Source organism: Heloderma suspectum, chromosome 4 (genome assembly GCF_057233095.1).
Source record: "Heloderma suspectum isolate Gila_16-S chromosome 4, 16-S_ref, whole genome shotgun sequence".
Classification (NCBI taxonomy): domain Eukaryota; kingdom Metazoa; phylum Chordata; class Lepidosauria; order Squamata; family Helodermatidae; genus Heloderma; species Heloderma suspectum.
In genome coordinates, this window is record NC_139461.1 from 140,383,736 (window position 1) to 140,517,251 (window position 133,516).

General features: G+C 44.7%; 1 protein-coding gene across 1 annotated transcript; it reads left to right on the forward strand.

The window, feature by feature from the left end:
• Positions 1-5,708: 5,708 nt before the first annotated feature.
• Positions 5,709-114,561, forward strand: ADAMTS16 (ADAM metallopeptidase with thrombospondin type 1 motif 16). The gene is made up of 23 exons (XM_084848157.1): positions 5,709-6,446; positions 6,726-6,825; positions 16,035-16,360; positions 24,726-25,002; positions 27,933-28,132; positions 34,004-34,087; positions 40,675-40,834; positions 41,847-41,952; positions 42,241-42,378; positions 46,836-46,989; positions 49,276-49,371; positions 64,000-64,148; positions 69,663-69,835; positions 72,822-72,952; positions 74,484-74,607; positions 77,909-78,153; positions 82,246-82,384; positions 90,903-91,029; positions 98,280-98,481; positions 101,253-101,447; positions 104,523-104,741; positions 109,707-109,854; positions 112,721-114,561. Exons 1-23 carry the CDS (start codon positions 6,387-6,389, stop codon positions 112,834-112,836), a joined length of 3,669 nt encoding a protein of 1,222 aa, XP_084704283.1. The 5' UTR covers positions 5,709-6,386; the 3' UTR covers positions 112,837-114,561.
• Positions 114,562-133,516: the final 18,955 nt, after the last annotated feature.

Below are 133,516 nucleotides of genomic sequence, written 5' to 3' on the forward strand. Positions count from 1 at the left end.
TCCCTATTAGAGAATACTCCTCATATTCAGAGCACTCTCTTTTTAAAATTTGCATTTTATCTAAAATGTATATACTGCATTATCTGCCTCTTTCAATTACCTGAAACTAAGACTGAAAAAATGGGTATGAATTTTTGAACCAAAAACGTTATGCAGTTTGATGTGACATCATGAAGAATAGTTAAAAAGTACATTATGTAGTCTTCCAGAAAGCACTCTTTCATTCCCTACCACAAGAATGTTATAATTTTGGGGTGCACTTGAATTTAACATTAAAAAAATACATTAGGCATTTCATTTTAATCATCTTCCACTGCTAATTAGTGTGGTAGTCTTCTTCTGCTTCAGATAACGGCCACTGCAAACATTCACAAATCATGATTTTCCCATTTGCTTACTCTGGATGGTGGCCCATACTGCTCTGTGACTAGACTCAGAGATTATTTCACCATGATACCTTTGGTGACAGTCTGTAGCTTCCCTTTCTGCATTACCTGTCTGCCCACTCCACCACTGTTTCCTTCACTGCTCTCCTTGCTAGTGATATTGACAACTGACAAGGTCAAGGAAAATCTGTCAGTTGAACCAGCACCTACATGTGCCCCAACAACACTGATGCACATAGTAATACTTTAATTTTAAAACACACAAAACTAAGATTTCCATGACATGGGCAAGAATTTCCCACAACCTTGTCAGTGTTACAAGAGAGGAGAGGCAGAGGTGAGGGGCAGTGAATGAAATGTCCAAGTGACAGATGCCCATGGTCATGGAAAAAGAAGCTTATAAGGGAGCCATGCCATACCTGTTAATAGTAACCAGAGAGACATTTCTGCACAGGAAGGAGAGCTTAACATGTGAAAAAGTCGTTCCCAAATGTGTACAGCTCTGTGGGGAAGAGTAGAAAGAGACCTAAAAATATATAGAATGCACCCATTCACAGGTGACTCAAAAATGCAGGAAGGTTCAATTGTAAATCCACCTTCCTGCATGGTCATCAGTTCTTTTAAAAACTGGACACAAATACATTGAAAACTGCATTTCTCCCTCTCACACATGCACACCTTCAGTTGGAGGGAGGTTCAAAAGTGGTATGAAATCGGTCTAAGTTCCCGCCCCTCCAAAAAAAGTTTTGTGTAAAGAGTGAAGAGTAGATGGGCATGCTCAAACACCTGAAATTCTTCCACACAAAACAAACCCATGAAAAGAAGCTGTGTGGCAGAAGTAAATTCTGAACTGGTGTGTCCACAGGTACAGGTGATGCTTCCTGATGGTGATAACACAGGACGATATACATGATATGTACGAATGCAGTAGATGAAAATATGCTGTTGTGTTCTTACAAATGGCTTGTTTCAGACAGGCACTCTCATCACTTGAATATAACGCTCTGAATGGAATGGCCTGAATATGAATGAGCCATCACTGATACAACACCACAGATAAAACATTTGTTTTGCCCAATGCCTCCAACACAATGCTATTCAGTGGAGTTAGTTCACACATTCAGCTGCAGTCATCATGAATACAGTGAGTAATCAAATGCAATGAAGAACCAGAGATTCCCTTTTTAGGAAAGTAAAATTTATCAGAAAACAGCAAACAGGCAGCAGCCTAATTTTGCCATTTTAAGAACTTTAGCTGTCTTGAAGCTAATGGCTTCAAAATATATCAGTCACAAACTATTGTTGCACGTCTGGCAGTTGATCAACTGTGAATGGGGTTTGCACATATTTTTCCTAAAGTGTTGCCTGATAGGAGTCAAGGATCTGACAAAAGAAACTTAGGGAGCAATCCTAACTAGATAGGTGGTCACCCCTGAACTCGGAGGCAACCGCCTATCCAAAGCAAGGCAGGAGAGGCACCGGGGGGGGGGGGGGATCGTTTCCTCCGCGCCTCTCCTGCCTTGCTGTTTTTTGCTAGACAGCCATTTTCGGCTGTCTGGCAGCAGGGGGCCAACCAGGAGAGGAGGCTGCCGCATGACACATTGCATGTGTCGTACGTGCAGCTCCACTCTCCCCGCCCCCAGCCCTGCCCTTTTCAGTTGCTCCACGCTCCTCTTGCAAGCCTGGAGGACGGGGCTTCCCTGTGCTGCCTCCAAGGCAGCACAGATGAGAGGGGCAGTCAGTTCTCTGGGAACCAACTTCGGACCATGGGCTCTAGCGGCCATAGGATTGCTCTCTTAATGGCTGTGGATGTTTCCTAAATGGGCAATATACCTACAGTGGTGAGATCTTAGACCAGTGCTTCGCAGATTCTGTTTGAGAAACTGCAGTTGGCGGTGTTAAAGACGCAGATGCAGAGGGGGACAGTGAGAGGGAGACTTTAGTGCTGTCCTGTTTATGTATGGATGTAATGTATTTTAGAAATTTTATATTTTGTCTTTCCACTGTAACAGCACTCAGGATTGCTCACATCGGGTTTAGAAACAAAATATGTAGTATTTTAATGAAACATCAATAAAACAGAGACAATCACAGCAGATAAGCATCTCTAAAAACAACAAGACTTGCTGTGAAGATCTGAGGCCTACTGAAACAAAGGGGGAAAAGGTCAGGCTTAGAGGCCTCGAGAGGGTGTTGTTGGGAGGAGGTAACCCTGATAGGAATAATTTCATTTCCCTGGTTAAGTTTCAGTTTCATTTCCCCAGTTAAGTTTCATTTCTTCAGGTTTGAAGCAGTACTTTGAGGGAGGAGGGTATAAAAACAGAGCAAGAGAGCCAGTAAGAGCAGAGTCAGGGAGACCAGAGCCTGAAGAGGGAGCAGGAAGAAGCAGCCTAGGGGAAAGGAACATTTATTTTGCAACTTTTATTTTCTCTTAAGGCCTTTTGTATCACTCAGCTCTATTGTGTAAATACCTTTAGTTGTGCTTGCTTGCTTTAAGTTTACCAGTAAACTACTGTGGTTAAACCCTGGGTGTCTGGTGTGTCAATCACCCCACATCCGCAGCCTAAACCCCACGTTATTGGAAAGAGGAAGTTTAAAAGAAGGATGGTGGGGCTCTTAAGGAGGCAAGAGATCCTTAAGGAGTTGCTCAGGGAGTCCAGGTCATAAGTGGAACCCCAACATTTGCCCTTGAAACTTGTCACAGAATTGAGGAGTGTGCAGTCTTATGCTTCCCATCTCTCACAAACTTGAATGCCATGTCTGGGGTGCTGCTTACTCTAAGAGACACAACGAGCCAGCTCAGACAACACCTGAAGGGCTTTCACTGGCTCATGATGTATAGAAGGGAGTGTGAGCATGCTTGCTTGCATCCTTTGAACTACAAGCCCTTCTTGCTAATCCAGTGATTCTCAGGGCCAAACTAGACCAGATGTTATTCGTATCTTTAGCCCTAGTGTGGCTGTGTGGGTATTTAAACAAATAAACGGGCAGGGGGCTGGGCCAGATAGGAACCACAGTGCGGCGGGGTGCGGCGGGGGAAGTTTTAACACTTTGCTCCTCCTGTGATGCCAGTCCCTGAAGATGTGTATAGCATCACACCTAGTCTGGCCCTCAGAGTGTAGGGCAGGCCTCCTTTGAAAGCTCTGGGACAGTTGCAGGGGAGGCTTTAAGATCCAGGAAGGAGCAAGATCCTAGAGATGCCTTCCTTCCCTACCAGCCAAGCCCTGGGGAGATGCAACTGCCCCTGGCAAAGGACCTTCATACCCATGTCTATGCATGGCTGCACCCCCACTGTCCCTTCATCCAGGCAAGGATGGTGTGTTGTAGCTTTATGTATCCCTCTGTGTGGCTCAGAGGGTGGGAGCCAGAGAGACCCGGTTTGGTTCCTCTTCTGAAGCCGGCATGGGATCGGTACTCCACTCCAGAAGTCTGTGACCTGTGCGCACACAGCGACATATTATATGCAAATGAATGGGTGTAAGAAGAATCTGTGCACACTCAACTGTGGAACAGATTATTGGTAGTACTGAGGACTCCAGAAGGTAATGTGAAGGAGAAGGAGAGCAAGTGTGGTATAGTGGCAAGAGTGTTGGACTAGGAGTCAGGAGATCCAGGTTCTAGTCCCCACTTGGCCATGGAAGCTCTCTGGGTGACTTTGGGTCAGTCACACTCTCAGCCCAACCCACCTCACAAGGTTGTTGTTGCAAGGATGAAATGGAGGAGGATTATGTATGCCACCCTGGGCTCCTTGGAGGAAAAAAGGTGGGATATATATGCAATAAATAAAGTGTGTGTGTGGATGCAGGGGGGAAGAGTTCACAAACTTGAGAAACCACAAACTAGCCCATCACCTGTAGGGTTTTTATCATTAGGCTGGGTCTACCATGCTGCAGAATGAGGTGGTAGGGTCTGTTGGGGAAATAGTGGCCCAGTCCAAAAGACTGGAGGTCACACAGGTTCGGAGGATTGGGTAAAGCACTTTATTCATACATGAGGTTGCTCTCCCGAGAGAAGAACAACATCTCCAAAATGGTGGCACACATATATATACATATAACAGACGGCCTCTGGGTGGGGCAGTTCTGCCTTTGAGGTGGCCTCCATGCAAGGGTTGCACAGCAAAAAACAACATTTGGTGGCAACTTACAACCAGTCATATATATTAAGATAACACAGCAAAGGTTCTGCACAAGCTCAGGTATATCTTACTCATGTGGGCATGATGCTCTCATGCTTGGCTTATGTATTATCAGTAAAACAAGATAGCCCCTGCCCAGAAGCTGACAATCTAATCTGATCTAATCTTTTGCTAACATGATCTGGAGAAATCAGCAAGGTGAAGCTTTCCAGGGCACGGCGATAAGCATTACCACTTGCTGAAAATGATAAAAGCAGCTTGATCTTCTAAGGGCACAGGAGCCAGCTGAGAAATTGGCAACCCCTGATTTTCTAGGCCCTTCTAGTCTTTTACCGCTTCTGGCACAGGTCCAGATGGGGCAGAATGGACCATACCATTTCAGGCTGCAGATGGGGGATGCCATATCTGAATATTTCTCATTAAAATAAAAAAGAACGCCCTTCAACTAGAAAAGTAACACAGCAAAATGGAAGGTTCTAGCTCGGGCTGCTTCCTCCTTGTGTTAACTTTGTCGTTGCAAGATTTGTTTGCTTTTTTGTTTCTAACCAGGGGACAAAACATTAAGAAAAATGGCATTCCCACCTGCATCCAGAAATGGTACAGTTTATTCTCTGCCCCCACCTCGACCACTTCATTTTGTTATATAGGTGGTCCAGGCAGGCCTTGGCTCAGCGATAAAAGAAATGCACTCTGCACCTGCTTAAGCCCACTTTCACCTATGCTGTGCTGCCCCTCGGTTGTGGAACGATCTGCCAGCTGAAAGGCACCGGCTGACCTCTTTGGAAGTTTTAAGCAGGAATTAAGGATTCTTATCCAGCAGGCCTTCCCTTTTCAGGACACTTGTTCCTTTTTGTTGATTCTTGTGTACAGTTTTTATGCTGTTGTTTTTAGTGTTTTATTATTATTGTATTATTATTATTGTATTATTTATATTATTATTTTTGTTGATTCTTGTATAGTTTTTATGCTGTTGTTTTTATTATTATATTTTTATTTTATTATGTAATTATATAATTGTATTATTTATTATTATTTGTATTATTATATTATCTATATTATTATTTTATGTTAATTTTCTTTTATTATTTTAGTTGATTCTTGTATGCAGCTTTTATGCTGTGTTGTTTTTATGGTTGGCTTTCTTGTTAAACCGCTTTTAACTCTGTACGCCGCCTAGAGGACTTGTACGCAGGCGGGTCAGACACTGAATGAGCGTGCTTGCCGCAGGCTCCACGCGGTCAAGGGCCCGGGCATGAAGTAACCCGCTTCGGGTCCCGACGCCCCGCGCTCCTTCTCCGCCGCAGGCACGTCCTTCCTTTTGCGGGGACGCGGCCGTCCCCTGCCGCCTCCTGCTCCGCGAGGACAAAGGGAGGGCGAGTCCCACCGCCCCGCCGCCTCTCCTTCGCAGCGGCGCGTTCTTCGCGGCTGGGTGGGAGGCGGCGGCAGGTGCGGGCCGGGCCAGGCCGTCGCTCAGCGGGAACGGGCTGGCGGCGGGCGCTCCCCTCTCCTAAGCGGAGGCTGCCAAGGGGGCTCCCGTGCGCGGCCGGGCATGGAGAGCTACACCTGGCGCGGCTCGCCGCCTCGACCCGGCTGCGCGCTCGCCAGCAAAGCCCGCCGCCGCTCCTGGCGGGGCAGCCTGTAGCCGCTGGGCGCCCTTCCCCTGGCGGCGGAGCAGGAGCGGCCGGGGGGCGTGAGGCAGCGCGCGCGCGCGCGGTTCGTTCAAGTCGCGACGCCGCTTTCGGCTGCTCTGCACGGCCCCCCGCAGGGCATGCGGGTCTCTGCCGCCCTGCAAGCGGGCTCCACTTCCCTTTGCGAAGCAGGCGCCGGCCTCCCCTTCGCTACGGGTTCTGTGCGGGCGGAGGATGCATCCGCGCGGCGTGGCGGGGCTGTGCCTGTGGCTTGCCTTGGGAACGCAACTCAAGGTACGTTGTCCCAGCGCAGGGGCGTTAAAGCCACCCTTTTCCTCCCGGTTCTCTTTGAGCTGCGCTAATGACGACTGTGCAGATACCTCTTTATCTCCCCAGAGGTGTTGCATTTAAAAAAAAAAAACCCTTTCCCTTCGCCAACTTTATTACTTGCGTCTTCGCAATATTGCAAAGACGCAATTAATGTAACGATATATGCTCTCCCAGCCTTTTCCTCTTTTTTCAGCGTTGGTTGCATTTCCTACATCGTTGCTTGTATTCCTTTTTCTCCTCTAGGCTGCACCTGTGGCATGTGTGGGTCAAACAGCAGCTGGGACCCCAAATCTCCTCCTTCCCCCTTTGCACTCTGAGTTGCTGGACTTCACAGAGAACAGGGGTAAGTCGGCAGAACTCGGAATAATTTCCACTGCTCCTGAGTTGTATTAACCCCTGGACGGATTAAGTTATATAGCAAGGATGATGCTATGCAAGGTGACTGATGTCTAATGAAAACAATTTTTTGACTTCCTTTTTAAAGTTCATTACATATCAACCCTAACTCTTTGCTGATAGGTCTTTGTGCTATGCATGTTTGCGCAAACATCTTACTTCCAGGTGAAGTGTGCGTGCATAGGATTGCAGTCTTGATGTGATATATTATATGGAAGTTCAGAATAGTTGATTGAGATTCCGTCATATTAATGTGAACTCATTTAATCAACCTGATAGCTCATGTTCATGCCCGGTAGCTCATGAACCTGGGATTTCAGGATAATTGTGGTATTTGGGTTGCTTACATTTGTCTGCTGATCCTAAAGCTTGCTTGCTTAGAAGTAAACTTCATGTTCCATTGGAATCAGTGCATGCATCAGAATAAAGCATGTTTAAGGCTGCAGTTCTAAGCACGCTATCTTGGAATTTATCCCCATTGAGCACAGTGGGGCTTGTTTTCAATCAAACATTGGGCTACATGCTTCTGTGGGGATTCAGAAAATGACACAATCTAATATTTTGTGCATAAGTGATCCAACCTCCTAGATTTATACAGCTGTAAGGACATGTACTAGGAAGTAAATTCCACTGAATTCTGAGATTAATTCCAAATAAATATGTTTAGGATTGAGCTGTAAAAATTTTTCCCACTTCCTCTAAATGCCATGTTCTATTTTTATTAATAAGAAGGTCAACATCTTTAATTTATCTTTTGGTACTTGGAATATTATTGTGAAATGTGGGTTATAGTTGATGTGTTGCTTTTGATCTGCGTGAATGGATTTCCACACCCACATAACACAGAAACTGCGAGTGTGGCTTTCTTTGGCTTTCTTAAATTAAACTGATATTTGCTACTGGCTTTCTTCCAGTCTGGAGTGTCTGCCCTGCAATTTAAAAACTAACAATAACTTAATGGATGAGGAAATAACACCCATGCACATTCAAGCTAATGAATAACTGTTGCCCTCAGTGAGGTCTTACTACATGGTGATAGGAGCCCAGTGAAGATCTGAGCCAATAGGTGACCTGCTTTACTTTTCCCCTGCAAATGTTTAAGTAAAGCTGGAAGTCAAAACTGAGGCTTATTTTTATATATATCATCTACACCCTTTCCCCATAATCATGACAAGAGGAAGTTCAGCTTTTTATTAGGCACATAAAACATCCAGCTGCATAATGCTCTACTGGAATGATTCCATTCTGTAATAGTGTCATAAAAGTATATGATTAAAGCAGCCTTGTTTTTGATCAGTCGCCATAGGTGACTAGGAATTTCACCCAGGTGAGCGAGCCAGGCTGTCAGAAGAAGGACGGAGCACACAGCCAGCCCACTGCATTCCTTGGCTGGATGTAGAGGAGGACCCTTTGCTTCCTCCCTTCCCAGTGTAGAAACTAAGGGGGCTGCTGGGGGAGGGATGGAATATGCAGCTCTTCCACTGGCAGCTGAAGGCATTTCTATATTGGGCAGGGAGGAAAAGAAGCCCCCTCCTCTCTATTCAGTGTAGAAGCCAAGAGGGCTGTGGCAAAGGGAAGGAGCACTCCTTGCCTCTGTGTGTCTCTGCCAGATGTGCAGCAGGCAAACCTCCACATCTAGCGCCGAAAGACTGCAGGCTGGTGGCAGAGCAATCCATGCCTTGGCCACCAGCCTGCTGAGCTTCTGCGCTGGATGCCCAGGAGGAGGCGAAGCCCTTTCCTGCATGTCCAGCTTTCTGGCAGTGGCCACACAGATCGCTTTATCCCTCTAGCCAACAGTCAGTTGAGCTTCTGTGCTCAGTGCGCAGGAGGTGAAGCCGCTCTGTGTGAGCTCGTCATAGAAACTGCGTGGGCTGGCAGAAGAGGCAGGGAGCACTGGATTTCTTACTGGAAAAAAGGTGTCCCAGTCCACCTTCCCCAACCTGGTGCCCTCCAGATATTTTTGACTGTGGCTCCCAGCATTCCTGACTGTTAGCCATGCCGACTGGGGCTGATGGGAGTTGGAGTCCAAAACATCTGGAGGGCACTAAGTTGGGAGAGGCTGCACTGGCCTGTCTTTTCCTCACAAGAGGGGCTGGCAAAGGATGGGTGGAGGGCTCCAGCAGCCCCCTCTTGCGAGTAAAAAGCAGGCTGGTAACTTTTGGCAGCTCATTTACAAGGTTATGTTAAGGGAAGTCATGCGAGTGGTGATTTGAAAAGACGCTAGAGGGTGCTAAATGTGAACATTCCTGTCGCAGAGCCTTCAGTCAGTCATTCCGTGCAGGTCTCCTTTGGATTCAAGTGGGAAATTCCTCATTACGTTTTTTCAGGGCATTTGATTGAGAGGCTCTAGAGCACCCTGCCCCAACCTGGCAGCCTCCAGACGCACTGGACTACAATTCCCATCATCCCCAGCCAGCATGCCTGCTGTGGGTGGGAGTTGTAGTCCAACACACCTGGAGGCTGGCAGGTTGGGAGAGGCTGCTCTAGATGTGTTTAAACCCTATCTCTAGAGCCACCTTCCCCCAACCATGTTTCCTTCTGATGTACTGGACTGCAACTTCTGTCATCCCCACCCACCATCCTGTCATCTTTGCAGAAATGTCTGTTCCTTGTAGGTTAAAATTAGCTTTATTAAATGTTGCCAAAGATGGGGCCATCATGCATTTGTCCCCACGCCCCCTGTGTAATATCTCATAAGACTTACCTAAGCCTTGGACATGACAACGTGACCCACTTCCCACTGCTGTCAGAATAGGTTGTGTTGTAGCATTATCTGCGAGTAAAATGCCAAACAAATGCTACTTCTGAAGTCACCAGGAGGGTACATCTGTTTTTTTATGCTTATTTCTTTTAATGTAAGCCTGTATTAGTGCAAACAGGCTGCGGTCCTCAGAGTTGCAGCATAAGGATGTTGCCTTACACCAGGCCAGACTGTTTCTCCATCTGGTCCATTCTGATTGGCAGCAGCTCTCCAAGAGTCTCAGGCAGGGGCCTTTGCCATCACCTGCAATCTGATGGGAATTTGAAATTCCAGGGATTGGGCTGAGGATCTTCTGCAGGTTAAGCCTGTGCTCTACCACTGAGCTATGGGTCTTCCTTTGGGGCACTGTTTGCATGGGGCCCTGCATGGAAATACTTGAGCCTCTGGATTTTGTTCAGTCGTTCAGTCGTGTCCGACTCTTCGTGACCCCATGGACCATAGTGAAAATGGCCTTCCTGTCCTGCGCTCTCTCCCGGAGCATGCTCAAGTTCATATTCATTGCATCCGTGATGCTATCTAGCCATCTCATCCTCTGCCGTCCCCTTCTCCTTTTGCCTTCAGTCTTTCCCAGCATCGGGGTCTTTTCCAGGGAGTTTTCTCTTCGCATTAGGTGGCCAAAATATTGGAGCTTCAGCTTCAGTATCTGTCCTTCCAATGAGCACTCAGGGTTGATTTCCTTTAGGATGGACTGATTTGACCTCCTTGCAGTCCAGGGCACTCGTAAGAGTCTTCTCCAGCACCACAGTTCGAAAGCATCAATTATTCGGCGTTCAGCCTTCCTTATAGTCCAGCTCTCACAGCCATACATTACTACTGGGAAAACCATAGCTTTGATTAGACGGACCTTTGTCGGCAAGGTGATGTCTCTGCTTCTTACTATGCTGTCTAGGTTTGCCATAGCTTTCCTCCCAAGGAGCAAGCGTCTTTTAATTTCATGGCTACAGTCACCGTCTGCGGTGATCTTGGAGCCCAAGAAAGTAAAATCTGTCACTGCTTCCATTTCTTCCCTTTCTATATGCCAGGAAGTGATGGGGCCAGATGCCATGATCTTCGTTTTTTTAATGTTGAGTTTCAAACCAGCTTTTGCACTCTCCTCTTTCACCCTCAACAAGAGGCTCTTTAGATCCTCTTCGCTTTCTGCCATTAGGGTGGTATCGTCTGCATATCGGAGGTTGTTGATAATTCTCCCAGCAATCTTAATTCCGACCTCTGATTCATCCAACCCGGCATTTCTCATGATGTACTCTGCATATAAGTTAAATAAGCAGGGTGACAATATGCAGCCTTGTCGTACTCCTTTCCCAATTTGGAACCAATCGGTTGTTCCATGTCTGGTTCTTACTGTTGCTTCTTGACCCTCGTACAGGTTTCTCAGGAGACAGGTAAGGTGGTCTGGTACTCCCATCACTTTAAGAATTTGCCACAGTTTGTTGTGATCCACACAATCAAAGGCTTTAGCGTAGTCAATGAAGCAGAAATAGACGTTTTTCTGGAATTCTCTTGCTTTCTCCATGATGCAGCGAATGTTGGCGATTTGATCTCTAGTTCCTCTGCCTCTTCTAAACCCAGCTTGTACTTCCGGTAGTTCTCAGTTCGCATACTGCTGAAGCCTAGCTTGTAGGATTTTGAGCATGACCTTGCTGGCATGTGAAATGAGCGCAATTGTGCGGTAGTTTGAACACTCTTTGGCGTTGCCCTTCTTTGGAATTGGAATGTAAACTGACCTTTTCCAGTCTTGTGGCCACTGTTGAGTGTTCCAGATTTGTTGGCATATTGAATGCAGCACTTTAACAGCATCATCTTTTAGGATTTTAAATAGCTCGGCTGGAATACTGTTATCTCCGCTAGCTTTGTTGTTACTAATGCTTCCTAAGGCCCACTTGACTTCACTCTCTAGGATGTCCGGCTCAAGTTCAGTGACCGCACTATCATGGCTATCAGGGACATTCAGATCTTTCCTGTATAGTTCTTCTGTGTATTCTTGCCACCTCTTCTTAATCTCATCTGCTTCTGTTAGGTCCCTGCCTTCTTTGTCCTTTATCATGCCCGTCTTTGCACAAAACGTTCCCTTGAGATCTCCAATTTTCTTGAAGAGATCTCTAGTCTTTCCCATTCTGTTGTTTTCCTCCATTTCTTTGCATTGTTCATTTAAGAAGGCCTTCTTGTCTCTCCTTGCTATTCTCTGGAACTCTGCATTCAGTTGGGTATATCTTCCCCTTTCTCCCTTGCTTTTCGCTTCCCTTCTTTCCTCAGCTACTTGTAAAGCCTCATCAGACAGCCACTTGGCTTTCTTGCATTTCTTTTTCTTTGGGATGGATTTCGTTGCTGCCTCCTGAACAATGTTACGGACCTCCGTCCATAGTTCCTCAGGCACTCTGTCTATCAGGTCTAATCCCTGAAATCTATTCCTCACCTCCACTGTATATTCATCAGGGATATGATTTAGGTCATACCTCTGGATTAAAATGACAATTTTTATAGAATCATAGAGTTGGAAGGGGCCATTGAGGCCATCGAATCCAACCCCTGACTCAGTGCAGGGATCCACTTTAAAGCGCCCCTGACGGATGGCTGCCCAGTCTCTGCTTGAATACCTCCAGTGACGGAGAGCCCATCACCTCCTTAAGCAGTTGGTTCTATCATCTGACTGCTCTGACTGTTAGGAAGTTTTTCCTGATGTTCAGCTGTAATCTGCTGAGGCACCTAGAGACTGAGCACATTATAACCTGCTCTAGAATCTTCCCAGGAATTGGGAAATGTCAGACTGATTGGTCTATAATTTTCCTGATCTTCCTTTTTGCCCTTTTTGAAGACAGGAACGTTTGCCCTCTTCCAGTCCTCCAGTATTTCACCCATTCCCCGGGATTACTCAAAGATAATAGATAGAGGTTCTGGTAATTCATCTGCCAGCTCCTTCAACACCTCAGTATGCAATTCCTCTGGACCTGCGGACTTGAACTCATTTAAGATGCTTAGATATTCCCTATTCTCAACTTGTACTGCTACACCTTCAAACACACATCACATATGCCAGACTGGACACAGATCCTCTTTTGGGAGAAGCCTGAGCCAAAATAGGAGTTGAGCAGTTCCGCCTTTTCTTTGTCACCTGTCAGCATGTTGCCATCTTTGCTGAGCAGCTGGTCTGCCATTACCTTTGTCCTCCTGTTACTCTGAACACATCCGAAGAAGCCATTGTTGTTGTTCTTCTGTCATCCCTCGCCAACTTCAGCTCATTCTGAGCTTTAGCCTTCCTGTTACTACGTCTGCAATTCCAGGCTCTGGGCCTGTACATTTCCTTAGTGACCTGTCCCTCCTCCCACCTCCTATATGTGTCTTTTTTATTTTCAGATCATCGCTAAGCTTTTTGTGTAGACATATTGGCTTCTTCTGTTGTCTTCCATTTTATCTCCTCATTGGGATTGTTTTTGATTGCCTTTAGTATCTCCTTTTTTAGGAACTCTCATCCCTCTGGAACTCCTCTTCCTGTTAAGTTTTCCTTCCATGGAATCCTACTTATCATTGCTCTGAGTTTATTAAAATCAGCTTTCCTGAAGTCCAAGGTACACATTTGACTATGCTCAGCTTTAATTTTCATAAAAGCAAGAATTCAAGCATTACATGGTCCCTGTCCCCCAAAGTTCCTGCTACTTTCATCTCATCAGCTAACTCTTCCCTATTGGTCAGAATCAAGACAAGGATGGCTGATGCCCTCATTCCTTCCTCCACCCTCTGAAGGAGAAAGTTGTCAGCAAAGCAAGTCAGGAATTCCCTGGAGAGACCATGCTAGGCAGAATTTGTCCCCCAACAGACATCGAGGTAATTATAGTCCCCCATAGCTACTGGTACATACTCTCTTGAAATGGCTGCAGTTTGCTCTTGGAATGCATCATCCACATCTTCTCCTTGGTTGGGTAGTCGATAGTAAGCTCCAGCCTACAAGTATTGTTTTTATTCCTTCCTCCATTTATTTAACTGATATGCTATCAACAGGGCCACCATGTTCATTCTCTTGAATTTCTCTGCAGGTGTGTACATTCCGAACATACAGTTCAGCTCCCTTTCTTACAGCTTCTGTTCTATTTGAACAAGTTATATCCTTCAGTTGCTCTGTTCCGCTTGTGGGAGTCATCCCTCCAAGTCTCAGTTATACCTATCAAGGCATGTTTACCTTCTTGAATCAAGAGTAGAAGCTGTGTATTTCTCTGAGCATTAGTATAAAGACATTGAAAGCCATGAAGGCTACGCTGCAGTGACCTCCCTGCATTTTTTTAAGAGGTTAAATAGGCTCCCCAATAGCTGCTGTTTCCATTCCTGCTACAGTGCCTTACCTGTAGTCCTTGCCTGTGGCCTTTCGTCTCCATCCCCCGCAGTATTCCGTTTAAAGCCTCCTGATCAAACTCGCCATTCCTTGGGCAAACACCTTCTTCCTGGTCTTCATGAGGTGCAGTCCATGCCCTGCCAGCAGTCCTTCATCCAAAAAGCATTAACCACAGTCTCAGAAACCAAATGTCTACTAGTGACACTATCTTCATAGCCAGTTCTTCAAAATATTTTTTTCCCATTCTACTTCTCTTCCATGGACTGGAAGGATGGATGAGAACACCATTTGAGCCCCAAAGGTTTTGAGCTTCCTTCTTAGAGCTTTGTAGTCTGACATGATGTGGGTCATAGCTGTGCTTGGCAGGATTGTTCGTTCCTACAGGGCTGATCAGGAGGGGATAACTGTCGATGAACTTCATGAGTTTCGGCAGCCACTCCATCGCATCTCCAATCCATTCTCTGGGAGACAACGTACTTCTTGAGCCAATGGCACAAACCCACTTCTGTTCCTCACACTAGGACATCACCAACCATGACCACCCTTCTCATCCTCTTCTATTCATACCTCTGCTTGGACTGAGGGCCCAAATGAACGTTACTTTAAATGTGTGTCCAGCAGCGACATCTTTTATTTTTACTCTAGAGTAGATGCAAGGCTCCTGATCCAGATCAGACCTAGCATAGGAGGTAAGGAGACTTTTTAAGATCCGGATTGGGTCCCCTGTGCCTACTGTAGAGTAAAAATGAAAACAAGACATAGCTGCAAGGCATAGACACATATTTCAAGTAATGTCTGTTTTGGCCCTGAGTTGCAAAATTGAGTTGCTGCTTTGCTTTCATAGAGGCTGCTAAAAAGTCACTGTTTCTAGTAAGCCAGTAACTTTGTTTCTGTCATCACCTTGCTACTGTTGCTGATCCGATAACAATACAACGCCCATGATCTGGGAAATGCACGCACAGGGGGTGGGTGGGGAGGGGGACGTAGAATCCTCAAGCTGTACTTTGGCTAGAGTGAGGCCCGAGGTGGAAAGCAGCATAATTGATTATGAGAGGGGGCTTGGGAAGGTGTGGAATGCTTGCAGATAGTGAAGTGCTCATTCAGGGAACACTCAAGCATATCAGCCGTTCCCAACCAGGCGTCCGCCAGATGTGTTGGAGCAGCGGAGGCTGGTGGCTCCGATGTCAGTGGGACACTGAATCCGGTCCGGGTTTCAGTCAGAACTCTAAAGGAGCTCTCCAAGGCGCAGAAGCACCTTGGAGAGCTCCTTCAGAGTTCTGACTGAAACCCGGAGTGGATTCACTGCCTCACTGACCTCGGAGCCACCGGCATCCGCTGTGTTGGACTACAACTGCTCTCATCCCGATTGAATGGGCATGCTTTCTGGGGATGATGGGAGTTGTAGTCCAACACATCCAGAGGGTGCCGGAGGTTGGGGCAGGCTGGACCATATGATTCCCTCTGCCCACCTAAAGTTGGCATGTCAGGGAGACTGCTGTGATAGGTTCTGCACAGGGTTGGTAGGAGGAGGGACTATTTACTCCTTTCCCCACATGGATGGGAAACCAGTTTGCGGAAACTGATTTTGGGGAGACAAACAACAGGAGGGAAAAGCATCCTCAGCCCCTCTGCTTGGTCTGAAGCCATCCACATAGGAAGCTGCCTTGTACTGTAGCCGTGTACTTCGGTATTGTCTAACTCTATGATGAAGGCAAGGAGCTTTCCATGGAGTTTCTCCAGCCCTCTCCAGAGGGGATTGAACCTGGGAACTTCTGCATCACAGCATGTGCTCCACTACTGAACTATAGCCCTCTCCAGATATTTTATATGAAAAGCAATAATTGAACTACATGCAATGTATCTTTTGGCCCTTAGTCTTTACGGAGCCACAGGCTTCTGCTTTTCTTATCGTAGACTAACATGGCTACCGTTTTGCAATTTTAAAACTTTATACGGAGCAACTTTAGTCCTGTGGAGAGGCAGTTGCAATGTATGCGTGTTCACACTTGCGTTTGCGACTGTGGAGACATCCGCGCCATTGTGCATTCTGATTCTATATCTTGACTGATTGCAGAATATGATATTGTGACAGCATATGAAGTAGACCAAAATGGGGATTATGTAAGCCATGCAGTTGCACACCATGAAAGGAGGAAGAGATCAGCTTCAGAGGGAGCAATTGAGTCGCTACACCTCCGTTTCCATGGATTTGGCCATGACTTCCAGCTTGACCTTAAGACTTCTGATTTTCTCGTGGCACCTGGATTTACTATACAGACATTGGGCAAGGGGCGAACCAAGTCAATACACACATACCCAGCAGAGGACTTTTGCTTTTATCAAGGTGTCTTGCGATTGCACAAAAACTCATCTGTAGCACTTTCAACATGTGGAGGCTTGGTAAGTAGAGATGCAAAAAATGCTGCAACCTAAGGGATATCATATGCAACGTGGTAGCTCTTGTCAAAGTGAAATTCAAGCAGGATGTGGAGGGTCCCACTGAGGTGAAACATCCGTTGGAATGTCAATAGAATGACATTTCACGGGATTCTGTTTTAAAGAATGCATGCAAACAAATTCATACATAAAAAATACAATGTGTACCCAGCAAATGTACCTTTACTGTCACATGAATTGTATAGGTGTATAGATAGGTACTTGTCTAATACAGTCCACATGTATGCATGTGTATGTATAGCTCATATACTCATAAGAACTTAAGAGTCCTGCTGGATCAGGCAAATGTCTATGTCATGGGCCGGCAGTTCTGGCGCTCCAGATGTTCTGGCCTACAACTCCCATAATCCATCATTGACTATGCTGGCTAGGGCTGGGGGGTGGTGTTGGCCAAAACATCTGGAGGGCCACACATTGTTCACCCTGGTCTATGTTGCCCAGCATTCTGTTTCCAACAGAGGCTAGCCAGAAGCATCCTGGGAAACCCACAAGCAGGCCATGAAGCCAATATCCCTGTCCCTGCTGTTTCCCTCATAGCAGCTGGTATTCAGAATTATGCTCTTTCTCTACACTGAAGTTCTGTTTAACGATCATGGCTAACAACTATTGATAGACTTTGTCTAATTTGCCTAATTCTTTAAGCACATCTAAGAATTTGTCTAGTTTTTTAAGACCATCCATCACCACACATCTTACATCACTGAGTTCTCTAAGTTATGCATGTGTTGCATGAGGAAATGCTTTCTTTTATCTGTCTACTGCTGATCAATTTCTGTGGGTGACCCTCAAGTTCCAGTGTGGTGAGAGAGGGAGAACAATTTCTTTCTGTCTGCTTTTTCCACACTATACATAATTTTATAAACCTGTCATTCCACCTTCCACCCACCTCCATTTGTGTGCGCATGTAGATTCAATCCATTTCACACATTCATTTTCATTGCTTGATGTATCAAGCTGTAATGCACATGTAGAGATGAGCTGCCGCAGGTCAAATACTACAGAGAAGTTGCACATCACATAGTGTGCAGTGCTATTCAGTGTTGTTTGATTTTATATGTTTGCACTGCAAGTTATGAGAACTTAAGGATATGATTTACATGTACTTTGAAATTCCTCACCCCCATGAAGGAGGCTATCACGTTTCCTGCCTCTTTTATGGGAGCAGGAGAACTTGGTTAAGTGTTGAGTGTTTACCTGATCAGACCATATATGTATATAAATATACATCAAACCAGTAGACCAGGAAGCCGTCATGTCTGCATGCTTATGTAGTTGTAAACATGTGTTAGCTGCTACATAATGTGGGAAGTGGCCCTTACAACAGAGGCCAAGGGTACTGAATAAATGTGATGAATTTCTGTAGGTTAACACTGAAAGCTCAGTGAAGCTGACTTTAATTTTCTGCAGGGAGATGATTTCACTGAATTACGAATACATTTGCTGTGGAATAATTTGATATTTATCAATCAGAGTGCCAGGGATGATGTTGTCTTCCTTGGTTTGACCTAAATGCCTGTTCCCACCCAAAGGTTTCTTTGTCACTTCATAAGTCTAATTTTTTTTATTCGGCGGTATTCAAGTCTCAGCTGATTAAAGAACTTATTGAAGCACTAGGCTTAATCAGAAAAAGATCTCAGAGTGATTTTTGTATTTTCCCACTTTCTTAATGTAAAACAGGGGTGGACATGCAGCCCTGCTGGCTGTTTTTGCAGCCCCCACCGCCTCCCGGAAGCATGATTTTTCTTGTTTTAAATGGAAATCATAAAGGGGTTTTGCTACTGTGCCACTCTGCCAACTTTCAGCATGGGATCAGGGGTGTGGGCCCCAGGTGGTGCCCACCCTGACATAAAGGAATGAACAAATCAAAGAACCAGACCAAAAGCCTTCCTTCACCCCAGAGGTAGCTTTGAGCAAGAGCCCTGTGCAGATGGTCATCAAGCATACAAAAGAATGCATGGGGTGGGGAACTGGGAAACCCAGTCTCCATGCATTGAAGATCCCATTTTCCTAGAAGCCTATGCAGGGTCACACGCTATGCATGATGCTATACCTTGCAAAAATGGAGGAACCAACACACACATTCATTTGCATGTACATGCATAAGCCACTCTACAAACCAGGACCTTCAACCCATGGAGGCCAGGGATGGAGCCGGTGAACATGACTCTGATTTTTCTTCCTTCTCCCCCTCCCCCCCTCCACAGTCATTTGTATATTTGACAGCCATCTGGTCAGGTTTTCAGTGTTGCTACTTTCTCTTCTACTGCCTCCATGAGGCATGTTGTGCCTCTAAAAGTATTTGCATAGTCAACGGCTTCCTTAAGTTGGCTGGTTTATACATGTGTGTCTGACACTTAATTTCTTAGCCCTTGATGATTGGCTTCCCGGAGCAGAGTGAAAGACAGGTGTCAAGGTCATGTCCTCCCACTGTATAGTGAGGCAACAGAGACTGGCTGTACAATCCACAAAGTCTTTATTCAGTTAAAACATGTCTTCACACCTGTAGCATCTGTGAAAGCTAAGAGCTGTCCTCTAAGCCTAGTTAGGCAACTGCCTTGCTTTGTTTAGCTATCTACTAAATGAATGGTTTCCCGCCGTGCCCCACAGGTTTTTACTGGACTCCTCCTTCAGGGAGGGTCCTCCTGAACCAACTTCTGATGTGCAACCAATCAACACCCACTTATCCCTGCAGCAGACTCTTGGGGTCTGTCAATTCTGATGCTCTCTCCCCTGAGTTCCCACAGAGTGGAGAGGGAAGATGATCTCTCCTGGACCTCCTGTTCAATAAGTTCCTGGGAAGATTAATCCCTGACTCCTGGAGAGTCTTGGGGAATTGTGTCCCCCACGCTCTGTCTCACCTGGGCTTCTTCTAGCTCTGCCTCCACATCTGACTCCGAATCTGAAACCAAACCAGGGCGCCTGTGGGGGTGCACGAAAGTCACTTACCTGGTCTCGCAGCTTTTCGCGGTGGGGGGAGGCGCTTCGCTGCTCTCCCCGCGAAGTTCAGGCCGGGGGGGGGAGGCTTCCCGCCTCGCCCGGCCGAAATTCAGGCTGGGGAGGAGGCACCTCGCCTCACCCGGCCGCGAAATTAAAAGTTAAAAAAAAAAAACACGCCCCCGTGATAGGCTACGTGACGATTAACGTAGCCTATCATGGCTAGATCTGCAAAGTCAGCCGTGATAGGCTACGTAAATCGTCACGTAGCCTATCACGGGTGACTTAAAAAAAAAAAAAAGCACGTACGGATAATGGTGGCCCCCATAGGGAGCCGCCATTCGCGTTCCTTGTTTGGTCGCTGTAGTCTACGTAAATCTTTACGTAGACTACGGCGAAAATAAGGGAATGCAAATAGCATTGCCCTTATTTTCGCCGTAGTCTACGTAATCTTTACGTAGACTACAGCGACCAAATAAGGAACGGGAATGGCGGCTCCCTATGGGGGCCGCCATCATCCGTACGCGCTTTTTTTTTTTTAAAGTCACCCGTGATAGGCTATGTGACGATTTACGTAGCCTGTCACGGCTGACTTTGCAGATCTAGCCGTGATAGGCTACGTTAATCGTCACGTAGCCTATCACGGGGGCGTTGTTTTTTTTTCTTTTATTGGAATGGCAGCGGCAGCTGGTCAAAAGACCGGCTGCCGCTCCCGCCCCAGACGAAGACCCGACGAACTGCCGGCCGGACCCGCCGCCGGGAGCAACATTCGCCAAAGGTAAGTCCCATCCGGGGGGGGGGGCGGAGAATTTCTCCCCGAAACTTGTTCGGGGGGCCGAACACGTTGGTGCTCGGCCCCCCGAAGTTTCGGGGAGAAATTCTCCAACATCCCTAGGCGCCTGGGTTCCACCCTGACAGCAGGCAAGGTCTCCAAGTGCTTCCAAAGTTCTATGTGATGCCATGGAGGAGAGACTGCCCTCTCCTGAGCCTGGAACTCAGGAGGAGGGCATGTCTGACTTTATGCTCAGCTTCAGGGATTATTAATGGCAACCACAAGTGATGGCTGTCTACCAGGAACAGCCAAAATTTGTGGACCACTGCCAAATACCCTGGAGAATTACTACCAACCAGAGCACTAAGTTAGATGGACTGATGATCTAACTGGGTATAAGGGATTCCATATATCTGTGATGGCTCATTTACATGTACATATGACTACTTGGCATTCCAGTATGTGTGAATCAACCTTGTTCATACCCTAGAGGGTAGTGTGGTAATCTGTTTTTAAAAGCTGACATTAAAGCCTGCTGACATCACTTTGGTCCCACCCACACACCCCAATCCAATAACTCAATTGGAAGGACTGAAGTACCTCTACGCACCTTCAGAGAAAGTTTGTGTGACAGCCGCTGCTTTCCATTCACTGGGAGTGCAGAACAATCATAATTTTCTTCCATCTTGCTATGACCCATTCTGTTCCATTCAAACCATAAGAAAAGACGGAGGAGGGAGAAGTAGCACCAATGGTCCATTTGGACAATGGCCATGCATTCAGGCATGCGTGGACAGGCTTTGCACAACCTTGTGACATGTGAGCTGAGGAAGCCCAGCTCAGCATGGGGATGACCCCAGTCAGTCATTTATCTCAGATATGATTTCCAGAACCAATCCAGACCCCCTGGAACGTAGCAGGTCCTGTTTCCATCCTGAAAGCTATTCTGCCTTAAGAACTGGAATATTTGCTTTAGGTCCAAATTCCCCTGTATCCCAAGCCATAGGTTTGCCTGGATGTAAAAACATGTTCTTTGCGTTTACCCTGATTTTTCCCCACATCACCACCTTCTGGAGAGTGTATAAAGATGTTAGTAACAGCCACATGTTGGAATCCTTGGTGTTGTGTTTTGTAAGTTGATATGGCAACACAATAACAAGTAAGAGGCGTTCTTTCAGACACAGACTTCGGAGACCCCAAGAGCTACTAGATGCTTGACCCAGAGGGCAAATGAGCATTTGGCCTTATATTAGGAAATGTAAAATCATAGTGGTTAGTGGTGGAAAAGACCTATTAGCTCATCCAGTGTCTCTCTTTGCCAAATTAGAAGTGTTTCTTTTGGTAGGGTTTGTGGTGCTGTGACAAATTCCATTTTAGAATTCCCAATTTGCTATGATTACCCTAGTGCTTAATATGAAATAGACTGATGCATCATACTATTAGGAAGTGGTTGTTTTAAATTAGAGTAAATGCTCTTAGGGCAGAAATACACTCTAAAAGGAACAGAGGGCTGCCTCCAAAACCAGCGGCCGGATCTCAAGGGTCGCCCCCCAACCCTATAATGTCTAACACAATTTAAGACGCTGAACTGCAGACTGGAAGGTCGGCAGGTCAGCAGTTCGAGACCCGAGTGCTGCGTGACGGAGTGAGCTCCCGTCTTCAGTCCCAGCTTCTGCCAACCTAGCAGTTCGAAAGCAAGAAATTGCAAGTAGATAAATAGGTACTGCCTCGGCGGGAAAGGTAACAGCGTTCCGTGCACCTCGGTGTTCAGTCATGCCGGCCACATGACCACGGAAGCGTCTTCGGACAGCACTGGCTCTTTGGCTTAGAAACGGGGGTGAGCACCGCACCCTAGAGTTGGACACGACTGGTTGGGGACACCTTTACCTTTTACCTAATAGTATTATGCTCAGCTCCCACTAACAGCAGCCAGTGATATGGAATGAGGGCAGGGGGAAATTCAGCATAATGATGAAGGGAAACAGGATCAGTTTTGCCAGACCTTAAAAACACTTTTGGGAACAGGCCCCTGTTCCCTTTCACATGTTATTTGCACTTCTTTTAATTTCAGTTGCACATGTTCCATTTTCACTGAAGATGCTTAACTTGTCTTGCTTAGCAGTCACATTGCTTGTGTTTCATGCTCTTATTACAAGCCTGTGCAAAATGCCAAGCCAAACACAGCCCACCAGCCATGTATGACTGTCCCATCAGGGGATTGAGAATGTGTGCCTGGGATTGCAAAATCAGGAGGGGCTGTCAAGCATCAGATAGCCGGAATATATGGCTGGCGGGATGCAGTGAGTTTGGTGGGTCACAAACTGCAAGCCTGGCTGAGCTTGCTTAAAGCTGGAATTGCTTTCCTTTTGTGTTGTTCTCTGTACCCTTTCCTGAAATTGAATCTGATGAACTGGGTGGTGGGTGGGATGGAGAAGCATACTCGAAACTACTTATTCACGGCTATGTGGAATAATGAGCTAGAAAACCTTGAGGAAGGCTTCTGTCTTAAGTGACTCTCATTGGCTACTAGAATTCGAAGTGGTGGTGTGAGATTTAAATATCCCACCCAAACACCCACTTGGTCTTCTTCCAACCCAGTCATATGATACTTTGCAAATGATCCCTGCCCCGTACCCTGTTGTATGTTAAGGGCTGGCCTTCCTTTCAGTGGTGAACTATGATAATATGATGATATGAACCACCCAAATTTAAAAATCCCCCCGCCATCTTTCTATGAACTGCAGTCTGTCTCTTTCTAATCAGCTGTTCGTAATTCATCTATAACTTTTAACATGCAAAATTACAACATTTCTGTCCAGTGGAGACATAACTGCTGGCTCTCTGTTGCACCATGGTTTGCGAATCCAGAGCCAGCCTTATACCCGCTGGCCTCGGTGGAGCAAACTGTTGTCCTCTTCTGCAACCTGTAACCATGTTACATCCGCTTTTGCACTAAACAATGCTCAGTGTAGATGTATAGCTGTCCGCCTTCCTAATCATGGGTAGGAAATAGGGCTTACATGTTCCCCCTCCCTTTTCCCTCTCACATGGCATTATTTCCTGCTCTCCCAGGTTCAGAGCAAGCTATGGCTAGCATCACTCTCACTGGCAGTTTTCACTAACCAGAGGTAGTGGCCAACCAGAGTATGCAAAACTGCTTCTACTCATGCTTGCAAACCATGGTTCGATGCCAGCTATGCCAACTTAGCAAAAATGCCTGTGAAGACATAAGGCCTCCTCATTGCCCCATTTGCAGGTGGTAAAATGGGAGGGGGCATTTCAACATTTTGAGGAGTGGACAGGAGCAAAAGCCAGGCAAAATCTGACTGAATTTATCACTGGTGGCAGGCAGCATTACTGCATGTGGCTACCGCTGTTTTTTGTCCCTTTATAACGATGCTCCATGAAGATGTTGTATCATTCTAAGGAGAGTTCTGTGTTTAACAAAAGGACAGTTGTCAGACACCGAGAGGAGTGCTACTACCATGAAAAGCACAGCAGAGCAAAAAGGCAGGAGTGGTTTGAGGTCATCTTTCACACCCACACCCAAATTCAAACAGTGTTTGCTATAGTCAATTTTCAGCTCAGCATTAAAAGTTTCCCATAGTTAAGCTCCAAAAATGAAAGGAAGAGATGAATGCTTGCACAAGATAGGAAGAGTGTATGACTCCATGGGTACTTCAGGTCCCCTAACCATGGTTAGGAGACTGAGCAGCATGGCACCTACACCAGGGTTATGTTGCCCTTAACTTGGGTTTGCAAATCCATTTCAAATGCTGGTTTCAAATTCTGGTTGACACAAGCCCTGTTCAGGTGCTGCACCGGAACAGGTTACATAAACACCTGTAAGGGGCATGGGGCTGCACCTGCTGGCCATGCCCCCAATTTCTCTTTGTACACTGACCCCGTGCTTTTAGTCCTTGACCGTCCCATGTTGAAGAGGATGGTCTAAAGGGGGCTTCCTCTAGGCGTGTTTGCTTGAACTTAAGTAGAAGCATCCACATGATCAGGAACCCTGATGAAGCAAGCTTCCAAGACATATAGAAGCTTCTCTTTGCATTCGAGGGCATGCGAGGGGAACCCCATTCAGATCTTCCTCTCAACACAGGAAGGCCAAGAAATGGGTGGCTGGGGACATGGATATTGGCAGTGGGGATGCTGTGTGCAGCTCTGTGCCTCTTGCACGTGTAACAGCTGAACAGGGTTACAGAAACCCTGGTTAGTGTCAATCATAGTTCACATCAGTGTAGATGTAACACCAAATCAGGTATGTTGAGCCTCTTTCAGCCTGAGGGCCAAATTCCAGTTGAAAGAAGCTCCTGGGGGAGCACTAAACCATTGTTAACATTGACAATGTAAGGGGGGATTTGTTCCATAAAGGGGAAGAGGCAAGGTGTATCCACTAAGCTGGTTTCTGGCTTGCAAATCATGGTTTGCAGGGAGGGAGCCAGCATTATGTCTTAATGGGACCTCTGTTTTCTAAAAACTGCTGTATAGGTGTGGTTGGAAGCTCAGCATGGGAAGAGAGCTAAAAGAAACAGTCTCCTGAAAGGTTATCAAAAGTCACTGGTCTTATTTTTAATGATGTGGGTTTTTTTCTAGTCCGGCTTGATAAGGACAGAGGAGACTGATTACTTGCTGAAACCACTACCTCCAAATATTGCACTTAAACATAACTTCTCTGCTACTCGGGGCCACCGCTCCCACGTACTGTATAAGAGATCTACTGAGCCTCGGCTGGCAATCGATAACGAGGTAACTGTGAATGATGAGAGGCAAAGGGAACTGGAAGCTCACAATAATGTTTTTCAAGAAGCCCGGCGTCATCGCAATTCTGAACGGCAGCAAAAACGGCACTTTTGTGGGAGGCGCAAGAAATGTATGTAAGGACAGAGTTCCCCCTGTCCCTTCCATTAATTGCACTATCTGTGTTGCTGTTGTTAAGGTTGTTCATTTGCAGTTCAGTTCTGCTTTTCCATTAAATGGATGTCTTCACAAGTAAGAGCTAGGAACTGAACTTAAGCTGAACACTTTGGATCCAAACGTCTGATATTGGCATTTACGGTATGGCTTTAAATGTCTGCCTCTACCAAATTTCATATCAGCTGTACAAGCAAACACCTCTGATAGCTCCTGTAGTCTAAGCCCTGTTGCCATGATCTGTGGAATTAGTGCTTCACTGCCCCAGTTCTTTGTTCCTAATGGTAGTACTGTAAAAGGCTGATGTTCCTTAATTGTATGAATCGTCATGTGGATGCACATTCACGACTTGCTTCATCCCAGCCTTATCCCCGGGCCTGCCACCTTAATTATGGCCTTAAAAAAACTGTGTGTGTTTATATCCACATCTGTGTATTTGCTGATCCTTTCTTAAACATCTTTGGCACAGCTCAGCCAGACTTAAGCCTTTTTGAGACCATTAACTTGGATGGCTTTGAAAGGGGGTTAGACAAATTCCTGGAGGAGAAGGCTATCAGTGGCTACTAGTCCTGATTGTTATGTGCTACCTCCGCTATCAGAGGCAGTGAGCCTATGTACACCAGTTGCTGGGGAACATGGGCAGGAGGTGCTCTTGCACTCGTGTCCTGCTTGTCGTTTCCTGGTCGACAGCTAGTTGGCCACTGTGTGAACGGAATGCTGGACTAGATGGACCCTTGGTCTGAACCAGCATAGCTCTTCTTATGTTCTTAAACAGGACAGAGGTAAGCCAGTTTAAAGCAGCTTAAATCAATGGGACTTAAAAATGCTAAACTTCAGTTGGATTATGCTGTTGATTTCACTTGGTGCATTAGGCATGTGCTTACATCTCTCCTGTTTAAAACAATGGATTATGAAGGTGCTCAACTCTGGCTGGATTGTGCCCCTCGTTTCCTCCATCATCATCATCATCGCAACATTCAGTGCCTTTTGCCTGCCTTGCAGTCGCACAATTTTTGTCAACTTTTGAAAGCATGTAGGAATGCAGCCTCTGCGCGCATAGCCTAAGCACACCCCAACAGGGCTTATTCTTCTATTACCAGAGCAGTGTAATGTCTGTCTTTCCACGACTCCACCCCATACTGCTCCAGTAACATCTGCATATGGGAAATGCAGTCACGTGGGAATGGCCAGTGATGTTCTGTGCACTTAATGCACAAAGCACTGGATGGGAAACAAGGGCCAAAAGGAGAGAGCAGAATGTTAATAATTACAGTGGTGTGCTGGAGCAGCCATGCAAGACCTCCCTAAAAAAAATGACTCGCTGCACACCATGTTCTTGTCACATGTACCTGATCCTCTTCCAGGGCTGCAAATATCCAAAGGCCTTTCCCAACTCTAATACATGAGGTCCTTTATTTCATGGTTGGGGAACCTCAGGCCAGAGGGGCCAAATCTGCCCTGTTAGGGTTCCCTAGATGGCCATGCCCCCTTCCCCCCAAAAAAATCTGGTATTTCCTGGCCTTTGTGCAGTTTTTTCTCCATTCTAAAAGTGCCTCTCTAAGTCTTAGTTACTGGCAGTGAGAGCATTAAGCTAAAACGTGGTGGTAATTTTGGCATTTGGCTCTGCCTCTTTTGCCTTCAGTCCCACCTACCACTGGAATGTGGCCCCGAAGACCTCCTCTGAAATTGAATTTGGCCCATGGGCTGGAAGAGGTTCCACACCCTTCCTTTAACTGGAGGTACTGAGTAGAGATGTAAAATTTCTGGAAATTTTGAGGCCATGGGGGAAAAACCTGTTTTCTTTCTGTATTTTTTTCAGGAAAAATGGGAAATTTTGGAAAAATTGAAAAAGAGGCAATACTTCTTTTGTTAGTGCTCTTTACAGATCTAAAGTCACTTTGTTGCTTTACAATAGCCTTCCCCAACCTGGTGCCTTCTAGATATTTTGGACTTCATCTCCCATCACCCTCAGGCAGCATGTGCAATGGTCAGGAATGCTGGGCACTGTAGTCCAAAACATCTGGAGGCACTGGGTTGGGGAGGGCTGCTTTCTCTTCCTCAAGTTATTTATGTAGGACTTAGCTTGCTCATAAAATTATCATTATATTTTAAAACTTTTTAAATTCAACTCAGTTAGTACATTTGTAATTATTGTCTGAATAGATTAGAACTACATTAAATGACTGCTACAGCATCAGAAGCACAGGACTCTATAGAAAAAAGTCCAAACTGTCAAGAATGCCCATTTAGTGACAAGAATGCACAATGGTGACTCTACTCACATGTTGGGAAACTGAGCAGAAATGTCTATCAGTAAAATATCCTTTAGATCAATAATTTTAATAAGCAGTGAAAGAAATAATTATTCTGGGAATCTTACAGAGAGGATTAAAAAATATTTTTCCCCGTGGCTTCCTTATTTCCAGACATTTTATATCTCTAGTCTTTCTATAAAAGTCTTCTTATTACATAGTGTTTAGAAATCATTTTGCGGGGAGTAAAGGCTGGGTAACAATATATAAATACGTTGTCTTAAATTCTATAAGAAAATATTTCATAATCCAAGGCTGTTCAGTTTTTTCCAGTTTTTCAGAACCCCCCCCCCAAAAAAAAACAGTTCTCCGGGGGGGAAAAAAAGTTTTCCCCCCTAATTTTTCCAGTTTTTTCCCGGGCCTTCACATCTGTAGTACTGAGGGATCTGCATGCAAGCAGATGCTGTGCTGTGCCATTATGCTACAGTTTCTTTCCTCTCTGTGGGAGTTACTTTTATGGGTGCTTAGTATAATCTTGCTCACGTGTGTAGCCCATTTATTTGGTTTTACTGTGATGCACAGACACACCCACACCCTTTGGGTTTCACTTGGACATCTCCTGTCTTGCCTCTTGCAGATATGCCCCAACCTCCAGGCGGAGACACCTACATCTTACCGGACGAGTATAAACACTTGCTGCGAAACAAGCGCTCCCTTCTGAAGGCCCACAGGAACAAAGAGCTGAACGTTGAGACCTTAGTGGTGGCTGACAAAAAGATGATGCAGAACCACGGCCACGGCAACATCACCACTTACGTCCTGACTATACTCAATATGGTAGGATGGGCTGTTTACTTGAGACAAGTTGGGGAATGAAAACGACACTGTAAGACTGTTCAGTCGTTACTTAGCTCTCTCCTCATGTCCCCCCAAGGATCCTTTCTAGGGTGAGACTGGGAGCATCCGATTTTTATGCCCTGTCCTCACACTGTGCACAGAAGTCAAGTCAAATGTTTGCTTAAAACCATTCATGATCACAGATATGAGGAAAGGATGCATCTATACACAAATCAGCCGACGAAATTTAATGTAGAAGGAAATTCAATATCATTATTTATCCTAAATGGTCCCCATCATATTGCATTTTCCAAAACAAACAGACATAATTCTTTGAGCAGCTAGAGCAAAATGGCAATTCCATATGTTGCATACTCATCAGATATCAAAGAACAGATTTGCTCAGCATCATTTGAAAATGAAAGATTGCCAAGGATTTCTTTCAAAAACGTTTCCCTTGGGGCAGTATATTAAGAGCAATATAATACATGGCATACATTCAGTATCCTCCACTTCTTCTTGGACACAAGTAGATAAGAGGCAATTAGCAAGAACTAACATCTCTTCTTCCTAAATATGCCAAAGCATCATAAGGATTACAAGGCATCGCATGTAATCACAAATCAGCAAATATTTGCCTCATGGCCCAGATGGGTAAGTCTGAAAAATTATTAGGGAGGCCCAAATTCAAATGCTTAAAACTGGGGGGGAAATGTGTTCCATGTACAATGTGATCCCTGGCTCACAAAATCATATGCCACAATACATTTGTTGGTCTTTAAGGCGCCACAGGACTCCTTGTTTTTGCTTACTCATAGATTTTTGTATTTAAATCAACAACAACGGTGCAATCCAGCAAAAGTCAAGCCATTAAGTCCCCCTGATTTTGGAGGGAGAATTAAGTCTGTGCAAGAACAGCCTCAGTGCTCATGAAAAACAAAGGTTTTGCTGCCTGCTCTTGTATCTTATTGCATGCTGAGCAGCATAACAAAGTCACATTAATGGTCAAGAAAGGACCAGGATACCATTTTCTCCCTTTCATTTATAACATCTGTCATTTCTTAACTTCCTCCTCTTTGCAACTTTGTCTACAGCCTGGGTGGCCGATGGTGATCACACAGCTATAGGTGATGAGTAGATCAGGAGTTTCCATGTGCGTTTGAATGCACAGTTTACCTGCATCTAAAATACAGACAGCAGCAGGAGAGTGGTGAAGTGTTGCCTCCTGCCCAGTTGGCTAGGATCCTGAGAGTCAAATACCATTTGAACAGAGCCTGGATTATGAGGTGTGTGCGTGCGAGTTAAAAGCTCTTAGCTGAAGTCCAAGCCCAGTCTCACTCTGTTCAGGCTGAGAACTTTTCTAGCTACCCCTGGTGAGGTACAGTGTGATGTAATGGATAGAGTCTCAGAACAGTGTTGAAAAGAACTGGGTTTAAATTTCCAATCAGCTATAAACCTCACTGGGTGAACTTGGGCAAGTCACTCTCAGCCTAATATTTTGTTTTATTGATTTTATTTTATTGATTTCATTTCTATACCACCCAATAGTTGAAGCTCTCTGGGCGGTTCACAGAAATTAAAACCACAGAGTGCAGCATAAAACAATAGAAAATATGAAAGCTTAAAACCACAATATAACAGTACATCCAAAATAAAACCTAGCAGCAATGCAGATATTTAAAATACAGATTTAATACACCAGAGCTAAAAGATTAGGAAGCTAAAATGCTAAAATACTGGGAGAAGAAAAAGGTCTTCACCTGGCGCCAGAAGGAGAACAACGTAGGCACCAGGCAAACCTCTCTAGGGAGTTCATTCCACAGCTGGGGTGCCACAGCAGAAAAGGCCCTCTTCCTGGTTGCCACCCGCCTCACTTCCTTTTGCGGGCGCTCACAGAGAAAACCCCCTGAGGATGTTCTTAGGGTCCAGACAGGTACATATGGGAGGAGGCGATCCTTCAGATAACCTGGCCCCAAGCCATTTAGGGCTTTGAATGTTAATACCAGCACTTTGAATCGGGCCCAGAAATGGACTGGCAGCTAGTGCATTTGGAAAAGTACTGGCATACTGTGATCTCGTTGGCCAGTCCCTGATATCAATCTTGCTGCCCTATTTTGGACTAGCTGAAGTTTCCATTTTCAAAGGCAGCCCCTCATAGAGGAAGGCAATGAAGATGATCAAGGGTCTGGAAAAAAAGCCCTATGAGGAGAGACGGGAAGAACTGGGCATGTTTAGCCTTGAGAAAAGAAGACTGAGGGGAGTTAGGATAGTGCTGTTCAAGTACTTGGAAGGTTGTCACAGAGAGGAAGGTCAGGATCTCTTCTCGATCATCCCAGTGTGCAGGACACGGAATAATGGGCTGAAGGTACAGGAAAGACAATGGAACCAATTCCCTAGGGAGGTGGTCGGCTCTCCCACACTGGAGACATTCAAGACAAGGCTGGACAGCCATCTGTCAGGGATGCTCTGACTTGTATTCCTGTATTGAGCAGGGGGTTGGACTCGATGGTCTTACAGAATCTATGATTCTATTAGGGATGGGGGAGAATTTCTCTCCGAAACTTCGGGGGGCCGAGTGCCAACGCATTCGGTCCTCCGAAGGTTCGGGGAGAAATTCTCCGCCACCCCCTGCCCCCCCCCGATGGGACTTACCTTTCACGAATGTCGCTCCCGGTGGCGGGTCCTGGCAGCAGTTCGGCAGGTCTTCGTCAGGGGCGGGGGTGGCAGCCGGTCTTTCGACCGGCTGCTGCCGCCACCATTACAAGAAAAGTAAAAAAAAAAACGCCCCTGTGATAGGCTACGTAACGATTAACGTAGCCTATCACGGCTAGATTTGCAAAGTCAGCCGCGATAGGCTACGTTAATCGTCACGTAGCCTATCACGGGTGACTTTGGGAAAAAAAAAACCGCGTACGCTAATGGCGGCCCCCATAGGGAGCCGCCATTCGCGTTCTTTATTTGGTCCCTGTAGTCTATGTAAATCTTTATGTAGGCTACAGGGACCAAATAAGGAACGCAAATGGCGGCTCCCTATGGGGGCCGCCATTTACGTACGCGCTTTTTTTTTTTCAAAGTCACCCGTGATAGGCTACGTGACGATTAACGTAGCCTATCACGGCTGACTTTGCAGATCTAGCCGTGATAGGCTACGTATATCGTTACGTAGCCTATCACGGGGCTTTTTTCTTCTTCTTCTTTTGAAGTTCGCGGCTGGGGAGACGGGGTGCTTCTCCCCGGCCTGAATTTCGTCCGGGCGAGGCGGGAAGCCTCCTTCCCCGGCCTGAACTTCGGGGGGAGAAGCGAAGCGCCTCCCCCCCACCGTGAAGCAAGCTGCGAGACCAGGTAAGTGACTTTCGTACATCCCTAGATTCTATGTATAACGCATTGCAGTAATCCTGATGAGAGGTTATCAGAGCATGGATAACTGTAGCTAGGCTGTCTCTGTCCAGATAAGGGCATAATTGGTATACCAGCCTAAGCTGATAAAAAGTGTTCCGTGGCACTGAGTTCACCTGTGCCTCAAGTGACAGTTCTGGGTCCAAGAGCACCTTAATAGCTCATTTCACATGCCAGCAAGGTTATTCTCAAAATCCTACAAGCTAGGCTTCAGCAGTATGTGAACCGAGAACTACCGGAAGTACAAGCAGGGTTTTGAAGAGGCAGAGGAACTAGAGATCAAATCGCCAGCATTTTCTGGATCATGGAGAAAGCAAGAGAATTCCAGAAAAACGTCTATTTCTGCTTCATTGACTACGCTAAAGCCTTTGATTGTGTGGATCACAACAAACTGTGGCAAATTCTTAAAGAGATGGGAGTACCAGACCACCTTACCTGTCTCTTGAGAAACCTGTACGAGGGTCAAGAAGCAACAGTAAGAACCGGACATGGAACAACCGATTGGTTCAAAATTGGGAAAGGAGTACGACAAGGCTGTATATTGTCGCCCTGCTTATTTAATTTATATGCAGAGTATATCATGAGAAACGCCGGGTTGGATGAATCACAGGTCGGAATTAAGATTGCCGGGAGAATGATCAACAACCTCAGATACACAGATGATACCAGCCTAATGGCAGAAAGCGAAGAGGATCTCAAGTGCCTCTTGTTGAGGGTGAAAGAGGAGAGTGCAAAAGCTGGTTTGAAACTCAACATTAAAAAAACTCAGATCATGGCATCTGGCCCCATCACTTCCTGGCATGTAGAAGGGGAAGAAATGGAAGCCATGACAGATTTTACTTTCTTGGGCTCCAAGATCACCACAGACAGTGACTGTAGCCATGAAATTAAAAGACGCTTGCTCCTTGGGAGGAAAGCTATGGCAAACCTAGACAGCATAGTAAGAAGCAGAGACATCACCTTGCCGACAAAGGTCCGTCTAATCAAAGCTATGGTTTTCCCAGTAGTAATGTATGGCTGTGAGAGCTGGACTATAAGGAAGGCTGAGCGCCGAAGAATTGATGCCTTTGACCTGCGGTGCTGAGAAGACTGTTACAAGTCTGCTGGACTGCAAGGAGGTCAAATCAGTCAATCCTAAAGGAAATCAACCCTGACTGTGCTCATTGGAAGGACAGATACTGAAGCTGAAGCTCAAATATTTTGGCCACCTCATGCGAAGAGAAAAGTCACTGGAAAAGACCCTGATGCTGGGAAAGATTGAAGGCAACAGGAGAAGGGGACGGCAGAGAATGAGATGGCTAGATAGCATCACGGATGCAATGAATATGAACTTGAGCACGCTCCGGGAGAGAGCGGAGGACAGGAAGGCCTGGCGTGCTGTGGTCCATGGGGTCACGAAGAGTCGGACACGACTTAACGACTGAACAACAACAATAGACCTCAAAGGGTTGCTGTCAGATGAAGGGATGGGGGTGGTAGAGCCAGATATGCTATTTTGGAGAGAAGGAAGGGGATTAAAATGTAATAATGGAATAGATGTGTGTCTTTTCTAACAAAAACTTACAAAGGTAAACTGGCTGTAAACAGCAAGTGCCACATTTGGATTCTTCATGCTTTGTTGCATGTTTGGTCTAGTTAATATTTAGTTTCCCTGAGAGCCGAGCAATGAAATTGTGCAAGATGGACATAAAAGTTAATGAACCACAAATGTTGTCCTCTTGTTGCACATTGTTTTGTGTTCTACATCCCTGAAATAACGCGTGCCTATCAATCCTGTTTTGTACAAGGGGACTTATTTTGATGCAAGCTTCACTCAAGCAAATAAATCGTGATTATTATTTTTTTAAGTATGGGCATGATCCAGGAAAAGTCAAGTGCATGTACGTCCCTTTGATTAAGCATGTCTTCAGGGCTGGCCCAGTCATAGAAGCAAACTAGGCAATCACCTGGGATGCCAGAGTTCCACGGGTGCCTGCCTGCCTTATCTATGTAAATATATTGGAGAAAGAACCAGTGGCTGCATTTTGAGGAGCCCACCGAAGGCAGGCTAGCAGCTCATCAGCTGACTGATAATCCACTCCATTCCAGGGAACATGTTCAAGAACTTTGTGGTCATCGTGAGCCACTCTCAGGTGTAGACATAATCGTACAGGTGAGGGAATACAGAAGTGGAAAGACATTATACATTAAAATGCAGAAAAGGTACCTTGATCAACTCTTGATCATTTAATGTGCTTTTGTTAATTCTGCTCAGAAGTCTTGAGGCACCTTAAAGTCTAACATGTTTATTGTAGCATAAGCTTTCTTGGGGCATTTGCATAAGCAAAGTTTCTTGTGTGATAAAAAATAGGCATGGGCATATTTGGAAGCCTCTTTTGGTGAAGATGTGATTGCAAGATGAAATCACAGAAGTGTATTCAGTGATGGTACTGACCTAATAGGCTCCAACAGCTTGATTTTTGTGTTTTCTTTTAGGTTTCTGCTCTGTTCAGAGACGGAACCATTGGAGGCAATATTAACATTGCAGTTGTTGGTTTGATACTTTTGGAAGAAGAGCAGGTATAATGAATATGACATCAAATTTTTATTTAATAATTAAACTTGGAATAATTAAACTTGTTTTTCTTTTACTATTACAAGATACTTTTACAATAATAGAAGAGGATGTAACTCAGTGGTAGAACAGAACTGCAGGCAGAAGGTCTTGGGTTCAGTGTCTGGCATCAGTTAAAAGAATTCCAGGTAGCAGGTATGGAAAAGAACCTCTACCTGAGACCCTGGAGAACGGCCAGTCAGACTAGACTTATTTATTTATTTATTTACTCACTCACTCACTCTCCCACCTCTCTTCCATCTTGGAACTCAAGGTGGCTACATGTGGTTCCCAGGTGGTCTCCCCTCCAAGCACTGACCAGACCCAAACCTGCTTAGCTTCAGCATGGTGGCTGCCTCGTGTGCCTTCAGACTGTGCCCTGGGACTGAGCTATACTGAGCTAGATGGACTAGTGGTTTGACTCTGTGTAAGGCAGCTTCGTATTCATACATGTATGTGTGTGTTTGTTTTTGTGTGTGTATACACACGCACGTACACATACGTAGAGTGCAAATGGCACTCTAGAGAGAATGAGCACATGGAGTGGGGTGGTCAGGGATTGCTCCTCTTGGCCTCCATCCCCAGAGCGTCAGTCCGTTCACCTGCACAGAGGCTAAACTGTATAAGTTGTCCCCTGTTGCCTGGGAATTATGGGAGTTGCAGTCCAACACATCCCCTCCCAGAGTGCCATGGTCCTCCTGATTTGAATCAGGGCCATGTGCACTTACATGAGACTAAAAAGTAAGACAAGTCTCAGCTACAGCCTACACCAGGAATGGGCAACTTGTGGCCCTCCAGATGTTTTGGCCTACAGCTCCCTTTGGCCTTAGCCAGAATAATCAATGGTGAAGGATCATGGGAGTTGTAGGCCAAAACACTTGGAGGGTCACAAGTTGCCCATCCCTGTGCTACGTGATTAGCATAACATATAGTTTGGCTCTAAGTTCCAAAGCAGCAGTCGAAGTTCAGGAGAGCCAGAAGCGAGCCGAGTAATCCAGGGCAGGCTAGGAGGTGACGTTCTAAAGGCGGCAGCGGCTGTGTGGGAGAAGGAAGGTAGGCTCCTCTCCAGTGAGACTGGAGAGACTGAAGATCACACTCTGAGGTTGGGGTTTTATAAGGCTTGGTGGAGCTAGATTGGTCGTTGGAGTCAGCTGACTGAGCGCTGTTACAGCCAAGATGATGCCCTTACGGAACACTGGACAGTCTTCCAGGCTTGTGAGAGAAATGCATCCCTGGTGGTGCAGCACTAAGCCACTCGAGCCTGGCTTCTGGGAGCCCTGGCGCGAGACCTCCAGCTTAGTTCTTTGCACCCTCCCCTGCCCCCCCCGCCCCCAACCTTCCCCCTTTCAAGCTCAAATCACCCTGCCTTTTCCTGTCAGTCTTACTTATGGTTGAAGGTTGAGCCAACTTCATAGTTAGCTCTAACCAGTATGGTGTCTGTGTGTCCTCTTTTACAGAGGACATTCCTCTGCTTGAAGGGCTGTTAGGCGACAGTCCTGTATTTGAAGGCACCCTCTGTTTGAAGGGCTGTCTCAGTCCAAGGCCAGTTTAAAGATAAAGAATTATAGGGAGGGAGAACAGGGGGCTTTATGTTGCCCATCAACAGTTAGGATCCGGACACTAGACTGAAGAGGCACACAGCTGACCTGGTCACAGTCTTTCGCAGCAGTAAAGAGGTCTCCCCCTGTCTACCCCTTCTTCACCCACAGTCTTTCGCACCCTAGGAAGATGTATTGTATTTTTATTTAAATTATATTTCTGAATTTGCATCCATAATATAAATGAGCACATGCAAAATTTATGCAAATCTATGGGCTCTTTTGTCCTCTCTTTTCTGGTGATGCATTTCCTCTCATTTGGCAGTGCGTAGCTGGCCACCCTACTAACCAGAGGTTGATTTTAGCCAGAATTGCTAACTAGCTCCATGAAAAGCAGCCCCTGGTTATCATGAACCATGGTTAACCGTGGTGCAAACATAACCATGGGGGAAAGTATACCTGTGGGAAGGGGGGGAATACATGATCCCACAGCCCCCTCCTGTTCCTCATCCTTGGCTATGTGATTGGGAGTGTTACATCTGCATAGCCCCACTAGGGCTGTGCTTTTATGGGTGGGAGAAGGGGGAAGGAAAGCCTGACTCTTTAATCTCCTTCAGTTGTCTTTAATGAGAGTGGTGCTAATAGGCACACTTTGATTCAGAATCAGAGCACAAGTCCGGAATGCCCAGTCAACTGCATGGAGACACTTAAACTCAGTGCTTTGAGGTACAGAACCATATCGTAGTCCCCCTCTGAAGCCATGAAAGAACAACTCCAGATTATCGCTGCTCCAGCAGTTACAACTGTGTTGACTGGTACATTAAAGTCTACTCTCCCTTCATTTATTTCCCTCCTTCCTTTTTGTTTTGAGTTGACTCCAAACCCCTGTGCAGCACAAGGTTCTGCTGGCAATGTAATGCTTCATTTTATGTGCTGAGCGATCAGGGCTCCTTAAGTGACAGCTTAATTACATTGACTGCTTAGCTTTTCATGCTTGGACCACGTCCAACTTGAAAAGAGTAAGGAGAGTAATCTTTTGATCTTACACCTGTGACATAATTTTCCTTTACTTCTCTGGCTCAGAATTGCTGCTCTTGTAAATCTGTTGCTTACTGTGCTGCTGTTTTGTGCCCGTCCACAACTGTTCATGTACAGGAAAGGGTGCTAAATGAATAAATTAACTAGCTAAAGGAATAAATCTGTACTTAAAAATGAACTATAAATTTTTTCACTGCAGCTTTTAGTTGATTAACCACTTAGATTAATAGACAGGAAGATATCTTTGATTAGGTGACATAATATCTTGTGCTTTATCAAGAGTCAAATCAGGCCTTTCCTGATTTGACTTTTGGTAGTCTCTCCCCATATTTTGATCCTATCCTGTATTCCAAGGTCTGTTTTATGTCAGAGGAGGAAAGAATATTAGACAGACATAATATAATAATCCCTTCAGAGACAATGCTGGTCTTCATTTTAGATATCGACAATCTGTTCATGATATTTTGGGACTTACTCCTCTCTTTTTTCAAGAGGAATTTAGAGTCTGGATTAAACTATGCTCCAGTGTCCTTGGCTAATGCATAATGATGACAAACAATAAGTTTTGTATGCAGATACCACAGTTGGTATTGCACATATATCACTAGAGATTACTGCATTTGTCAAACCAACTGATATATAAGCAGCATGACAATTATGTGGTCCCAATCTAGCTCTAGTTGTAGATATGGACACCAGATGTGGATCCACATCTCCCTTGAAAGACATCTCTAGCCAGTACAACGGGGTCTGGATGGGGATGCGCACCTGAATGTACATGTGTTCCCCTATCAACTATGCAGACAGACGACTGCTTAAATACTCCAGTCTGCCTTGTTGGATATCTGACTTTTAGGCTTAAGGTCTATCAAATCCTTCCAAATATTTTCTTTCTTCCTTCTATGTTGATCAAAAGTGTTACTTTTTCCCTGTTTTCCTTACACCTTGGTTGATACAGTGGTAATCAAATTTATCCACAATCCCTCTCCAAAATACTTTAGCAGCCCCTGGATGAGGGGTAAGTGTTCACTTCCCCCTGTTTCCCTGTGCTCAACCAACCTGTTCTCTCTGTCACTGAGGCAGAAGGGTTTTGGAGATGGCTCCAGATATCTGCAGTGCCACTTTTTTATCTCTTAAGTACCACCACCTAGGCGATCCATACTCTTCTGCCCCAATGCCAGATTAAGTCAGTCAGCTGTGGTGGCATTTAGGCATGCAAAAAAGCTGAGGGGGGTGAGTAAAGAACTTAGAGGCTTGTTTGGAAGAACCCCTCCATGCCCATGGCCAACTTGTAGAGGGGTGTCGTATTCTACAGTCTTCCTAGCAAGACAGCTTGGACCTGGAGGACGATTCTGTCACTGGTCTTTGTGCTTGTGAGAGTCGGGGCAGCTGGGGGATGCTGATAGCCCCTCCCCCCCCCGAGACCTCTGCCAGAAGTGATGACCAACTCAAGGAGGCTGTGGCATTGGAAGAACCCCCTGCTTCAAGCCCCCACGATCACCACCAAGCCCCCAGGAAAAATGGCAGCAGTGTATCTTGACAAAAGCAGTGCAGTGCCCATCTGGCAGTGCATCAGATATCCCAGACTCCTACTCATGAGGTGGAAGCATGCTCTGGATCACACCCTAAAGACAAGCCAGGAAGGTGTGGGGCAACAGCATCCCTTATAAAGCTGCTCCGTTGGAGTGTACCCCTTGCTAAAGCAGTATCTTTCTTACCGTACCTTCTGCTGGATGGCTCCCCTGCTAACAGGACTTCCTGACCCTTGAACCACAGGGCTGCTTCTAGTATGGCAGGAATTGACTTTCATGGCAGGAACAGGCCAATGGGGCAATGAAGTCTCACCTGATGGCCTCACTCCCAGCCATTGTGTGCCACCAAGCCGCATCCAGTTCATGGTGAGGTACCCCTTTCTGACATTTTGCCAGCCCTGTGAATGTCAGAGCAGGAAGAGGGAACTCTTCTGAACAGCCTTCTGGAATGTGGTGAATGGAGGGAAAGGCCTATAATCCTCCCACTCCCAAAAAAGCACCCTGCCTGTGAAATTTCAATAGCCATTTGCTTGTCAAGATCAATTACACCGAGTTCCTAAAGGCACAGCAAAGGGCTCATTGCCCTCCTGGCAGCCTATGCAACACCGTAGGCCTCAATGTGCATGCAGAGGTGCCTAGTGAGCAGCTGAAAAATTGGGATGTGCTCAAATCTGGCAAAAGTATGGACTTTTCAGGATGGGCTTTGCTGCTGCTGTTGTTTTCATTACCACATCGGTTTTTATAATGTGAGTGTTATTGTTGTATACTGCGGGGGGGGGGGGGGGCTGGGATCCTTCCCTGAAAGGCAGCCAAGAAATATTTTAAATAAAATTTAAAAAAACTAGAATTCAAAAAGTATTCTGGAAGCGGGTTGGGGATTTAAAAAGTCTCAGTCTGCTGAATCTTGTTCCAGAGCAGAAGTGGGATGGTCTGCCCGTTTGTACTGTCACCCCACCCTATCCCAAGATTCTCAAATCCTCAAGCCTATATTACTTCTGTTTGTCATACTTACCATCACCTGCTTTAGCTCTACATTATTCTAAATGGTTGTGATTCAAAGACCACAGCTTCTGTCATGGTCTCATTGGCTTCAGTGGGATTACAGTAATAGTATTATTACTATTATTACTATTATTGCTATTATTATATTTATTTATATCCCACCTTTTTCCCAGTACTGGGACACAAGGTGGCTTACAAAAATTAAAACATATACAGTTAAAACATATGAAAATATACAAAAGTTAAAATATAAATTAAACAATGATATAATTAAAATTATATTAAAACATTAAAACAGCATTTTAAAACAACACTTTAGCAGCTTGCCCCCAGGTTCCAACTATGTCCCAAAGGCCTGCTGGAACAAGAATGTTTTAGTCTTCCTCCGGAAACACATCAAGGAGGGAGCCATCCTAGTCTCCCTGGGAAGGGTGTTCCACAGCTGTGGGGCAGCCACCGAGAAGGCCTTCTCCCGGGTTCCCACCAAATGTGCCAGTGACAGTGGTGGGACTGAGAGAAGGGCCTCCCCAGAAGATCTCAGTACACGGGCAGGTTCATAAGGGAGGATACGGTTTTTCAGATAACCTGGACCAGAGCCGCAATACAGCATCACCATGTTGAAATATTATGCTGTCTGCGGTTCTGCAACTCATCAACCGTCTTTCCCGGTGAGAAGCAGTAAGTTTGGTGGATGGGTGAGTCGGTATGTAAGGATTAAGTTGACTCCATTTTTAAAGGGGAAATGACTGAAGGATCCTGGGCTGGAGAAGCCATAACAGCACATTTGCTGCACCCAAAAGAAGAGAAGGAATGAATGAACAAAGGATGGTTTATGCAGTCATCATTAACGCTTATTACTTATTAAGCTCTTAGCAGGATGCAAGCCCTGCCTGCAAGCTCAGATCCAGCTAAGCCAAACAGCGCACAGCCATAGATGGTGGCTCGCTAAGTGCTTGACGCGCTTCCTGCTGTCCTGGGCAGGCAGCAAAAATAGACATATATCAAGCCCCTGCTGGGTCGCCATGCAATGGCTGGTGGATTGCATTCTGCAAGACAGACCTTTCTAGAAGGCTTACATTAAAATGATCCTGACTCTGCAAGGGGCTGGAAGTCCCTAAAAAAAGTCAATTCCGTGATTCTGCAAGGTAGACAAAAGGCTGTATTTTACTTAAATATCCAATGTGTTTTATCTAAATCTACTTCTACATAAGTAAAGATGAAAACATGTAGATAAAACAAATTGGATGTTTCAGTAAAATACAGCCTTTTGTCTACCTTGCAGAATACTGGTGCTCCACTGTTTCTCATTGTCTTGTCCCTAAATGCCTATACTTTTGAAATTGTTACTAAATTGCTCACTGTGACAAAAGTAAAGCTCATTTCCAGTTCCCATTTAACACCTGTGGTGGGGTTTTTTCTTCTCCTCTTGACTTTTATATGCAGCCAGGGCTTGTGATCAATCACCATGCTGACCATACCTTGAGTAGTTTTTGTCAGTGGCAGTCTGGGCTCATGGGAAAGGATGGCAGTCGCCACGACCATGCAATTTTACTTACCGGTGTCGATATCTGTTCCTGGAAAAATGAGCCATGTGATACCTTGGGTGAGTCCTTCCTGGCCCCTGCACCTTGGCAAAATTGATGGATCTGTGTACTGTTAACTTCTTCAGATTGGCACATACGTGCCAATTCGCATAGTTCTGGTTGTTTGATTTACATAATGGGATTGAGGGCCTGTTTGCTCTACCAATCCAGTCTGGAGGGGAGGGCGGCTTGTCCTTTTAGATAACACCCCCTCGATGGTATCAAAAGCTGCCGAGAGGTCCAGGAGAACTAATAGAGTTGTACTCCCCCACATCCAGCTTCTGGCGTAGCTCATCCACCAAGCTGACCAATGCAGTCTCAGTCCCATATCCCAGCCGGAAGCTTGACTGAAAGTCCGGATAATCAGTTTCATTCAGATGCATCTGCAGTTCAAATGCCACCACCTTTTCAATCACCTTCACCAAGTCACATTTGCGACTGGCCATTTTCTCTTCGAAACACCCTTTACTGTAGGCAAGACTGAGAGGAAAGGACTTGCCCAAGGCCAGCTTGATGGCTGAGCAGGGATTTTTGAGCCAAAGCTTTCCCAGTTGAAGTCCAGTACTCTCTGTCCAATACTCTCTGCACCACATCACATCGGCTTCCAGTGTATCCCAATTTGGGCTCCTCAGGGCAGGAGGATACAAACATGATAAATATCCGAACAAAGCACAACAGCCTCATGCCATCAGCCTGTCAAAAGGAATTTTTGTGCTATGGGAGGAAGCATCTTTTTTTGTCACTCAGTATAATAGATGTGTCCAGGACTTCCAGTCAGACAGTGGTGGCATGTATGGGGCAGTGGGGAGGGGAGCAGGAATCCAGTTGTGCACTGAGATACAAAAATGCAGAGGAGCCTCATTTATGTTATGCTGGCACCAACAAAATACTTGGCAAAAACAGCTGTTACCTGTGCATTTTGAAGCCAGCAAACTCCACTTTTGGATTTGGGAGTTTTGTTTTCGATTTGTTAAAATGCCATTCTCAAGGACATTTTCCCTCTTTTCCTATCTTTTCCATTTAATTGACTAGGATTTGCGCCAATAAGTGGAATGTGCAGTAAATATCGTAGCTGCACAGTTAATGAAGATACTGGACTCGGACTGGCTTTTACAATTGCACATGAGTCTGGACATAAGTAAGTTTGCATGCATAACTTTGGAGAGAGAAATGCGTTTGCGAATCCTTCATATCAACAAGTGAATTTGCCCATTGGGGAGAATTATTCAGAGGGAATTTTCTAAAAGGGCCCCAGAAAATTATTGCAAGATCGAAAGTGTTTCCAAAAGTACATCAAGATTTTAAAATCCAGAACACTGGTCAGTGCTGCAGAGATTCCTCTTAATTCTTTTGCAAATCAGAGTGCTCGCATTAAAAGGCAGTATTTATAAAGACAGAATACAAATGATTGTTTTGCCTCTTACAGCTTTGGCATGGTCCATGATGGAGAGGGAAATATGTGCAAAAAGTCTGAAGGTAACATCATGTCGCCCACACTGGCAGGACACAACGGGGTCTTCTCGTGGTCCGCTTGTAGTCGTCAGTATCTCTACAAATTTCTAAGGTATGCATACTGAGCAAGTGATTGTATGCAAGTGAAATGGCTTCATCCCTGAAAATGTTACTTTGGCTTCCCTTCTGAGAACAGGAAATGTCATGATTTAAGCTGCCTGTGGCTCAGTATACCAGAACAAATAGAGAACATTCACAGATCGCAATCAAGGCTTGCTCCAGAAGGTGGAGAGGTTAGGCATTTGCTATGGCCCCAAGACTGCAAAGGGCCCACCACCTCTGCAGTGCTATAATTCTCTATTTTCATGGGTCACCCAGGAAAGTCAGAGACAATATGAGAGAATTCTTGGTTTTCACATTCTTCTTTCTTCAGGATTCTGGGGGTCCACTTAAGATGGTTTGATGAAACTCTGATAAAAGGAAATTTAACCCTTTCTGAAAACAACAGCTTGGGACAACCTTTCCAGTCTGGACTGGACTGGAAAAGTTGTCCAAAGCAAAAAAATTTCAATAAGCATTACATTTCCCATGATAAAGAGTTTCCACAGACTCCTTGGGAACCATATCTATTTGTGCAGTTGTCTTATTCTTGGGTTTTTTTCTACAGCTGTTCTTGATCCTCTCTATTGTGCATTCACTCAAGATGCTTTGCCCAAGCCACACACCCCCCACCCCGGTCCTAAATCTGGCAGTAATCCTAGTCAATCCCAGTGGTTCTTCTGCTTGCCACAGGATAATTCTCTCTATAGCAGGCCATTTGCACAGTCAAGAGCAAGATGGCTTAGCCATGGCTTCCTGTGTGATGAGCTGTGTGTTGAGGGATCCCCTTGTGAATAAACACCAGAAGACAGGCTTTGACGTGAATCCCTGTACTGCCCAGTCAGACTATTTTTTTATTATTAAATTTATTAATTGCCCATCTGGCTGGTCACCCAGCCACTCTGGGCGATGTACAACATACAATAAAAACAGTTTAAAACAATAAAATTCTACAATAAAAACATTTTCTAAAATACCCTAACCCACCCCAAATGCCTGCCTGAACAGCCACGTTTTTAATGAATGACGGAAGCTCATTAAAGAGGGGGCATGACGGAGTTCCCTAGGGAGGGAGTTCCACAGAGTGGGGGCCACCACAGAAAAGGCCCTCTCCCTCGTCCCCACCAGTCTAGCTGTCCTGGCTGATGGGACAGAGAGAAGGCCATCCGAGGCTGATCTTGTTAAGCGGCCTGTCTGGTGCTGCTGGAGGCGCTCCTTAAGATAGGCTGGGCCGGAACCATATAGGGTTTTAAAGGTCAAAACCAACACCTTGAATTTGGCCCGGAAAACAACTGGTAACCAGTGCAACTCCTTCAGCACTGGAGTGATGTGATCTCGCCGGCGGCTGCCTTTAATCAGGCGAGCTGCCGCGTTCTGTACCAGCTGCAGTTTCCGAACCGTCTTCAAGGGTAACCCCACGTAGAGCGCATTACAGTAGTCTAAACGAGAGGAGACCAGGGCATGTACTACCGATGGGAGCAGATGGTCGGGAAGGAAGGGGCGCAGCCGCCATATCAGATGGAGTTGATACAGCGCTGTCCGGCTCACAGCTGACACCTGAGCCTCCATGGACAGCTGGGAGTCCAAAATGACCCCCAGGCTGCAGACCTGGTCTTTCAAGGGTAGCCATACCCCATTCAACACCAGGTCAACATCCCCCAGCCTCCTCTTGTCTCCCACCAAAAGTACCTCGGTCTTGTCAGGGTTCAGCTTCAGCCTATTCCTCCCCATCCAGCCACTCACCGTCTCCAGACATTTGGACAGGGATTCTACGGCCAACCTTGGTGAAGATTTAAACGAGAGGTAGAGCTGCGTGTCATCCTTATATTGATGACACTGCACCCCAAACCTCCTGATGATAGCCCCCAGTGGCTTCACATAGATGTTAAATAGCATCGGGGAAAGGATGGAACCCTGTGGCACCCCACAAGTAAGTGGCCATGGGTCCGAAACCTCCTCTCCCAGTGCTACCCTCTGGTACCTGCCGGAGAGGAAGGACCGGAACCACCGCAATACGGTGTCCCCAATGCCCAACCCCTCCAGGCGGTCCAGGAGGATACTGTGGTCAACGGTATCGAAAGCTGCTGAGAGGTCGAGGAGAACAAGGAAGGAGCATTCACCCCTATCCAGAGCCCTCCTCATATCATCTACCAAGGCGACCAAGGCCGTTTCTGTCCCATGCCCAGGCCTGAAGCCCGACTGAAATGGGTCTAAGATTGAGGAACTGTGTAGCAGATTATGGATTTTCTGTTAAACAACTTCAGGAGTACACCTAAAAATGTACTCCTAAAAATAAACATGGCACATACATGTACCATGCAGTGCTAGTCAGAGAGCTGTCATTGGTTGTAGCCCCCTTGCTCAGTGTATGTTTGGTGGCAAACCCAGGCTTGGCTCTGTATAATGTGTGAAATGGCTGTTGATTAATCAGTTGTTTTCCTCTGTTCACGCATTTGGATGGAGAGCCCACAGCTGTTCTGTTAGTGTGTTCGAGGAACGTGTGAGGGGGGTCATGAAGCTGAGCATACTAGCTTTGCCCCGTCACCTTCCTCATCACCTTCCACGTATTGACAGCGTGCATCTACAGTAGGCAGCCTTTTTCAGCCACATAGACTCCACACGCGATGTATAGACATTTTATCATCACAACAACCCTGTTGGACCCAAGGTGACCTTCATGGCTAAGGGAAAATTTGACCTTGGGTTTCTCCAGTCCTACTCTAACCCACTCAGCACTACACCACACTGGCTCTCACTGATAAATGACTATGCATTTCATAATGGGAGCTTCCAGCACTCGTAAATGAAGACAGCAAGTACCCAGTGAGCAAGCTTGCTGTAGGAGCAATGCTGGTATTTTCGAGCTGTCTTGTTTTTCTATCATTTGTAAGACTGGCGTTGTGTTACAGATGTTAAGTAGCATTACACGAAATCCTGCTGTTAGCTGTGCTGTGCTAAATTACTTTCAACCACACTAATAGCATTGACCATGTTACCCTATCGTTTCCTATATTAATAGGAAAATATCTCATCCCATTTAGTGATGCCTGTGTAAATAAAATAAAATCTTTATTTTAGAACTGCAAGTTAATGCTAGAGACATCAGCTCATGTGTCTGACATCCCCAAGATGTGTTAATTTTGTTTTTCAGCTGCACAAAATTGAAGACAACTCGATGTAAGGTCAATGACTGGTATTATTTAATCCAAATGGAAAGTTGTGGAACATCAGCCATTGCCAGATTTTTTTAAAACTGAAGGTGATGTTCGTTGCTGTGCTAGGCAAAGTTTAGCCCTCGGCATGTTCTCAGCCAGTAACATTATATATGCTGAGGCTCTGACAGATTTTTTTTTTTAAGCCAATCATGCAAATTTGAGCACTGCTTTCAATGGACAGTTACAATGTACCTCCATTTGGGAGGACTTGGTATGTCCTCCAGACTTTGAGTCTGGTGTGTGAATGAGGATATTACTAGTTTCATTGCTTCATGGTAGAGTGTAGTTTGACTCAAGGCTTTGTAACCATTGTATTAATTTAGAACCAAGACATCGAGTTCAAAAGTCTGGGGCAGCTTTCCTCAACCTGGTGCCTTCCAGTTGTGTTGGACATCAACTCCCATCATTCCCAGGCAGCTGGGTGTTGTAGTCCATGACATCTGGTTGGCACCAGGATGAGGGCAGTTGATCTAGGGGTTACTTTCTTTTTGTTAAAGTTACAGTCACCCAGAAAACCTGGGACCCCACTCTGTACGTGTGCGTAAATTCTTCCTCTCTTGCATGCCTGAAGATGTAACAAAAAGGGATACATTTATTTTAATGCAGGTAAAGGAGCCCATGAAAACTGGGTGTTTTATCAGACACAAGCAATGACACCATGCAAGTCCAAGGAAAATTTACCCCAAAATCAATGATGACACCTCTTAGCTTCTACTCACACTTCTTCCGGGGCACAGTTGTTCTCAAATGTTCTGTGCAAACCATTTCTAGGGTAATCTCCAAGACAAGAGCATTGCTTGGGCAGGATGTGCTTAGACTGGCACGTGTAGTTTGCTCTTCAGTGATGTTCTTATGGCCTGGAAGCCACTGGCCTCCTCAGTAGAACAGGGGCCTGCATAGCATCTCAGCTCAAGCAGTGATATACCGGCAGCAGTAGGTCCTTTTTCCTTCAGGAGCCAGATCCAGGGGCTGGCCTGCACAGATGTCTGCAGCAATAGCTTTGTCACCTCGCATAAAGTCAGCTCACAGTTCTTTAGCAGCTGTACTATCTCCTGGCCTTCCACCATAGAGAGACCTAGTTTTTTCTACCACGGGGAGTGCTGTAAAAACATCTTCCACCTGTGCCTCTTCAAAACTTGTCCAGGAGGGTTGTAACCTAAAGCTGTCTTGTTTCACAACTGGCTAGCTTCAGCACAGGGCCTTTTTAAAACTGCATTTGACATCTCCAGAGATACCTTGTTTGGGTTTCTTGTAGCTCAGCCCAGTCCTTGTGTCTTGCTGATCAGCCGAAGCCTGTGCATGAGTACAAATACCCAGAGAAGCTTCCAGGAGAGCTGTATGATGCAGCCACTCAGTGCAAGTGGCAGTTTGGAGAGAAAGCCAAGCTGTGCATGATGGACTTTAAGAAGGTAAGAAGCTGGATTTTTAAAATTCGTTTTTATCCTGCCCCCAGTCCAAGTGGCTCAGGACAATGCACACGAATTATAAACACCACCACCACCCATTTTATCTTCCCAACAGCTCTGTATGGTAGGTTAGGCTGAGAGATAGTGACTCACTCCATGTCACCAAGATATGAGCCTGGATTTGAACCCTGGTCTCTTCAGTCCAAGGCTGGCTGGGAATGATGGGTGTTGTAATCCAACACATTTGGAGGGCACCAGGTTGGGCAAAGCTGCTCTAGCCAAAGCACCACTCTGGCTCTCATACTTTTGTAGAATTAGTTATGGAAGACCTGTGTCTTCTGTGGGAAGATGTTGTACTGCCGTTTAATACTAATCTTTGTATGAGCAAGGCAGTGACGAACACCTTGCAAAATCAGTGATTCCATGGGCATTTTTAATCTGCAATTACCATTTTTAGCACAGCTTTAAGTATCACGACTGTCTCCAAAGAACCCTGGGAACTGTCATTATGCGGGTGCCAAAAAGGCTCTGCTAGAAACCCCTAGACCCATTCACTGAACTAGAGTTCCCAGGGTTCCTTGTGGGGGGGGGATGACTGTTCAACCAGATTAGACTAATGTAGGGATGTTGAGAGTAATCAAGTAGAGGTGCTCACCTGGGGCAACATCCCTGCTCCATTTCTGAGAGCAGAATTGAGACAGGCGGCAGAGCCCATCTTGTGCGGGTTGCCCGCCTTGATGCTGCTCTCGCACACATTCCTGTCACCCTGGCCTCAAGGGGTCAATGCTGATCTTAAGGCCAGGATGGGAGAGAGTGGCGCTCTCATTGGCCTCACGCCCTGTGCTGCTTTCTAAACTGAAAAAGTTGCCGCCAGTGTCCTTTTCGGCCCGGGATCATGGAGGGTGAACTACAACTCCTTTGATGCCTGGCAGAATATGGCACTGGTGGTAGATTGCCCATTTAGTAGAGCATCCATGCCCGTGAAAGAAACATGATGGTTCTTTTCTTAAAGACCCTGGCACTTAGCAGTCAGCCGTTCCCAGTGACCAAGATGACCAAATCTCTAAGTTCACGCTTAAGGTTCTCCCAGTATTATTTTTATCTCTTGTATACATGTTCACACTGTCTGCATTAAAAGTCAGTACGCTAACGCTGGTTTAAATTGCCCGTTGAGTCAGTCATTTATTAAGATTTATTTATTTACAACTTTTCTATACTGCTCCATATCTAAAGTAGATTCTGGAGTGGTGAACATAAAAGGTAAAGCAATAAAAAGATTAAAACACCATATTAAAATTCTTTTAAAAACATGAATAAAAACATAGCTGGTCAGTTAAGGAATTCTTCCTGGAAAAGAGCGCTTTTCAGGAGGTGCCAGAAGCAGCACAATGCTGGCACCTGCCTGACCTCCAGAGATAGGAAGTTTGAAAGAAAGGAGGCCACCACATTCTTTGGGTGGACTCCAATCGGATCATAGGTCCATGTGGAACCACCATGCCCTGTGATGACCTCAGTGACCAGGCAGGTTGGTAAGGAAGAAGGTGCTCTCTCAGGTATCCTGTTCCCCAGTTGTTTAGGGCTTTGTACACTGGTACCAAAACCTTAAACCTAACCCAGTATTGAATAGGATGTGTAAGATTAATATGGCAGTCTTCAAACTAGCTACCAGGACAGCTTACAAACACAATAAAACAACTAATACATAAAAAAATAAGCTAAAAGTGGCAGAATACTTATATACAAGCCAGAATAAAAAAGACCAACAAAAGTTCAAAAGCTGGAGGGCGGGAAGAGAGACCTTCGCTTGGTGCTGGAAAGACATCAGAGATATCAGCCACCTCTGGAGAGAGCACTCCAAAGCTGGGGTGCCAACACTGAAAACACCCTTTCCCAGAAACCATCTGCTGTACCTCAGATGGCGGAGTAATCTAGAGAAGAGCTACTTGGCTTCTCTTTAACCATTTAATAGATTGGTATGCTGATCTTAAATACATGGACATAAACCCCATTATTTTAGAGAAATTTACCTCCACATAGTAGGTGTAATCCAGTGAAAGTTATGTATGCCCAAGTCCTATTATTGTCAATGGATCCATTGGTTCTCAGTGCTGTTCTTTGTGATTGGCATCATAAAAAAATGCTCTAATGTGAATGTAGTACATCACCTGCAAACAGCATGATTTTGCTTTCTTTTAGCCATTTTTAGTTATAACTGGATATATCTGGAAATCATTCCTAATCATTCCTTCAAGTTTATTGCTGTTCCCCCACCCCCTTCCATCCAAATAGGATATTTGCAAAGCCCTGTGGTGCCATCGGGTAGGCAGAAAATGTGAAACCAAATTCATGCCAGCTGCAGAAGGTACAATGTGTGGTTACGACATGGTAAGAAAGGGGTTTTTGAATGGGTGGGGCTGGACATGGGTGAGGGTGGACATGGGGAATTGGGCGTGGGGAGTAACCGATATTGTATCCATATTTTAAATGCTTATAAAACTAAAGTTACAGAGAAAAGAGGATCATTTGATATGTTTTAATCACAAGACCCATTTAAAATAGTCCAGTATGTTAAACGTAGATATACTTTTATTCTGTCTTTACTAGGAAATCTCCATTGACCATTTATTACAGAAAGATTGATCTTGCAAAAAAGAATCAGTATGCTTAGTTATAAGAAGCAAATAATATTGAAAGAATTTACTGTCTCTGGGTTTCTTATTTGTCAGTAAAGAGTATTATGGAGGTCGTATGTGCAGATGCAAACTAGAGGCATCCTTGCTTTTCTTTCAACCTACTGATAGCATTTCACATTTCGTGTAACAGATAAAATTTGACAAATACTGTGATCTTTCATAGTAAGATGTGTTTCTGCTGCTTCTTTAAGTGAATCAAACATGCAGGCTCATCTTTTAGTGGCTGCAACATTAAGGCCCAATTAAAATATTATTTTGGTAGTATTGCTGCCATTTTAAAAATGGCAGCTGCTGGTCAGGGTTCCCCACAGCTGTGAGAGTGCTTAGTCTTCTCAAGAGGGTCCATTGGATTGTGTGGGGAATAATTGCTTTAGCATCACTGGGCTGGTGCTGGTACATCCCATACAATCTTGTAGGTTCACATGGGAAGAACACATGAACATCTCCATAGCCGCACGGAGCCCTAGCTATGCAGCTGCCATTCTGGGTGGCAGCCACACCACCAAAGGAATGTTTGAATTGGCCCTGATTGATGACCTGCATGTGTGAATGAGCCATCACAGATTAATCACTGTTGAGAAAGCTCTTTCTGTCACCTGGCCCCATGTCTCAGACAATACTTTTTCATAGAGGGAGTGACTTGGAAGAGCATGAATGATCAAGTGATATACATATATGTGTGAAGCAGCTTTGTTGCATATTTCTATGTCCTCTTCTGTGCTCAGTGCTGTTTCTACCACCTCATTTCTTCTCCATCCCCAAATTTGCTGAGAATAGTTTCCACTAAACTTTACACTTTGGATGCAAACCTCAGATCTCTGTGGGCCACACTTACATTTTGCTAATTCAAGAGGGCCATATCACTGTATTCTGTGGGAAAGCATTTTCCCCTCCAGTTTAACAGGGTTTTTTTTTTAATTTTTAATCCATTCTGTGTTAAACCCCCATTTCTCTCTGCACACTAGTGCATGTTTTCTCTTCTTTCTGCACCATCACAGGTCTCTCTGAATCGAACTAACAATCTATCTGTCACCCGTTCTTTTATCGGTCAACCACATGGGTCTCTCTGTACCCCATATCTCCATTACCTCCCCCTTTTCCCACCCAAGTGTCTCTCCGTAGCCTCATCTCTCAGTTCTCCCCTTTTTCTTCCTTCATTTCATTAAGTGTAAACATCAGGTGCAGGTGGCCCAATCCAGTTCTGACTCTGGTAGAGGAGGGAGGGAGAAGGGCTTTGACCCTGCTCTTTACACCGGGAGACGCTCCATCTGCACCAATGGAAGCTTTCCTTCTAGTACAGATAGCAGCTGTGCGTGCACACACCCCTTGTTCTGGATCGAGACCACAGCAGGAGATGAAGAGTTGAACCACCCCCTCACCAGGGTCTTGACACTTAAACAACCATTCATGCCCCTGATAATTGTATGAATGGTGTCGTGTTTATTTTGACCCTCAGACACGGGCAGTTGCAGCATGGCTGGCTGCAGTAAGATGGAAAAACACCCACCAGCTCTTTCATGCCTTTCTGAGTCCACAGAGAGGAGGAGCAATGTGGACCGAGTGATGCAGGAATTTTCTCCTCCCCTCTTCCCACTTTTGGTCACCTTTGTGGGGCTTCGAAGTTGCCATAAGGAGGTGGGAAGGAGCTGCAAATAACCTACTGATCTATGAATGCAGCTACTTTTTGGACATCTCTTGGGGTTTTGGAACCCATGTTAGTTAGTCTTGCTGTGATCAGTTGGTGAGGCGCTTTGAAGGTAAAGTCGCTCGTCGTCTCTGCAGTGACCTTGATGCTGTTGTTGTTGCAGATTCGGTCAAAGTGTCCAATATGCCATCTGGTTTAGATCTGTGGGATCAGTTTCAGCTTTTGAGGCGTGAGAATGAGGACAAGGTACTGGTAGCAATTTAGCCAACCATGAATCCTGTAACCCCTGACCATCTTGGCTAGTCTGAGCAAGCTGTGGGGTGAGGGGGACTGACTGGATGGGTCTGGGGTGTGATTCTTTGTGTGAGGGAGCGGTGCTGTCCATCCTTACAGAGGATGGTGCACCGCTCCCTTAGTGCACACACTTCTGAAAAAGCCTACCGTAGACTCAGAGGCATATGATAACTACTCCCTGATAGCAAATGCCCCCTTTGGGGGTTGGGTGCTTGAGAGGGTAGTGGTGGCTCAGTTCCAGGCACTCCTGGAGGAAGCAGGTTATCTAAACCCATTCCAGTCTGGTTTCAGACCCGGTTCGGGACAGACTCAGCCTTGAGCGCCCTGGTGGATGCCCATTACTGGGAGAGAGATGGTGGGGGGCAGGAGGACAAGGAACCGTGTTGATTCTTCTTGATCTCTCAGTGGCCTCTGATACCATTGATCACGGTATCCTTCTGGACTGGCTCAGTGAGTTGGGAGTTCAGGGCACTGTCTTGCCATGGTTCTGCTCCTATCTGCAGGGTTGTCTCCATAGAGTGGCATAGGACAACTGTTTCTCAGCCCCCTGGCAATTGTGCTAAGGGGTGCCACAGGGGAGCATCTTCTCTCCAGTCAACCTGTCCATTCATTGAGATTTACCGATCAGGGCCTCCTGATTGTTCCGATATCTGCATACATACATCTGATGGCATTCAGCGGGACAGCCTTTTTGGTTGTAGTGCCCTGCCATTGATATTCTCTCCTACCTGCAGTATGACAGGTGCCAACCCTGATGGTGTTTCAATGCCTGTTAAAAACTGATTTTAATGCTTAGCCCTAGTTAGACTCCCTGTTTCATTGTGAATTTTTATTTCTATTTTAATTGTTGTTTTAATGAATTGATAATGAAGTTATATGGATTTAAATTTATTAAATTTAATGAATTGATAATGAAGCCTTGGAATTTTTAATGAAGGGAGGTATATCAGTTTTTCAAACTATCATTATCACGTTAGCTATAATTTTGAAGAGAAATAGCCCTAGAAAAAAGAAATACTATATCAGGCTCTTTTTCCAAACCAAACTGTTGAGTCATTTGACTCCAGTCTAGATTTTAAGGATATCATACACAAGGCACATGTCAAGATGAATGCAGACAGACACAATTTAAGCTCTTCACATCAAAGCCAACATGTGCTTTTAGGTTAAATGGGGTGTAATCCTGGCTGACAGTCCCAAGAGAAGTGATGTCTGTGTATTTTTGTCCAAGAATAACAGACAGGAACAATTAATCTCAAACAGATTACTTCATCTATAAATCAGATAGTATATACAGTCTGTTTGCTTTCTTTACTATGTTCTCCCATTTACTATTTCTAAAGTGTCACTTGCCATAAGTCATTCTCATAAGTATGAGGGGTTAACATCAAGATGAATCCATAACAATAACAGAAAATCTGATGAGATGACTGTGGGTAGTTCCTCTGAAATATAAGGATATAAGCACCAGTGCTCTGATCCTGAAAAGGTGATCCACACACAGAAGCAGGCTTCAGCATGTCTCTGGATGCACATCCAAATCCAGAAGTTGCTTATCAAAACTGAGCCTTGTAAGGCAAAGTAGGTAAAACCAATGGATTCCCTTTACTCTGGTCATGGCTCACCTCCACCTCCCTCGTGTACTAGCCCAGCTCATATCCGCACGTATAGGCTAATATAGAAGCACAGGGCGAAACCCCCTGCAATTCTGATTTGGAAGGCTTGCTGGAGTATATGCATGAGTTATACCTTATTTATTTATTTATTTGTTTGTTTTATTAAATTTCTTAATCGCCCATCTGGCCGGTCACCCAGCTACTCTGGGCGATGTACAAGCAATCCAGTTTAAAACAGTAAAATCACACATTAAAACATTGTCTAAAAATACCCTAACCTGCCCCAGATGCCTGCCTAAACAACCAAGTTTTCAATGCGTGGCAGAAGCTCATTATGACCAATGAATACAGGCAAGCTAGGCCTGGGGACAAAACAGGTGGCCACAGGTCTATTTCCCCAACGTGTGTCAGTGTTACCTACTTTGCCTGATGTGTGTGAAGGCCTCAGATATATGTACTTTATGGGAGCCGATTTGCAGATTTAATAGTGTGGTATTGGTACCCCTTCAGACCTGAGTTCTGAGTAGTGCTGTGCCAAATCCTGCCCCCTGTTTTGAGGAACTCTTTATCTCCCTGCAAAAGATGCATTGTTTTTTCTGCCTGTTTCACAGGGAGGGGGAGAATTTCAGATAATTTTCTCCTTGAGGAGAGGGACAGGGTTTCCACATAGTTTTTTTTAAGCGTAAGCAATTCCTGAGGGGTCTTCTTTCTATTTTTTATTTTTTTTAAAGGACCCCCTGCACTTTCAGGAGTCCAGGATTCCTCTCCAGTCGGGTGTTCTTCCTAAATGCCTATTGGAGAGGGCGAGGTCACATGGTCTCCTGGGAGTTCAGAAAGACAGGATGAAGAAGAGTCCTCCTGGGCTCCTGCAAGCGCAGGGGGTGTTTAAAAAAAAATAGAAAGAAGACCCCTCAAGAATTGCCTATGCTTTAAAAATTATGTGGAAACCCTGTCCCCCTCCCCAAAGGAGAAATTATCTGAAATTCTCACCTCTCCCAGCCTCTTGTGCCAGAGTTTTCATTTCCACGCACCCCCCCCCCATGCCAAAAATGGAAGAATCAAAATTTTCGGCACAGCACTAGTTCTTGGTGATGGACTTCAAATCTAGGGAAAATGTGAAAGTGAAACAGTGAAACTGAAGTGTATCACGTGCCTGCCCATATAGGGTCTTCCCTTTTGTGGTTTTGAAAGGAAGGGAATTTTTTTCTCATTTCACAAGCAAACCTCTTAGTTTCATGGTTGAGGGAGGGAAGTGCCATGCAGTGGGCTGCAGACTGCACCCACTATGCATTTGTAAACAACAGCAAAGCACGCCTTCTTAGACTTTAGTCAGCACAGAGTTAAACTGTGGGATTCTCTTCCATCAGATGTGGGAATGGCTGTTAGCTTAAATGGATTCCAAAGGGGGCTGCACAAATCCATGGAGGATAAGGCTATCTGTGGCTACCATTCATGATGGCTATAGAATAGCTCCAGTATCAGGGGCAGAGTGTGTCTCAGTATCAGTTTGCTGGAGAACATGAGTAGGCAGGTGCTGTTGCATTCATGTCCTACTCGTGGGCTGCCCATAAGCATCCAGCTGGCCACTGTGAGAGACAGGATGCTATACTAGCAAGGCGTTTAGTCCGATCCAGCAGGTTGGTTCTTATGTTCTTACTAGCAACATGCAATTCTGTATAAGCTTTGGAACCAGGTTATACAGATAATAAACAGAACTGAGGGTTATCAACTGCCTCAGTCAGGACCCTTTGCAATGGAATCCTATACATGTCTATTCAGAAGACCTAAGCTTCATTGAGTTCAGTGAGACTTATTCCCAGGGGTATTGGATTGCAGCCTCAGTGTTACTTTTTAGTTATCCAGATAATATTCTTAAGAAACTGGATATAGAATTGGTTTCAAACAACAACAGCTGCAACTGAAATAGGAAAGATATGGTGATCCCCCAATCTGCCACTGATTGATGAGCAGATTGTTGGGAAATAGTCATGTGAATTGAAGGAATAAATCTTGTAAGATTTAGAGAAGGCAGATGAATGAATAGCAATTTTCTGTCTAAGTGGATTAAAGCTAATCTGTATTATGAACAAAATGACTGTGCAGATAGTATAGATCTATTCCTTTCTTCTTGATAGTAATTACTTCATATTAAATTATGTTGGCTATTTCCTTACCAGGTATTAGCTTCAATTTATTCTTTTCCCCTTTGATTCTATGTTTATTATAATATAATAGGATAAAATATGAACAGAAATTGTAAAAAGGAGAGCCAGCATGGTGTAGTGGTGAGAGTATTGGATTGGGAGCTAGGAGATCCGGGTTCTAGTCCCCACTCGGCCATGGAAGCTCACTGTGTGACTTTGGGCCAGTCACAGACTCTCAGCCCAACCCACCTCACAGGGTTGTTGTTGTGAGGATAAAATGGAGGAGGAGGAGGATTATGTACGCCACCTTGAGTTCCTTGGAGGAAAAAAGGCAGGATAAAAATGTAATAAATAATAAAATAATAATAATAATAATAATAATAATAATATCGGCTAGAGGTGTGCATCAGATTTGGGATTTGAATCTGTGCCGATTCGGGTAGATTCATGAGATGTCCAAATCAAAGCAGGACTCCTCTGAAACAGGCCAAATCCTAATCGGAACCCTTCCAAAGCTTCACTAGTGATTGGAGGAACATGGAGAGCGTGTCTGCAAAAATTGACACATTTCTCTACAGTCCTTCTATATAAGGAAAATACGAGTTTGAGGAGAGGAGGAGGTGTAGTTTTATGACTGACAGCTCTAGCTTCTCATCACAGTTAATGGTTTTACCAGGGCTCTACGATCACAGTGCTTCCCCCACAGTGGGGGATGTTAAAATAACATATCACAGGACTGTTCCAGCGCTCAGTGTGCTTTGCTAGTTCTCTCTCCCAAGAGCCAGAATGTTAAAAGAGATTTCGTGGAGTCTGTGGGATCTGTAGGATATAGAATTGTGTGCTTGTTTGAAATGTTTTAGATGTTCAAGTCCTTTTCCCTTTGCCACTATGTGCTCTACTACTTCATGGGTAGGCAACTGCAGGAAGTCTGGGAGCCATTTTCGCCACCCACACACTGCCCCGCCCACACACACACACACACACACACATACACACTGCAGGCCACACTGTTTAAAGAAAAGCATGTAGAAAATTGCCAGCTTGTCACTGAAATATTATCTCTCTCTTTTATATATGAGAGAGAAACAAAATGGTGCTCTGTGGCAGTAAAAGGATTATGTTTATCTTGTTTGCAAGCTAAATGTTACTGTTTTAGTGCTCTATAGTTGCTATGGAGCACCATTTTGTTTATTTTAAAAATATTTTTTTAAAATTGGGGGCTGAGATGGGGGCAGTGGGGGATGCATGTTGCCCAGCCCTACTCTACATCCATTACCCAGTGTCCTACTGCACTTTCTGTGATTTTGGTGCCAGTTGAGCGGAAAACAAACAAACAAAAAAGCCTTAAACATTCATTCATCATATCTCCCTAGCCCCTGCTCCTGTCCTTCAGAAATTTTGCAGGTTTCTTGCCCCTCTATGATGTATGCCATTTTCATAGGAATTCCCAAAAAAGGGGGTTGGTGGAAAGGGAAAGCAAACTTACTCCCCCATGCAAAAAAAAATTGGAAGGTTCTCCTTCCACAAAAACTGCTGCACCTATCATTCAGCCATAGAACAGTAGGAACGACACTGCTCCATGGATCTAAATGGGAGCTCAGAAATGACCAGACAAACCTGCAGGTGGCCAGGCAAAAGACCCTGAACAGCCAAGGGCAGTCGGTCCTGGAGCACGCCCACATCCCAGAGCCATCGTGTTGCCGTCTATTTTATTCTTGGAATTTGAGAGGAATGGTCTAGTCTGATGCTGCAGACAGCCATCCTTCCTAAGATTTAGCTTTCCTTTTGAACTCTGATTCATTGCTGACTAAGCTTTTTTTTAAAGGGTCATAAATTACAGATGTCAACGAAGCAAGACAGTGACAGCAAGACTCCTTTTTTAACCATGATCTAAAGCCTGAAATACTTCAACTGGAATAACTTGAACATTCAGCTTGTTTAGTGGCTAACCAGGGCACAGAACACCAAAAGAAAATGAATATACGTTTGCAGCTCTTTCTACTTCTTTATTTTGAAAAATGGCAGGATGCACTTATGGGCACTTAAAAAACCCAAAGTAGATAATCTCTTCATATAATGCCTAACAAAGGGTGACGACAGGCGGACACTCTAAAGCAGGAGTGCAGGACCTCAGGAGCCTAATCCATCCCTCTGGGGGTCTGAGACTGGCCCTCTGGGGTTCCCTACAAGGCCACACCCTCTTCCCATTGTCCCACCTCCTTTTCTTGGCTTTTGAGCCATTTTTCCCCCATTCTAAAAGGCTGAAATTCCTACAGCTGAGTTACTGGCAGGAAGGACTTTTAAGCTAAAATATGCTGGTATTTTTTGTGTTGGCCACACCCCCTTTGCCCCACCCACCATGGCAATGCAGCCCCTGAGAGCTTCTCCAACATGACATTTGGCCTTCGGGCGAAAACGCATTTTGCACCACTGCTCTAAAGTGTGGTGGAAGGGGGTTTTGCAGACATTGGCTGCCTTCCAAGCCATTTGTTTTTAGGGTAAAGAGTGTGTGCTAACACCAGTCCTACCACAGTTAGAGAGAAGGTGGACATACATTCCAATTTTGATGGAAGTAGTGTTGGAACTGCCCCATTCATGGGCTGTGAATGTGCAAGTAGCGTTCTCTGTGATTTCTTCAGGGGGTGAGAGACATTCTACAAATTTTCATGGGCAGGGGGCTTAGCAGGACAAGTGGCAAAAGTTCTTCAAAACATAGCTTGGCCACCAGCACTGTCTCTGGAATTATGATATGTCATACTTCTGCCCTAGGCTACTTCAGTGGATCACCGCTTACTACTTCTTATATATAAGTTACATGAAAGCACCACCTTAACATTTAGATGTAACCCAGCGGGTCTGTTGTCTAGCCCTGTTTCAACATTCAAAGGTGTAAAGCGAAGTTGCATGCTTGCTCCTCTGTTGTTTAACTTTTACATTAACTCATTAGTTAAAGCTCTTGACCGTTTTGACATCCACCCTCCCAAGCTAGCTGATAGACACCTATTGGTGCTACTTTATGCCGATGATGCGGTAATCCTGGCTCAGTCACCTATAGGCTTGCAGGTGCCTATACTTGCTCCTGGCCCAATATTGTCACAATGAACATCTGCAAATAAGTTATCAGAAGACAAAGGTTATGGTCTTCACCAAAAGACCGAGGACATACAGTTGAATTGTTAATGGCCATAAGATTGGGCAGGCAGAGATCCTTAATTACCTGGGTGTTGTTTTCCAAGCTAATGGCAGCCAGAAGGCACATGCAGAATATGTCACCCAGACAGCCCAAAGAAGTGCCACTGCTATTCTAAATTCCTTCCATACAAGAGGAGCTCACTCTGTACCAGCAGCAGTAAAGCTGTTTGCAGCCAAATCATTAGACCAACTCCTGTACGGCACACAACTCGGCCCGTACCCCAGTTTTGCCCCCGTGGAAGCAGTACAATCAAAATGTCTATGGGCTGTCCCCCACATGCCCCACTGTGTTTCCAATGCTGCTTTGAGACTAGAAGTTGGCCTCCAGAAGGTTAAAACTTAGGGCTTGGCTGGCCATTTTTAACTTTTGGTTAAAGTTTTTTTCCCCCCATCAGGCCTAACTCCATTAATCTTTCAAGATGTATCTCAATCTTTCTGGACCAAAGTTTTATCTCAGAGGCTTTTGTTTTATGGACTGTCCCCTAGTTATTTGATCTCTCTGGGGTATGAGAAGGCCAGAGCAATGCTCAGCCAACGCCTAGCTGATATTGAATATCAAGTTGACTTGAGTTTAACTTTAAATTCCATTTTAATTGATATTGCACTTCAACTCCACACATCAGCAAATTACTTCTATTTACTCTCAGTCCAGAAGTATCACAGAGCTTTTTACACTGGCACATCTCAGTTCCCTCCCCTCAACTGTTTTAGAGGGTAGATTCCGTAAAACTCCCTACTACGAACGGAAGTGTCCCTGTGACTTGGGAAAGACTGAAACAGTGACCCCTGCTCTTCTGTACTGTCTTTTCTATTGCGACATCATAGAACTTTTATTGATCCCATTTTATCTGAACTGCCCGGACGCTCGGATGCATTTTATGTCGTTTTATTTCTTTCTGATAAAAAAGCATCCACTATTATTGCTGCCAAATTTTTTGCAGCAGCAAGCAAAATCCGTCAAGAATTTACTCAATTCACCCAGTGTAAATATATATATATATATATATATATATATATATAATTTTTACTTTTTTCTTTGAAATGTCTAGAACTTTTCTGAAATGTCTAGAACTTTTATAATTTGTTGGTTTTATACATATATTGTCTTATTTCCTGTTATTGGTCAACATGTTTTATGTTGATTATTGTGCTACATTGGTCACTGGACCTTAATAAAGAGTGATGATTATACTTCCGCCCTGTATCTCCCCGCCCTGCACCGCCGCATCTCCCTGGTAGCATCCTGGCAACAACTACACAACTTTTGTCTCCACCCCTCTTCATTTCATTGGCTCCCATTTGCAGGAAGTGAGGAAATGCTGAATGTGATGATGCCACATCTAATCCTACATTTTTACTAAACGTTACTAGAGGTGATGCAGCAGCCATGTATCCCCCAGAACACCTAATTAAGCCCATATGTAGCTGCAGTATTTACATTCCATTTGTGACCATTGTTGTGTTGTTGTTCAGTCGTTCAGTCGTGTCCGACTCTTCGTGACCCCACGGACCATAGCACACCAGGCCTTCCTGTCCTCCGCTGTCTCCGGAGTGTGCTCAAGTTCATATTCATTGCATCGGTGATGCTAGCCATCTCATCCTCTGCCGTCCCCTTCTCCTTTTATCTTCAATCTTTCCCAGCATCAGGGTCTTTTCCAGGGAGTCTTCTCTTCGCATTAGGTGGCTGAAATATTTGAGCTTCAGCTTCAGTATCTGTCCTTCCAATGAGCAGTCAGGGTTGATTTCCTTTAGGATGGACTGATTTGACCTCCTTGCAGTCCACAGTTCAAAAGCATCGATTCTTCAGCGCTCAGCCTTCCTTATAGTCCAGCTCTCACAGTCATACGTTGCTACTGGGAAAACCGTAGCTTTGATTATACGGACCTTTGTCAGCAAGGTGATGTCTCTGCTTCTTACTGTGCTGTCTAGGTTTGCCATAGCTTTCCTCCCAAGGAGCAAGTGTCTTTTAATTTCATTGCTACAGTCACCGTCTGTGGTGATCTTGGAGCCCAAGAAAGTAAAATCTGTCACTGCTTCCATTTCTTCCCCTTCTATATGCCAGGAAGTGATGGGGCCAGATGCCATGATTTTAGTTTTTTTAATGTTGAGTTTCAAACCAGCTTTTGCACTCTCCACATTCACCCTTAACAAGAGGCTCTTTAGATCCTCTTTGCTTTCTGCCATTAGGGTGGTATCGTCTGCATATCTGAGGTTGTTGATCATTCTCCCGGCAATCTTAATTCCGACCTGTGATTCGTCCAACCCAGCGTTTCTCATGATGTACTCTGCATATAAATTAAATAAGCAGGGCGACAATATACAGCCTTGTACTCCTTTCCCAATTCTGAACCAATCGGTTATTCCATGTCCTGTTCTTACTGTTGCTTCTTGACCCTCATACAGGTTTCTCAGGAGACAGGTAAGGTGGTCTGGTACTCCCATTTCTTTAAGAATTTGCCAGAGTTTGTTGTGATCCACACAATCAAAGGCTTTAGCGTAGTCAGTGAAGCAGAAATAGACATTTTTCTGGAATTCTCTTGCTTTCTCCATGATCCAGTGAATGTTGGCGATTTGATGTCTAGTTCCTCTGCCTCTTTGAAACCCCGCTTGTACTTCCGGTAGTTCTCGGTTCACATACTGCTGAAGCCTAGCTTGTAGGATTTTGAGCATCACCTTGCTGGCATGTGAAGTGAGCGCAATTGTACGGTAGTTTGAACACTCTTTGGCATTGCCCTTCTTTGGAATTAGAATGTAAACTGACCTTTTCCAGTCTTGTGGCCACTGTTGAGTGTTCCAAATTTGTTGGCATATTGAGTGCAGCACTTTAACAGCATCATCTTTTAGGATCTTAAATAGCTCAGCTGGAATACTGTCATCTCCACTAGCTTCGTTGTTACTAATGCTTCCTAAGGCCCACTTGACTTCACTCTCTAGGATAAAAGCTAAGATCCACACTCACCCTCGATAGATACTTTTGTGTACGTGGTCATCTTGAGGCCAAGCATGGAAATCGTCCAGTTCAGGGAACTATATTAAGATCCCAATTTAAGACTGGGAGATAGTGAAAAGAAATGCAGTCTTTATTGTTTTGTCTCCTGGAAAAGCGATGTGACCTTGGACAAATGGTAGTTTATCACACAGTCCAGTTGTCTCGGAGGAAAGAGAGCCCATCTAAACAGGAAACATCTCACGCCTCTAGCTGTAGCTCAATCATAGCAGGACTTCTGAATGCTAAGAAATTCTCACAATTGAACATTCTGTAGTTTTTTATGATGTACACAATTTGAAGGTGGGCAGACTGTTTTTAACTTTGTATTTCATGGGTGTTTTTTGCACATGGAATGTGCATGGGAATGTTTTTTGCACATGCGCGCACACACACGCACACTCCCCAGGGCTGTATTTATAGCAGCTAGGTTTCGTGTTCATATTTGGAATTTCTTGTATTTGCACAAATGCATGTTCAGTTCATGCTTCACCTTCCGCCCAATGTGTGTTCCGTCACATACTTGCATGTTGCAGATTTGTGATAGAAGGGCAGGGGGCAGCGCCTGCTGCCCTAGATGCATTCAGCCGCCACCACCACCACCCAAAATTTGATGAAGCTGTTCTGAAAAATTCCTCTAAAAGCAGCTTGTCAGCCTAAAATGAGGCCTGAATTTTAACAAATAAATGATTTAAAATACTGGATATAGTGCTAGATGAATGGATGTATTGTCGTTGAAACAGGTCTCCTGCATTAGTGCGGCATTAGAGGCTGAGGAGAGGTTATTAAGAAAGAAAACTTTGCATTTAGAAACATGTATGATACATTAGAACCATGTATGGCACATACGAAGTGCCACTTCACAGCAAGGAGGGTGACTGATCTGTTTAGAAATAAGTCTTCCTTGCAATTGCATTAGTCAGAGTGCCTCTTCTGTTTTTTAAGTGTACATCTAAAAATGTACACACCTCTGGCCCTCTTTGGATTTGGCTTAAGGAAAATTAAGTTCAAAACTGTTCTATAAATGTTAGAAAATTACTTATTTTTATCGTTAGCCCACCTGTCACACTCCCAGTGATGTCACTGGGCACAGGAAAGGGCCCGATAGCCCCCCTACCCCTTTTTCCTTTCCCAAACTTACCTGCTGTGAACAGCAGGGAGGGCTTGTGGTGGGGCTTTCATCAGGCCCCAGTGCTGAGGGCTGATGGGAACCATGGAAAATGTAGCTCCAATGTTTTCTGGCATTCCTAGCGAGGAAGTTACATTTTGCATGATTCCTGTGATCCTAGATCCTGGTGGTAGCATGTAGGGCCTAATTCATGCTCCTATCAGGAGCCCTTACTGGTACTGCTGGATAAACCTGAGTGAAGACAAGTAAAGGGATGGCGGGGAGGGAGGGGGCTTCAATGGATGAAGGCGGTTGAAACAAGCCCAGTCAAAGCAATCTGGGCCTGACTTGACATAAGCTTGAGTGTCAATAATATTTGCATTTTGAGTCCTCCCTGTTTTGAGATCCACCCCATCATTAATTTAAAATGTGAATGGGACAAACAGCTCTTTATAAACTGGTATATCATATAAGTACATTTGTTCAGATGCAGGATTCACTGTAATTGGAAGTGGCCTGATGATTGTAAACTCAGTGGGTTTGTTGCTGTGTCCTCAGAAAGTATTTCTAGTACCACACAGCATACTACATAACTGTAACTAGACTCCTATAATGTGTTCTAAGTGGGGCTGCCTCTGAAATGTGTCCAGGAACTACAGCTACAACGCTGTGGCAAGACTACTTTCAGGTGCCCATAGCATGGATAATGTTTAGTGTTTAATCTACACTGTTTGCTTCTAAGCATAATTCAAAGCACCAGTCATGACCTTTAAAGCCTTCGAAGGCCCTATGTAGTTTGGGCCCTGGGTATCTTAAAACCTGCCTTCTGCTGTATGAACCTACCCACCAACTGAGTTCATCAATGGAGGCATGGCTTTATGTCCTGCCACCGTTAGAGGTGTGAGTGGTGGTGACACAGGGCAGGACCTTTTTGGTAATGGTGTCTAGACTGTAACTCTCCCCCAGATTTATATTGCCCTCACCTCACAGATTCACTTTGAAGGCCTTTTGGTGGAAAGGTGGCATAAAAATACCAATCTAATTAACTTAGTAATAAATAATATAGTTGTAAAAAGCAGTTTCAGGAAGCCAAGAAAGTATTACATATAGTTTCAAGTTCCGTGATTAGGCAGGATGGATAACCTAACAGAGACCATATTTTCTTCTTCATGAGGGAGAGTCTGTGTGAATAACTTTAGAAAATTGATATCCAGCAAAAGATGTTAATGCACTTGTGCAGTATTGCAATATTTCATTTTAAATGAATTGCATTTTGAAAGTGCAAAATAATGTGCAAACCCAAGCTATAAGCTGCAAACACATTGTATGTTGCAGTGGTGTCGTGGTGGCCAGTGTGTGAAGTATGGTGATGAAGGGCCCAAGCCAACCCATGGGCATTGGTCAGAGTGGTCCAGGTGGTCAGCATGTTCCAGAACCTGTGGAGGCGGCATATCTCATCGAGAACGAAACTGTACTAATCCAAGGTGACTGAGAATGTCCTTTTTCAAGCCTTAAAAGCACCGGAAGAAGGGGTGGGCAACTTGTGGCCTTCTGGACATTTTGGCCTACCATCATCCCTCAACATTGTGGCAAGGACTGACCAGAGTTGTAGGCCAAAACATCTGGAGGGCCACAAGTTGCCCATCCCTGAGCTACATGTTGCCAAAAAGAGCCTATACTGTGTTAGAAATAATGTCTTGTATCAGCAACTCAAGCCCTAGGACAAAATTGTGTTTCACAAAAGATATGCATTGCATGCACTGCTTATAACAAATATTACAAGTCACAGCACTCGGTTACCCACTTTTGAGAGCAAGTGTGATACATTTGCCAGTGGCTCTGTTCTCCAAGAGAGGAGTAGAGTGCATGTTTTACATGCATAACGTAGTTTCAATCCCCAACATTGCTAGTTAAAAGAATCACAGGTAGCAAGGTTGGGAAAGACATCTGAGACCATTTAGAGCCATTGCCCATTGGATTAGACAACACTGGGTTACAGGGCTGGCCCTACCATTAGTCAGAGTGAGGCAACCACCTCAGGTGGCAGACGCTGGGTGGCACCGATGGCAGTTGCTCCCGAGTCTCTCAGCCATTCTCCTCTCTTGGAGAACAGAGCTCTGTGCCATACGGCCTGGCCTTCACCCTCTAGATTAGCCTGCTGCCCTCAGGTGTAGAGGTCCCTACCCCACTGTCAGTGTCGGAGTAAGATTCAACTGCAAGTTCAGCTGGCCTCTTACATTGAATGGCGGGGAACACCATGTTGTCTTTGCCTCAGGCAGCAAAATACCTTGGGCTTCCCCCACTGGGCTACATGCTCAGTGAAAGTCATATGTTCACTGACAGGAGCAAGAGCATCCAAGTTGGATATGGGAAATCCAGGTTAATAGCCTCCCTTACATGGGAGTCAGTCCCTTTGAACTCCTGGGAGGAAGGGCATGGTGCAGATATAAAAATAAACAAATAATATCTTGAATGCTTGAGGGAAGGAAATTCCCCACAAGCATGAGATCTCAGTAGACTCTTGGCCACTTCTGCAAAGTGTTTTCTGTTTAAGAAAAAAACATTTTATATCCCATCCTTTCTCTGGGGAGCATAATAGACTCATCCTTTTATCTTCACAGCAACTCTGTGAGGTAGGTTAAGATCAAGGACAGCGATTGGCCTGAGGTCATCCAGTAAGCAGGGATTTGAACCTGGGTCTCCATTGACCTATGCCCAACGTTCTAACCACTGCATCACACTGGCATGAGTTGGTCTTGCTCAACAAATGTTTGACTCCGATGTATTTAGAATACTTTCTGACTGATCTTTGTGAAAATCAACACCAGTGTTACTCATCATGAAAATGCACTCTTTGTAAGACACCTTTAAAAATTTCTTTAGCATTTAAAGGAAACTGAAATAGTGATTCCATTGCATGATATCTTAGAAACCCTTTGAAGTGGAATGGTCAGGTTCAACTTGTTATTTTTCCGGCACCTCCGGAAAACCTAGAGAGAAACGCTGTTATTGATTTTGACTGACCAATCACAATAAGCACATATGTTTGTTTTTGAACACACACACGTATATGGCTATATCCAAAATGCAATTAAGGGTGTAATCCTATGCCAGTTTAGACAGAAAAAAGTCCTACAATTCCCAGAATGCTTGGAATTGTAGGTCTTTTTTCTATCTAACATGTATAGGATTGCACCCTTATTTGACTTTTAGGGATATAAAAGTGTATATTATATATACCGTTGAAACAGAGTCCTGAGATAGTAGAATGGACTGTACCCCTTCCAGTTGCAGAAGGGTGATGCAATTTTCTTGCTGTTCCCCCACATAAAACATTCCCTGCAACATATTAGCACGTCAAGAACAATTTTTGTAGCCTAGCCAGCTCTGTGGAAGCTAATTTTGTACATGCTGGGAGGATTTGTTTTATTTTGCTTTTACTTAGCTGAGTACTCACTTAGCGGAGCATACCCTGAGCGGTAGAGTCTGTTCTACTCACCTCAAGACTCTACCACCACTTTCTGCTGAATGTGTAGACCAGGCCATAGACAAGATTGGGGAGGTGGGCTCAAAGGGTGATCCAGTGCTCATGAATATCTGTACTGAAGCTGGCAGATCTTGTCTACATCGTCCAACTGACTACCCTATTAGATTAGAAAAGGTATTTTCTCAATGTCACTTGACCAGTTTCACCAATACAAAGTATCGTTGGTGCCGAATACATGCTAAGTAATAGCAACAGCTGGAAGATGTCTACTCACTAGGGGGTAAATGTAGGATATAATATGGTATGCATAATTGCAGTTCCCCAGGCTTATTGTTTGACCTTTCCTTGGCACAACAAAGAACATTTTAAGAGCCTTAATATGCTCTCCACCAAGTCACAAAGCATATTTAGCTTTGGAATGTACACATCCATAAACTTTATTAACATAGATATGGGGCCTTTCCATGTTGACCTTAGCCCTGACACAGACAATCTTTTTTAATCTTTAATTTGTTTTTGGTTTGATCTTGTTTATAGTCTGTTTCCTGAAATGTAATGCCTTTCTATGTAATCAGCAAGTGAGATTAAAATAGATGCAGGGTGCAAAAAATGTCTGCAAGCTAGGAGCCAGCAAGATTGTCTAGGAGCCAAATAGGGAGAGGAATCCTGTTCTCATAAGAACATAAGAGCCCTGCTGGATCAGACTGAGAGTCCATCTAGTCCAGCATTCTGTTCACACAGTGGCCAACTAGGTGCCCACAGGAAAACCACAAGTAGGACATGAGTGCACCAGCGCCCTCCTGTCCATGTTCCCCAGCAACTGCTGTATACAGGCATGCTGCTTCTCATACTAGAGGTAGCATATAGCCATCAGGACTAGCAGCCATGGAAAGCCTTATCCTCCCTGCATTTGTCTAATCCCCTTTTATAGCCATCCATACTGGTGGCCATCACTACTTCCTGTGGTAGCGAATTCCATAGTTTAACTATGTGCTGTGTGAAGAAGTCCATCCTTTTATCTGTCCTGAATCTCCCACCAATCAGCTTCATGGGATGGCCCAGGGTTCTAGTATTATGAGAGTAGGAGAAAAATGTTTTCCTATCCACTTTCTCCACACCATACATAATTTTATACACCTCTATCATGTTTCCCCTTACTTGCCATTTCTCTGCTAAACAGTCCTAGATGTTTATTTATTTATTTAAAATATTTCTTGGCCACCTTTCAGGGCAGAAGTGCTCCCAAGGCAGCTCACAACAATAAAATGCATAAAAACAATTTAAATATTAAAAGTGATAAAAATATAAAAACAATAAAAACAACAATAAAAGCCAACAATAAAACCAACTATATGTTGTAGCCTTCTCTCATAGGGGAGATGCTCTAGCCCCTTGAACCTTCTAGTTGCCCTTTTCTGCACTTTTTCCAACTCCACAATACCTTTTTTAGCTGCAGTGACAGAATACTGTGTAGTGGTCACACCACAGATTTGTGCTCACACTGATACATTCTGGCCTCTGTGCCAGCACATCTTCACCTCTGCTTCAGAGCACTGCAAGGGAGATGATGGATCTATGTAGCTGAGCTGGGAAAGGAATAACATAGAGAGACAACGGGAAGAAGGGCCAGATTAGATGTAAGGTCTATTTTATGTCTTTGCACTTTGATGTAATTTCTTTTACGTCTTTATGCTTTAAAAAATGCAAATAGGAGGTACTTGGTAGGGGCTGAGAGTTTTCAGGATTGTAGCAAACTGTGAGGATGAATGTATCCCTTTCCTCCCCTGCTGCAGTCTTCTCAAAAAATGCTCCTCCAAAGCTGTTATTTGCATTGAGAGGAAATCCTCTATTGGCGTTTTCCTCCCAATGCAAATAGCAGCTTTGGAGGAGGAGATTTCCTCTGGCCCACAGCAAGAGAGGAAAGGGTTAAACTCCCCCTTTCCCATTTGCTGTGACCCTGATAACTATCAGCTCCCCCCACACATACACACACACACGGCTGCATTTTCTTTTTAAAAGTTTATGTTAAATACAAAGATGTATTTAACGTCAGCTGTAGTTCGATCCTAAGAGGAGGCAGCAGGCAGGTCTTATAAACAGTAGCATCCTGGCGAGGGTAAGAAACCAGTTACCTGTCCTCTTCAGCACCCCAGCCAGGTGCCATCACCATACCTAATTTATTTTTTTAGCTGTCAGTGGCAACTGGATGTCTGAATTTTTGCACTCCTGGACATATGGGTAGAACTTTAGATTCATTCTCAAGTGAAATAATTGCCATTCCACTTCTATTGGATATTTCCTTGCTAATACCCACCCCCATCCCATCCAGCTCTACAGTAATTTGGCCAGTGGTGTTGGGGACCAGCACATTTGTTTCTTCATGTGTCTGCCAACCCCTTATCCTTCTTGGCTAATAATATCTAGCAAGAGGGGATTGACCACACGGATCCAGGAGATGATGAATGTCTTCTTGTGGGGGGGAAGGAGGAGATTGTGAGGCTACGGCTAAAGAAACACTCCCTGCATCCAGAGTATATTAATAACTATAAACCTGTTGTGAATATCCCTTTCATAGGCAAGGTGCTGAAGTGGGTGGTAGCCATGCCACTCCAGGCAGTCATGGATGACACTGATTATCTGGATCCATTTCAGTCTTTTTTTCAGCCCATTTTGGTATTGCAACTGCCTTCATTGTCCTGTTGGACGAAGGACAGGAGGAATTTCATCCTATTCATTCTTCTTGACCTCTTGGTGATTTTCAATACCATCAATTATGGGATCCTGCTGGATAGGCTGTTACTATCATCTTCCCACGATTTCTGACGAGTACAGATTTGTTAGTTGCAAATATCAAATACAGAACACTGATTTAGGAGTTGCTGCAAGTTTGGTGGAATTATAATGTTGTCATAGAATTTTGGATACAGTCATCTAAATTACTGGCTGGATCCTTTGCCTCATTCAAGGAACAGGGAAACTACTTATTAATTATCTACTTCATGGTGGCTGTTGAAACTGTGACGATATTGGGGAAAACTAGAACTTTGACCATTTTTGACTGTATAATAAAAAAAAGGTTCTGTATCAGCAGCTCGAAGAGTAAACCTCTCTTTTAAAAGATGCATTGGCATGCCCACACACGCCAGCCTTCTACCCAGAGGAGGAAGGAAAGACCGATGGTGGCAGTCACGTTGTGCTTTGCTGCTGGTGGTGTGCCTCTGAAGCTGCTGGCAAAGCTGGTGGCGTTAAAAAGAATTATGAAAAGAAGAACAAAGAAACAGGTCTAGCCCTGCTATGAAAACTAGGCAGCTTTTGTGCATGTAGGGAAAAAATATTTATAATAATTATACTTCTAATAATGATATATGATTTGAGCAATGCTTCTTAACCGATCCAATGTGGCTATGAATAGTGATGTTATTCTCTGCTATGTGTTGGTTTATTTAAATGTGTGCTGTTAAAATTGCTTGTTAACACCTGATTTGAAGGAATTCCTCACTTAATGTTGTAGACCCTCACATGGAGGAAAGTTCTGTGAAGGTTCCCCTCGGACGTTGAGACTCTGCAACAGTCAGACGTGCCCAAAGAACAGCATTGGCTTCAGAGCTGCCCAGTGTGCAGAATTCAACAGCAGGCGGTTCAGAGGATGGAACTACAAGTGGAAACCTTACACTCAAGTGGAAGGTGAACTTCAAGCTGTGATGGAATTCCTCCTGTTTAAAACTATGGGCATTATGCATCCCCTTCCTGCATGCCAGCCTGTAGAGCTGCTTGCACAGGAAGCGACCCCAAAAGACATTGATGCCTTTAATTCTGCTTCCTCCCCTCCACCATTGGGTGCACAAATCAGTGCACTTGACCATTCTGTGTTTTGGAAGGCCCATGTGAGACATCCATATGTGGATCTAGTGGTCACCTCCCAGGTCACAGAGTGCACCCCTCTGCAACACCCATTCAGTTGCACTTTCGGCGGTACAGTTTCTTCTCTGAGTTGTGACCTGGCAAGGCTTGACTATAATGATTGTGTATTGAGTGGCAATGGTCATTCTAAATTAATTGATTCAAAATAAAATAGTGTGATCTTGTGAGTATGGATGACTTCAGAATGTGGATGAAAAATATTAGTCACGATGCAATCAGTGGTAATCACTTTTAAGTCCATTACATTAAATGGGACAGAATTATACATATGCTTAAGGGCACAATCCTATGCATGTTTAGACAGAAAAAAGTCTTACAACTCCCAGCATTCCCCAGCCAGCCAGCCATGCTGAGAGGGCTGGGGCATGCTGAGAGCTGTAGGTCCAAACATGCATAGGATTGCATCCTAAGTCTTCCATTGAAATCAGTGGGACCTGTACTTGGGTTGTGCTCATAGTATGTTATATTCAGTTTTTATCCAGTAAGTAATGCAATCAGTTCAAGACTCTCCATCCCTTGAGCAGCTGTTAAAAGCAATGGTTGGTTAGGAGAAAAAGATTACTTCTTATTGCTTTTTAAATACATTGTTCTCCAAATAAACAATGAAAAATACTGGGTTAGACTCTAAAATGGTATGTTTAAAAACTGAAATATCAGTTCAGGGTGGTTTACACTACAGTCGCATAAAAATACAATTAAAGTAAACAGTCAATTAACAGTAAAATTAATAGTAAATTATGAGAATCAGGAGTGAAAGATCAAGATCCATAGGTTTTCTTACATGAGAAAAAAGGCATTCTTATTTTTCACTTTCATAGGCCATATATTTTATTGGAGTGTGCCCCAATCCTACATCTATGAAGTATGCATTAGGTTCTGTGCACGGATGGCTGTTTATTCACTGCCTTGTTAGGGAATGTGCCAACATCTGCAGCCCCATAATGCACCCTGCTCTTTCTCTGCATGAGTATGTCCGCCCCTTCTGCCACAGAATCCTCTGTGCATATCAGAGCTCACTGCAGCTTTGTGGGGATGGCCGGTTTTACAAACGCTGCTGTAAGACAGGAAAAGAGATTCCTGTCCCTGCCTGTGTAATATATAAAGGAAACCTCTAATATTAAGAATCCTGCATACACAAAACATTAACATCTTGCCTTCCTACCAAAGTTCCGGATGTGGAGAGTTATTATGTCTTAAAATCCCTTTGTGCAGTGATGATGAAGAATGTAGTTCTTACATTAACTAATTGCTCTACATCAAGGGTGGGGAACCTTTTCCCCCAGGAGCCACATTCTCTTGGTGGGGGGTGAGGGGATTTTGTCAGGGGCCGCATGCCAGCAGTGGGAGTGACCAGAGCCAAAAGTAGGTGTGGTCACCCCACACTCACATGCACGCACACAAACAGATCATCCCCATCCATTCACACTCACACACAGTACACCCATTCATCCATCACCCATTCATTCTCTTTCACCCCCCCACATACACACTATCTACCCATCTATACATCCACACACGCATTCATTCTCTCTCTTACATGCTCACACACACACTTGCATGTGTGTACAAATAGGCTTTGAGGGGGTCTGATCCACAGGCTTTGTAACCCTTTGCCCTCCCCTGCACTGCTGTCCAAATGGGTCTCCCAGGGCCCGCAGTTTGCTTTGTCAAAAAAGATGCGTTCATTTCATTGAAACCTTTTGGCAATGCACATTGCAGGAAGTGAGCCCCCATTCCAGATCGGGACCACAGCGGGGCACAAAAGATTAAATCTCCCCATACCTCCCATGCCAGAGTCCCAGTCTGAGGCACTGGGGCTCGATCCAGTTTGCTGCTTTTCTGTGTGGGCTAGAGAGGAGGAGAAGCTCCTCCCTCCACAGCCAGGATGGAACGTGAGGAAGAGGGGTAGCGCCAAGGAGCTTTTCACCAGGGGCCAGGTGAAAAGCCTCCGAGGGCCACATCCACACCCTTCCCTTCTGTATAGAAATCAGAATGAAGAAACATGCCCTTCCCTGGAGTTTACAATCTAAAACGGGCACATGGTGGGAAAAAGTATAGGTGGAGGATCACATTTTATCTAAATGAAGCATTCTTACATCTCAGTGATTTCAATGGGAAATCTAAGCACATGCATAAATTCTCCCCTTGAAATTAGTGGGACTGAATGCGCATAATTTTGTCTGGATCATGCCTATGTTACAGGCTGCCTGCTGCACCCGCTTTAATAATAATCTCCACTGATACAAAGCTACAAAGAATCCTAAATTCAATATGTCACAGTTAATGAAGTAAGTAAATAAGTCAGGGCCTGATCCTAATTTCAGTCGGAGAGTTAAGTGTACACTTAAATCTCTCCTGTTTAAACCAGTGGGACCTGAAAGTACTTAACTTTGGCTGCATCATGCTCTTGTTGTGTATCCCTTCCTTCCCATGTTTAGGATGGTGTATGAAGTTGAAAGCACCACCCCAGAATTAAAATAATAAAACACAAATATGAACAGTGAACAGCATAAAAATAGCCAGACATAGAACAACATACTCATCAGTGCATTTATTTCACTTGTTAGGTTTATAACTTCTAATAAGTCAAACATGAAAGCTGCTTCATCGGATATTTTCCTGTCTTAAAATAACATTAGGAATAATTTATCCTAATCCCCCCACACACACACTGCCCGTTCTCCAGTCTTCTAGCAACAGCACTATACACAAAAATGAAGGAATGTTCATTGTTCTGTTTTCATTTCAGATCAAGACTTGTGCAAGCTATACTGCATTGCAGAAGGCTTTGATTTCTTCTTTTCTCTGTCAAACAAAGTAAAAGATGGGACACCTTGTTCAGAGGATAGCCCGAATGTTTGTATAGATGGGATTTGTGAGGTAATGATGAATTAAGGTACTTTGCTTTGCCATTAACTTGCATTCAATGTATTTAATTAGCAACAAGGGCAAAGTGCAATGCTCTGTCTGCTGGCCGATTATTTTTGTGTTTTTCAAGGGGGAGAGGTAAAAAGTCAGGCTGGAACTAGACATTACAGGGGAAACATGGCTGCTGCCAAAAGCATCACTGGCAGTCTCCTCGCCCTCTCTTCTGTCCCCGGGTAACATTTAGTAATGCAAAACCATGCTGTGAATTTCTCTGCTTCCAGTAGCAAGCGCAAGCCAATGAAGGAGAGTGGCAGCCGGGGAACTTGTAGCCCGGTGACATCACATGACACAGTTTGTGTCACTAGATGTTATCCAGGGAGAGAGGAAGAGGCAAAGGAGGGTTTCTATTTTGGTGACAGTCATGCGTTCCCCAAACCTCTCATTCTGGTTTCAGCATGTCTGAAAATGAATATGGCTTGGTAGCTTGAATTGTTCTCAACAGGAGATCAGTCAACGTGAGGCTGAGAATGAAAAACAAGATATTAAAGATGACCTTTCCTTCTAACAATGACTTAAAGATGGCCTTGCTTTCTAAAAATGTGTCATAGCTCTTGTTTACTGACTTGTAAAGTCATCATCCTTCAATATCTCAAAGAGATACCTGTACAGAATATTCGGTAGTATGCACAATTATTTAAACGTAATTGATTAACTGATCAGTTAAAAGGCAGGTAATTAATCTACTAACAATTATTTGATCGACCCAAAGCACCAATTAAAACAAATTAATAGTTATTCTCATTTACTTCACAGAAACTGCAGCATGTATAAGCCATTCATGTTCAGAGAATTTCAATATGCCACCCAAAATATAAAATGCCAAATAGAGACGGTCAGTATTTTTCCATAGATAGTGCTACACTCAACCCTTGCAACAGGTTCTTGATCACAGCTAAACTGTCACCTAGAAAAACAAGTTGGGCATCCATTTTTAACAGAAGTGCCCATGTGAATTGCATATGTTATCCCGCCACACACGCACAATAGCTAAACTCCCTGTAGCCTTTCTCCCTCAAATATTTTTTTCTGATATCCAGGTCACTTCCAATATTGGACCTGGGCTGAGGAGAAAAGCACTCAGAGTGGGGTGGTGGGTGAAAAGGACCTGGGATGATCAAGTAAGAATTCAGAAGTTGGCAATCCCTGCTTTAAATGGTCAGTAAAGTGTTGAGCACTTTCCCCTCCTAATTTTTATTTTGTCTTTCCATGCAACAGGACTGCAGGGGCAAGAAGTGGCAGGTGGAGAGGGAGGAATTGTATTGAGATTTGAGACAAATCAACATAGTTTCATGCCACAAGTATATAATGTGTTGAAAATTAAGAGATGAGTGGCTTTTTTTTTGTCTGCTTATGCTGTCTTTTAACAAGTGATGTGAAACATTCCTGGTGAATTGAAACATTAGATGGTTTTCTTGTAATATTATGGATTGAATGATTACTGTTCTCTAAATGTAGACACATTCAGATGGTTCTTATTTTGCAGATTGTTGGCTGCGATCATGTCTTAGGCTCCAGTGCTGTTGAAGATGCTTGTGGAGTGTGCAAAGGAGATAATTCAAGCTGTAGAATCTATAAGGGGCAATACACAAAATATCATCCTACAAATCGTAAGTGTTCAAAAGCTTTTCATTTGTCAAAAGTATGAGTAGATCTTTAAGAGGCTTAGAAGAAATTGAAAAGTTCCAGGGGAGCTTTGTTAGCTTGTGAGTCTTGTAGACTAATGATTTTAGCACCCTAACATTTCAGTGCACTGTAGTGGCTAAGAGACAGAGGAACAAACCAGGAAGGCCCCTGGTTCACATCTCGCCTCTCTTGGCCTTAGCAAGCCACCATCGCTTAGCCTCGGGTCCCCATCTGCTAAATGGGGATAATAATGCTCCCCTACCTTACAGGGTCATTGTAAGGATTACAACAAGAGAATGTATATGAAGTGCTTTGCACGTTCAAAAACTCTAGTGGTAATAGTAGGAGAGTAGGTGTGCATATCTTACTCCCCACGAGCCAGGCTTGGATATACCCACTGTTTTTGCTTCCCATCTGACACTGCAAGAACAGGAGATGTGGTTAAGCACCTACCAGGACACAGTACATGGCTGATTTCCTGTGTTTGGCTTGGCCTATGGCAGAGCCATAATGGTGGAATGGGCAATACAGCAGAATGGATTGGGGAAGCTTTGGGGTCAGATCCCTGTTCAGCCACAAAATTTACCAAGAGCCAAACTAGATGTGATGTTAAATAGCAGCTTCAGGGGGGGACCATGACAGGTTTGGAAAGGGTTAAATTCTCCATCCCTCACTCCCTCCTGTGGCCCTGATGCTGCTTGCTCACCGCCCCCCCCCCCATGGCTTCTGTTTACATGTTTTAAAAAGTGCATGTTAATTGCATTCACATTACAGCCCTAAGTAGCTACAATCCCTCACCCTGACCTGGCTCACAGAGATTGTTATGAGAATAAAATGAGAGACCCCTCCATGTAAAATGCCTTGAAGTTGTTCCCTGAAGGAAGGGCGACTTACAAACGGGATGATAAATTGTTCAAATTATATTCTTGGTTGTAGAACACCAGTGCCCATGAATAAAGCAGGGCACAATGTTGCCAAGACCTTGCTTTTGTTTATAAATAACCTGTATCCTGTATCAAGAAAGGCCTAATAGTTTACTTTTTTTAACTGAAAAAGATCCAATAGTTACGATTAAGTAATCATGGCAAAATAAGTGAAATGGACAGGACTCAGTTACTTCAGAAAGAGCTGTAAGGCTGTAGGCCACTGATCTGACAAGTTACATGCAGGTAGAAATTCTTTTTGTTAACTTTTGAATACTTTAGTACTTTCGTATTTGGAGCTGGAACCTGAATGTTGATAGGAATGTTGTTTTGTGATTAGATGTGTCTCAAATGTGAGTGTTAACAAGAGTCTCCAGATATGGATGTGCTTCCATATAGTTGTGAATAAAATGGCTCTCCAGAGATTTTCCGCCTCTATTCTCTGAAGAAGTGTCTGACGTTAGAATGCCTTGGAACTACAGTATAAGCATATAGGTGTTTTCTGCAGAGCCCTTGCCCAGTTGGCCCTGTGACTGATGGGATGATTCTAATAAGAGTCTGGAAATAACAAAAATGCACCATTTTTTTTGTGTTCTTGGTGCGTTCATGCCTCTTTCCCCTTCCTGCTTTCCATTCCCACACCCACGCAGTCCACAGATGGTAAAGGGGAAAAGAAGAGTTTGACTTGTTACATGGTTGTAAAGAATTGGAGTAATAGGAACAAAGGGTTGTAGGAAAGTTCCCAAACGAGGAGAAATAGAGAGCTCTTGGACTGGAAGACAAATTTCTGAGGTGTCATGTGTGGGAGGCTGATGAGGGGAGAAATGGATCTCAAGGGTGGGACAGGAGAAGTGAAGGCGAGGAGCAGAGGGACATAGGAACCACTGAGGTAATGGTGCCAGTGGAGAAAATGAGGAGGCTAGACCGCTGTCCTTACTCCCACCCTTTGGCTCCTCTCAACACCCATTACGTCATAAGAAATAGCATATGCTAGAGACCTTCTCTGTTGGAACTGGAACTGATTATCAAAATGAACAAAAGTAATCACCAAATGCCGTGAAGCATAGCAGTAAAATATGTGCTTTTAGTTCCTCAGTAATTCGACCCTCATAAAAATAAGAATGCAACACTCGATGTTCACAGCGCTCTTAGGCCCAATTCACACTTAATGCTTAAGCAGAGGAGTTGGATGTTGGCTATGGGATTGGGCCCTCCTCACCTTGTGTGCGAATTCCCCCCACCCCTCAGAGACTTAGCACTGCATGCATCCATCACCAACACAGGTTAAAATGGATATGGGTACACCTCGAAAGTCACTTTGAGAACCCCAGTTCAACCCAAGTAGCAGGGGAAATGGGATCCTGCCAAGGGGAAATTGTCAGGGATTCACCCATTTTGGCTGGCCTTGATAGCGGGCTAGAGTCTGTGCTTGCCACGACCCTGTTCCTCCACCCTATGGAGGGAGAGACAGGGTCTTGTTTGATATCATGTCATGTTCAATGCCCAATGGGAGCCCCTGCTCTCTTCCCCAGCTCTGAACTGGGAAGTACACTGAGGGCTCAAGTCTGGTGTGCTGAGTCCCTGAGACACTCAGAAAGTATGGAGAAGTCTCTCTGATTTCCAAGAATCTCCCAGGCTCAGCACCCTGTTGGGGAAAGCCCCCATCCTTCTCCAGGCTCAGAAAGAATAAGTGGAATTCTCCCTGATGCTGCGCTTGCCAGGTTAAAAGATGCACTTGCCAATAGCGGGAAGGTGAGTGCAGCACATTTTGTGGATCCTTGGGAAGGATAACCGTGCCACTTTGGTAACAGAGGAGCAATCCAGGTGTAGTCTGTTGGCAGCTATACTGCACACCTATACCCGGTGGATGTATTATCCTGCTCAGGGTCTCTAATATCAGAAGGTGGAATATATATCTCTATTGACCAATGAAGGGAAGAAGACCAAGCACCTAATATTCAATCCAGGCACCTAATATTCAATCCCAATATTTTATATTGCCTGCCAATCACAGAAGCCAAAGTTTCACATCCCTGTCCCCTTCTGAGCCTGATGACGGTGCTGAAGCTTATATTATTCCAGAGAGTTCACTAAGGCTGCAGTCCTATAGACACTAACTGGGGAGTAAGTTCCATTAAACCTAATAGGACTTACTTCTGTATAGACATGCATAGGACTGCATTGTAAACTAGGATGTAATATGTAAGGCTACTGAGGCCATGAGGTTCCCAGTTCAAGTCCCAAAGTCCTCAGCAGAACTCTGAGGTTGGAGCAAGAACCTGCTGAGTTAATAAATTTCTCCCAAATGTTATATGGCCCTTGCTGTGATACTGAGTAGTATCTCTCTTCCTCCTTCATCTAGAGTACTACACCCTAGTAACCATCCCTGCTGGAGCACGAAGCATTCATGTGTATGAAATGAACGTCTCCAACTCCTATATTGCTGTTCGTGGTGCCAATAAAAAATACCACCTCAATGGCTACTGGACTGTTGACTGGCCAGGGAGATACAGGTTTGCTGGATCTGTGTTCGACTATCGAAGGCCACATAATCAGCCAGAGACACTAAGTGCTCCTGGACCAACAAATGAAAGTGTGGTGATAGAGGTATGTTATGTTGTAGTAGAATAAAGATTAACTGTGTCAGTGGAAAAGGACTGCTGTGTTCTAACAGGCATGGATACAGAGCATGTTGCTGTTGTGCAGTGATGCTGTCAAAACTGGCCTCCCCACGGGGATTCATTCCCACCCCAGCCATAACATCTGGGAGTATGTACGATGTGGGCCGGGAACATCACTATGCAAGTCTTCATGTTATTGCAGCCACAGGAAAAGCTATGGAGAGAGCCCTAATCCATGTGGTGATTACCCTTAAATGACAAGAAGGGGAGTTTGGGTGGCATCCTGGACAGCAGGTGCTCCGGATACCCTCTGGACAGTGCTGATCTCCCTGCTCATTGTTCCCAGGTCACGTTAGAGTGAGCTTACCTCTTTTCATCTTTGATTTCATGAGTAGTGGAAAACTATTTCCACTTTCAGCAGCTTTCTGCAATCATTCAGAACACGCTTTGTTGTTATCAGTGCTGATATTGGCACCATTTTCTTCCTTCTGCATCTCAGTCCTTTGCCAATGCTGCTGTTTAATCCTATCGGCTGTGGCAAGCCACGTGGTTTTTATCACTGACAGCATGGCACCTTGTCTGATGCAGAGATGTCGCTGCAGTTAATACATCCTTGGCTCACAGTATGAATCTCAGCAACTCATAATGCTCCCTTTGAAATGCAAGATGAGCACTACGACCCTTGACCTTCTTCACCGTGGACTTGAATCAGAGCCAGAGAAGAATTAATCTCCTTCCCTCCCTTCCTCCTGCTGCTGTGGGGGCATCTGCCAGATGTGCAGGTGGGAAGGAGGTAAGCTTAGGGGCGTTGAGAGGTCACAAGGAATGGAGGAGGAATCAAGCCCCAACGCACTCCTGATGATGTCATTGGGGGTGGGATGGGTTCTACTTTGACTTGTACCTGGGTTTGGAATAAAGTGAGCTATCTTTTGATTGAGTTCCATTTTCCAAGTCCGATTACAAAGTAGGTGTGTGCCTTTGTGGCAACAGTCTGACGTGAAAATTGTAGATGCTCATCATGGATACTCATGGACAAAATCGCATGAATCAACCCAACCAATTAAATTAAAAACAGTGTGAGCAAATGAAGCCAAATAAGACAGTGAGGATAAAGTAGAAGGTAGAACTGGAGCTGAGAACAAGTAGTAGCCAGGGGAAGTGCTGGCTAGGGGGAGCCATGGGAGATGCAGGGCAAGAGTACTGCACTAAAGCTGAGCCAACATTTTCAAGAAGACATTTTTTCCAAGAACATTTATGAGATTTTTCTTTTTCTCACCCCCTAGAAAAATAATGCCACTTAGCAGAATATTCTCACCATTTTTGGTGGCAGTTGCCATTTTCTCCCTACAATGCCCCAAAATGACACCAGGTCCACCTTGCCAACACAGTTGCTGCTGCTGCGAATGGCAGCGAACAGTGAACCCCTGAGAAACAGTTGGAGAATTTCTCCTTCCCTCGGGGGAGGAATGTCTCTGCCTACAGATAGGGTGGAGAATTTTGAGAGACCGTTTGTGACAGCTCTAGAACAGCATCAAACAACACAGATGTTTTAGAAAGATGAGTATTTTTCAGCAATTTATTCACCTGTGTTGGAAGTGCTACTTTTAAAGTGAATAACAGAATTAGAGAGTTTTCCTCCCCTCACTGCTCTGGGTTGAAATGGCATAGAGGCTTGTATGAGTAGCATAGAGGTCCAAAAACAGTTGCTCTAAAATAAATCTCCATGCTATTTAGTACCACTTTCTTGAAGTGGTACCTTCCACTCCTTGTCTAATGCTAAAGTGTTGGGAGACAATTCCATTTGGACACAATCAGTTATTCGGTGGGGTACAGTTGTGAGGGAAGATATCATTCAGACACAGCTAAAGCCAATCAGATATTTGTTGTACTTCTATGAAGTGAGGAACTTTTAATAGCAGAAAGGACTGACACCTCCCCACCCCCCAGCACCGCTAGTCATATCCAAAATAGTGAGTAGACGGAGCCAGGTTCCAATGACATAAGAAGATATTTAAAAGAGGAAATGAGCAAAGATACATAGATCACACTTTAGCTGGACCACAGTTCTTTACTATTCAGGTTTCTAAATAGAGGGCTTGGATATTTAAACATGGTAAATGTCCAGTACTTTCTAAGAAATTTAACTGGAGCAGCAGGGTAACCAGGACACAAATACTTTGCAACAGGATCCTGTAGTTGCTGTGCTAACACAGCAGCTCATATGAAGGTGGTAAAGGGTTCGGGCACCATTTTGCCCTTACATTGTGCTGTGATGTAAGCCTGACCCTGGTGCCATGGGAGTAGCCCTGTCGGGCCCAGCTCCACTTCAGTTGATGGCATGGTGAGGTGCAGGCAGGTGTGAACTGAATCTTCGGTTTGTTCTGGCCAGTGAGCAGACCTGACCTGGAAACTTTTATAGAAATCAAGGAGTACATCCTGATTCTCCCTGTTCTGTTCTGGTATAAAGAGATGTCCTTACTGGTGTGGCTGGTGTCCCAGCAGTCCCATCCTTTGGCCAGGGTTGGGTGGTGGTGCAGAGCCTGAATTTCTGCCTGGCATGTCTCATATGACCAGTTCAAGACTCACTGTGAGCTCAAGCCCGAACAAGCAATCACTGGACTGCCTGTTGCCCCTGTGTATCATAGCTGCGCCATGCAAGGGCAGCCACATCTCTGAAGGGTTCGGGTCAGTGATGGCTCTTCATGCTGCCTCCTGCGGGCCAGTTAAAAGAGCAGGAGTAAGGCAGAACCTGGGAAGTTGGTTATGGCTGGGTGCCTGCTTCCCAGAAATAGGATACCACATTAGTTGCCATAGCACAAAACGTTTCCACCTTAAAAGCTAAAGTGTGTTGAAGTGAAGTGCCCAATATCTAGCTGTACATTTTCTGTCTTTTAAAAAATAAAAAATAAAGACCAGCTAATGAATCTCATTAGACTCCAGTCCCAACATTCAGGAAGAGGCCAACTGGCTGTAATAGAATGTAACTTAAAGAAAGTATTTTCAAGTGTTGTAGCCTCAGTTACAAGGGGTTCAGTGTGAAAGGGTGAAAGACTTCCGAGAAATGTTGCTAAACTTAATCAAGATTCTTTTGACTGTTTCACCTGAGCAGGATGCTCCAAATTCATCTTCAGATCTGTGCAATTTCTCTTCACCCTGAAAAAGCTTGCTAAATCTTATCAAAACCTGCCAAACCTGGGCATTGCAAAATTGATGTGACATGTGATATCCATGAGTGGATCTTCCAACATCTTTGTTTGCTTGATGGCAATGGCGGGGGCAGGTGGAGAGGTTACCTTTGGTTTGGAGCTGCAGCACTGGGGGAGAGTGAATTAACCCTTTTTCTCTGAGCCTTTTGCCTAATTTAAATCATCTTCCTGGCACTACTATTAGCTTTGGAGAAAGCGGAAAGAAGACAAATACAATATGGGTACTTTTTTCCCAAAATTAATAGCCAGTGTATGCGTGGGGTGAGGGGGTTGATTTGCGTCAGGTAAATCAGCAGGAAGAAATGGGCTAGCCGGCCCCGGCCCTTTGGCCCCAGTCTAAATTCGTACCCCTCCCCTAGCATTTTTAAAGCAAAGAAAGCACCGTGAGATCCAGTCAAGAACCTCCCACAGCACCTCTAGTCTGGCCTAGAATGGTGTAGTAGATAGAGGGCTTGATTTGAACACTCTTATTAGGATGTAAGATCCATTGATTTCAGTGGAACTTACTTCCACGTAAACATGCATAGGATTTTGCTGCTGGATTAGAGCTAGACACTGTAACATAGCTTGACTGGGTGCCTTTGAGTATAAGCAAACGTTAAGTTCCTTGGAAGACCCGTGGAATGCAAAATAATAACAACAACAACAACATATTTTGACTTCCTTGTATTCCTGCAGATGTTTCACCTGGGTAGACTCCCAAAATCATCTCAGATTTTGCTTTTAGTAACAACCCGAGCTATACCCTTGGTGCTATTTTCAAGGCATGATATAGTCATTTCAGAGATGCCTCAGGGAAGCTCTTGTGCTAACTCTGTCTTCAAAACTTCACCAAGTGCTGATGAATATATCTTTCCTTGTTCCTTTCTTAGTTTCTCTCTCAAGGTAAAAACCTAGGAATTTTCTGGGAATATTCTCTTCCTAAGGCAGAAAGTGAAAGAACGCCAGCACTGAAACATAACTATACATGGGCCGTCATCCATTCCAAATGCTCGGTCTCTTGTGGAGGAGGTAATGTATCTCTGAAATGTTAAAAAATATAGCTTTATCGCAGACCACAGACTCTTTCCTGTCTAGGAATAGTCCAGGAATAGCCCTCACTAGGCACTTCCATGCAGCTCAGAAGTATAACCTGTAGGTATAGAAAGTTCCTTTATGGGCTATTATAATTAGGCCTGGTCCTAAGCATTATGTTAAATGTGGAGCAAATAACTTAGTACTTTGTTATGTTGATCCCTACTGTGCAGAGAAGTGTTTGTGTTGACAAACTAGAAAAATCCAATACAAATTGGCCATGCTGGTTGGGGATAATGGGAGTTGCAGTCCAACATATCTGGATGGCACCAGAGGGAGACTGGGTTAAGGTATTTTCACATGTCACTCTGAAGAACAGTATTATCTGGCAAACAGGAAGTAGAAGAAGAAAGAATTAATTGAAGAGGGTATTTCCTGTTGGGATTGAAAGCCACTGACTCTGTTTAGCATAACGGTAGCACCACTTCCTGTGATTCTGTGGTTCTGCTAGTGACTCTTAACAGGCAGAGATCAGAACAGGGATGGCGGCACCCTCGAACATGTCACATACAATTACGTACAAAGGTGTCTTTTTAAAGGTTTTCTTTTTTAAAATAATAGTAGAATTTTACCTCCTGGTTACAGACCTGGAGCTAGACCTTCTGTTGCTCTACAAAAGGCAGAAATGTGCCTTTTCCTTTCCCTCTCCGATCCTATTATTAACCCCTTCTAAGGACCCGTGCAACCCTTTTCCTCTGCTCCTTCCTCCTTCCCCTCTGCTTAAGAGAACTGCATTGCTTCTACTGTTCTCGCTCCCTTCCAGATGACATTTTGCTGTCTTTGGTGCCTCCTCTATCCATCCAGTGCAAGATCTCCCACATCACCAAAGTTATGGTGAATTCAGACAAATGAATGAAGTGGTGAACTGAGGAAGGACTGAAGGGCTAGCAACGTTGGCCACTGATTCACTCCTACACAAGCCAAGATACAAGCAAAGCTGTGTTTAACTCCCTCTTCCCCCAGGATTCTTTTATGCTAGGGAAGGAGAGGTTGAAAAGCCTTTTTACCTTGGCTAAGTTTCATAATAAGGCAAGGAGAGGGGTGCCTGGGATCAGGCTGTGGAACAGATGGTAAGATTGGCGGGTCAAAATGGGCCCTGGGTTGCCAGGGGCCTATCCATGCACTCTCGCCGTCAGATCGGATGCTCTTCTGAGAAGACGTAGATCCCAAGGCTTGACTTTGAGACAAAGGGTAAATTGTAAGATCCCAGAGTCTGCACCAGAGAACCCCGTTGCCTCTTCTCCCTGAGCATCTGCCACCTGGCTTAAAAGACCAAAACATGGGAGAAAGAGGAGTTGATGTCGTAAAAAAGGCAAAGGCCAAAGTACTGGTGATCCTTCAGAAACTGAAGCTGGCCCTTGTCTCAGCACCTTTAGTACAAGTACTTTGATCTAAGATCACTGTGCCTGTCAAGCTGTAGCAATATTTTTAAGTGATCACTTGTTCCCCAAAAGAAGAAGAAGAAAATCTTTCATCTTTTGGGGCTTTTTATTTATGTGTAAGTATTACAGTCACCTGGATAATTTGGATTTGTTCCTCATACATTACTGAATTATACATGGGTAAGGCTGGAACTAAATGCTTAGCAGCCAGCATGTTTATGGAGAGCAAGCAGCCACGCTATCCCGCTTCAGAGGAGTGAAGGGGGAAATTTGCAGGAGAGAGACAGTGGCTGCGTAAAGCTTCGCTGCTTTTATCTAGCTGGAGTCCTGGATGCTTAAAATGAACCCACAGTACCAAAGAAAATCAGCTGGTGAGCAGCAAATCAGTTAGTGTTGGAAAGATTAAGCACACGCATGCTCTGCCACTACATTTCAGTGGAGAAACACAGCCGGTGAAATATTGGCTGCTGGATGCTTAGTTCTGGCCTAGGTGTCCATGAGCCCCTTCCTTGTTAATAGCAGTGAGTTAAGGTTCATTTGTTTTGCCTTGGAGGGGGTGGGGGAGAGTCTGCCTGAGCTTCTCTACATGAGGCTGTTAATCGGCTGTTACTACACTGTTTCAGTTTTGTCACAGAATTGAGATCTGAGCACTACACAAAGAGCACTTCCTTTCCTGCTTTTCCACTACATAAATTCTAGGGGGCACTGTGGTTGTCAGGAGCGCCCTTGCTGCCTTCTGAAATTCTCAAGTTGCCAGAATCAACACACAGACAATAGCATTCTTTTCCAAGACTTTATTTCCATTCAACCTAATGACGCTTACAGATGCTAATTGCATGAACCCAATGAGGGAAACTTTAGAGAGCTGCCTACCAGAGGTTTCTAGCCTTAGTGAAATCAGTTGATCTCCATTTGGAGGACAGAGGTGGGATACCTCTGGATTTAAGAGCTAGGAGGCAAAAGTCTGCCCCTTTCCCATGGGGCATCGGAGCACAGCTGTTGACGTTGCGCCAAGCAGGCTGAGCGTCTCCTCTCGGCACCCTCCTTCTCCCACTTGTTCTTTTGCCGGCACCTAGCATCCCGAAGCTCCAATTGTCCCTCCCCCTGCCTGCCAGGGTCGCTACCACTCTCATGAATGTGAGCAGGGAGGGACTCTCCCTCCGGTGGCACCTCTGAACAGCGCACGGGTTCCTCTCCCACGATTTCTATCTCTTCTTCAGAATCAGAACTGCTTTGGGGCTCTGTGGGCTCCGATCCAACCCTGACAGTGGTATGGCAGAATAGCGCAGATGCACAAGTGAAAAATTAAATGCCGCATTTCCCCGCTCTAAAAAGACTTGCGGAAAGTGCTGTTTACAAACAGAAGTGACATCGTCTAATGAACCCATAAGCATCTGTGATTAGAGAATGAAGAGCACACAATAAATGACTCATGTAGAAAAGCCACAAGTTTCTTCTCAGTAGGGATGGACGGATTCCTCCCCATCTGGGTTCTCCAGGTGTCTGCCCAGCCCCTGCCCCCACTCATGTGTCCCTGGACTTGCGCTCGAGCTCATGCCTGCTCACCGAGCTGCCCTCACTTACCCGGGCCCCATCCGTCTCTGCCGCGATCGCCACGTTTTGAAAAAACATGGTGATTGCAATACTGTGCACATAGACTTATACACAAAATGGCACCATGAATCACCCATATATGCAAGGTTCACGGTGCCATTTTGGGTATAAGTCTATGTGCACAGTATTGCGATCACCACGTTTTTTCAAAACGTGGCGATTGCGGCAGAGGAGGTAAGTTGCGGGCGGCCCAGCAAGCACGGGAGCGGGTCGAGCAGGGGCAGGGGTGCGGCGGGAGCAGCTTGGAGGTGCATTCGGTCCACCAGAATCCCAGACCAAGACTGGCACCCACACCGTCCCGACCCCTCAGGCCAGTGGATTGTGGCTTCTGCTGTCCAATTCTCCTACCTAAGTTAAACTATGTGCACATTAATACCAGTCCTCTGACAGTTATCAATAATTAGGCGAAAAGGAGAGAGAGAGAGAGAGAGAGAGAGAGAGAAGAAGAAGAAGAAATGATTAAAAACAACAGTAGAGAGAGTGAAGTAGAAACCTCAGCATTACTCATGAGGACCCAGTAAAACGTCTCTCCTTACCCATCACCCTGTGAAATTTGCACCAGGAACTGTTAGCAAGTCCATAGAGATGCCACTTAAGGTGACATTTGAAAGAAATTTCAGTTTCTTCTCAGGCCAAACGTTGGAGGAATTTCTAAGGAAACCATGTAAAATACCTCCCTTGCCACCTTCCGAAAGTGTTTCTGAGCATTAGAGGTCTGTGTGGTCATGACGTCATCCCTTTCAGTTCAGTTATGGGGAAGTAAAATAGTAATTTTAATCTACCAGTCCTGTTTTAACTGAGACCATACAACCGAAGAGCTGGCACAAGGCATAAGTTGGGATGGCCACCCCCACTTAGGGATGTACGCATTGTGTAAAATCCATTCCATCTGTATTTTGCGGATTGTCAGGCTCCTTTCTTTCTGCTGTCTGCCAATTGACGGAATCAGATTTTTTTTGTTTCTGAATTTGCTCAAATTCTAATTTGCACAAATGCGCAGTTGTGTAAAAGTGCCTGTGCAAGAATGTGCAAATTCCCCCAAAATGCACATTTTCACGCTTTAGTCTATTGGGTGAATGTGAATTTTTGGCCAGGTTTTTTATTTTGTATATTTTTCTACTATGAAATTTGCACAAAATTCAAGAAAGTTAGAAAACCAGTCTGCAAGTCTGAGGAATATGCCCGACAGAGGAGAAGGTGGTCCACTGCAGAATCCGCAGGTCGAATTCATGAAAATCCAAAGTCATTTGGTTCCGTTGCATGTTTCTCCAACATCCCTACCTCCACCCCAATAAATGTTCTTAGTTTTATCAGAAGTCTTTTGGCTTCCCGTTTGGTGACATTAGAGTGGCCAGATGCAAAAGAGGACAGGGCTCTTGCACCTTTGTATAGAAGCTGCACCTGCTGAAATTTCTTCTACTGCACAACTATTAAAGGTGCAGGAGCCCTGCTTTTTGCATCTGACCAACCTAGATGACATTTTTCTCAAGAGTAAGTCCAGCTTCTCCTTGACGTGCTTGTGGTCTATGTGGAGAGATGATGATGGTGGTGGTGGTTTGTACTGAGGGGCAGTCCATCATGTGAGCCCCACTTGCATTTGGAACTGGTACAGTTCAGACACTGGTTGGTCACCTCAGTGAGAACTAGACCGCTATTGGCTTTTATAGAATTATTCTAAGGATTGTCAAGAATAACTTATTGGAGGTTCTTTGAACACTGGCAGTGTTAAATATTATAATATACATCTTATATTTAATAAATGTTAAATTTTACAAATGTTAAGTAATATGTGTCTGTGTAATATTTTAAATATAAATGTTAAATATTTATAAAAGTAAATACAAATTAAATATTTTTATTTGCATTCCTATCCCAGCATACTATTGAGGAACTCAGTGTGAACTTGCAGGTCTGGTTTCTTTGTACAAATAAAAAGGCTGCCACTGCCTTCCCTGCAGACGGTTGCTCCTCAGGGCAGTTCAAAGAGCCCCCCCCCCCCCTTGCTGGAACGATCATGTGCTGCCAGTTATCACTTGCGTCTCTGAACTTCTTGCTAGTCATTGTGCAGACAGCATGTGATGGGCCTGTCTATAAAATGCATGACCAGCTTGTCTGGAGGCCCAGCAAGCCATACATTGTGTAACTGGCAAAAATAGAGCTCCGTACATGAAGCAGACTGCACAGGCAGGGGAGCTGATAATAGAATGGGAATAAATTGTGGAACAGAATTCTTTCATCTCTGGGTGAAGGGTTAAGTCACCACTGTTGCAACTCACACTCCACCTTTTATTGGTAGTTTGAAAGGAATTTACGTTCCTGTTTTCTTTGTGTCAGGAGAAAGCAAGTTCATGCGAAGTGCTGTGAGGTAACAAAAGTACACTGGCAAATAAATCTGTGGAGGGGGCAGGGGGAGAGAGAAAATTACAGTAGAACAGGAGTTTCTGTCTCTTTGTGTTAAAGTGGCTTTCTTTAACATGTCCTTTGCTGTGTTCATAGAATTTTGCTTTTTCTATGGGCCTGACTGAACAGCTTAAGGCACGTTCTTACTTTACTAAATATATATTGAAGTTATGTGGGTTCAGGAGTACACACATGCTGCCAGTGCCCCAAGATGTAAAAGTGTCCATGACACCGGTCCGGAGGAGGAGGAGGGCCCAAGAGAGTTACTGTGATAGCAGCAAACCTGCATAGAGATGGCAGGCACTGGTTGGCAGGCAGCCATGCCCTGTACCCACCTTAGATGGTGGCCAGAAACAATTCCCCTGAATCAAGGCCTCCTTAAGAACAGCCTGCTTGTGAGTAAGGACCTACTCAAGTGTAATGCAAAGGAGCCACAAAATGGGCATTGTTGAAGGCTTGCATACAAAGGGTAAAAGAAAGGAAGTAGCTCTCCCTGCTTAGAGAGGGAGCCTGGAGTCTCAGTGAAAAAGGAACTGGGTGACAATAACTCTTTCTTCCAGCTGAGGCCAAAGTGGGTTGAAGCCTGCCTAATTCCATCCTCCCCTCCTTCAGTATAGAGTATCAAGTAGAGCTCAACTGTCCAACTATAGATTAATTCTGTTACGACCCGGACAGTGGGAAGTCTAGTTGGGCAAGGTTCCAGGTCTGTAGAGCCTACATGAGTTGTGCTTGGCCTGCCTTGCCCAGCAGGGTACACCTATCTTGCATCTGGACTGCTGGCATAAAACGTTTTCCCGTTACATAGCAGGATGCAAGTTTAAATCAATTGTACCATTTCACAGTTGTTAAGCCCAGCAGTGTGCTTAGGACCAAAATGTGCTGTCCTTTTACCAATTGCATGTGAGTTGACAACAGCACCGTGCATGGTGAACTTGATGTGCAAGTCCAGCATGCACAGTACGCTATGCAAAGATGACATCCAACTTGTGCAACACCACTGAATCTAGAGGTGGATGGTTGCACCTGGTGGACGGAATGAGTGCAATCCTGCTCTGCCATCTTCCATGACTCTGCACACTTATGGCCTTGTCTGAACCACCTGCAAACAATACCACACTACAGCAAATAGTTTTGACAGCCATTGCATGCCATTGTGTGAATGCATTGCAAGTGGCCACCACACAACAATTTGTATGAACTACTAGACCATAACCATAATAGACAATTACCTGCGGAGGCCCATTTGTCAGGGATGCATGCCTCTTTCACTCCCAAACTGTGGAATGCGTCCCCTCAAGAACTAGGATTGACTTTTAGAAAGTGTGTGAAGACACATCTTTTAAATTTAGCCTTTTAAATCATGTAATCATGGTTTAAATGTTTTACTGATTTTAATGTTCTTGTTTTTCTTGTTTTAAGATTGTATTGTTTTAAATTATGCATCACTGAGATGGCTTTTTAGCAAATAAGGCAGTATGTAAATGATAATAAATAAATAAATATAGGATCCACCTGATGCGCTATATCTCTGTAGTCCTTGGGGCCAAAAAAGTTGTGTACCCCTGGTGTCAGTAGGGATGTATGGATTGTATAAAATCCATTCCGTCTGCGTTTCTCAGATTGTCAGGCGCTTGTTGTTCCATCATCTGCCCACTGACGAAATTGGGTTGTTTTTGTTTCCGAATTTGCACAAATGTGTATTTGCACAATTCTGCACATGCAAAAATGCACAAATTGCCCCCAAATTCACGTTTTCACACTTTAGTCTATGGGGGAATTGTGCATTTTTGGCTGGGTTTTTTAATTTGTATATTTTTCAACAACAAACTTTGTGCAAAATTCAGGAAAATTAAAAAACCAGTCTGCGGAATCCACCTGATAGGGGAAAAGCCAGACTGCTGCGGAATGTGAGGGTCGGATTCATGGAAATCTGAGCTCATTTGGTTCTGTTGCGGATTTCTCCAACATCCTGTTCTGTTCCATTGTTGTTTTGTGGGTTGGCTCTACCTCTCATCCCTCTCATCCCACCTCAGTGCCTTCTGGGTTAACTTGGTGAATTTCTAAAATTGATGTGGGAATTAACTTCCCATGCTCAGTTTGCTGCAGATCAGTTTACTTAAGTTTTCACTTCACTTTTCCTTAAAAGCTACCAGTGTGCATGTATGTGCATTCTTTAAAACATTGCATGCAAAAAGTGATGTTGATGTGATCACACAATTACATCAAGATTCCTTCTTGTGCTGTGAGTTAATCATTTCCCATATGTACTCCTGCACACTGGAAACTTCTAAAAGGGGGGTGGGGAGATACATAATTGAAAATGCAGCAAACTGTACACAGCATCTGAAAATACTTTGTTTTAATGGAAGAATGTTGCTTACTCATTGGTGCTACTCCACTAATAAGATCAGGTACTTCAAAATCCAGGAAGAAATTTGGAAGGGGAGAATTTTGTAAATTTTCCTAGACAGACTGTACTGAGAGAACTCTAGTTTTCTTATTCTTGTGAAACGTGAAGCATTTCCCTGAAATAGTCTTTGAAATTTAGCTGTGTATATCCATGTGAATCTAAAGGAAAACTGGGTCTTGTGGAAATCCACCCACCCCAAATGATGAGCTGTATACAGCTCTGCTTAACAAAATCTCTTAGCTTGTTTTCAAAAATGGCCATAATATCTGGGTTTACATGTGTTTGGGGAAAGAATCGTGGGTGGGAACAAGAGGAAAAGAAATATGCTGTACAAAGGGAAGAGAACATCTGTGGAGTAGCAATTAGAGGCAAATGGTATATATGGTTCCCAGAGTTGCTTAAAACCCTGAGATAATCAGTCATCTAATTAGTTGATAGCTAACAAAAACAAAAAACAAAACCCAACCCCAGACACATTTATTTGAGCTGGGGATCCAAACCACGGGAGGTAATCGGATAAATGAGATTACTATTTACATGGGGTTATGTTAGAAGTACACAGTGGATTTAGATAATCAAGATATTGGGTTTCAGATGTATTTAGCTGTTCGTGACTTTGTGCTTGCCACCTGTGTTGTTTTGTATGCAGGTCAAATGGTCACAAAAGAAAACTGCTACAAAGACCTACAAGTACAAGTGGATACTTCTTTTTGCAACCCCAAGAGTAAACCAGCTACTGGAATTGTTCCTTGCAAAATGCCAGCTTGCCCTCCCAGGTAATAAAACTGCACCACCAATTATGTGTTTCTTCGTACTTATTGGTAGGTCTATTTATTTTTATCCATTTATTTAAAATATTTGTAACACTTCTTTTGACTAAAAAGCTCCATATCGTTTTTTGAAGTGTAGTACTGGTTTTGCTGAATTTGCACTGGCTTCCAGCTTGTTTATAGGAAGAATTCAAGGTTCTGGCCATTACCTATAAAGCCCTAACTAATTAGGAGCAGGTTATTTGAAGGACCACCATCTCCCACTATCAGGAACTGCTCAGGCTAGGACCAGGAATCTTTGGCTCTGTGTAGCGATCTGTTGGAATGGGAGCATGTGTCCACAAGTGAAGCTCTCTCAGTTCCCACCCATCCAAGGTGGCCACTGGACCTTCCTGGGCTATGAAAGGCTTCCTGTTTGGGCTGGGACCTTGCCTGAGCAACAAGGTCTTCCTGATTCTGATGTGCTTCCATGTGTTCTTTGTGTTGTGATTCCTGTTTGTTCTTTCTAGCACATTTATTTATTTATTTATTTATTGCATTTATGCCCTGCCTTTCTCCCTCTCGCAAGGAACTCAAGGCGGCTTACATTATCCTCCTCCTCACCGTTGTATCCTCACAACAACAACCCTGTGAGGTAGGTTGGGTAAGTCACCCAGTGAGCTTCCATGGCCAAGTGGGGACTAGAACCCAGATCTCCCGGCTCCCAGTCCGTCACTCTCACCACTACACTACACATCCCTTTGGGTCTGAATCCTGCTTGTTCCTCGGCTCCAGTTCTGACCTGCCCTTTGGCTCTGGCTCAGCTCCTGGCTCACCATCCTCTGATAGCTTCCTACAGCTCAGCCTTGACACTCACACGGAGCCACTGACCACCCACTGCATTTATCATTGCTCAATGTCCCATTGTTGTTGAAGGTTCAGTTGGCCAGGCCAAAGGATACTAGGGCCTTTTCAGTTATGTCGCCCAGGTTGTAGAACAGCCTTCTCTGGGAGGCCCAGTTGTCCCTCTCACAGTTGGGATTTGGGTGTGCTGTGAAAACATTCTATGTTCCACTGTGCCTTGAGTTTGATTTAGCTCTTTTAACCCCTTTTTGCTGATTTGGTGCGTGATTAGGTGGGCGGTGCTGGGGGTTGTAGTCCAACACATCTGGAGGGCAGCAGGCTGGAAAAGGCTGCCGTAGTGAAATACCCAGATTTATCAGCATGTGTATATGGAGAAAGGAGTGGATCTTTCAAGGTGTCAGTGGGGCAAAATTTCTCTGTGCATTTTATCTCTGTGTTTCAAAGCTACAAATCAGGAAGTCCCTGATTGAAATCTCACCTCCGCCAGGAGTCCTCGCTAGGTGGACCTGGGCATGCTACTCTTGCCCAACCTCAGCCCCCACCCCAGCCCATTGGTAATACAGGGAGAATAATACTAACCTAACTTGCAGGGCTTATGTGGACCAACACATCTGGAGGGCACCCGATTGAGAAAGGCTGCCTGACAGCAAGTTAATATCTCACAAAGTGTTTTGAATACTCCGTAGTGCGATTTTAAAAGCTAGCCGTGGCCTTAGGCTTAGAAAGCTTCTTCATAAGCATAGAGAGCTACCATGTTCCGAGTCAGACCACTGACGACAACAACAACAACAGTGTTGTTTGCGCTGACGACCCTGGCTCTACAACGGTTCAGAGAGGAGGCTTCCCCAGTCCTGTTTCAAGATGCTGGAGATTGAAACTAGAATCCTCTGTGGAGTTCCTTCCTCTGACATTGCTCCCAGGTGCCTGGGATGTGGGCCAAACCTGCTGTCTGCCACTTGATAACGCCAGTTATCTGTGGGGTCTTTGTTTGTTTGCAGGTTTTGCTCCCCCCTTACAGATTGCAGACTGCTTATTTTGTCGCATAGAAGTTGGGGGAGCTTCCAACTATCATGCTTGGTTGTATTTACCCCAACTCGATATATAGTATTTACCCCACCTCTATATACCTCACCTCTATATCTACATAGTCCTAAGACCCATTCTCCGTCCTGTTTCTTAGATTTTGGCTACATGTTACATTCGTCCTGTGAAAAGTAACTCCTCCCCCTCTTAACCCCTAGAGCAGGGATAGGCGACTAATTGCCCTCCAGATGTTCTGGACTGCAGCATGGCCAATAGTTGAGGATTATAGGGAGTTGTAGGCTTTCTTCACATGGAGCTTTTATCCTGCGATTGAGATTGCTCCTTCACGGAAGTTTGCCGGCTCTTTACTTGACGCCGTGACCCTCCAGGGCATCTCCCGCACTAAATGCCCATTGTTCCATTTTTAAATAGATTGCGGATAATGAGCTATCAAATTCCCCCATTGTGTTGCGGTTGAGGTCCCTCCTCAAAAAGAGGAGCAAGATTGCTGAAAGATAATGGAAGGCTCAGCTACAGGGAGAAGGAGGGGGAAGGGGCTGAGGGAAAACGAAGCGGGTGAAAAGTGGAGTCATTGTGATCCTGTATTTAAAACAGAAGCAGAAAACCCCATTTTAAATGCAGGATTTTAGGCTGGTGTAGAGATGCCCAAAGTCTAAGACATCTGAAAGGCCATGGATTGCCTATTCCTGCCAATTAGAGACAATTAGCTGTTCGGGAGAGACAAGACAACCCTAAAGAAACAACAGAAGGAGAAAAGGCCAGTAGCTCAACCATACCATCAGCTTTCTTGGTCTTTCTCTGCCTTTTTGATAATCAGACTTAACGCGTGGTGACATTCCATATGATGGGTATAACTTACAGTCAGGATCTTAAGGCATGCTAGAGTGCGAAGGAGGGACAGAATGTTTGGGTACTGGATATTGAGAAATACGTAATTATAAGTTATAAATACACACATTCAGGCTTGCAGAGTTCTTATTAAATATAACAACAGCTATAGGATAATACATTCAGAGTAAAATATCCTGAAAGCAATTTGTTAGAGCTGCTCTTTCAGCAAAAAGGATCCTGTTTAATTTTTAGGCACTGAAAAACTTAGTTTAGCTTCGAGGACACTTCTAATTTCATTGATCCTGAATCACCATAGTGAATTAGTTATTTAGTCACAGCACATGCTAAAAATGCATAAGCAGTTATTCCTCCGCTCCTTGTGCACATATAGCATCTTACATCATTTATGTGACCTCTCTCAAGTTAAAAGAGACGTTGCAGTACTGTCTAAACCCTCCAGACATCACTTCTGTGTTCTACATGGGATATTTTAAAATTCATGGCCACAAGCTCTGAAGGGTTTGTCTGCGATCCCAATTTGAGCATTTAAGCTAGCTGAGCCTGCACATGAAGTCTATAAATATTAGGTTTGCACCAGAACAAAGCTTAAGCTGGTTACTGAGTTGCTGAGCATATCCCAAATTTGTCCAGCATAAAACATTTATGTTACATTCTCCTCATGGGTAATATAAACGGATGATAGAATTCCAATTAAATTGAATTGAATCCATTCATTATTTAATGTGATGGGAGGGTCCAAGGAAATGTATTCACTTCTGTCTAAAGTTTCTTCATAGAAAGGGATGTCAAGTCATAGAGCTTTCTTGATGGACTCTTGCTTTCTCACCCACTAAGCAGAAATTGCAGTCTGATCCTAACCATATTTGCCTAAATATATGTGTCAAACCTTCCCCCCTCACACACACACACACACACGCCCTGCATCCTTATAATAAATTTTCATCATGCCCAAACCTATCTCCTGCTGAGAACTCCTCTCCCATCTAGCTAGCAATTGTCATCACTGACACCACGAGAGGGAGAGGAGGCTATCACAAGATGCCCTTCCATCGTGTCTGGGTCTGCGTTCAAGAGCCCCTCCTCAATGGGGACATGAAGAAAGGGGATGGGAAAGCCCTGTTGTGCATGTGGTTGTCTGGATCTAAGCCAAAACAAATGCATTTAAAAACTCAACTCATATCCGGACTTCATTATGTGCCCCTGCGCTACATCATTGGCTAGTAGGGGTAAGAAAATGCCCTGTCGGCTGTCGTGACAATATCAAGACATAGGGTAAGTTACAGAGGGTGCTTCTTTTTTGGTGGCCAATCCATATTTCTTCCAATGTGCTGTGCTGCCTCAAGGATCCTCTGGGATTGTACTGGAAAACAGCAAATCAAATAATTTCAAATTGATTATTGATTTCAACGTTGTCTACTTCCATGTAAGCTTGCATAGAATTCTAGCCTGAACTTCAGGCACGTGTGTGCTAAGTAAACTGGTGAGTTATGCTTTGCAACAGTAAATGTGCCCAGTACTTTCTGAAACTGGGATATTTAGTAATATAGCCTTGAGTCTCCATTTGAAAATGAACATAGAATAAACACCGTCAACCTAAAGACAGCCTGGCCCTATCATTTGAATTTCAGCTGCTGCGAGAAGCACAGCAGCAAGAGGCCCTTTCTCATGTGTCCTTTTTCCCATGGGAGCCTCTAGGCATGGCTCCTTCCTGTGCTGTGAAGGTACCTGGGCTGTCAAGGTCATCTCAAAAACCCTGCACCATGTAGCACAAGCTCACACTGCAGCTCCTCCTCCCTACTCCGGTGTTGCCCATCCCAGAAACTGCAGGATGGGCTTCTTTCGTATGCCGCCCGTAACTTCCCCAGTGCTCTCTGAACAGCATAGGAAGGAGCATGGCTGCAGTGGCTTCCACAACACAACGCAAAGAAGGGGCCCTAAGTGCCCAAACACATTATCTGGAGAATCGTGTGCTATAGTGCTTATAGGGCTGTCCCTGGGGTGAGCACTTAGGCATCGCCCTGAAAGAGAACCAACAGTTCGCCTAAAATGTGCGTATGTTAATTTATCTGTACAGATATAGATTTGGGAATAATTACTATAATTTGTAGAAATACATCTCTTCATAACGGGGAAGACTGTGACCAGGTGACCTAGGAGCTGCTCAGCCTACTGCCCAGTAGCTAACTGGTGAAGGGCAGCTTCAGGGCCCCTCCCCTCCCTTCTTGTGCCTCTGTATTTTTCAGCTGGACTTGGGCAGAAAAGCCCTTCGAGGAGAGGACTGGCCTTTGTGAAGTAGGATACAGGGCAACCCTAGGTTTACCCATCAGGATGCAGGTCACAGAGGGTGAGGGGTTACACATTTGAATGCTCCCCCATATGTAAAGATCACTGCACATAGGAAACTAGTATGTCACAGCCAGAATTCTTCATGGACACTGAGACAGGAGGCCAATGAGACAATTGTGGAAGCAATTTCTGCACTTAGCTTCTGTCACTTGATTTCTTTGTCCTGTTTTCATAAATACAACCTTAACCCCAGTGGAACCACCAACACCTATTCAAGTCAGGGTTTCAGGACAGAATCATCAAGATAGGGATGTGTAAATAAATAAAAAAATTGCGAGAAAATGCTCAGTTAGGTGGCATTTACAGTTCAATCCTATGCATATCTATGCAGAAGTAAATCCCAATGTGTTCAGTGGGGCTTAGTTTCAGGCAACTGTGTATAGCAACCTTCACCCTCCTGGTGCCCTCCAGAAGTGTTAGGCCACAATCCCCAGCAAGCATGGGTGGCTGGGGATGCTGAGAGTTGTAGTTCAACACATCTGGAGGGCTCCAGGTAGCGGAATGGTAGCATACAAGATTGCAACCTTATTAACATTAATAGCCCCAGTTTAGGATTGTATCCAGCAGCAGCAGTTGAGCATTACATGCTCCATGAAATGCAGTCTTTTCGTGGGGATTAACGGAATATACCCATGCCTTGCTTAGTGCACATACAGCTTCACCTTCCTAGATTACAAACAGAGTGAGCAGTTGTGCATTAATGTTTTAGGAAGCAAGATAAAAAACAAAAAGGAGCTGTGAAGCAGAACATCCAGAAGTGTTGTGTTGACAGGAACATTTTAGGTCACTTGCTAAGGACTTGGGTTGCTGCTCCGGGTCTCTCTTTCCGCACTCTTTGCCAATCAGCTGTCATCGTCCCCCGGTCTTTTCCATGCCAAGGCCTGATATCGGGCAGTAATCTTGGGGAAAGAGAGAAGAGCATGAGCAGATTCCTGGGGCAGCCTAAAACCTGCTCCTAAGGTCAGCAGCTAGAACATCTGTTCAAACAGAAGAACAAGGGAAAATATGACAGCAGCAGCGTGCCCGACAGCTTTGTCTGCATTTCAGTACTGGTTCCTAGAAACAGCGGCAGAAGCAGAATATGTACATGGCTATTAAGTACAGCAGAGCACATGAATAGAAAGCATCTAAACAAGCTGTACTTACCATTTTGTGATGAAGGATTGATGGGGTGTCCCCATCGCACTGCTTTATTTCCCTTGCAGCAGTGCTAGGATGGGGGATGCATGATGTAATCTATTTTATACATAGAACGTTGTATTTTGAAATCTGTAATAGAACAAATTAACAATTTCTTGAAAGCATATAACAGATGGGGGAATGGGAACTTGCTAATATGTCAGCTACTGGTTTGCATAAAGCCACCCAGTGAGTTTATGACTAAGGTGAGATTGAACCAGGGATGTCCTGCTCTTTACAGAACTTCTCTTTCAATTGGCTTTTCTTCATCTGGCTTGTTTTGCTTGATGAAATGGTCTCTGTAAAGCCAAGCATTTTGGTTGCTGCAGTACTAGAAATACTGCCACTATTTCTTGCATTTATTTTGTTGTGCTGAAATATTTATTCCCAGCTTTTCCAGGAGGTCTGCCTAGTAAGTCAAGATTTGGAAGGAATTATTGGGTTGGAGCCAGACTTGGTCATGCTTAGAGCTGATCCACTGAAATCAAGTTTAGTCAGAACTTAAGTCCTATTGATTTCAGTGGGTCTACTCAAAATATGACTACTCTGGGCCTAACCCATTGTCATATCTTAGATTTACCAAACATGCGTCAGAATTTAAAAATGATTAGATTAACAGGTGAGGAAAACAGTATCTTTCATTTGATGAGTGTATTACAAATTTGTGCAGTGTTCCCCCTGGTTTCTTTTCTTCCCCCCCCCCTTCAACCACATTGTATCAGGTATTAGTAGGTATTACACAGTTTCAAAAATAATAGGGGATTGTACCTGATTTTTCAACATTTGCCTGCATCTTCTGGATTTCCTCTGGGACATTTGTCTGAGTTTTGCTTATCCTCTTGTCACAAGGACAAAATGAGATAGCCCTGAGCTCTTTGCAGGAAAACCAAGATACAAATATGACACCTACAAATAAATAAAATTCTCTTCACATTGGCCTTGACAAAGCAGTAACCTCCCCAAATGTAAAATGTCTCTGATTCTTTTTCTAGCTGGTCCGTTGGTAACTGGAGTGAATGCAGCTTGACCTGTGGAGCAGGGGAGAGGTACCGGCATGTTCGCTGCATGCAGAGAATTCAGTACAAGCCAGAATGGGTACCAGACTCCCTTTGTCAGTCCCCTGCCCCGGTCACCAGCGAACTCTGCAACACGCAAAGTTGTCCACCTACTTGGAGTGCTGGGACGTGGTCTGAGGTAAATTAAATTCACAAATGTTTTCTTCATATACCGGAGCTGTTCTGGCAAGGTGCTCTGGAAGTACCTTCTAGAGCACAACCAATCAAAAAAACCATGTTCAGCTATTCTTTCTTTCCCTCCTTAACATATTTTTTTTCTAGTAAGAAAAAAGATGGAAGAAGCGATGGGAAACACAGGAGCGTTACAAGTTGAGGACGTAATTGTGTCAACCCCCCATAAAATTCCATGAACAAGGCAGGGCAATTGCACAATATAAGCCTCGCCCTGGGTGTTATTCCATACTTTACCTCAGCATCTAGTGTGGAAACTGTCCCATATCATGTTAGACAGCTGCAGAAAAATCTGCATGTATGCTGAGGCACCCTTGCTTTATTGGATGGAAACTGATGTTCAGCAGTACAAGGCTAATTCAAGGCAGAAATCCACATTCATGATACATTCTGAGACTGCACTATTGCAGAGTATAGGCAGAGATGCCATTGTAAAACTCGCCATTCACAGAAAACCAGCATGTCAGAGTGAAGGGTTGTAGTCATTTTCTGCATGGAGAGGAGTCGCCCCCCAACCCCACCATGAACAGACACCTAAGTGGTATAGTTCAGGAAAAGTTATATCACGAGTTACTTCTGAATGCATAGTTCACCTTTCCCCAACCTGGTGTCCACCCACCCTGAGATGTTGGACTACAACTCCCAACATCCCCTGCCAGCATAGCCATTGGCTGGTGTAGTTTGTCTCTGGCCAGTTCACACATGAGCATACGTCACTGCACATAACACCTCTGTTGGTGCCGTTTGATCTGCAGTAGCCTTGTTGTTCAGTCGTTGAGTCATGTCCGACTCTTCGTGAACTCATGGACCATAGCACGCCAGGCCTTCCTGTCCTCTGCTCTCTCCCAGAGCGTGCTCAGGTTCATATTCATTGCATCGGTGATGCTATCTAGCCATTTCATCCTCTGCCGTCCCCATCTCCTTTTGCCTTCAATCTTTCCCAGCATCAGGGTCTTTTCCAGGGAGTTTTCTCTTCGCATTAGGTGGCCAAAATATTTGTGCTTCAGTATCTGTCCTTCCAATGAGCAGTCAGGGTTGATTTCCTTTAGGATTGACTGATTTGACCTCTTTGCAGTCCAGGGGACTCGTAAGAGTCTTCTCCAGCACCACAGTTCAAAGGCATCAATTCTTCGGCGCTCAGCCTTCCTTATAGTCCAGCTCTCACAGCCATACATTACTACTGGGAAAACCATAGCTTTGATTATACGGACCTTTGTCGGCAAGGTGATGTCTCTGCTTCTTACTATGCTGTCTAGGTGTGCCATAGCTCTCCTCCTCCCAAGGAGCAAGCGTTTTTTAATTTCATGGCTACAGTCACCATCTGCGGTGATCTTGGAGCCCAAGAAAATGAAATCTGTCACTTCTTCCATTTCTTCCCCTTCTATATGCCAGGAAGTGATGGGGCCAGATGCCGTGATCCTAGTTTTTTTTAATGTTGAGTTTCAAACCAGCTTTTGCACTCTCCACTTTCACCCTCAACAAGAGCCTCTTTAGATCCTCTTTGCTTTCTGCCATTAGGGTGGTACCTATTCATCACCTCCACTGTATATTCATAAGGGATATGATTTAGGTCATACCTGAATGGTTTAGTGGTTTTCCCTACGTTCTTCAATTTAAGCGGAAATTTTGCAACAAGAAGCTCATGATCTGAGCCACAGTCAGCTCCAGGTCTTGTTTTTACTGACTGTATGGAGCTTCTCCATCTTTGACCGCAAAGTACATAATCAATCTGATTTCGATATTGACCATCTGGTGATGTCCATGTGTAGAGTTGCCTCTTGTGCTGTTGGAAAAGAGTGTTTGCTATGATCAGTGGGTTCTCTTGGCAAAACTCTATTAGCCTTTGTCCTGCTTCATTTTGTACACCAAGGCCATGCTTGCCTGTTATCCCAGTTATTTCTTGACGTTCTACTTTAGCATTCCAATCCCCTATAATGAAAACTACATCTTTTTTTGGTGTTAGTTCTAGAAGGTGTTGTAGGTCTTCATAGAACCGATCAACCTCAGCTTCTTTGGCCTCAGTGGTTGGGGCAAACATTTCAGCAATTGTTTGATGTTGTGGTCTCTGTGGAACCCCTGACATCTAACTGAAATTAAAATATGATAAACCTGAGATGTAGATTCACTCTGAGATTTGTCTAGCGGGAGGTGGATTTCCCCTATGTACAGTTTGCTGTAAGCAGTGTAAAGTTACAGTTGCAGAATTCTCTAGCATCTTTAAGCTATGCATTTCTAACTTTTTAACTGGGAAAAACTACAGTAGAATCGGCCTAAAGATAAGCAACAAATATTGAACACTGTACACTATGCTCTCATGGGCTCCAGCCTCCCTGTTTGCATAGTCAGAGACAGTATACCTCTGAATACCTGATATGTGGGATGGAGACAATGTGGAAGGATGGCTGCTTGTGGACTTTCCACTAAGCACCTGGCTGGCCACTGTTGAAGACAGGATGCTGGGCTAGTTGGACCTTTGGTCTCATCCAGCATGTTCTTAATCTGAGACACTCGTGAGAAGAATCTCCTGGCAAAACGTTGGCAGTGTTTTTCCAATAGCAGTGATTTCAGAATATATCATTAAGTTAAAAATCATGTATCAATGAATGCATTCAGTTTATTAAAACTAACAACCTATTTCTTTTATTTCTTTTTTCTCGTTTCTGCTTCTGGAAAACGTCAACCCCTAAATGTTTGCTTTTTTTCATTCTGCTTTCTCAGTGCTCTCGAACATGTGGGAAAGGCTGGAGAAAAAGAGTGGTTGTATGCAAAAGTTCCAGTCCTTCTCCCTGGGCTCAAATTCTGCCTGATACTGCCTGTGTGGCAGAACTAAAGCCGAAGATGCAAGAAGCCTGCCTCCTGAAGCGATGTCATAAACATAAGAAGCTACAGTGGTTGGTGTCCACGTGGGCTGAGGTGAGGAAATGTATAGTTCCAGTGCATTTCCATTAATTTCAAAATTCATTTTAAATAGAGTTACTATCTTGCCTGGAATTTATGTGCACCGCTGAAATAGGTATCCCCAACCTGGTGCCTTCCAGATGTGTTGGACTACAAATCCCCATCATCCCCAGCCAGGATGGTCAATATTTAGGGAAGTCTGATAATACACATTCTCTATCACAAACAGTGGCAGTCAGCAATAAATAGAAAGCAAAGGATGAAAACGTCCTTCCTGTTGGGTGCTCACAATGGGATCTGCAGAGCTTATCCAAGAGAAACTGCTACCGGAATTCAAAATGGCAGCAGCACACTGCATCTCACATGGTACTTTGGCTTCCCCTGAAAATACAGGTGGAGCCAGGCTCCCATTGTCCATCCAAGAGTGGTCCACACTTTACACAACGGTTGTGTTGCCATGGGTGCAGCAGAGTTACATTTGTCACTCCTTCAGCAGATGCCTGAAGTGTGAATGACACCCTTCAGAAACTGACTACATGTGCCTGGGAGCATTAAGTAGACATGTGTAAACAGATGTTTAGGGATATCCATCTGTCTTTCACACTTCACATATTTGCTGTAGGAAATACCAGTATAGCACCCATCTATTATTGTTGTTATTGTTATTATTATTACTGCATTTCTGTACTTCCCCATAGACGAAGCTCTCTGGGCAGTTTACAGAAGTTAAAGCATTAAATACAACATAAAAAGTGTAAAAGCCATTTACATAAAAGCACACAGAAAATATACACAAACAACATCTAACTAAAAACAACTTTGCATTGTCAGTCATAACTAAAGACACATCCAGGACCAATTAAAACTCATCATGTGCTGACAAATGCCTGGGAAAAGAGAAAGGTCTTAACCAACAGAGTTACCTTATTCAGTACATAAGAGCCCTGCTGGGTCATCCAAGGGTCCACTTAGTCCAGCATTTTGTGTCTCACAGTGGCAACTGGATGTTTCCAGGAATCCCACAAGCAGGTCATGAAGGCAACATCTCTGTCCCATTGTTTGTCTCCCCAGGAATTGGTATTCAGAGATACACTGCTTGTGAACATTGGAGTTCTGTTTAGCTGTCACTTCTTCTAATAGCAAACTCAAGTAGTGAGTGCCAATGGCTACGTGGTGGCATGCACGATAGACATAGACTGTTGGGTGTCATTTTTATGGCAGAGCTGGGGGGATGGAAATAAATGGAGTATCCTAGAAGAGATCATGGCTGTCTGGAGCCCTGAACAGAAGTACTCTTGTTAGACCAGGGGTAGCCAGCCTGGTGCCCTCCGGATGTTTTCGACTGTTACCGTAAACCCAGGCCAACATGGCCAATGGTCAGGGCTTATGGGCATTGTAGTCCACAACATCTGAAGGGCACCTACCCTTGTGTCAGATGGCAAGGAATACACTAATGACTAATACAATGGAATACGATGACTAATAGGCATTTAGTGTGGAGCACTACTCACAGAAATCCAGATCATATCAAAAACAGAATTGGGCCAAATGTATAGTGTCCTGGGGAAGTTGTAAAAGGTCCAGGTAGAAGGGGACAGTGGACCTACGTCATGTCATGCTAATAATATAACCAGCTCCAAATGCTATTGGATGAGACCAATTATCTGGATCCATTTCATTCAGGGTTTAGGCCGGGTTTTGGCATGGAAACCACCTTGGTCACCCTGTATGACAACCTGTGTTGGGAGAGAGATGGGGGAGTGTGACCCTGTTGATTCTCCATGATTTCTGAGTAGCTTTCAGTGCGATCAACCATGGTATTCTTCTGGGACGACTGTCTGAGCTTGGAGTGGGGAGTACAGCATTGCAATTATTCCGCTCTTACTTCGATGGTCAGCTCCAGAAGGTGGTGCTTGGGGAATATTGCTCAGCCCTGTGGATTCTCCAGTATGGGTTTCCTCAGGGGTCAGTTTTGTTCCCCATGCTATTCAATGTGTACATGAAATAGTTGAGTTTTGGAGTGAGTTGCCATCAGTATGCTGGGAAGCTTTGCTTCTCCTTTTCATCTCCATCAGGTGAGGCTGTGTATGTGCTAGATTTGAGCCTGGCTGTGACAGTGGAGTGGATGAGGGCTAATAAACTGAAGCTCAGTCCAGACAAGACTGAGATGCTGTTAGTGGGTGTTTGTTCTGACAGGAGAGATGGTAATCAGCCTGTTCTGGATGGGGTTGCACTGCCCCTGAAGGGGCACATTCATAGCTCAGGGGTTCTCCTGGAGCCATCTGTCACTTTAGGTTTAGGTGGCTTCAGTGGCATGGAGTGCCTTCCCCCAGCTTCAACTGGTGGCCCAGCTATGCTGCTATCTGGACAGGTGTAACCTTCAGTAGTCTATGCTCTGGTAACCTATAAGTTCGATTACTACAGTCCACTCTTCATGGGACTGCCCTTGGACTGTTGAGGAGCTGCAGCTTGTTCAAAATGTGGCAGCCAGATTAATAACAGGGATCACAACATTTAACACCAATTCTGGCCCACTTGCATTGACTGCCTGTATGTTTCCAAGCCTGATTCAAGGTGCTGGTTTTAAACCTATAAAGCCTTTACATGGCTTAGAACCACGATACCTAAGGGAGCACCTCTCCCAATATGAAACTGCCTGGACACTACAGTCAGCATCTCAGGCCTTCCTCCAAGCGCCGCCTCTGAGGGAAACTCTGAAGGCGGCAACAAGGGAGAGGCCCTTCTCGGTGGTGCCCCCCCCATCAATTATGGAATGCCCACCCCCTGCACTGAAGTCCGTCTGGCACCAACATTGTCATCGTTCTGGCTCCAGGCCAAGGCTGCCCTCTACTCCCAGGCATTTGACAACATATGATGGGCATTTAGATGAGTTGTTTGTATCTAGTCTAGTATCTTACTGTAACTGTTTTAACTGTTCCAACTTGTTTTAAAATTTTGTATGTGGAAGATTTTATATTATGTTTTTTATTATCTTTTATTTGTGGCTTGTATTTTTGTGAACTGCCCAGAGAGCTATGGCTATTGAGCGGTATAGAAATGTAATAAAATAAAATTTCTTTTCTTTTCTAGTGTTCTGTGACATGTGGAAAGGGAATACAGCGGCGAATGCTCAACTGTGCAGAAAAATATGTTTCTGGAAAGTACAAAGAACTTGCTCCTAAGAAGTGTTTCCACCTACAGAAACCAAATGTAGAGCTGGAAAAAGCCTGCATCTTCAGCCCTTGTCCTAGGCACCCTGTGTATTCGCCAATAAATCAAGGCAGCTGGTTTTCCTCTTCTTGGTCACAGGTAAGGATCATAGCTAACTTGGAAATCATGTTAAGTTTCCTGTCAAGCCTCATCCATCATATTTTCCAAACAGTATCCCTTCTGCCCTCAGTTTATACTGTTGGCATGGTCTATTGCTCCCAAATCTGTTCTGTGGAGAGAGCTGGCTGGTGTAGTGAAGACACGAGAAGAGTGAGCTGTGAGCTGGAAGTTTAATGCTTTCTCTTACAACTCTAGAATTCAAGGTCACCCCAGTGAAATTGATTGGCCATAAGGTCAGGAGAGACAAAGGGAAGTACCTCTTCACACAGCGCATGTGGAAATTGCTCCCACAAGCTTAGTTGGCCTCTAAACGGTGCTGACAAATTCATGGAGGATAGGTTTTTCAACAGCTATTAGCCATAGTAACTAAATAGAACCTCCATCTTCAGATGCAGTGTACCTCCAAATGCCAGATGCTAGAGACACACAACATGGGAGGGATGCCACATTCAGGCCCTGCTTGTGCTAAGAAGAGGCATCTGGTTGACCACCATTGGGAACAGGATACAGTACTTAAGGGACCCTTGATCTGATCCACAAAGCTGCTCTTACCAAGTCCCCAGCTCAAATATCGCCTCCCCATGACCTCGCTACGAAGCCTTAGGCAAGGCTCTTCCTCTCTGCCGCCTTCCACTTTAGCTAACAGTGTGTGGGAAATACAAGGACCTATTTCAGAAAGTTGCTAGAAGTACTGCAGAGATAACATATAAGGAGCTCTTTGAACACCCTCAACTGCTATTACATGTGGATAACATGTTCCCCTGATATGTGAATAGCATGAGGGCCACCATTTTGGAGGAAAAGAAGATTCATCAAGAGCTTATGAAAGAAAACATTCAAGGTGCTTTTCTTCATTATTTACTTCACAAAGCCCTCCTGCTGTCTCTTCGCTTGTTAAAGGATAATAACAGCTTGTTAAGGTCTCTCCTTACTTTAGTGAAGTTTTGGGGGGAGAACTTTGAAGGATTGGGAGATGGAGGACCTTTATTCCAAGTTAAATTGAACCAGTCCATGTAATATAGAAATACTGTTGCAGATCATTTAATAGCCAGCAATTTATCTGAGAAGCTTCTATGTATTCCTGACATTGTAGCCAACAAGTTCCCTGCACTTAGCACAGTTTTAGATTACATGTGAATGTGTTGTTATTGCTCCATTGCTCATAAGCATTTTCACACCATGAGCCACTTGAGAGGACTGTAACGCTACAATGGCTTGATGCCCACAGAGGTTTATTCTTGGATTGGCTGCTCCATTTGACCGTCTGAGTCTGAGCTGTCCATCTACATTTGTTATTACTTTTCATTTGAAGAATTACCCTCAAACTAAAACATTTGAGTGGAGGACCTGACAATAACGTTGTGAAGGCGCGCAGCAGCAGCATTGTATATATCAGCTCCTGGACTCGGTGTCTTTGTCACATTCATCCATTACCACGAAAGAAAAACCATTTGGGGCTGTGCTGATGAACAGGTGGGACTACGCACAGAGAAGCAGGCTTACAGAACAATCCTAAACACTGCAGTTTGCCATGGGTCAGATTTGCCCCAGTTACCCCAACAGAAAATCCACTCTGTCCAAACCACTCAAGGCCCTGCAGGGGTGGTCCAGCCACCAGAAAAGGAAGAACAGTGCCAGCTTTGGGGTGGGGGGGAGCCACACTGTGGTGCCCCGAGACATCACACCCCAAGCAACCAACCATCCACACCACATCCACAGCCCGCCACACACAGCACCACCAGCCAAGGAGCTTCTGCTGTCCACGGCATGCATGCCCTCCCCTAAATGACCGAGGGCCATGGAATTGCATCTGGTCAGTTGTTTTCCCTGGAGTGGATTTGTGTTTCCAGCGGGGGTAGGGGATTCTCTTCACACCTCCTAATAAACATGTGATCTTTGGAAATACCATATATTGTGCTGAGTGCCTTTGTAGTGTGGTGTGTGAGTATTGGGGGAGGGCAGCTGCAGAGCTTACGTGTGCCTGGGGGCTCGGGTTTCTTGTTGGGTGGGGTGGGCAAAAAAAACCCCAAAACCCGGGCCCCATGTGGGATTTGAACCCTGGAAGTTTATGGTTCCATAAACCTGGTTATCAGGTTGTGCTGCAGTGGGTCCTGGTTTGCTCCCAGCCCCTTCGTTTGCTTGTTACGCAGCACGTGTGTGAGTAGGAAATGGTATTGCAAAAGATGACATGTTTACTAGGAGATGTGCAAGAGAATCCCCCACCCCCACTGGAAAGACAAAACCACTCCAGGGAAAAGAACTGACCAGATGCAGTTGCGTGGCCCTTGGTGAGGATGGCCAACTGGGCCAGGGTCCACACGGAGTGCAAGCCTGTGATCTTGTGGCCGAATAATTCGTTGGCTCATGCAGTGCGCCACTCAGCTGCATAGCCTTGCGGACGGCACTTTCCACCAGTGGGAGAGGGGGCCTCTGCCTCCTCCTAACCCCCTCCAGCTGACAGATATTTAAGTTGAGATTGCAGTGTTAGTTCTCACTGACCCCCACTTAGCTCTCTGGGGCAAACTGAGCAGGCTGAAATCTGAGAGACTAGCCCCTTCCTCTGGAGTGGCCACCCTTTACTCATTCACTTTTTACGGAGCATCTAGAGGACTTTGTTTCTGGTGTTTGCTGCATACCCCTCCCATGTGTTTTCAGACCAGATTTGTGATTCTTTTTTTGGAAATGAACTGCAGTTGCATCCCCAACCTGTCCAGTGTGGACAAATTGCTGTTAAGGCTTTTCAGGGGTCCTGTAAATGAAACACTTCCTCTTTCCAGGGTAAGCCAGTTGTATGGCTTCCTGTTGATCCCATATAGGGGATTAGTAAATGCTTTCCCCTTGAATAGCTTCTCTGAGGTAGCCGTAACAGTTGACTCTATTATAATGCTATTTATAATGCTATAAGACTATTTTTAAAAAAGAAAATTGAAAACGTAAGGAGAGGAAATCAGTAATTAAAGACTTCCCTGTCTCTGTGGGAAATAAAAACTGACCTGACCTGGGGCAACTCCCAGAGAGGCTGTTCAGGAGGAAATTGCTCACTGTTCCCTGAGCCTAGATCAATAGGAAGCCATAAACCTGGCTGAACATCCAGGAGATATGCTTTTATTTCCAGGGATCTTTGCAGAATGGAACTTACTTGAGAGTAGACATTATAAAAGGATCCTGGCCATGGGGGAGGGCATTGTTAGGTAATGCCATGCTGTATGGCATGCTGTGCGGACTCCCCGTTTTAATTCCACTTCCATCTAATTGTGGAAAATCAGTGCCTAAGCAACACGATTGGGCTCTGTGTGGAAGTACCTGAGAGACACAGTTTGTGGGAAGGGGCAAAATCAGGCCCTGGGTTAGCTCAACAGCATCTCTGAGTACACCCCTCTACTTTCTCCCATACAGCTGAGTGACTCTCATTCACTCTTGTGAAGTAAAGCAGAGCACTGCACTTAGAGGCATAGCTGCAGGGGGAAGGGGAGGACAAATGCAGGGAAACATGCTCCTTCCTGCCTAGGCCCAAGTGCTGGACTCTCATAGGGGGAAGGGAGGCTCAGCTTCCTAGGACCCCTGCAGCACAAGTGTTGAGGTTACTGAATGTGTTTCTCACAGGGGCACAATGAAAAAACCCCGAGTGTTGTGTTAAGTATAGCCTAAGAAACAAAGTGAAAAGCAGTTTATTTATTTAATCAATCAAAGACATCTCAAAGCAGTTTACAACATAACACTTTAAAACACAAAATGTTCACAGTTAAAACATTTAAAGACAGATTCTATAAAACATCCCAGTTAAAAGAAATGAAAACCAAAAAAACCATTCTCAGTTAAAACATTTAAAATCAGAGAACTATGTTTAAAGCATAACCCTCTTAATGTTGACTGAGAGGTAAGTCCCTCCAAGTTCAGTCATTTACTCCCATGTAAGTATACCAGGGCAGCAACCTTCAGTCAATTCACTGGTTATACAGATCTATTTAAAGCCTTTTAAATTGTTTACAGATTAATTTAGCAACACATTTCTTTCTTCCTTTTTAAAAATATTTTTTTTAAATATGTAAGTACGTGTGTGTGTGTGTGTGTGTGTGTGTCTCCGCAGACTGGGAGACCACCCTAGAACAGGCAGCTCCTATCAAACAGGAGGGAATGCATCTTCTAAGATGGGTGTGTGTATGTATTTCCTCAGGCACCACTGAAAAACAAAGAACAATGCTTTTTTCTTCAAAATGATTAATTTAGTCATACACCAATTTATACAGATTCAGTTGATTAAAACTCGTTTGCTAAATTAGCTAAGTTTTTTTCAACAGCCCTAAAGGGTGAATAAGCTTACAGCAGCCTTCCCCAAACTGGCACCCTCCAAATGTGCTGAGGATGCTGGGAGTTGTAGTCCATCACATTTGGAAGCCACCAGGTTGGGGAAGCCTGGCTTTATAGCTTTAAGGACCAATCCTATGCATTTGTAGGCAGAAAAAAAGGCCTACAACTCCAAGCTTGGCTGGCTGTGGCATGCTGGGAGTTGTAGGCCTTTTTTTCTGTCTAAAAATGCGTAGGATTGCACCCTTAAGCTCTTAAAGCTGGCTTGTCTTGAAATAAGACATAAGCCCTGAAATCATATAGGTGCCCATGAAGAAAAAAATAAGGCACCTAAACCTGCAATCCTATGCACACTTACCTGGGAGTAAGTTCCACCAAATCCAGTGCTACGTATCATATTAGCATCCTTAGGATTGGGTTGCCTAAGAAACGGCTTCATTTTGTATTTGACATTAATGTTCCAAAGTGAATAGGCAGCTGGAATACTGCATGGGTCTCCTTACTGAAGAGGCATTGCTGAAGTCAGCAGAGACTGTGATCTTTTATTTTAGCACTCTGTATATACTGATATTTTCAACACGTGTGCATTCTATTAAATGTGGGGTTGGATTCCTTCATTACCTCTACTTTTCCCTACAGTGCACAGCAACCTGTGGAGGTGGCATGCAAGTGAGGTTAGTTCAGTGCCTAGCAAATGGGAGGCCCACCACTGGATGCCTCTTGCGTCAGAAGCCTGTGGCCTCGCAAGCCTGTAACACAAACTTCTGCCCTCTTCCTGGAAAGAAAGGTATATTCGGGTTCTGTTCTTTTTTCCCTAACTTCGACTTTTGCCTTTCAGGCTTGGACTCCGGAGAGCTCACTGAATGGACTAGCTGAGGTTACTGATGCTGTGCATATTCCATAGGGGGCCTTGGCTAGGCGAATGTCCGTGTTTGAATCTTGAAGTGTGAATCTAACTGAGGTGGGCTCAGCCCACCCGCCCTGCAGTGTCCCTCCCCAGGCAGTGTGGCTTCCTGTCTGCTGCTCAGCCCAAAAGAGAGGCCCCTGCAGTCTGTGCTGAGCAGCAGAAGAGGAGTGTGAGCAAATAAAGGCCTAGAAGGGCTTCCCCCAGAAGGGCAGGGAACCTGACCAAGAACGAGAGCCAGGCTTGGAGGGTGAGGGTCCAGTCAGCAGACTGCTGGACGCATCCACGCCTTCCAAGGCTCCTGCAGACAAGCCTCCCCACCTGAGAAGACTTGGCTGCAGGAGCCTTGGAAGTGGGGCAGACTAGCCAAGGAGAGGCAGAGCTCTGTCTCTCCTCGGCCAGTACCCCAGTTCTGCGCTGGCTGGGGAAGCCCCCTCCCAGCCAGCCTTAAAGTGCTGCATGCTGGCTGGCTGGCTGGCTGGCTGGCTGGCTGGCTGAGGAGGAACCTGGCTCTCCTTGAGCAATGCACAGGCTGGGGAGGAGTGCTCCATCCTTCCTTGGGCAGCAGGCCCCATTGCTCTGGATGACGCTGGTTGTCCAGCATAAGCAAAATTCCATCCCTTCAGGTGGCCTGTTGAATCCTCCCTCAAGCGGGTTTGATGTTCTGGAAGGCCTGCTGAAGGAGGCATGTTCCTTTCTCAGCCTCAGGTTGGGCAGCAACACACTCGGGCACTCCTAGCGGAGGTCGTTGCACACAGCTTGTATCATAGACTGGAGCCAGCAGCTCAGTGTCTTCTCCTCTTCCCCCCCGGGAACGGCTAGTGAAACGAAATGCGTGCTGCAATGCCGCTGCACCGCTGTCAGCAGGGGCAGGAAGACTCTCGGTGCACTGATGCCCCACTGCATGTTCTGTATTACTAGAGATTAGGGGGGGGGGGGCAGGAGACAAGGGGCCGTTTTCTGTGGCAGCTCTGAATCTCTCCAGACGACGAGTTCTGGCCTTAAACTATTAAGTTCTATTGAGCTGTAAGCAAACACAGTCCGTTCCTTCAGAAAATCTCTTGGCTCCTGTATGAAAGTGCTGGAGGATTTGATCAAAAGGATTATCTTTAGAGTAGAGTTTCCTCCGCTTTATTTCTTTTAACTGCTTCTGTGCTTAATAACAGCCTGGCACATTGAAACTGAACAGGTGAAGCATTTGCTGGCAGAAAAAGGTCCACATTGAGCCAGGGGCTTTGGCAACATCACAGTCCAAATCAGAGGAATATGGATGTGGAGCCATCCACACCCTCAGTCCCAGGTACACATTGCCATAAGAACACAAGAGCTGTGCTGGATTGGACTGAAGGCCCATCTGGTCCCGCATTCTGTTCCCACAGAGGCCAACCAGTTGTCTGTGGGAAGCCCACAAGCAGGACATGAGGGCAAGAGCACCTTCCTCCTTGTGCTTCCCAGTAACTGGCATTAAGAGGGATACTGCCTGTGATGCTGGAGATAATATATAGCCAACATGCCTAATAGCCATGGCAGCCTTGTTCTCCATGAATTTGTCCAATCCCCTTTTAAAGCCATCCACTTTTCTCAATAACATGGCAGACAGCACAAGATGATTGAAAGATGAGGGGACATCTCTGTACAGAACTACTCCCATCACTTATCGTGCAGTGATTAGCTCATTATCTGTCTTGTAATGTGGTGAAACAATTAGCAGTGATTGCAGAATGGCAGAGAGTTGGGACAGACAGAAGGGTCTCTGCCTTCCATTGGTTGAGTTTTTTAGCTTCTGGCACAGGAGGCAGAAAGCCGTAGGCAAGGAAGGGAAAAGAAGCAGGAGCCTAAGAAAGAAGTAAGCCAAGAGAAGCAGGAAAGACAAGGAATGGAGCTTTGAAAGAGATGGGTTTAGAGGGCAAGGGGAAAAGAAGGCCAGAGTGAGGAGTCCAACAGAAGAAAGAAAACTGGGAGAGGAGAGATGTACATAGCCAGGAACTGCAGAAGTAAGGAAAGTCAGCTAATTAGCTGCAGAATTTTAGCTCACTCGAAGTGGTACAAAAGGAATGGGGGATGACCTTCCCACAGTGATTTGAAGAGGGATTGGGACTTGATGCCTAAAAGGAAAAAAAGAGATGAGGTGAACCCTTTGCCTTTCAAGAACATATTTCAAACTCTAAGGGTCAGTTCAGACATTTGTCAAATGGGTGAGCCTTTATGTGGAGCAGAGTATCAGGACTGCGCACATAACACCATGTCTGACTTGGCCTGTGCATGTGCCCAGACAGAGAGAGAGGGAGACGGCCAGATCCTGCAATCCAGCCTCCTCTCACCTTCACAACCCATTTGGCAGATGTATGTACTGCCTCAAATGATCTTGCCCCATCATCCCCCATGCCTCAGGCAGGCTGTGTCCCTTTCTTACTTTTAAGTGTTGTAACTACATCTATTCAGTTAAATGTACATTCATCCCATTTTTTAAAAAAAAGCTAAAACAATTTTTTAAATGCTAAAAGAAACTGCTTTAGGGAGGAGGAATGGATAATAAAGTTAGGTCTATGCCAATCAGTGCTGTGCAGAGCAGTGTCTATGAACAACAAGGGAGAAGATTGCATGTCAGACCAAAAACATGGTGAGTGTCCTTCTACAGCAGGCTCATTGCTAAAAAAAAATTCTGTCTGGGCTCACCCTGTATCTTTCAAGCTATGTTAGAAGTGTAATATTGTCTTAAATTTTTGTTAACTTTTCTTCTTTTTTTCAGATGCCTTCTGTTCGGATTACTTTAACTGGTGCCACTTGGTCCCCCAACATGGTGTTTGTAATCATAGTTTTTATGGGAAGCAGTGTTGCAGGTCTTGCGTCAATTCAAATTTGTGAGAATTGGTTCTAAAATATACAGCACAGTTCTGAATGCACTTCCTGACTCAGGGCTGTGCCCAGTGAACACAAGAGTGACTGCAATTTGCTCTGAAGCATACTTCTTCATTAATCAGCAGGCCCAGATACAAAAGTATGGTCACGAGCTACTCAGATGGGTGAGGGGTCTCAAATCCTTTTCAGTATTCTGATGTGACCCACGCTGCTATTTGGGGGTGGGTGTCCTGTCCTTAAGATAAGTGGAGAGAAGGGGCTCTTAATGGACAGGGGGACAGTTTTTTCCAGGTTTGACTATCCCGGGCGGAGAGTTGATCCTTAGGACATTGTGGCATCTTCTTTTGAGAAGATGTTGAAGAGCTGCCTAGAAGATGAACATCTGAAACCAGCAACAGAGATATCAGTTGAACCTGAGAGAGGACCTTGTTCCTTTTTACCTCAGTCACCACTTCTGAATAAGGACTCTGAGCACCACCCACCAAGAATTTCTCTTGTGTGAGCCCCATTGACATTAGTGGGAGCTGTGCAAGAGCACTACTGGTACAGGAGCATTTCCATGGGGGTTCTTGCAGGAGAACTCCCCAGCGGATTGTGCCTGAGATATTTGTTACATTTCACTGATGTTCTTGCCCACTTCCCAGCTGTTTCAATGGGACCTCGTGCAGGAGAACTCCTGGGTGGATTGCGCTGTTCTGCATCTGAAAGCCAGGTGCACTAGTGGCAGAATTTGTGACGTCCCATGGAAATAAATACTGTAACCCATTATAGCAGTTGGAACATACTTGAGGCACTTTTGCCAATTAATACATCTGAACTGCTTTAGTTAGATCCGTAGCTTTTAATGAATATGGGGAGCGGGGGGTGGGGAGAGAAGAGACAAGATGCCCTTTCTCTTTCTCCATGTTTGTTGGATAATAAGATCCTTTATATTTGTTGTTTTCAAATGAGCGATCTTATTTAAATGTCCTTGTTTTATGCTTTACTGTTAAGTATAAAGAGTGTTCTGCCATCAGTGTTACTTAAACGGCTGATTATACCAAAACTATGTTGTTTGCATTTAAACATAAGGTACTACCATGTTAGTTTCCAGCATCACAGTAGCATAATTAACCTATGATCCCTGCCCCCCGCCTTTCTTGTATTCTAATAGCTATTCAGGGCAATTGGAAAGTGTCTTGCAAATTTAAACTGCACAGGATGGTAACATTGGGGGCTGCGTATGTTCTGCAATTCCATGGCGGGCCAGAAAGAAATATGTAAAGTATTGAGCACAGAATGCTGACTCCTGAGAATTCCAGCTTTCATTAAACAAAGCAAATTTCTAACATCACTGTAAAGATGCACTTAGATGTGTGTGGGTAATGCCTGCCAAATTCTTAGATGCCAGAGCAATTGCTGAATAGTATTTCCATTGTTTGTGATGGGGCTTCATTTCCACACATAGCTATCCACTCATCCCAACTAGCAAAAGCAGAATAAATTTTGCGAAATACGGGAAAAATGCACATTTGTATTGTTTGAAAAGTATATACAGATCACAGAATTTGACTTTTCTTGGTGCAGAATGTTTCGTTTTTGGAAGCCGAGAGTATGCACAGCTCTGACTAAAATGTACACTGCAGTAAGAGCATTGGTGCTGCCCTAAGATTTTTTGGTGCTATCAATCCAAATGGAATTTGAATATTTATGTTGCCTGAAACTGAATTAAAAAAATTTATTTGTTTCTGTAATGTCTCATCGCTTATTTGGTTGGTCGTATTCAAAGGTAATTTAGAAGTGCTTACCTTCTAAGCTTGCTTCTGATAATAATACTTTGCTATCAAAGTCTATTACATCCATTTCTTGCAACACTTACTAAATCTTACTGTAATATCCTATCAGGAGATCAGATAGGTACATACACACAGCAGTTGCCATAATTCTGCCACACTATGACATGATGAAGGACTACAATCCATGCCAGGATTATATAGACATAGGGACAAAGAGGAACAGGCTGCGTTTTCAGTGGCTCAATAAAGTACCATGCGACAAAATAAATGGAATGAAACTGTGGGCATGGGGCATGTTTGTCCCCCACTCCAGTGGTAACCTTGGTATCCCATTTACTTTCTCTCACGTGAGTGAATTTCTGCCATTTGCTTCTATGGGAAAAAGAAAAGCAGCCCTATTGACCACACTATTACAAGGAGAGCAGAAAGAAATGACAAAGGTTTTATTTTAGAATGACAGGGACACATGCTATTTCTTTTGAAGTAAAATTTATCCAGTTAGCAGCTAGCAGTTCCACAGCCAAGCTGAGAGAAAACTGTAAACTGTTTTTGGTTTGTTTGCTTTTTTATTAACACATTTGGAGCTCCTGAGACCTGTTTTCAGATTAAGTGAAAGACCAATATGCTTTGAGGAGCAGTTATTGAGCAGCTGGATCGGCAAGGACATTTACAGATATCTCTTGGCAGTCCCCAGTAGTCTAATGCAATGAATGCATTATATATGAATAGGTTTGCCCAGGATTTAAAGAACGGATTTGAACATCTCTTGTATTAAAAAAACACATCCCTAAGCTTTGCCACATACTAAATCAAACCTCAAGATTATTTGGACAAAGTCTGAAGAATTTTGTTTCAGGCTAGCTGGTCATCTCTCGCAGTATCCATATTAAAAAAGCTTTCCCTTTGAGGTTTTGTGGGGGGCAGGGGGGTGTTAAATAAGGCCTAGCAATCCTTCCCTATGGCTTTCTCCTGAAGTTGAGGGAAACGGGGCAGAGGGCTGGGGTGGGGCGGGGTGGGGGGAGAAAGCCAGAGAATGTTGTATTGGCTGCAGGATTTAGCTTCCTGAGAATCTCAAGTTTCATTGTTCAAAAAGAGCAAGTTTCTAGTCCTTATGGTTGCACATACATTCCCGAAAGTGCTTGAGCAATGCCTGGTGAAATCGCAGAAGCCAGAGGACTTCTTGAAAAGGATTATCAGTGGTCAGAAGGCAGCACTTCAGCACCTTGCCTGTCTCCATGCCCAGAAGAAACAGAACAAATTATTCAAAATAATTTTTTAAATGCAGAATTATGTAAAACTAGAAAATGCAAAATTTACCATTTGCAAAATGTGCATGGGCAGGAGAATTCTGCCAACCATAATGCAGAATTTGGCATACAGGGGCATATTTGCATTTATGTGTGTGTGTGCGTGCATGCGCGTGTACATGCACATAGCCCCTGGCTAAGTGAAAGAGGAGTGTGTGCTGCTATATGAAAGAGAACTTGGAGCATTCTTTCAGACGAGAAAAACTTAAGAAGCAGGAGCTACCATAAAATAGAGGAAAGGAGTTATAACTTAAAAACCAGGTCAGACGTCCCCTATAACAGCAGAAGGGTGATTAGCCTGTGACCTATTGTAAGCAGGGCAGAGGGAACCTCCTTGCATTCTTTGAGGAAAGTGAGCACCCTAAGGCAGAACTACAATGTGTGGGAACCATGTGGCTGGAAATAGTAGCCTTGTGTCTCTTCCTCTCTCTGCCCCTCAATGTTGGTAAAAGAGGAATTATCACAAGATATAATCCTGCTCCAAATCACCCCCAACTCCTTTCATTTGCTACCACGAAAGGAGGAGGGAAGCACATGAAGAGGCTGCAAGAATGTGTGGGCTGGCTCTGTTCACTTTATGGCGCAGGTAATGCTTCTGAGCCATCTTCAGTTGGGTTAAGTCTGAAGGAGGCTGGCTTCATCCTGTGTAAGCTTTACAATGCAGGGGTGGGAACACTTGGACAATCATGGCTCCCTTCTGTGTTGTAATGCCTGTGCACAATGAAGGCAGCATCCTTCAGACTAACGCCAATTGCGCATTGGCTTGAGAGCATTGCCAGTGTGTGGGTATCATCAAGGAATGCCTGTTGGCACACATTAGCAGGGAGAAAGGCGATGGAGGAGTCGTGGGCCTACTGTTTATGGCGTCAGGCACATGTTTCCAATAACATGCAGTTCTGCATTCAGATCTTCAGAAATTTCCCCCCAAATTTCAATCTTAAGGAAAAGAGGGATGTTTTCATATTGTAAGAAATAGAGATATTCCATATATATATAATGTACATCTCTTCTGGATTTTGTACAAGCACATATTTGTATGTACTTTTATTTCTGAGTGTGTGCTCTTTGTCACAGGAAAGTCTTTACTGCTAGGTAGTGGCAACTTTATTATGGCTCCAGACCACAGGTGAGGGGCTGTGTGCATAGTGAAATAAGACTTTTGGACCTCAGACAGCTTCCTGTCTCCTTGCCTCCAGGATACAGACTTTGGCCTTTCCTACTCTAGATAAAGATAACAGGGCCAAACCAGATGTGATGTGATAAACCAGATGTGATGTGGGAGATCTATGACTCTGATTTTTTTTAATTTTGTTTTTCTACTTTAAAGCAACTATGGGGGGCTCCTTTTTTTTTTTTTTTAGAAAACCAGTGCTGTCGTGGCAGAAAAAAATGCTCACTCCTTTCCCTTGACGCCTTTTTCCAAAAATAAATTATGCACATACTGCTCCCGAAGTTGCTATTAGCCCCACTAGCATTAAAATACAGGCACAGTCCAGATACCTATATTTCCCCCCACAGTGGGACTAATAGCTTCTTTGGGGAAAGAGCATTTAGATCTGAACAGCACTTCCCCAGTGCTGGCTCTCCAGTCAAAACGGGAGCCTCTTCGCCTACCTTGCTTAAAGTAAAAAAAAAAAATACAGCTCTGATCACGGATCTCCCATGTAATGTCTGTTTTGACACACAGACAGAGGCTAAAAATACGCAATATTTGGTTTTTACACTGGTTCAACAGTGATGATGATGGGTCTAAAGAAATGTTTCCGGGGGGCGGGGGGGCTTGGCTAGAGTAAAGGTAAAAGGTTTTGCAGCTTCTTCTGCTGGATTGAACATATAACCAAGCTTCTGTCTGCCGATCCGCAAGCCAAGCTTAACAGAATGTACATTCCCCAATGTGGTTTTCGAGACGTTCAAACGAGCATCGTTTTGTTTGAAATCTTTGGAAAAGTCTTTTGGTAGTGCTGCTGCAGCAGCAAGTGTTTGGAGAACATTTGATATGTTCAGATTGACCTAAAAGTAAAGATTCGGCCTTATTCCCAATCAAGCTCCTTACTGGAGGCAGAAGCCTTCACAATTCTGAGTTCGTTCTATGTAAACCTCTCTGACTCATCCACCCGAAGTGTCAGTGTTTGGCAGTGTAAAACCTTTCTGTAGCTGAGGAATTCTGCTGTTCTCATCATTTTGTGGCCAGTCACTTCAGGTCCTGCCCCTAATTATTAACTTTTGGAAATGTTGGCGTTGTATAATATCAATGCTGATGGCTGGGTTTGGGGGAAAATGTGGAAAGCATTCACTCACTCATCCCATTGTCTGTACTGAACAAATATTTCCACTTCTCTCCAAACACAGAGATAAAATATCCATTACCATGAGTCTAAATTCTTTGCATTCAAAGACTCAAAATATTTTGCTGTAGTCAGGATGCACATAGGAACTAGACTTGATTTACAGAGGCAGCTTTCAGCAGGCTATGAAGTAGGGTGGCCATATATCCTACTTTACAGTCCTCTTGTTTGAAGGGCTTTCAGAGGGCCATCTTCTACCTGAAGACGCCTTCTGTTTGAAAGGCTGTCCAAGACAGGTTTAAAGAAAAGGAACCATAATAAGGGAGAGTCAGGGCAGTTACCCATCAAATGTTAGTACCTGGGCAGCACTCTGAGCAGGCACACAGGTCATCTGGTCAGTCTTCCTCACTTTGGTGAGATGTATCGTATTACTATTGAAGCACAGTAATTATTTCTAATTTGCATGAATACATATAAATAAGCATATGCATTTTTATGCAGATTGGTGTCCTCTTTTGCCCTGTTTTTGAGTAATGCATTTTGTCTTTTTTGTGTGGCCACAGCACTGTGAAGAAACATTTGAAACCAGGGCCAGCCCTGCCATGCAGATCTGCTTCAGGCAGCACTGGAGGGGGGAGGGGGGTTGACAGGGAGAAAGATGAAAGCAGGAATTGGTGTCTGCAGCAAAATGCTAAATGTAGGCCCTAGTGTGGGAGGAGCATTTGGGTTGTACTCCATACAGAAAGCGGTTTGCAGCTGGCACTGTTGCAAAGGTGCCCATGGAGAAGGAACTGCCCACTGAAAGCACAGCAGATCTATCTGTGGACAGCTGCTTAGGTGTTTGCTATGCTGATGATGGTGGTGAAGTTCCTGGTAGTGATTGGTTGATCTGACTAATGTCTCAAAGGAGCAGAGCAGCCAAAAGGGTCTCCTGTTAACTTTCAGGACCCTCAGCTGATGCTATTTGCGTTTTTTTAAACCTATACATTGAATGCAAAGGCGCATTTCACATCACGTCTAGTTTGGCCCTTAGTTCACCATCAGGCTATGCAACAGACGATGCTGAAGTTGGTTACTGGTTCCCAATTCCTTATTTGCACAGAAGCTTGAACGAGAACTCAAACAGTAAGCTAAATATGGAGCTAAAGTTTATATGCCCCTTTAATCCCAAAATATGCTTTGGGCTACCTCATACCATCATAGATTTCATACCTCATAGATTGTTAAAGAAACATTAACAATCTCCGATATACAGATGATACCACTTTGATGGCTGAAAGCGAGGAGGAGCTGAGGAACCTCATGACGAAGGTGAAAGAAAAAAGTGCAAAAGCTGGGTTGCAGTTAAACCTCAAAAAAACCAAGATTATGGCAACCAGCTTGATTGATAACTGGCAAATGGAGGGAGAAAACGTGGAGGCAGTGACAGACTTTGTCTTTCTATGTGCAAAGATTACTGCAGATGCTGACTGCAGCCAGGAAATCAGAAGACGTTTACTTCTTGGGAGGACAGCAATGACAAATCTTGATAAAATAGTGAAGAGCAGAGACATCACACTGACAACAAAGGTCCGCATAGTTCAAGCAATGGTCTTCCCCGTAGTAACCTATGGCTGCAAGAGCTGGCCCATAAGGAAGGCTGAGCGAAGGAGGATAGATGCTTTTGAACTGTGGTGCTGGAGAAAAATTCTGAGAGTGCCTTGGACTGCAAGAAGATCAAACCAGTCCATACTCCAGGAAATAAAGCCAGACTGCTCACTTGAGGGAAGGATATTCAAGGCAAGACTGAAGTACTTTGGCCACATCATGAGAAGACAGGATACCCTGGAGAAGATGCTGATGCTAGGGAAAGTGGAAGGCAAAAGGAAGAGGGGCCGACCAAGGGCAAGGTGGATGGATGATATTCTGGAGGTGACAGACTCCACCTTGGGGGAGCTGGGCGTGGCGACGGCCGACAGGAAGCTCTGGCATGGGCTGGTCCATGAAGTCACGAAGAGTCAGAAGCGACTGACCGAATAAACAACAACAACCTCATACCATATATTGCCATGACTGGGGGACTGTCCCTTTCAGGATCCACAACAATTCCCTCCAGTCAAAACAACGACAATGACAAATAAGGAATTATTTGTAATGAGGAAATGAAGCACCCCATACGAAGTCTTAGGCCATCCCAAATGAAACACCCACACTTCCAGAAGACTGCCTGCTATGGGGTGGCATTGGATGACATCTGATCCAATGCTTCATTTGGACGCAGGACCCTGTCAAGCATGGCGCAGCCCCCTCGCCAATATTTGAAAAAAATATTTAGAAACGAATCAGGAACTAGGGTGCCTGCACCCCACAATAAGCTTTAGGCCACCCCAATCATATCACGAATGGCCAAGAGAGTGTCTGCTATGAGATTACATATGATTTCATCTGGCCTAGGGCTTTGGGTGCAAGCCCCTTACAAGCACAGTGCCCGCGTGCCAATAATCAAGAGCGTGTGTAGAAATGGAGATGCGGAACTGTGGTAGCTCAAAGCTTATTGGCTTATTTTAATATATCATTAAAAGATGAAAGAAGTATGGCAGACAGCAGCAGAAAGAAATTAGAAAATGGAGGATACATGAGCAAGAGCAAAGCAGAAACCATGAGGCAGCAGAAGGAAAGGCAAACAGAGAAATCAAAATATCAAAAGGAAGGCAGAGTGAAGGTAATATCCAGGCCTGTCTGAAATGCCCTACCAAAGGACAATATGAAAGGTCAGTAGACCAGGGCTATATGAGGTGGCGGTGGCTACCTACAGTGTCAAGTCATGGATCGTATTATGCAATTAGCAGGGGTGGGATTTAATTCTGAAGTTCTCATTGGACTTCAATGCCGTTTTGAAAGGGGCAAGCCCCTTGACGAGCCAAGGGCTTTAGCATGATTTCTATGTGGCCAACTATTCCTGCAAATAGAGTGTCACTACTTGAGATGGTAGATCTGGCCGGATCCTCTTGGATAACTGAGGCTTCCTGAGAAGCCCATCTGGTGTTTCCATTCCAGTGTGACACTGGAACTGAACTTGAATTCTTCAGTGGGAATTATCTTGGGAGCTGAACAGGTACTGACATTACACTTGCCAGGGTATGTGGCATCCCAGTGGTGCTTTTCCTGAAACATACACACTGGGTTGCAGCACTGAACATGATTTGTCACATGAACTGGGGCCATCACATTGTGTGAAATTGCCCACTCACAATCCACGCCAATGGTGTTTGCAAGTGGGGATAGGAGAACCTCACAATTTGATGGCTGCAATCTATGCACTTAGTTCTCCTTAGCTGCTGGGGATGCCACTATGGGGATGCTGATCTCTGGGATGAATAGACCAGGTCTTAAACTTGCTCTTGTAGGAAAACATGACCTGATTTGTCTTTCTTCCTTAGGAAAAGGCTTCCATAAGAACGTCAGCCGATCTGCTCTTTACTTTAATGGAGCAACTATTTCATGCTTGCCCCTCAGTCAGGCTGCCTTGAAGAGGCAAGTGATTGTCCCAACCCCCCAGAAGAGTCACAGGGATAAGGGAAAATGAGCAACTAGAGGATCGGCTACCCTTGACTTGATCCTAACCAACAGAGATGACTTAGTGGATAAAGTAGCAGTTACGGGAACTCTGGGGGAAAGTGACCATGTTATACTGGAGTTCTTGGTTCTAAAGGAAGCAAAAGCCGTCGAGTGTAGCCAAACACGTACCCTGGATTTTAGGAAAGCCCATTTTAATAAACTCAGAACAATGATCAGTAAGGACCCATGGCAAGTGACTCTAATGAGAAAAGGAGTCCAAGATGGGTGGGAGTTGTAAAAAAAGGAAATTCTAAAGGCACAATTACAAACAATTCCAACAAGAAAAAAAGGCGGAAGACAACAGAAGAAGCCAATGTGGCTTCACAAAAAGCTTAGAGATGACCTGAAAACAAAAAAGGACACATATAGGAAGTGGAAGGAAGGCCAAGCTACAAAGGAAGAGTACAGGCAGGTAGCACAGAATTGCAGGGATGGCGTCAGGAAGGCTAAAGCTGAGAATGAGCTGAGGTTAGCAGGGGATGCTAAAAGCAACAAAAAGGCTTTCTTCAGCTAAATGCATAGTAAAAGACAGAGGAAAGAAATGGTGGTTCAGCCCCATGGTATCCTGATGAGCAAACTAGCTCAAAGTGGGCTAGACAAAACAACGATCAGGTGGATCCACAGTTGGCTACAGAATCGGACTCAAAGAGTGCTTATCCATGGGATCTTCTCAAACTGGGGAGAGGTAATGAGCAGGATACCACAGGGCTCAGTCCTGGGCCCAGTGCTCTTCAACATTTTTATTAATGACTTGGATGAGGAGGTGCAGGGAATGCTGATCAAATTTGCAGATGACACAAAATTGGGCGGGATAGCTAATACCTTGGAAGACAGAAACAAAATTCAAAGTGATCTGGATAGACTGGAGTGCTGGGCAGAAAACAACAGAATGACATTTAATAGGGATAAATGCCAAGTTCTGCACCTAGGAAAAAGAAACCAAATGCACAGTTACAAGATGGGGGATACGTGGCTCAACAACACTACAAGGGAGAAGGATCTTGGAATTGTTGTAGATCACAAGCTGAATATGAGCCAACAATGTGATGTGGCTGCAGAAAAGGCAAATGCTATTTGGGGCAGCATTAATAGAAGTATAGCTTCCAAATCCTGGAAAGTACTAGTTCCCCTCTACTCAGCACTGGTTAGGCCTCATCTGGAGTACTGTGTCCATTCCTTTAAGAAGGATGCAGAGAAGCTGGAGAGGATTCAGAGGAAGGGCAATGAAGATGATCAGGGTAATGGAAGCAAAACCCTGTGAGGAGAGACTGAAAGAACTGGGCATGTTTAGCCTTGAGAAGAGAAGACTGAGGGGAGATATGATAGCACTCTTCAAGTACGTGAAAGGTGGTCACAGAGAGGAAGGCCAGGATCTCTTCTCGATCATCCCAGAGTGCAGGACACGGAATAAAGAGCTCAAGCTACAAGAAGCCTGATTCTGTCTCAACATCAGGAAAAACTTCCAGGCTGTTACAGCAATACGACAATTGAACCAATTCCCTAGGGAGGTGGGGGGCTCTCCCACTCTGGAGGCATTCAAGACGAGGCTGGACAGCCATCTGTCAGGGATGCTTTGACTTAGATTCCTGCATTGAGCAGGGGGTTGGACTCGACAGTCTTATAGGCCCCTTCCAACCCTACTATTCTATGATTCTATTATTATATCTAGCAGTATCCGTTCTCTGCCTGTCTAGTCTATAATAATCTGAGGTAGATTCTATATTCAAGAGTGATGTCAGTGGGGTTACAGCAGTCCCTCTGGCCACCACTTCATTAGAGCAAATTGTTTTATTGTTGGCTAGGACCTAGGTGTGGTAGAATCCCTAGTCCTGCAGTCTCTGCTTCTTTTTTCTCTCCCAGACGGTCACAGGAGACAGATCATGCGACTTCTGTAAGACTTGGGCTCACAGAAGATCTCCTTTCGTCCTGGTAGACATTCAGGCTGAGCCTGCTGGTCAGCTTTCACACTATTCAAATTATGTAGCATTAACACATGAGCCAGGCAGTGTGATGGGGGCGGGGGGAGATGCTTGGAGATCTGGGGGCACATGGTTCTCTCTGTCTTTGAAACATGCAGCAGTGACGCTGACTCCAGTTGTAAATATATGATAGCCATACGCAATCAGGGGACTCTTTCCCCTCTTGGGCAGGGCAGACATTGCTGTCATAACACGGCTACCGCCATCACCACCCACCCCCGCGACTGCTCAAGCTGGGATTTAATTCCAGGTCACAGCCAGACAAAAATTATGCCCTGTCATTTAGTTCACAGTCTGTTTAGTATCATTTTTAGTGCAGGAGCAAATATTAAACGTCAACGTCATCCTTGAAGCATTCATCCTTTCGAATTCAAGTAAATTCTGCTTTGGAACTGAATGGCTCATTTCCATAGCTGACATTGCTCTTCTGACGCCTCAGATTCCTCCCCACGCTCACACGCGTCGTCTTGCATTTTGTTCATCCATTGGGATGGAATAGTAATTACTAGCAACAACAACAAGAAGAAGAAATGGGTTGTGGAGGATTCCAAACCGTTCATGTGCACAAGCCCTGCAGGGTAGGTCCATATTGTCATCTCTATATTGCAGATGAGCGTAGGGGGCGCAGTGCTAAGTAGTGGTCTGCCTACATAAGCTAGGCCAGCCTTCTCCAACCTGGTGACCTCCAGATGGCGTGGACTACAACTCCCAGTGTCCCCCAGCCAGCAGAGGGGGAAGGCTGCACTAGTAAGTCTATAACCAGGGCAAGATTCCAGATGGTGACTTCCCGGCTCACGATCTTTAGGGCCAAACGGCACGTCATGATACACGCAAATGTATTTCCATATCTTTAAATGTCTTTCAAACAGTACGTGCATACGGCCCAATCCAGATCAGAACAGTGGCATGGGGGGATACACCCCCTGCATCGCCACACGCACAACGTGCACGGCAACGCTGCATCGCCCCCATTCCATCATCCCCACCATCACAGCTACTGCCCATCCCCAGGCATCCCGACAGCAGGCCTGGCATCAAGGGCGGGTATCATAGGGCACCTGCCCAGGGCCCACACCCCAGGAGGAACCCACGGACCAGAGCCCCCTGGAATTTCTCCTCTCCTTCGCCACTGCAGCTTGCTTGTTCACCTGCCTCTCACTCTGGCCCAGGCAATGGTGGTGCTGAGGAGGAGGAGCAGGAGATGCCACAGCCTGCTTGCTCCCAGGCTCTCTCCTGAGGTAGCAACGATGGGAAAGAGGATGAGGAGCAGTAGCAGCTGGTGATGACAGCAGCTTTGCAGGCACTGAGGGAGGGGATCCATTGAGGGTCTCTTGCCCAAGGGCCCTCAAAAGCCCGGAACCAGCAGTGGTTTTGAATCCTGCTATACTCCTCACAACCAGAGGCGGCCTTAGGGGTGGGCGAGCTGGGCGATCACCTTGGGAGCCAACCTGGGCGGGGGGGGGGGAGGAGCTGAGCTCAGTGGCAGTGTTTTTTTTAAAGTACTGTCTGCACTGAGCTATCGTGGCAAAAAGCAAGTGTCTGTAACCTTTCTTTCAAGGTCCCACAGTTTGTCTGGGTACAAACTACAACAATGATCTTCCTTCAGTTAGCTTTAGAGTATGTTTCTTCTTCAGTTTCCACTTTGATACTATTTGCACTAGGTAAAAACCAGTGGAACACAGCTTTACTTTGAGGCAACGTTCCCGGGCACTTAGTACTTCAAATACTGTAAATACTATAAGCACTATATAAATAATAATAAAATAAAGCCATAAGCTATACGAGGTCAGCTGGATACCTTTATTTATAACTTCTCTTTATTGTTTTTAAAGATAAAAATAACGGATACTCTAAATAAAGAATGCTTACCAAAAGACAGGAACTGCTACAAAACAAAACAATATTATAAGTAAATCCCATGATAGTTCTGCAGTGTTGCACTGCCACTGCTCAAAATGTGGCTTTTTGAACTGTGGCTTGTGCAAACAGAGGCACAGTGGCCGAGAGACCAAGGTCTTGAGCCATGGCATTCTCAGTGGACATCACACCTGCACCAGGCCTCATAAATCCTCTGGGTGGCCCTTCAAAACTGACAATGGGGGGGGCACCGAAGGCACTCCTTGCCTGAGTGCTATTTATCCTAGGGCCACCCTGCTCGCCACTGTTTTGAGCACAATGCACAAAGGAGAGGAAGAAGAAGATGCAAAACACAGCTCCCTGGGCAGACAATGGAATCGGATGGGATGGCCAAGTGATGTGTAGGGGAGGCAGAAGGAGGGGAATGAGCTTGGCTGTGCTTGGAGTCTCAAGGATGGTGGCAGATGGACATGGGGAAGGAGCAGACCAAATAGCAGAAGCTCTCAGGCCAGTTAGAAAACAGCCTTTCCCTCCCCGCCACCCCATGATTTTAGCCAACAACCCTGAGGTTTTGCTCCTTCCCCTGGGGACCTGGAGAAGGAGGCTCAAATCCTAAAACTGCATGTCAAAACCCCAAGATCTGGCAAGTTAATGTTCAATGTTTTTGAAGCACTAAAGCTGTGCTCAGTTTGTTAACTGCAAAATAAAGCAATTATAGTTATATTAGAAATAAAAGTAAACAACCTTATGTTGAATTAGCTAACTATCTGGCCATCAGCCAAGTGTTAAACAAGCATGAAGACTCTTCACATATTATTATGCAAGTTGCCAGATATTTAAAAAGGTTAAAACACCGGTGCAGAACTTTTTTCAGCCCAAGAAGCTCTCAGGGGCCACATTCCGGGTGTGGTTAGGGCTACAGGGAAAAGAAGCAGGCCCCCAAATGCCAAAATCTTGTAGCTTAAAGCTTTCACTGCCACTAACTAGGCCTTAGGAGAGACATTTCAACTGTTGAGAATGGAGAAAGAACTGCATAAAAGCTGGAAAACCACCCAATGCTCAATGGTTGGGGGAGAGGGGGCAGGGCCTTCTTGGGATCCCAGATCCCTCTGGGCCTGAGATTCTGTACCCCTGTGTTAAAGGAGAGAATTTGAATGTGTGATCATTTCAGGTTGTTAATACTGCATGTACAGGTGTGCGGGTTTGAGTGATCTTTGCAAAACAGAAGGACTGTGACTATTTCTGGTGTTGTTTGTTTGTTTATTGCCCAATAGCCAAGGCTCTCTGGGCAGTTCACAACAATTAAAACCATAAAATACAACACAAAAAAACATAAGACTTTTAAAAGTGGCATGTAAAACCAAGTAAAACTCAACAGCAGTTACAACCCAGGGAAAGCCTGGGTGAAAAGGTGTGTTTTTAGGAGATGCTTGAAAGATGCTACATTTTCTGCCTCCCAAACTGCATGAAGGAAGGTTTTCCAGAGTGTGGGTGCTGCACCCACCTTCTGGATGTAAATTCTCTCCCTCTACTGCTCTCAAGTTATTGCAACAAGTAGTTGTTACATCTAACACCAGAACTAGCCACAGTCCTTCTGTTTTGGTGCATAATAACATGGCTATGGTGGCAGTTCTGCCAGCATAGTGGCGGCATATCTCTGCTCCTGACTTAATGTGAATATAGGATTGCTCTGTCTAGGGAACAGAAACAATGAGAGCAATATAGTCAGCAATATAGTAACAGATGAGTGACACTAATTGTTGGAATTACTGCCAGTCCCTTGTAGTTAGAGGATTTGAAGGGTTGTTTTTTTTTTCTAACCCCACACCTGTTTCTTTGCATAGTGAATAGTGATTGCTTTAGATCATTCCAGGTGGCAAAAGCTGAGGCGTGATGTAGAACAGGCCTGGTACTATTCTCTGTAGGGACAGGATTTTTTCAGCTCCTGACAGTCAGATGGCTTAAATTCCAGATCCCAAACAATAATAAGCTGTCTTCTATCTCACAAACAGGTTTGTGTTGCCATTAAAATGGTTTCTAATCCCTCATTCGTGGTCCTCATAGATAACACTGCTATATTACCGCTGGGCCCTGGTCAGGTTACAAAGACATGTCATATGAAACTGTAGTCTTTGTTTCAAAGAGGATGGGGTCAAAGAAAGTTATGAAATTAATAAAATGTATGACGCTGTAAAAAGCCAATACAAATCATGGGCTGAGAATCACTCCATACAGATTTCATCTACCATCAGCTTGATTTTACCTCATTTCAGAACTCCCCCTAGTCTTCTGTTATAAGTACTGGCCCCAAACTCTAAAAGGTTCCAAGTGAAGTCATATGCGACCCTATTCTCTTCTCTGGAAAAATGCTCCATGTGCATGTTAAGGTTCCCCTTATGACCTGGACCCCCCTGAGCAACTCCTTAAGGATCTCTTGTCTCTTCAAGAGCCCCACCTTCCTTCTTTTAAACTTCCTCTTCCCAATAACGTGGGGTTTAGGCTGTAGATGTGGGGTGATTGACACACCAAACACCCAGGGTTTAACCACAATAGTTTACTGGTAAACTTAAAGCAAGCAAGCACAACTAAAGGTATTTACACAACAGAGCTCACTGATCCAAAGGCATTAAAAGAAAATACAAGTTGCAAAATACAAGTTCCTTTACCTTAGCTGCATGACTTTTACAAGCTGCTTCTTCCTGCTGTCTCTTCAGACTCTGCTCTCACTTCAGGCTCTGGCTATCTCTGCTCTTACTGGCTCTCTTGCTCTCTTTATATACCCTCCTCCCTCAAAACTGAAAGTACTGCTTCAAACCTGAAGAAATGAAACTTAAGTGGGGAAATGAAACAAAGACGTAATGAAACTACTCTTCTTGGGGTTGCCCCTCCCAACAGAAAATTCCAGGCCTCTACGCCTGACCTTTTTCCCCTTTTGCCTCTGTAGGCCTCAAAACTTCACAGTGCACTACGAGGAGCCCCAGTACACTGGTACAGACCTGTCCCCAGCTTCCAGAAAAGAGCCCGTCTTATTCATGCAGAGACCCACCAAACCACAGCACTCCGTTCAGTAAGCATGGGAGTGACCTGAAAGAAAGTCCGCCCCTGGGATACTTCCCAGCCTCTGGGTGGGCATCCGGATGAGAAAGCTCAGGTAGCTGTCATAGTTGCTTCTAGGGAAAGTACATCCGTTTGTTAGCCAATGTAAAGCACTAGCATCTTCTTGAACTGGGGGGGTCTTACCAGGGCCAGCCCCACACATTTTGCTGCCTGCGATGAAGGACAAGATGGCACCCCCTCCTCCATTCCATGTACAGAACCTGACTGGACTGCCAATTGAATCTTACATCAATAATGCCAATGGGAGAATATCCTCCGCCCCATCTGAGGGCAGCAGGCCAGTAAGGGGTGCAAGACAGGCTGCTTGGCATATATAGCTTTATTGCCCTATAGAGGGGAATGGCCAGGGAGCTCAGGAGTTGATCTGAGGAAGTCACATCACTCTGTCTAACTGTAGGGCTGGTCCTGGGACTTGAGCAGCTAGGAACCTTTCTACATGAGGCATTTATTGTGTGCTCATGATTCCTCACTCATGGTGGTTTGCAGGTGCTTTACATGATGTCATCCTCCAGGGCCTCTCCTGTGCTTTGCAACCATTATAGCGGGGTGGGGGTTCTAACAAGGAAAGTCTTGTATTTCTGTGAATGTTGCCATGAAACCCTGGTGTATTTGTGCAATTCCTCTATACCACATCACCACCTAGTGGTTGTGGAACGGAACATATAGAAAGGCAGAGAAAGAAACCCCCCAGAAAGAAAAACATGTAAAGCAGCTGAGATTAATCCTACAAAGAATCCAGAAGCAGAAGCCTTGGCAAAGTGACGGGTTAAAAGCCTCATGTAGAAAAGCCCATAATCCCAGCAACACGTTACTTTTGCACCATGATAGAAGCTTGCTGGAAGAAGGAACCGCTGCCCTGCCCTTCCACACATGGGTGCCACCGAGACAGCTGGCAGGCAGGGGATAACAGTAACTTTCTCACAGTGTTGTCAGATGACACCATACGGCCAATAAGATTTCACCTGTCCCTATAAAGCCTCAGGTTGTGTCCTAGCTCCTCAGCAGTGTTCGCAGGGAGGAGGAAGAGGGGGTAATTTCTTTGTCTAAAGAAGACAGAACAAGAAGCAAGTAACTGTTGGCTTTCTAGTTTAAAAATAGATGTATTTCTTATTTCTGTATCTCTGAGAAGAGAGAGGCAGGCAAAGATCGGCTCAGGCCCCTATTCCAGCCGTCTCTCCCTTCCCCACAGGGCTTTCTACCATCAACTGCTCTGTCAGAAGGATCGTTATGAGTTATTTGTAATATAGTTGTTGTGTGTGTGCGTGTAATTTTTAATATAGTTTATATTGGTTTTAACACATTGTTGTTTTACTTGCAAGCCATCTTGGTAGGATTTTATCCTAAACAGCGGGATATTAATAATTGCAATAAATCAATGATACCATATAGTCAGTCAGTCAGTCTTCTCTGGATCTAAAGTTGCTTCCCACACTACAAATTTGAGTAGTGCTGAATCTGGCCTAGCAGCCCCTTTCCAGTTACCTCACACCCATGTATGCCGGGACTGCAATGGAGGGATGTTTGCCACGCACGGACTGCCAGAAATGACTAGGGTTGGTCAGAAGATGCCAAGGAGCGGCAGGTTAATAGTTGAGCAGAAGAGGGAATTTCAGTAGGATCAGCTTTTCTCGCCACTGCTGCTAGACAAGCTGCATCTGCCAAAATGCCACCGCCTTCACAGCTCTTATTGGAACAGGAGCTCTGTTTTCTTTTGCATCTGGCGAATGTCCTTGCCTACATGGAATGTTTCCTTGTCACAGAAGATACTGTAGTTATTGAGGAGCACATACCTAAATCGGGCTGGGCTAGGGCGTTGGGTCGGTTGTAACCCAGAGCTCTGTACCTCAATGCAATGGGAGATGAGGCAGCTGCTGTTCCTCCCGCTTGTGATCTGCACCTGGCCCTTCTGTAACAAGCAGGGATCCGCTGTGCCATGCATTGGCAGGGGTGCAGGGCAGATGAAAGGCCCAGAGAAAGACCGGGTGGGAGAAATCATGGTGGCCTTGTCTCCCACTTCATTGGGTTACTGTAGGTATCTGGGTTTCAACCTGATAATTCTGTACCTGGCTGGCATTCATGGTCCAAAAGAAGATTACACTTTCAAACCATTAAAAGAAAAATGCAACTGTATCAGGGTACTGCTTTTTTGCAACATATACAAAAATCAAACGACTGCCAACTTTCTGTTTGTCTTGGACAGGATACTGTTTTGCTTCAAGAAAAATATCCTTTTCCAACAAGGCATTCTGCAAAAATCTCTTACTTCAGCAGAATGTTGTGAATTGCAGCTGTCACCTCTTAACTTTAGAGCTTTAGCCATGAAGAGAATAAACTTTCAGGCACAGAGCTCAGATGTTATTCTTTGCCTCGCAATAAATGAAATGTCCTGTAATTTATTTATTTCAATCAAGGCCTTTTATTATACAGTCAGACTCATAAATTCAGCTGTAGACATTCCACTTCTCAGCAGGAGGAAAATACAGTGGGTTATTAAAAGTCAATCCATTACCTTTTCAAGATATCTTAATAATCACTTCTATGATGTCGCTTCCACAAATGCCATTAATCTTTTAGGCGGTGTGGTGCGCTATACAGAGGGGAGGGAGGGAGGAGAGCAGGAACAGAAAGCAGGGTCTTGTGGCACCTTAAATACTGATTGGCGTAAAGCTTTCATGCTTTCATCAGCCTTGAGGGTTGGACAAGAACTGGTTAATGGTCAAACCTGCTAGCCAGATATGGTTGGGCACATGCTTTGTTCAGTAAGCTACAGGTGAGATGTTGGTATGGGAACAGAATAGCCAATTGTTTCTTGATACAGGATCATTTTGGCAATGTTCTCAACAGTGGTGTAGTAGAGGGGTATGCAGGTCTGGGATTTTTTTTCCCTGACAGACACTCCTTGCTCTGATGTGAATGAGGTGATAACAAAGCTTTCAAGTTTTGCTATTGATTGTGACAGATTAGCATAGAGGAAATCAGAAAATGAGGAAAACAAAACAAGCAGAGGCTGGATACTTTTTTCCTTTTCTTTAATTGGATTCCTACTTCACATTAGCAGTTGAAATGGTAACACTGCTTTGCCATTAATTAAAAGCTAAAGGTTGCATTACAGCTGGCTGAAGACCTGCGCTTAAAGCTCGATGTGTTTTACAAATTGAACCCACGCAGTCAGAAGGAAGCGCCACTGAGTTCAATAGAGCTTACCCCCTGCGTAAGCTTTAACTATGTACAGGATAGTCATATTGCAGTCATGCCCCATAAACTTAATTCTGAAGTTTTATTAGTGGTCTGATGGAGATGTCTGCCTTTTACGATGGCGTTTTTAACCAGAATGCTGGCTCCTTTGAGTATTAATAACAAAAAAGCGGTAATGTGGGGGTTTCCAAGATGGCCTCCGTATGCCTACAGACCCCTCTCTTGGTGCCTGCCAGGAGAGTGATATGCTGCCCTCCAGTACCATCGGTATTTGGGCTCAAAAGAATGGTTTTGTACTTTGGAGCTCAGACTCCATCTCTGCCTTGTACTTGGGTTCTTGGGCAAGTTAATTTTTTCAAAATCTCAGCAGTTTGGGAAATGAGTGTCTTGTGACTGGCCATGCCTATCATGGCAGCCATTTTACGAATGGGCAAGCCCTCCATGGCAGCCATTTTGTGAGAGCAGCCACAACACTCTCAAAATTTAAAATGTGCCCACCAACAGAAAAAAGTTGGACCTCCCTGTCCCCTGGACGTGGCTGTGGATCCTCCTTGGGCTCTGAAGCATCTTTGGGTGCTGGCCTGGCTGTCTCCCCAGAAGTCTTATAGGGGAGCAGTGGAGTTTTATTTGCATTTATTATATTTTTAATCCACCCAGTAACCAATATTCTCTGGGCAGATTACAAACACTTAAAAGACTAAGATTCCATACAAATGGTTAAAAGTCTAAAATGCAATACAAATATATATTTGAAAAAATAAAATAAAATAAAATACATACAAAAACAACAAACAGCAGAGGATATTTTTGCCTGCCTGTTGAAGTGTTTAAGCTGTGCCTCCATCTGTGCTTAACCTGTTTATTTGTAAATAAACACAAATATTTAAAAAATGCCAGCAAGTCTCCAGTGATGACCTTGTAAACGAAACCAACCTCAGGTAAGCACTGGTCCTCTGGAACTACTCACTGCTCAGAGAAGTGGAATGGGCGTAACAATACATTATCGCCCATGTGGTACGATAGCCATGAAAGTTTCTGCCATGATAAAATTGTTAGCCTTCAAGGTGCCACAGGGCTCCTTGTGGCTTTAGCTATAACAGAATGAAGGGTGCAGCCCTATGGCCATTGGACAGTGTCTAGATGTCCCTAGAATTTTTTGGTTCCCAGAAACCTCACTCCCTGCTCCCTCCCCCACCGCCTCATAGGCATCACTGTTTGTCCCTATCTGCATGCTCTTAAGAGCAGCGTGGAGCAGGCGAAAGGGGGGCGTTCCCAGAGGAGGGGAGGAGACTGCAGAAGCATCATTATGACACTTCCTATGCGCCGTCCAGCCTCCGCCCCCCACTCTGACACACCCCAGCCAGACAGTGGAAATTGGCTATCTAGCCACAAATGCAGGGCGGCCGGAGTGTGGAGGAGAGGATTCCCTTTGTGCTCCGCCTGCACTGCACTGGATAGTTGGCCGCCTCCAGGTTTGGAGGCGGCCAACTTTCCCCATACGACTGAGCCCTAAGGGTGCTTCCAGATGAGGCTTTTATTGAACAGTTGCGCTACCTAATTCAGATAATTTTACG

Bases quoted from the DNA above. Each gene is read 5' to 3' on its own strand.
- ADAMTS16 (XM_084848157.1), top strand. From the start codon at position 6,387: ATGCATCCGCGCGGCGTGGCGGGGCTGTGCCTGTGGCTTGCCTTGGGA. The intron at 41,953-42,240 runs GTAAGTTTGCAT...TGCCTCTTACAG, and splicing joins GCACATGAGTCTGGACATAA to CTTTGGCATGGTCCATGATG. The intron at 78,154-82,245 runs GTATGTTATGTT...TTCCTTTCTTAG, and splicing joins ATGAAAGTGTGGTGATAGAG to TTTCTCTCTCAAGGTAAAAA.